General features: G+C 52.1%; 6 protein-coding genes across 12 annotated transcripts in view; 3 read left to right on the top strand and 3 right to left on the bottom strand.

Moving 5' to 3' along the window:
* Positions 1-2,434: 2,434 nt before the first annotated feature.
* BAZ1B (bromodomain adjacent to zinc finger domain 1B) lies at positions 2,435-53,755 on the top strand. Of its 5 annotated transcripts, none has more exons than XM_075169071.1 (19): positions 2,435-2,713; positions 9,269-9,385; positions 11,371-11,515; positions 12,408-12,600; positions 16,702-16,823; positions 17,685-17,882; positions 20,142-21,837; positions 26,237-26,375; positions 26,880-27,010; positions 28,601-28,712; positions 36,175-36,273; positions 36,686-36,863; positions 37,892-38,077; positions 42,749-42,896; positions 44,526-44,673; positions 46,431-46,549; positions 48,953-49,104; positions 50,817-50,920; positions 51,527-53,755. In XM_075169071.1, the coding sequence occupies exons 1-19, from the start codon at positions 2,601-2,603 to the stop codon at positions 51,891-51,893; spliced, it is 4,467 nt and encodes a 1,488-aa protein (XP_075025172.1). In that variant the 5' UTR covers positions 2,435-2,600; the 3' UTR covers positions 51,894-53,755. The 5 variants fall into 5 exon arrangements, with proteins under 5 accessions (XP_075025172.1, XP_075025174.1, XP_075025171.1 ...); XM_075169073.1 differs by lacking the exon at positions 2,435-2,713 and adding an exon at positions 2,934-3,180; XM_075169070.1 differs by lacking the exon at positions 2,435-2,713 and adding an exon at positions 3,193-3,414.
* Positions 53,756-58,035: 4,280 nt separating this feature from the next.
* On the bottom strand, positions 58,036-60,189 carry FZD9 (frizzled class receptor 9). Its single transcript, XM_075169075.1, has one exon. It carries the CDS (start codon positions 60,187-60,189, stop codon positions 58,438-58,440), a length of 1,752 nt encoding a protein of 583 aa, XP_075025176.1. The 3' UTR covers positions 58,036-58,437.
* A 17,351-nt stretch (positions 60,190-77,540) lies between these two features.
* On the bottom strand, positions 77,541-98,048 carry FKBP6 (FKBP prolyl isomerase family member 6 (inactive)). Of its 2 annotated transcripts, XM_075169068.1 has the most exons (8): positions 97,829-98,048; positions 96,413-96,502; positions 95,713-95,915; positions 94,315-94,434; positions 93,079-93,273; positions 92,656-92,765; positions 89,531-89,621; positions 77,541-77,978 (listed from the first exon to the last, which is right to left on the bottom strand). In XM_075169068.1, exons 1-7 carry the CDS (start codon positions 98,034-98,036, stop codon positions 89,543-89,545), a joined length of 1,005 nt encoding a protein of 334 aa, XP_075025169.1. In that variant the 5' UTR covers positions 98,037-98,048; the 3' UTR covers positions 77,541-77,978; positions 89,531-89,542. The 2 variants fall into 2 exon arrangements, with proteins under 2 accessions (XP_075025169.1, XP_075025170.1); XM_075169069.1 differs by lacking the exon at positions 96,413-96,502.
* A 275-nt stretch (positions 98,049-98,323) lies between these two features.
* On the top strand, positions 98,324-105,169 carry TRIM50 (tripartite motif containing 50). Its single transcript, XM_075169066.1, has 7 exons — positions 98,324-99,467; positions 100,555-101,011; positions 101,935-102,030; positions 102,914-103,144; positions 103,477-103,499; positions 103,783-103,907; positions 104,217-105,169. The coding sequence occupies exons 2-7, from the start codon at positions 100,607-100,609 to the stop codon at positions 104,822-104,824; spliced, it is 1,488 nt and encodes a 495-aa protein (XP_075025167.1). The 5' UTR covers positions 98,324-99,467; positions 100,555-100,606; the 3' UTR covers positions 104,825-105,169.
* A 1,311-nt stretch (positions 105,170-106,480) lies between these two features.
* NSUN5 (NOP2/Sun RNA methyltransferase 5) lies at positions 106,481-110,197 on the top strand. 2 transcript variants are annotated; one of them, XM_075169064.1, is made up of 10 exons: positions 106,481-106,616; positions 106,805-106,927; positions 107,003-107,177; positions 107,258-107,366; positions 107,647-107,785; positions 108,206-108,321; positions 108,738-108,916; positions 109,002-109,206; positions 109,288-109,440; positions 109,619-110,197. In XM_075169064.1, the coding sequence occupies exons 1-10, from the start codon at positions 106,524-106,526 to the stop codon at positions 109,722-109,724; spliced, it is 1,398 nt and encodes a 465-aa protein (XP_075025165.1). In that variant the 5' UTR covers positions 106,481-106,523; the 3' UTR covers positions 109,725-110,197. The 2 variants fall into 2 exon arrangements, with proteins under 2 accessions (XP_075025165.1, XP_075025166.1); XM_075169065.1 differs by having other exon boundaries at positions 106,486-106,616; positions 106,817-106,927.
* A 224-nt stretch (positions 110,198-110,421) lies between these two features.
* The window catches only part of LOC142090777 (nuclear envelope pore membrane protein POM 121-like), a 13,390-nt gene continuing 1,915 nt past the window's right edge, over positions 110,422-121,896 (bottom strand). The window contains exons 4-13 of the mRNA XM_075169137.1: positions 120,792-120,872; positions 120,302-120,473; positions 119,170-119,261; positions 118,246-118,316; positions 117,379-117,503; positions 116,876-116,978; positions 116,382-116,558; positions 114,342-116,045; positions 113,499-113,627; positions 110,422-113,269 (exon numbers count right to left, since the gene is read on the bottom strand). Of these exons, the coding sequence (XP_075025238.1) occupies positions 113,175-113,269; positions 113,499-113,627; positions 114,342-116,045; positions 116,382-116,558; positions 116,876-116,978; positions 117,379-117,503; positions 118,246-118,316; positions 119,170-119,261; positions 120,302-120,473; positions 120,792-120,872 (2,749 nt within the window). The 3' untranslated portion in view covers positions 110,422-113,174. The remainder of the gene's footprint in view (positions 113,270-113,498; positions 113,628-114,341; positions 116,046-116,381; positions 116,559-116,875; positions 116,979-117,378; positions 117,504-118,245; positions 118,317-119,169; positions 119,262-120,301; positions 120,474-120,791; positions 120,873-121,896) is intronic.

Genomic DNA, 121,896 nt, shown 5'->3' with positions numbered 1-121,896 from the left:
GAATTGTTTTGGCTGAATGATACAGGGGAGCTGCTTGTTGTTCAATGGTGTAATCTCTGGATTTAAACATGAATAGATAGGGTCACCTAGGGAGGGATTTTCATAGTCTCTGACCATACCTAGATGCTGCGACATTTGGCAGACTTCCAGCTCCACTGTTCTAGCTTCCTCCTGTCAGGTTGGCTCCTTGCTCCTCTGAAACACTCTCTGCACCCAGCCCAGCCTGACCTCGTCACCCATGGGCCTGGCGGCAAGAATGGGTCTCCAGAGATGAGAACAGCAGTGCCGCACGCGCCATCTTACGGAAATACCACATCCAACACAACTCCAGCTCGTATTTGGCTTTTTAATGGCCACATTGCATTAATGGCCCCTAGCCACGCTGTGATCCACAAAGGCACTCAGACTTTCTTCCTCCTGTTATTTCTGGCCAGGGAACTTTCTGCTTAGAAGTTCCTTCAGTACACGAGTTAGTACTCTGCACTGTTTTGTTCCTTCTGAATGAAATTCCCTCCCATCGCCCTTACCTGACCCTTCTCTGTACTCGCAGCCTCTCCCAACCTTGTACACTATGTGGTAAATTAACATAATTAAGTCATTCTCTAAAACAAATTCCTCATGAACCTTTCTCCACCCTGTTTCCCCCTCCAATAAATTGTTGTCTTCTATTTAGCGAGGCCCTTACCTCCCTCATCATTCGTACACACCGCTCTGAAAGTCAGGGAACTTTTCAAAACAACCAGATTAACTTTCAATGAAACAGCACCACACTTTACCACATTTTTCATGCATTTTCTCTGTCCTTCCCATGTGCTTAGAAGAAAGGGGCTTGGCTAGTCAGGTGGCCAAACACCAAGCCAGTGAGACCGAGACTGCTGGCCAGAGGAGGCGGAGGGGTTCCATGCTTCAGGGCCTGGTAGAGCTCCAGCTGCTAGTGAATTCCCAGGGAGCAGGTGCATCTCCGTCTGCATTCACTGATGGCTGGCAGGATGGAGGGGGGGGACATTTGCTGTTATTACCTGCTCGCTTCAGTGCTAGATGAAGCCTTTGGGATAAAGCAGTAACTCCTATGTTGACATTTTATGCAGTTACGCTTTTTCAGTGGAGGTTCATAATGGGAGAATATTAACATTTATACTCCGGGTTTTACAAAGGCTGTACCTAACTTTCCAGGTAGTTTGGGGAGTTGAATTTATCCCACGCAGCTCTAACTAGTTTGCCAAGGCTGCTTCTTTTCATCCTAAAGCAGCCACAGCAGCACTATGCAAAACAGACCTATTCCTCAGTGCCATGAAGCAGCAGCGATCCAGCATCACTAGGATACACTTCTACACAAATCTGCATTCCTAATCACTGAAAAAGGGGTTAGAAGGAGCAGTACTGGGCTTGTATTTTTGCTGTGACTGCTTTTGGCAGGCAATGCTTGAGCTGCTGCCTCTCTGATCCCTAGTAAACTGATGACAGAAAAACTCCACAAAAAAAGAAAACCACAACTTTCAACGTTTTGCCTTTTCTTCTCTCACAGAAGCAGCACCCAAGGGGTGCCAGGGCCTCCCGCCCCACTGCACCCAGAGCCACCGTGGCAGCGGGCACGGCGTTTGCCGCGCTCCTCGGGAGCGGGCACACCGGCCATAGCCGTCACCACGAACCGCCCCCACGCCAGTCCCTCGGAGCACGGGAGCCTTCCCCGGCCCGTCACCGCGGGGCCGCGACCCGCAGCCGAGCCGGCTGGCGCGGCACCGCTGCGTGCCGGGGCCGCTCAGACGAGCCCTGGCCGCCGTTCAACGCTGGCCGCACAAACGGAACGGACCGGCGGCACCGGCCGCGCCGCGCCGCCCGAGGCCGCGGCCTCCCTCCTCACCCGCCCTAGGGCCCGGCCCGCCGGAGCCGCCGCTTCGCCTCCCCGAGGAGCAGAGGGGCCCGTCCCGCCGAGGCGAGCCCAGCGCTGAGGGGATGCTCCGGTGGGGCCCGGGCCGGGCCGGGCCTCCCCCGGCTCCGCGGAGCGGGCCCGGCCCGCGCTCCCTGAGGGGTGGCGGCCAGCACGGCGAGGCAGGACCCCCACGGTCCCACAATGCCCCGCGCGCCCCTGTCCCTTTAAGAGGTGGTGGGCGGCACGAGCCGACCGCGGAGGACAAAGCCCGGCGCGCGGCCCCGCCGCGGTACCCGGATGGGCGGGGGGGCGGCGGCGCGCCCCGATTGGCCGCCGCGGGGAGGGGGGTGGGCAGATAACGGGGACACAAAATGGAGTCGCGCTCTCTGCCACTTACATAACGCGACCTCTCACCTCGCGCGCGGTGCAAGCCAGCTTGCTGCGCCGGCGGGCGGGGCGAGGCGGCGCGATTGGCGGGCCCTGCAGCCAATCGTAAGCCGGCAGCGCCGACAGCCCGCCAGTAGGGTCCCGGGGCCGCGGCGGCGGGGGCGGGCCCTGCGGGGCGGGAGGCAGGTTGGGGTGCGCGCGGCGAGGCTGGGCCCGCCGCCCGCCCGGGAGGGGGAGGGGAATCTCCCGCCATTTTTCAATCCTCCCGCCCGGGTCCCGCCGCCGCTGCCGGGGTCGTCGCGCGGATCCGCCGGCTCCGGCCGGGACCCCGCCTCGTCCCGCCATGGCGCCGCTGCTGGGCCGCAAGCCCTTCCCGCTGGCCAAGCCGCTGCCTCCGGGGGAGACGGGGGAGCGGTTCGTCATCCCCCACACGCAGGAGGCCTTCCGCACCCGCGAGTATCCGCTCGGCCCGGGGGCGCGGGGGACGGGGACGGGGCGGCGGGGAGGGCTCCGGCGCCGCCGCTGTCACCTGCCGCCGCGGCCGCCGAGCGGGCCCGCTGCTGCTGGGCGCGGAACCGGCCTGCGCAGCGGCTCCGGCCCTCCCGCGGGGCGGCGGGGCAGAACAAAGCGGCAGCGGGGCGGGCGGGCCGGGAGCGGGGCCGTTCGGCACCTCCGGCGCCGGTTCCTCGCGGGAAGGGCCCGGCCGGCGGCGGCGCCTCTGCCCGGCCCGTGAGGGGAGCCTGGCCCGCGCTGCCGCCGGGGTCGGCCGTGGTGCCGGGGGCCGGTGGTTCCCTGACAAGTTTCTGACCCGGTTTAAAACGCGGAGGTTCCAGGAGGGTGGAGGCGAGGCGGGGGAGCGGGGACAGCAGCTCCGCGGGGCTGAAGCACTCGGAGGCGGCGCGGCCGTGGAAAGAAACTAACGGGTAAATGCTGCCGGGCACCGGGAGCTGTTTGCGTGTTCGACAGATACCGGTAGATTGGAGTTGATTAATGCAGTTAGCGCAGAAGCAGTTCTCGAGGGGGGTTGAAGTACAAATTTGGGGTGTGTGTCCCGTGGGTAGGGGTGGCATTGAGACTAGAGACTCCCACAAGGAGGAGAATAAAATAGTGACAAGCAGCTCGCCTGTGGAGAACCCAGGTTTTCGGTCTGACTGTGAGTATCTTCTTCTGGTCTGCTTTTGCATGAAAAACATTTTTTTTTTTTTTATGATTCCATGAGAGTCAGCATGTGACAGTCCTTGAGCGGCTGGGAGCAGCGGTGGCAAGGCAGATAACTGTCACAGACATGTGCAGCCACCAAGGCAGAGTTACTGTTCAGGTCCCGCGCAGGGCTGGAGGGGCAGGACTTCTGCGCTGTAACCTGACTGCTGCTTCAGGAGGCTCGTTCGTTGTCTGTGTTGTAAGGATCAAAATCTGAGCAATTGAGGACTGAAGGAAGGACTGGAAGTGAGGCGGAAATGCATGAATGTAGGAATATACAATCGGAGATCTTGGTGGCGTAGAAGACAAAGGAACTCGAGAATTTATACAGACCCCTGTATTGGAGAGTATCTTGTTACTTCAGTATGAAGAACAGCCAGTGAAAGCCCCTAGGAAGGATTAGGTAGCTTTTGAAGAGGAAATGCATATCAGAGTGCAGATAGGTATTGCTAATGCATTCAGCCCAATAAAATGAGATTGGGTAGAGTGTTAGATACTTGCTTTTTAACAGTATTTTAAATTAAAGCATTCGGTCTGTGACTCAAAAACCTGCTGTTGTGTTGTGTGCAAACTGAAAGTAGCTCAGTCATCCATCTGACCAGGCAGAGACCTGTTCTCTCTCTTTCCCGATGAGGAACAATCAGTGATCAAAAAGACAGAGTTTAATCCTAATTACTGCTTTTGTAAAAGAAGATGTGGCTTTAAGGTTTGTCTGCCTTGTAGGAACAGCACAGAGGAGTTATGGGGCACCTTCTGAGAGCACCAGTCTGTTGGTATTGCTCTTGCGGATCTGTGAGTAGATGGAGGACATGTTTCTGCAGACACTTGGATGGTGTTAACATTAAGGAAAAAAAGGAATGTTTTCTCATCCTCAGAGGGGATGGCGTTAGCTGCAGGGTCAGAAAGAAAGAGGAAACCAATGCAAGCACTGAGGTTCTAGAGGGATGCTCTTCTCTTGGAGAAAGTACTGCATGGGATGCTGTGGGAGGCGGACAGCCTAGTATGTTCTAGAAAGTTCATCTTGGCGGATAGACGTCATGAAGCTAAAAAGAGAAACTAAGTAATGTTGGGTTTCTGTCTTACTTTGTTGACTGTGTATAATATAAGCTAGGCAGAAAGTGGAACAGAAAATTGCAAATGAGTCAGTAAGTTGAAGGGAGATGTTACCTAAGGAACACTTGGAGGGGTTTTTTTTGGTCACTTCTGTTTATCCTAGATAGTGCAGAGGAATGGCTTTTGTGGGTGGGAACGGCCTGCAGAGGGGGCATGTCAAGAAGTACCCGAGTCTTCACCCAGAGCAGCGCTTGGTATCGTTTATGCCGAGGCCTGACAGAACATGGTCTCCTGAACTTTTCTTTTTCCACCTTGAAAAACTACTGATCAGCTCTTCCCCTAAAGGGTATACAGGTTCTTATGCTGCACAGCTATGACTGAGGTATTTGAAAGACATAAAAAGGTCTTAAGACTTTTTTTTTGCCCCCCCCCCCCCCCCCGTGGGGTTTTTTTTTTTTTTTTAAAGGATTTGCTGTTGTAGATTGGGTTGAACAAAAAATGGAGATTGGGGTATTGTATATGAGGAGACATGTCTGCCCCATGGGCATGTGTTAAGAAAGTGTCTAGAAGCAGTGGGTAGATGGATAGGCTGGTCATCAGAGCTCAGGTGTTTATCTGGGTCTGATATTTCTTTGTAGCTTTATGTGGCTTCCTTTGACAGCCAAATCCCCCAAAAACCTTTTAAGAGAAACCACGCTGTGTAGAGCCTATTGCGTCCTGGCAAAGCCTTCGGCTTCTGGTGTCTGACTCGGAGTGAGCCTTGCTGATGGTGTGGGTGTGGGGATGGGTGGATTGCTGGGCAGTCAGAGACAGACTCATCCTTGCAGGAGCTCTGTAGAATCAGCTCTGAGATGTGAGCTGTCAGGCAAATGGTTTGCATGTGGTACGGTCTTGTCTGGTTTATGTCACCTGTGCACCTGATTTATGGCACAGGTACTGGGCATTTGATGTCTGCCAAACACCGAATTTGTTCCCTGGTGAGCAGGTCATCTCTTCTGTTAGCGTGTGGGATGGTTGCAGCATGTGTTCCGCTATAGCGGCTGCTGTTTGGAAAACTACACTGCCAGCTCAAGAGAGATGCTCGGTTCAGAGAGCTACCAGCCTGGACTGGCAAGAAGGGACTATTCCAGCCAAAGCTTTCCTTTAGCCATCACTGTACGGTTTTGGGAAGCTATGTTGCTTTCCTCCCCAGATAAAAGCTTGCTATCTGTTTTAGTTAGTGTCTTTGTATGGTAAGCAGCACAGACAACATAAGAAGTTGGGCTGTGTTTGGCATGCAAGTTAAAGGTTGTTCACATCTTCACATGTGGTATCAGCCACTTAAATTCTGGCTGAAAGACGGCAGCACCAAAGAAAGGTCGTGTCACGCTCTGCACTTCTAGGAAAACTTTGCCACCCACCCAGGGAGTAGTGTCTTGTAAATGTACCGACCTTCCTGGTAAATTTGCCTTTTTAGCTAACACAAGCGGAAACAATTAAGATACCCTAAAGCTATTTTGGAGTTGATAGTCATTTCTGGGAGAGCATCAAGAAGTAAACTTCCTATCTGCTTAATAGTTGTCTTGTGCAGTGGTTAGCCTGTTTACTTTTAAACATTTTTCTTTAAAAGGGTCCCTTGTTTTCAATGTAACTTTGTTTTCTGCCTTTCAACATTAAGTGATCTTCAGTGTGATACAAACAGATGTGATGTATTAACTGTTACACAGTGGGTAGTCAGCTGTTTAATTAAACACGTGTGTTATTCATGGCTTTTTGGGGAATCTTCACAAGTAGCTGGTGTCCAGGGTTTTTTATTTATTACTGTGTTGGGAATTTGTGGCAATGACAGCTCCAACTATGTAGAGAGATGGGTTGGTTACGGCATACCAGTAAGCCCTCACTTGCAGTCCTGAATCAGACCTGCTGAACAGTCTGAAATTTCTTGGGTTTGTTTCCAATCTGAGTGGAAAGGACAAATAGCGTATGTGTAGTGGAAACTTTGAGCTATAGTAAACTTTGCAAAAATATCCTCCTGCGTTTTGGCTTTGTGCTGGCCCCAGGATTTCAAAGCAGAACCTGGCTTGGGAGCTTATGGCAGAGCACAAAGGCAGACCGGGCACTGTTGGGCATGGGTCTTGCGTGCTGATTAAGGAATGTGTTCAGGGGTCGATGTCAGATGAGCTGACCAGCTGAGGGTGGAATTAAATTGCATTTGAGAGGCAGAGCTGAGCTGGACCGGGAAATTGCTATACCTGCCGCTTTTAAATTCAGAGTTGATCTGAAAAATACGGGTCCTGTTATGGTGCAATTAAGCTTCTCATAGGTGTGTGCAAGGAGGGGAAGATTCTTGGGGAAAGTTCTTGTGGATCTTCCTGTCAATATGGGAAATGGTGTTAGGAATAAAACGTCTCTCTCAGTTATTTTTCAACTGGAGATCAGCATTTATTTGCTCTCCTTGCTGGAAGGAAAGGAATCTCCTCACAGGTCTAGAAAGAAGGAAGTTGATAAATGTAGGAGGGAAGTAGACCATAATTTTATTTCCCAGACATATCTCAAATATTTGTTTATAGTTAGACTACTGAAGGTTTATTAAGGCAATGTCCTGAACCCTTAAGAACTGTATCTTTCCTGTAGCATTTGTGTTATGGCAGCTGCGAGTCCTTCGTATCCAGGTGGAGTCCACGGACGCACAGAAGGAAAGCCTAGGGGAAAGTGAAGGTGGGGTTGCTGAATGAAGCTGAAGACCACTGTTGCTTGTATGTTTAGGCTCCTGACTACCGCGAGGGTTGAATTTGCTTTTAACTCTTCTTTTTGTGGGAAAGGCATAGGAAGGAATAGTGTTATGGTTGTAGTTTAGTCATTATTGACGTGGTTAATTGCTGTAAATACAAGGAGGACTCCTGGTTTCTTGTTTGAGGACTCCTGGTCTCTTGTTTGATTTTCCCCCTGTACCCCCGTATCCCCTCCGTACCCCTGCCCCCCTAGTATCACTACAAAAATTTGTTAAAATCACACTTCTGGTCTGGTAGGTGGTGCTGTGCGGATGAGTTTCTCTGTAAGCTGGGGTTACTCCTTGCCCCTGCCGCACCGCAGCGATGGTGCTTTCTGCCCTGTAGCACCTCTCGTTTTTATGGAAACTTTAGCATCTTTGAAACCTCAGGGAGGGGTAAGAATTGGCCAGAGGGCTCAAAACTTACCAGATGTCTGTTCATCCACTGAAGAGTAGGAGACTCCACAAGCAGGGCAAGCTGGGAAACCGCAGGATTTCTCCTTGGGTTTAAGGCCTGCTCCAGGCAGAGGGATACCGTCAGCAGTGGCAGCCTCCTCTGGTGGTGGTTCTGTTCCTGGCCTATATTCTTGCGTAGCACCAGTTGCTGTGGCTGTAAGATACCTATATATCAACGTCCATAGTGCAGCTTCTGTACCTTGTTGTGCTTTACCTTGGGACTGTGAAGAAATGTCCAAGAAAATTGGCTTTGTTGGAGTTGTAATTTGGCTTTCTAATAGGAATCTTTAAAAAAAAAAAAAAAAAAAGAAATAGGTTAGTTGCACTAAAATTTTCTTGAAAGACAAAGCATATGCAGGATATGATGAGCGATTTGCTGTGGCTGGTGGCTCTGCCTTTGCAGGAGTGTGGAGCAATCTGCTTGTTCCCACAGAGACTCTCATAATTAGCACTTGTGCTGCAGCGGGCTGAGCCGCTGTAGTTGTTACAAGTATGCTTTGTACTCTGTGCTTGCTTTTCTGCTGAAGAGCACGCCGAAGGAGAAGGGAAAGATGCTTTTCTTGCCTCTTTTATAATTTCTCCACTTAAATTACCATCGGTAAGCATATGGTAACTTAAGCAGGCTGCCATGGGGTAAATTGGTATGGATTTACACTGTGCTGGCTTTTCTGGTAACTGTGCCTGTACATGTTCTATCCATAGAAAGTATGAAGTAGCTTATATCTGTTTACACTGACAGTTAATTACCACTTAGGTGGAATGGGTAGGGCATAGCCACAGATGCTTACAACAGAGTAGCTAATGCTGTAATTCATAATGCTGTCTGCACCACAGTGACTTGCCTGTGCACTCATTAATCCTAACGTCCAGAATAACTTAACCTTGAGGCTGGTTGTGATATGAGAAGCAGGTGATGTAGTTGGTGAGAAAGATTCTCATGTTGTGCTAGCACAGGAGGCTGCTCTTGTTCGAAACCAAAGGAAAGGTGGCCTTTCTAGTGATTTCAGTTTCAAAGCTTTTGGGTTTTTTCCTCAAAAGATTGGGGGTACTGGATAGGCTGGTAATTTGCACCCAGAGTTTGTAACACCACCCTAAGGCATTAGTAGTAGTAGTTCCGCAACAGTTATTGTCAGCCATTTAGCGGCTGTCCGTGCCATGTCTCCTGCACATGCCTGTGATATTGTTTGTGCTGTTTTCCAATGAATCAGACTGGAAAAGCTGAAAAGCAACTTAGCAATGCTACGAAACGTTCAGCCATATGTATTCCCCTGTGCAGTTCAGCTGAACTGACAGTGGTGTGGCACCTTCTGTATGCCAGTGTCGAACAGGACAGGCATTTCAGCTGCAGAAAGCTCCAGTGCATCCTGGTCTGAAAACCTATCAGATTTAACGCAGCATCTCCATAGCAGATGCAGGGTCAAACTGTACTGTAGCGATCCTCAGCCTTTGTGCGCTCCAATAGCAAGGGTTTAATTGAATTTGATTGTCTTGTGCTACTGTGATTATGCTCTCCACTGCATAAATCCTGTTTTCCTGAGCTGCCGCTCCTACAGAGAGTACGAAGCGCGTTTAGAGAGATACAGCGAACGAATATGGACGTGCAAAAGCACAGGAAGCAGCCAGCTGACGCACAAAGAGGCTTGGGAGGAGGAGCAGGAAGTTGCTGAGCTGTAAGTACCAGTGAAGAAATTGGTATGTGTCTATCTTTGGGCATTGGGGCAGAAGCGTGGACTTGGGAATGATATGTGATTGCTAGTTTATGAGGCGAGGTAAGTAGCTTTTTACTGGCTGTAAGTAATCTGGGGATTCTGGAGTTGAAAGCAAATTAAGTCCAAATTTGATGCCATCACTAATGCAGTTGAGTAACGTACTTATTTAGTGCTATATCTTGGTATTACTTGAACCAAAATAGTTCAGCGTATGGCACTTGGCATATTTTAAAGCCCCTTGAGTAATGGGAATTTTTCAGAGGGGAAAAAAAAAAAATCTTGAAGGAGCTAAAGTAAAAATACAGTAAAAAGAGGCCATTGAAGTGTTTCACATCAGCCAGGTCCATAGCTGTAATTATTTTTTGCAGATCTGCACTGGAATCAGTTGTTGTACCAAATAAAAAAATTATTTTGGAGTTAGATTTTGGGGATCTGCTCTACTTGAAACAATAAAGAACAAAGGGAAACCAGCAAGAGTCTTTACTCTGTTCAGACCATGAGTGTTCCTCGGGGCTGCCGTGTCCCTGACCTCCCCTTCCAGCACACAGCACGGGTCCCAAATCCTTGGTTGAGATCTAGCATGACCCTTCTGTAAAGGTGCAAGTCCTTGGCTCAACCAACATGCATAACTTACTTTGTGATTACTAAATTGTAGGAATTATGCCAAACAAATGGCATGTTTCTCTGTTCTGTGAACTGATGACTTGGACTTCTGTGACTTTTTTTTCCTGGATTTAAACTGGGGAGATTGTCAGCAGTACTACCTAAGAGGTGAAATTTTCTGTTGCCTCTTTCATGAAGAATCCACATTTCTGATTCATTGGCAAAAGAGTTAATAGCCTTAGCCTAAGGAGAAATTCCCAATCATTTGGGGTTAATCACATCCTTAAAGGCAACAAATAAGAAACCTATGGTTAACAATGTTGGGTTGGTTGGCCACTTCTGAAAACATTAAGAAATGTAAATGAAATATAAATGGACGAACATAAATAACAAATTTAGCTATAGTCTCTCTAAATGTGGGAAGAAAAGACTGTGAAATGAGATTTTGGTCTTGTCTCTTTGAAATGGGGTTTAAAGCTTCTCAGGCAGTTTGCTGACTGCTTTAATACCTGACACTGGTCTAGTCTGACTAAAAAAAAAGTTCATTTAGATAGTTTGCTAAAGGGATAAATTTGCTCATGGCAGTTGTAAAACAGCAAATACAACTGAGGATTGTCAGCAATGTGTCCCGGAGTCTGGGAAGCTAAAAGAGTTTTGGAAAAAATGGAGTATTTTTTTTCTCCTTACAGTAACTTGCAACGGACTTCACTTTTTAGCCAGAAAGCTTTATGCAATATATTTCTTAGTACTCCTATCAACTAACTGACCTGATCCTTTAGAAAGGAAATCAGTCAAGTAAATTTGTGACAGTCCTTTCTCTTCTTTGAATGAAAAAGTTCAAAGATCATGACATGGTGAAACACACAAAATATTTTTCTCTGGAAAGATAATTTAGTTGTGTAAGCCTGCCTCTATCTCCTTTACTGTGTTAGCAGTCTCTTGGGGAAGAAAGAAATGCAAAATGTTCGTGTTATGGTTGGAATCAATAATTTTAAAGTAACAAGCCCCAGAATAATGACATGGTCTTGGTATATATTTAACATCTAATAGAGAGGCAGTAATAACCTGCAAGAAAGGATTTGCCATCAGTGCTGCTCTTCCAGAATGCTTTATGGTTCCATCGGCGAAGGACAAGTACAATTTGTATTGTCATGCCAATTAACGCTTTGGGGGGGTGCTGGGGGGAGGGCAGCAAAAAGCCCTTGGATGTTTGCATGCTAATGTGGCATCTGCCTCAAACATTGTCCTGGCTGTTAATGTTCCCGGAATTGCGAAATGGGAGGCTACTTTGCATTTTGGCTTTTATTCCCTGGATAATGAAAACTTCTTATGTGCTTGCTCAGCTTGAAGGAGGAGTTCCCCATCTGGTATGAGAAACTGGTACTGGAAATAGTCCACCACAACACTGTGTCTTTGGAAAAGTTGGTGGATGCAGCTTGGCTGGAGATCATGACCAAATTTGCAGTGGGAGAAGAGTGTGACTTTGAGGTAAGGATCTGTTTTCCATTTTATCCCATGCTTTTGCACAGAGCTAATTTTGGATAGCTAAAGGCAGGAGATGGGAAGAATATGTTAGCCACTTACATTATCAGAACGATGGTGAGAATTTCTTTTCTGTAGAATCCCAGTGACAGCACCTGCTTTTGAATGCAAAATGGTTCCATTAACAGAAGTACGTAGATGACCCATACTGATGGCAAGAGAAAAATGACTGATCGGGGGAGGGGGGGAAATAGAGATTTATTTGTTATACTGCTTAAATATGTGATGGTCCATGTATATCTTTAAATATATATAAAAATACATATTTTAATTAAAAGCAGTTAAAAATTATAATCTGCCATAAGCTTTTCACCTAACATGTTCCCAGAGGAGCAGTAGTCTTAAACTAATGTAGCTTGAAGTCAACTGCTTACAATCTCTAACGATGCTCTAATGATTAGAAAATTCCCTCCAAAACTGAAAATGATGGGGAAAACTCAAACTTGCTAAAAATAAGTTTTAAAATGTTCACTGTTAGCAATCTGTTTAGGACATATTCTCTCAACTGGGGCTGCTGAGAGAGCATGCTGCACCTTGCACACACACTCTTTCCTTAGTCTGAGAAAGCAGCGTTATTAAACACTGGAAAAACTTGTGGGTTGGCAGTTCTCTCTTAGCAATTTGTACAGAACTTCCAGGTAGGAGTAGTAGAAAGAAATCCTGTAATTGTTTCATGAGAAGGATCATGAGCTTCTCTCAAGGAAGATGTCAATTAAGTGTTTTGCCAAATTACGGTTTGTAGGTCATCTTAGCTGCATTTTTTTCTTCCTTGTAGTGTTAAAGCTCATTAGTTCATGTGTCTTGCTCAGGCTCAGTTTTCATCAATATTTTCGTGCAGGTTGGTAAGGAGAAAATCTTGCCTGTGAAAGTTGTGAAAATACATCCCCTGGAGAAAGCTGATGAAGAGGAGAAGAAATCTGACGGAGCCTGTGATTCCCCATCCAGTGACAAGGAGAACTCCAGCCAGCCAGTCCAGGACAACCAGAAGGAAGCTATCCTGAAGGAAGATGACAACAGGAGGGAAAGTATGAGTAAGTAGTAAGACAGCATGCCATAGGTAGCACCTGGAAGTGAGTATTTGAATTTATGTACGTCTTGGGCCTGGGCTGTGAATGTTGTACGTGATGTTTAAACAGTGTTATGTAATGAAAATCCTGAAATTGTCATTGTTAGTGGTGCAGCTTTGGTGGCATCAGTGCTGTTGGCTTTCAACTGTTCTTGCCTGTTTTAAAGCAGAAAATGCGCTGTCATTCTAAGAGGTAATACTGAAAGCTATGCATGAAACGTATAAGCTTCGAAAGTATATCAAGTGTATTTAAAAAAAAGGCGGGGGGGGAACAGCAAAGGTTCATGCAGAATCACAAAGTTCTGCTGTGATGTTCATCCTCAGAACAAACATCTGTAGTTCTAAAGCCTGTTGTTCTGCAGTCAGAGACAAGCTCTAATTCTCTTTCCTGTCCCCAGTTGACATAAAAAATAAGGTTTTTTTTTAATTTTGGTTTATCGCCTGTCCAATTTTGAAATGCCGAGACAAAATTCATGCAGAAAAATGCATATTAATTTTTTTTCTAAGGGTTCAAAATAAAGCATGCTTTGAAACATTGTTCCCCTCTTTCGTATCTGTTCCTCCTTGCTGCAGAACTAAACAGTGGATGTCCAAGGCTTTTCTTGACTCTGAGAAGGTACTGTTGAAAGAGAAAAAAAAAAAAAATTAGTTTCATGTCCTGTGTAACTTCTTAAAAATGGAATTATAAGATTCTTTAAAAGAGATTTCAAAAAGTGTTTTAGGACAAACAACGAAAAAAACCCGACAACCCCACAGCATAGCTCTGATCTAGATAGCTTAATTTTAAAGGCACATAAATGTAATAAACTGTTTACGTTTGTAAATAGCCACTCCAACATGTGGGGAAGGTGTATATAACCTCTTCTAATATGGAGAAGTTTCCTCTTCCTCAGAAAACAGCCCAGCAAGCTAATAGCAAAGTCAGGAGTGGAAAACAAGCTTCTACCAAGCTCTAGTCCCAAGCTTAATAATTGTCAACTGTTTCTGATTGGTACTGGAAAAAGTTATGATCTGTTTTGATTTCATTGCAGTGCTCTGGAAAAAAAGGTGTTGCAGAAATGATCTGGCCTTACACTCATCCTTTGAACCAGTAGTAGTGCTTGGAGAGAGACTCATGCATGCTTTTTTTTTTTTTCAGTTGACTGGTAGTTCTCTCAACCTACCTCATAAAAGGCATGGGAATACCTTTTACTTTAAAAATGCTCATTGACCAAACTTAGAGCAGCATTTTTGGGCTTGGATGTTAGTAAAGTCTACCATAATGTTTTGTTCATTGGTGTGCAATATTCTATCCAGCTGTGTTCAGCTGTGCTCTTACTGACATTGCTAGTATAGCGCTCTGGGATTGGAAGAATGCTGCAGGAATGGGGGTTCCTGCGCCTTTTTCAGTCTCTGACTCAGCTGATTATCTGGCCTGTGTTTAGTCGCCTCTATAAACTGGGACTGCCCTACCCTTTCTGTAAAAGATGAACCTCAACATTTTCAAAGCAAAGATGCTAGCAGAGCCATAACATAATCAGTAAAGGCAGTAAGCACTCATTCTTTTAAGTCTTCTCCTTGTACATATGCATTTATTAAAAGGATATGTTATTGCTAATGCTTTTATATTCTGCGTTATAATAGAACATAAGTTCATAGTAAACTCATCACTGAATCTATATTCCAGAGTCCATTAAAATAACTACGTAGCATTTGTTACATTTGTACAGCATATTACAGAAGTAGTAAAGACTTGCTTTCATTTAGTGGTTCCTGCACCTGCAGGAGGCTGTGTACAGTATCTGGAAGTACTTAGCCACACTTAATTTGACTTTTTCTTTCTAATAATTTGCATACTTGACCAGTGGTAATACGGGTTGAGGTCACTACACAAGAGCGAGCATTTAGAAGCAGTAACAGGCTCTGCATAAGTGTGTGACGTAAGAGCTGTATCTTTCTGTGCACACACGAGGGGGCAGAGTTAACCTTCGCATTTTGATTAATACTTATGTCAAACTTGCTGATTTTGTTGGAGGAAAAAAGGGGCAGAGGAAGAGAGCTTCAGTCTGTCTGGTTAGGAGTCTACTGTGCTTCAGAAGCTAAAAATAAGGCATTATACCAGCTTTATTGAATCATATGTGCAGTCTGAAGTGGCTTTGTGTTTTTAGTTGCTTAGGGAGTGAACTCTGGAAAATGTGCAGAAGTGAGAGGAAAGGCTAGTTTTTCCTGAAAATGGGTGGTGAACTACTGAAGGCAGGTTCTGCAGCTTGAGCTGTACTTGGAACTAATACTGCTTTGGAAAATCCAAAATAAGTGGTTAATAGAAGGAGACACCAGCATATGGATGCTTTATGAGGTTTCAGTAGTGTACTGCATGTAAGTTTTATTGCAGTACAATGCAACAACAAATGAAGTATGCTTTTTGTAAAATAACTTTAGGAAGGAATGTATAGTGATTTCTTCTTCCCCGCCTCTGAGTATCCAGGTGCTGTTTGATGGAATTCAATGTAGTCATCCCTATTTCTAGAATCTAGAAAGTAAATCACAAAAGGAGAGGTCACTTACAGGCCTGTTGCAGAGGCAGCAGTGTAACAGAGTAACTTCAAAGTCAGAGCCAGGACTAAGCAACACATTGTTATTTCCTAAATATAAACTTGCTATGCATGGTACGCACATCCTGCAAAGATAACATTCAGCCACTTAAAAGACATTGAGGCAGATCTCTGAAAGCAGATCTTTTACAGAGCTTGAAGTGTCTTGTATGCGACTTCCATTGTGCTGTTGAGCAGAAAAACATAGTTCAATATTTGTGAACTTAACAAGATTTTTTAATACAAATGTGGAATCAAAGCAGGCAAAAGTTATGTCTCAGCCTGACTTGCGATGAGAGGATTAGTCTCCTTTCACACATGCTATCACTATTACGAAATTCAGGATTTTTTATTTTAAAGAAAAACTTCTATAATGAGTGAGCAGAGGATTCTACATTGCATTATCTGAAATGCAGCACTAATGCGGTAGGTAGCTGCACATTTATGTATATGGTGCAGTGAGCCTGTAGCATCTGTGATCTGTTTCCTAACCAAGGCGACTGATTTTGGAAGGCGGGGGCGGGGAGCAGAAGTTGGTTTTATACCATGTAAGCTATAATGCTGCTGAAGCTTAAATGCTATAGGGCTTACAGTGATATATAGATGCAGATATATATATACACACATATATGTATTTAAAAGTCTAACTTGGGTCTAGCATCTACTTGTATTCTGCATATGCTTAATAGATAATTATTCTCATCTGTCATGCTTGGTTTAGCATTTTCTTTGAGTCATAGCCACAAGCATAAAAACATTTGGGGATTGCTTTCTTCAGTAAGCTTGGATTTTGTCTTAAATGATTAACATTTGCAACCTGAATATAGAAATAATAGACTCAACACCAGCTGGCAAGAAGATGTGATGCCTTTGTACTCTTTCAGTTACATCTCTCTTGAGAATAAAAAGACTGGTTGTATAAGTGTGCTTAAAATTTCCAGCTAAACTAGCCCTTACACATAGCGCCCATAACTGTAAAACGCTTAATGGCCACCAAAGTTAAATGATTTTAAAAGTTATTTTAATTTAGAGTCAGTAATTCCTGCAGTAGAATTATTTCAAATATGGCATGGCAGAGACAGCTAGGGATCTCAACAGGAGAGCAACCCTAAGCAGGTTACTGTTTAGATTATGAAACCCGTTTCCCCTGCATGAATTTTGCAGGCATTTTCTCCCTTTGCATATGAATTTGCAGCTTACTGTCTGTAGAGAGATGGGTTTAAATACTGCAAGTGGTCCTTTATACTCCTTGAAGATAGGTGTTACCTCGTACTTCAGAGCTGTTTAGGGACTCCATTCCTAGCCTGCATCTTCAGGATATTTCTAAAACATGACTTGGGATTTTTTTCCTAATGTTCTAGTTTAACCAAACACTGTATAGATAGCAAGGGGTGGGGTGCCCAGTCCAACGATGGTCTGGATTCTTTAACCTTTTTTTTTTTTTTTTTTTTGGACTCTGAGACTAAGACGCTTAATGTCTTACCTTGCTTTATCAGATGATCGAGCACGTAGGTCTCCTCGGAAGCTTCCCACTTCTTTGAAGAAGGAAGAAAGGAAGTGGGTTCCACCTAAATTCCTGCCACACAAATATGATGTCAAGCTGAAAAATGAAGATAAGGTGAGTTGTCTGCTTGAATTCTTTCTATAATAACATGAATGTGCATGTTTAATTAAATAATCGCTATTGGTGTGTCTATACAGCACAATGTAGTGCTTTCTGCAGGATGGCTGTAGTTGTCCGTGAGGCTGACTGGCCTGGCTGTTTCTATATATAATTGGGGTTTGTGCGTGGAGATGCCTGACAATTCCCTGGTGGTGTGGTGGTACCACACACTGAGTCTCAGTGCTACAGTAGCTTTAGAGTGGTTGCTGTTAACTGGCTAATCTCTGGTCAGGCAGTTAATGAAACTTGGTCAGAGGTAGACTAGTTAAATCATGAGTGGCAGTGGCTGCTCTTGTTCTAACTGAGCTTCTCTGAGAGTCGTAGGTAGCTGCGCTTTGGGAAGCCCTGTGTAGCTGCAGCACTGCTGCGTGCTTTTTGTCATCTGTTTGCTAGTTTGACAAGAGAGGCAGTGCTGACCTCAATTTAATGAGTACCACTTGCAGAGTTACTCCTCTGGTCTCAGGAAAAAAATCAAACAAAATAAACATTAATATGAAAAAACTTTTAAGTTAGTAGCAAGCACAGGCCGGAGGAAGGTCAGAGATAATGCAGTGGGCTTTGGCAAGCAATCTCCAACATAAACTAACGTTTTTACTTTTTTGGCTAACTGAATCTCCTACCAATCTCTGTTGTGCATCTCTGTTCTGCAAGTTCTGTTAGGTTTGTTTTGAGTCTTTGCAAGAGAGCTTTGAGAGAGCGAAGAGTTTGTGGACATGAAGCAGTACAATGGTCCTTGCTCCTTTTAGCCATATGATATGTATTTATAATGTGGTTAGAAGTTAAATGTTAACAGTCTGTCTGTTTGTTATCTCTAAGATCATCAGCAACGTACCAGCAGATAGCTTGGTCCGTACAGAGCGTCCTCCCAACAAGGAGATCCTGAGGTACTTCATCCGTCATAATGCGCTACGGGCTGGCACGTGTGAGAATGCCCCATGGGTAGTGGAGGATGAGTTAGTGAAGAAATACTCTCTCCCCAGTAAATTTAGTGACTTCTTGCTTGACCCACATAAGGTAAGAATTCCTGAAAGTACCTCCTTTGCTTTCTCACCCATTCCCCACCCTTAAACAGTCTTGTCAGAGACTTCAGCGTGGGTTTTCGTGCTCCCAAGCTTACATCAACTTAGAGAGATGCAGAGCAGGAAGGCCCACTCTTTTGAAGATGGACGCTTTGTGAGGTGACACAGCTTGAATGTCTGAAACAGTGGTCTACTTTGAAAATTTGAGGTGTAACTGCCTTTTCTTGATTTTTCCAATAGTTTGCATTACTTGTCTACAAGTAAAGACACAATTTCCTGGTGTAAGACAAATGGAAGAGCTATAGTCCTTACCCTGGTAATGTCAGTTATTGGGCCCTTTTCATGGTTACAGTGCAAAAGCCGGATGTGTTTGACTTCACGATGCTTGGTTCTTTCATGGTACTGAATTGAATGATGGCAGATACCACAAATTTTGTACTGAATACTCTAAGTAGCAGGGATGGTTTTTTTCCCAGCCCTTTGTAATGACCAGCCAAATATACTGTTAACCGCGTAAATGCTGTATCATGAAATCTGCTGTTTTAAAATCCATCTTTGGGTGTAGAAAGCACTACTTTGTTCATTTAGTAAACTCACTTTTTCATGGACTCAGTCTTTGTCAAGCGTTGTTCTAAAACTAGAAGAGAAATATTTGTTATATCCTTTTTTCCTCATCAGGAGAATACCCTTTTCTAGCAAGCTTCTGTGGACTCTTCTGGACGCTTGTAAATTTGCTTAAAGGGAAAAATAAATTCTTCATATCTGAGCTGTGTTTACCCTTGCTGTAGTATTTGCGGTCACTGCCTTAATAGAAATTAAAGTATTTGCTGGTGGTGTACAAATTCTTTTATTCAGCGCACTGATGGATGGGGGTGTACCCTTAGTATAAGAAAAAATACGCAACTGTAACATCTTCGGTTTGACTTGCAGAAGTCCTTAGCTTTATGTTTAGGGGTGGTACTTTCCAGAGCGTGTTTCCCACTTGGCACAGAGATGGAATTTATGTGGAATTTTTTTTTTTTGTATTTTATTTTGAGAAGTGGCTGGAGAATTTATTAATCTAGAATTAGTGTTCTGACAAAATAACTTTGTATAAGTGACAGTTGGATAAACGGTATAACTTGTAGATCTGGTATTTGTGAATTTGTAATTATCATGATTCATATCAATGCTGGATGCTTTCAGCTTAGGTGATTCTCTTCAGCAAAGATTTCAACACAGAATTTTTGTAGAATGAAGTCATGCAGACACTGGATTTGGTGATTGTGCAATCTTCAGTAAAAATTTCTCTATAATGAGCTAATGAGGGCTCTTAAAGTAAAGCCTTCAAGAGTGAACATCCATGAGCCAGAAAATCTGAATATTCCTGTGGCAGTCTTAACTCGATCACATTTGTGTATGTCCTTAAATAAATGCTTCTTGGATGCTTGCACCTTTTGCTGTGCTTAGCACTGTGGAATTTTTTATGGCTAAGGAATCTCAAATTTTCAGTCCCTATTTTTTGGTAATTTTATCTATAATCTAAAGGTTATATCCTTGTATTTTATTTTTCACTTCTTGAAATATATTAGTATTCTGGGTGCATCCTGAAACTGAATTTGAGATGCTGAGATGGTCCTGAAATCGGTCTGTCTTTGGCTCTGGGTTAAACTGCTCTGTGATAGAAGTATACTGTCAGGTAGGTTATTTCAGCATCTTAAGAACAGTCAGATATCCAACCACATTACTTAAGAATTGAATCCTGTCTCACCTTCATTCCAGACACTTTCAGGCAGTTCAGAAACCAGTCTCTGAACTCCAGTCACCCATCACTTCTGTGCTCCTTCAGTTTTCCCCTGGTGGTGAGCTAGAGTGAACCCTACATGACTCACTAAGAAATCTCTGAGCAGAGGAATAGTTTTTGAAACTAATGTCAGCATTTTCCAGGCAAACCCCTTCCCCGCAACCTTTTAAGTAGAAACAAAGTGGGTTTATGTAATGTAGTAGGAAACATTTAAAATTCTTTGTAGTGTTTCATTTTATAAAGTTAAATGTGAACTTCCTGGAATGAGCTGATGACCTCATAACCAACATAGTGACTACAATGCAGAATATTGAAAGCTATTGCAGAAACCTTAACGTATTGAGTACTCCTTGTTCGTTGGAAAAATAAATTAAAAATAAACATAGGCAAAAATAATTGACAGAAAAGGATCTAGATAACTTTTATTTACCTTTAAATATTAATATAAAATCATTCTTTCTTTAATTTTAGTATATGACTCTCAACCCGTCAACCAAGAGAAAGAGCTCTCGATCACCTGACAGAAAGCCTTCTAAGAAGTCCAAAACTGATGGATCATCCCTGGGCCAGCCACTGAGCCCGACTCTGTGGTGCCACGTGCATTTGGAGAAATCTATTATTGGCTCTCCACTGAAGGTGAAAAACTCTAAGAATTCAAAATGCCCTAAAGAGGAGCTGGAAGAGGTGATGAAAATAGTGTCACCTGCTAAACTTGGTTCTAACTTTCACATTCCAAAGAGGAGCCGACTGGGGAAGGGCAGCAACAAATCCTTGGACAAAAAGCAAAGAGGCAAAAGGGTTCTGAACGGGCAGAAGTCATCGGGGAAGTCAAAGTCTCCTAGGAAAGGCTTGAAGACCCCTAAGATGAAAATGAAACAAATTACGCTACTGGACATGGCTAAAGGTACCACTAAAGTGTCCAGGGCTCCCAGGAATTCTGGAGGCACCCCTAGGTCTTCCAGCAAACCCCAGAAACATCTGCCTCCTGCAGCACTCCATCTCATTGCCTATTATAAAGAAAACAAAGACCGGGAAGACAAAAAAAGTGCTCTTTCCTGCATCATCTCCAAAACAGCTAGGTTACTCTCAAATGAGGATCGTGCCCGTCTCCCTGAGGATTTGCGAGGGTTGGTACAGAAACGCTACGAGCTTCTAGAGCACAGGAAGAAATGGGCCACCATGACAGAGGAGCAGCGAAAGGAGTACATGAAGAAGAAAAGGGAGAAGCTGAAAGAGAAACTGAAGGAGAGAGCAAAAGAGCGGAAGGAGAAGGAGATGAAGGAAAAACTGGAAAAACAGAAAAGATATGAGGACCAAGATCTTAAAGGGAAGATCTTGCCTACTTTTAAACTGGTTGATACTCCAGAAGGACTTCCTAATACGCTCTTTGGGGACGTTGCCATGGTGGTGGAGTTCCTGAGCTGTTACTCAGGGTTATTGATGCCAGATGCTCAATATCCCATTACGGCAGTTTCCCTGATGGAAGCACTTTGCGCAGAAAAGGGAGGCTTCCTTTATTTGAACCGAGTACTGGTCATTCTCTTGCAGACCCTGCTGCAGGATGAAATTGCTGAAGATTATGCTGAGCTGGGAATGAAGCTTTCTGAAATACCACTTACTTTGCATTCTGCTTCTGAGTTGGTTCGCCTATGCCTACGCAAGTCAGATGTGCAAGAAGAAAGTGAGGTCTCAGATAATGTAGATGAAAGCAAGGATTCAGCAGCTTTTGAGGATAATGAAGTACAGGATGAGTTTTTGGAGAAACTGGAGACATCAGAGTTCTTTGAGTTGACTCCCGAAGAGAAATTGCGGATACTTGGAGCGCTGTGCCACCGGATTCTAATGACGTACTCGGTCCAGGACCACGTGGAGGCCAAGCAGCAGACATCGGCTGACCTGTGGAAGGAGCGCCTAGCTATCCTGAAGGAAGAAAATGACAAGAAGAGAGCAGAAAAACAGAAACGGAAAGAAATGGTGGCCAAGAACAAGGAGAATGGGAAAGATGAGAATATGATGGGAAGAAACGAAAAGAAAAAAAACGAGATGATGAAAATAGAGCACCGGGTAGAAATAGAAGCTGACGATATGATCAGTGCTGTGAAGAGCAGGCGCCTTCTTGCCATCCAAGCCAAGAAAGAGAGGGAGCAACAAGAAATACAAATGAGAGGTAAGAATAATACCAGGAGAATAGAGCGTTTGTGTGTTGTAGAGGGGAATAAGTTAATGGCAAAATTGACAGCCTGTTTTCAAAAGCATTACCTAGTTTTAAGGGATTCACTCACTGGAGAAGTGTAATTCAGCTGCTGTGGTTCCTATGGCAGCTCAAAATCTGGAATGTAAAGAAAAAGCAGTAACTGCTTCTAGATTTTTATCTGTTCATCTTTTCTTCAGCATCTTTCTAATTCTGTCAGGCCCAAGAAGGTTGGAGAACAGAAAATCTGTTTTGGGGACAGAAAACAAAACAAAAAGTATTTGTCTATGTCCAAACATCTTCTGGCTCTTATGTACAGAGGAGATACTTCCTGCCTAAAAGCTAGTTCCTACAGCTGCTGCTGGCCTTGCTGCCATGCTCATTGTCAGGTTGATGCTAGCAGCCCTCCTCCCAGATAAGGACTTAGGCAATAAATTTCAGTTTACAGTTTCTCACTTTAAAGAATTAATTATGGAGTTGTATAAATATTAACTGTCCACGCAAACCTCTATAAATCACAAGTTGCAATACCAAACTTTGTATGCCGCTGTGTAAGTAGTGCTAAGGAGTATGGAATATGAAGAGCAAAATACGTTGGAATTGCACTTCAGAGATTTTTTTTGTTGTAGATGTGGGTACTGGGCAGGTGGAAGTAGACGGCATAGCTCATCTAGGTTGTTATTTCCCTTCTGAAACAGTTGAGGAACAAGCATCCCGCATGGAGCCTGGCCTATGTGCCTTAGCTGGAATCTGGGAGTATCTGTTCTAAGAAACCAGGACTAGGTAAATAATGTGGAATACCCTGAGGCTCCTAAGGATATAGACTGGATACAACCATGCCTCACATTGAAAGTAAATAGACCTTTCAGATCTTCCGTTAAGAACTGTGAGTCTCGGAAGTGTCAATAAACTGCTGAAGATCTGGAGTGCTGTGCTACTTCTCCAGAAGAACAAAATACTGAATATCTAACATGCTGTAGCTGAATGGCCTCTTGGCCCGAATTCCAGTTGTTTGACAGCAAGTTCAAGTTCATGATAAGATTTTACTGCAAAATTAAATACGGTTTGGACACTACTCCTTGGGATACTTCTTGTTGTTCTCACTTGGTAGTTTGTACTAGTTATATATGAAGAAAAGCAATATTACATTGATGGAGACAAGAATCGTTTGGCTTGCATGCTGAGGAAGTTTAATTCATTCTTTTGGACTCCACGAGGAAAACTAGGTCTCTCTGGCCGGGAAGGAAGAATTAAGACTTTCATTAAGGTTTGAATTCATATTGCTTCCTTTCCACATAACAAACCCCAACATTTCAGGCATCCAGGGCTTCTTTTACCTGTTAAGCAGTTGCTACCAGGCATAAAGGTACCCTCAAAGTACCAAAGATCTTGGTTAATGTTGTTGGTGCAGTAGTTAGGGCTGCAGGGTTAGCAGCTTGGAGCTAATCTGTTCAGGGCTTCAGTCTTGGGGGCTGGTGTGGTTTCAGTATGTGAAAAATAGTTCTGGATAACCACAGCGAGAACTGCATCAGTGTGCTCCTACCATCACACAGGCTTTATGTGGGCTTTTTCAGTGTACTGGCTTTCACACGACTTCAGTTGCATTTGCTTTTAATAATGTTAGTATCTCTGAGGGAAGTAAAAGTGTAGTTGCTGACAAAACACCTATTGTGCAGTGGTTCATTATTCATATATATATATAAAAAAACCACTGCACTGTGTGTATATATATATATATAAAAAACACTGCACTATATATATGAATAATGAACCACTGCACAATAGGTGTTTTGTCAGCAACTATTCTTTTACATATATAGATATATATCTCACAGTCAGAGGTTTCTTTTTCACCACTCTGGTAACAACTGTAACACTGGGAGCACTAACCGCTTTCAAGTTAAACCTATCAAGATTGTGGCCAGTGGTACCAAGCTAGTCTCAGCTCAAAGAAGCACTCAGTGTAAGAAAGCATAAATGTTTTTTTTTTTGTTCTTTCTTGACTTCAGAAGAAGTCAGTACAGAACTTCCTGTTGAGATAACATGATTAATATCTGTATTTTCTTGGTAGTAAAAGTCAAGTCATTTCCATTTCCATGTTACTGCAGCACTTGCTAATTGTTCTTTGCCTTATTGCTCCATGAAGCAATAGCTCCCATACAGTCTGTTGGAGGAGAATGGAGAGCTGGAAGCTTGCACAGCTAACGAAGCCTGCTAGAGAGGAAAGTACCAATTGAAACTAGCTTGCCATCACAACTGAAAATGGGATGCGGGGAGGAACCCTTTAGTTTGCTGGTTTTGTTCTCATTTTGTTTGAACAGTTTTGGCATATGAGTAGATTTAAGTTTCTCTTCTTCCCTTGCCTCTTCCTTGTTCTGGCACTTGATGGTACCTGCTGCAACTGGTCTTTACAGTTGGATAGAAAAAATACCTGTCTCATGAGTGCCCGCGATATCCCATGTTGTAAGCGTTGAAGAGTTTGCTGGCAGTATGGCTTGTTTTGGTTGGAGTCTTGGCTCTTGAGGGGAGGGTACCTTGTGCTACATCAGGTGACAGCAGCAAGTCTTGAGGTGTCCAGGAGAGAAGTCCTGGGGGAATCGTGTCACCTCTGTCTCCTTCCAGTGGAAGGTGGGAATGGTACTTCCTGTAGTATGGGTCTCCTGATGCGGTTTGCGAGACTTGGATTTAGGTGACATGAGGCATTTGGTACTGAGAGTGGCTGTTGCTACTTGTTCAGATTTCAGTACTTTGACATAGGGAGAGGTCATAAGGTTTAGGGAGGAGTTGATATTTACAGACATATGGATTGTGCAGCTGCTTGTGTCTGGCAGGTATGGATTAACAGGACAATTTTGCCATGCTGCAATTACTGTAGGTTGGTATATTGTTGGTATATTATTATATAAAAGCTGATCTATCGAGTTGGTGTAAGAAATGCAAGGGTATGTTTTTCAGCATGTCTCCTCTACTCAGTCAGGATTGATTACATTGGCAGGACTTCAGAGACTTACCAGGTATTTACTAATCGACTGTTATCAAACCTATCTTGATACAGAAAATGGCTGCAAGAGAAAGAGCAGGTAGTAGCCCTGGTAAAAGTCCTAGGACGAAGTTAGCTTTCTCCCTGCGACAGCAGCCAGCATATGACCTCTATGTGCTCACTTTTACCTGCCCCGCTCTACCTCACCCTTTCCATGTGGTCTCATTCCATCTGCTTCAAACCCTCCTTTGTGATGCAAAGATAAGTCTTCATTTCTTCATCCTTTTTATTTTTTTCCTCAAGTTTTCTCAGGACACAGAAGAATGTTGCCCATAGCCTTTTGTGCAAGTCATAAAGGGGTGGTGTTTTTGTTAGACTGAGATCAGGCTTGAAGAGCCAGGGTGACTCAATTTGATGTTTCGTTCCTTTTTGTTCAGGCAGTTCTTGGTGAAAGTACAGCTATTCTTCAGAGATGGGCAAAAGTGTAGAGAGTCTCTTGAACCATCATGAGGAGCGTAAATCCTGTTGACCTTAATGATTTGTCTCTTGGCAGAAGCTGCCTTGCTTCTTGCTCCTTACCTAGAGATGTGAAATGACATGGTTTGTTCTGTAAGACTCTTGCCAAGGAGCCTGTGATGCCAGGATTTAGGCCACTTCATATTTTTCTTTCCCCTCTTTTGTCAGCAGGCATGGATATTGAGAGCTGCTGAAATTCCAATACTTCTGTCATGAGTGGGAAACCTGAGGTTTCTATTTTAATGCTCTTCCACATCATAGCATATATGGGAAAGCATGAGGTGTTAGGAGATGTGACTTGGTCACTGTTGCGAGACAGTTGTGCCTGGAAGAGGCCTCTATTGTGCCAGATCTGTTTTTTTTCAGTAGGTGAAGTTGTGGGGAGAGTGTTCCCCATAGCTGCAGTTGCGGAAATGCAGGTGTCCATTAGCCACGCTGACCTCCGTGGTTTCACAGCTGGACCGCGCCCAACACTTGAGCTGGCCAAAGCAGAAGTCCTTGTCGTATATTGTGCTGTAGTTAAAGATTTTTGACCCTGTTGTTATATGGGATTGCACAGCAGTGGATGCCACTTTGTTGATCTAGAATGAGAAATAATAATGAGGACTAATTTCTCCAGGCAATTTTTATCCAGACTTTCCTCTTTCTCCGCCCAGTTCATCCTTACGCCTTGACTTCTTAATAATTCTTGGGTTTTTTCTAAACTGGTGGGTGGAAAGTAAGATGAAGGGTGGATGGCTGTGCTAAAAGAATATTAACCGAAGTCACCAATAATTTTTTTTTTTTTTTTTACCCCCATGGTGTAGTAAAATAAAAGAGAATACTGATGTCTGGATACAATAAAAGAAAGCCAATACTTCTCTGTGCTAATTCCAACAGTGAGGATGGAGAAAGAAGCAGAGGAAGAAAGAATCCGGAAGCATAAAGCTGCAGCTGAGAAAACTTTCCAGGATGGAATTGCCAAAGCAAAGCTGGTGATGCGCAGGACCCCAATTGGCACGGATCGTAATCATAACAGGTAGGAAAGGAAATGATCCTGAGCTGCCAGCTCTCCCCTCTGAGAGGAGCTTTATCAGATAGCAACCCCCAAGAAGTGATAGATATGGAAGGTGTTGAGAGGACTCCCTGTGTATTGAACGCTGGAGGAGAGCAGAAGTGGGGTTTTTGTGTATATAGTGTGTAATGGCCTTCACTGGTTTACATGTTCAGCATTTTGAGGCTTTCCTGTGGAGGTCAGGATCCACTAGCCAGTGAAGCTTCAAGTTCTTGCATTAATGTTCAAGAACCTAACTACCATCTTCTTTTTTCTTTTTTCATGTTTGTTGCACAGGAATGCTCTTAGACTGGATTCTAATAAAAGCTTTTCATGTTTCTCAACTGTGCTCATGTAAAGATACACATGCATTCAGTTTTTATTGAGTCAAGCACGCAAATGCTTCTCCCCTCTATGCAAATGAAGGCAGATGTGTGTAACTAGCCAGAAGAGGAGACAGGTACCTGTTAACATCTATATTTCCTACAGGTATTGGCTGTTTTCGGATGAGGTTCCTGGCTTGTTCATTGAGAAAGGCTGGGTACATGACAGTATAGACTACAGATTCATCCTTCCCCATCAGAAAAAAGAAGATTTTAAAAAGGACTACAGCCCAGGAGGTATGATCAGCCTGCTTCTCTGTGGGTATTTCCTTTGTTGCTGTCTGACTGTTAGAATGGATTTGTGAATGTGAGAGAGAACTGTGTAGGCTGAGTGTTTTCATGAGGATACTCTGATTTCAGCCGTATTTAAACTCTAGAAGCCTGCACACAGGAGAGTCTGATGCTGATGATGATCTCACTCCTGCTGCTGCAGGTCTTGAGACTGCCTGCAGTGTACTGCACGAGGACCGTGGGATGCAATCACCTCTCTCTTAAAAGCAATGAGGTTGATGTCAATTGTGGGCTAATCCCTCTGGTTTACTCTGAACCGGCTGAGCTGCAGTGCGCCAGACTTCTTGATCAAGTAGTCAGTTGTGCGCTGCAGAGAGTGAGGGTATCCATCACAATGCTAATGTTCCACTGGTGGCACAACTCCCAGATTAACCTGTGAAATAGTATCAAGCAGGACAGTCTTCTAGATACCTATAGCTTTACTGTTTTGGCAAACAGCCCTCTTGCACATGTCCTCTCAGCCTGCGGTTCTCCTTGTACTGAACATACAGGTGAGGTGCAATGACTAGCTGAAGTTCTAGTGCTTCCTCTATAATTTTGCCTGGCTGACTTGGAGCCTGGGTGGTGGAGCCTTGCAGGCAGAATTTGGACATGCACAAAAATCAGTCTGTGGGGAGGGAAACTTAACACTTCTATGTGGAAATAGTTCTTGGTACAGAAGAGCATGATATAATCTGACTCCAGTTGCAGTTGCAGTCATGATCGTTTCTTGCTTATGAAGCATCATAGGCTGACATTGAGTCCATCTGCAGCAATACTGCGTGCGAGAGGCTATATTGAGTTAAATCAGAGAGCCCTCACCTGGTGGTATTTTGTGTTAGACAATGGGCAGAGTAGACATGTGTAGAAGAATGGAACAGGACAAACCTACAGTGAAGTACTTCATCTAGCATGTAACTTTCCAGCCAGCTGCGTCTTGGTAACTTGGTGAGCTGGAGGTGGTATCGTTCAGTAGCCCTCGATGGGTATATTTTCTTACGTGAACTTTTTCAAATATTGACCAGCCATATTCCTGTACTCCAGCTTGCTTCTAGGCATATTAATTTCTCAACTGCTGCCTGTGTATTTACCCAGTTAGTGTGCAAGACTTCAGCCCATTCCTTTTGAAACTTAACAAGCAAAGGCTTGAATAAGCAAAGGTTTAAATTCATGTCAGACTGTTGTCTGAGGTGCTCAGAAATACAAATACATCCTATTTACAACTCATTCAGTTCTAAAAGTACTTTGTCAGTATATAGCTAAAAAGTGAAACTAGTTTTATGTATTTGAAATAGTAGGAATGCTTTCCTTAATTTTATGTATGTGCTTTATGATGCAGTAATTTATTTAAAAATCCTTTTTTTGTGTTTCTATAAATGCATATACTGTGAGCTTTAGCAAACTAATGCTGGATTAGTTTTCCCTGACATGTGTTGCTGGCCTAGATGCTGAAAATAAACACTTAACTGGAGATAGGTTAGTTTTTGCAAAAGAAAAGTGCTCACTGAGGAGGAAGATGAATGAGAATACACTTGAACTTGTGCTTTTCTTTTACAGACAAGCGGAAGAGCGCAGCCACTGATGGCAGAGCGAGCAAGCTTCACCGGTCTGTGCATGCTGCAGACCTTCCCGCAGAGACCACTGCACCCAAGCAGGGACAGAACTTATGGTAACACATGCTTTTATAGCTGCAAAGTACTCAAAGTGTAGAGGTCAAGGAAACTAGACAGATTTTTTTTGATAGACCCTACATGTACCAATTACTCTTTCAGTACTTAACAGTTGGATTAGTTTAGCAGCTCTCCAGGCCTCTCTTACTGATGTTATTACTAGTAGTGAATGGCTAATAGGGCAGTCAGTCCATGAGCCAGTGGAAGGGTTAGAATCAACCTAATCGATCGGACTTAAAGCCAGTATAAATTAAGCTGGTAAAATGCTACTTTGATGTATAAAATATTAAAAAATATTTTTAAATATTTTGTATTCAGAAGAATTGTTAATTTTAAAAAGTTGCTGTATGCTTTTTTTAGTATTGGTAAGCGTTACTTTAAAAAAAAAAAAAAAAGGTGGAGGGGAGCAGTGACCTAGCTAAGTGTGTGTAGGTTTTCCTTCATGGTTCATCTCAGCAGACCTGAGTTGTGGCGCATGGGGTCCTTGAGCACATGAAATTAAAGTCTTCATTGAGATCTTTGGAGACAGGCCTATATCCTGCGTGTTCTTTTACTATGTGAGATGTGCAGAGCCATCCCCCAGCTCCTTGTCAGTGTCTTCTTCCTAGGTTTCACAGCAGACTGTGGTGGTGCCCATTTGTTCTCCTACAGCACCGTGTCATGGAATTGATTTTTGTTGCCGCTGATAATTATAGCTTAGCAAAATTATTCTTCCATGTTGACAGCCTGCTATCCCTTTAACGCTTCGCAATGCCAAGTAGTAGCCACCAACGTGTCTTCTAAGTGAATCAAATCTAAACACTCTATCTTTGAGCATGTTTGATTGTGACTTGCTTCAGTAATTGGCCCTACCAATGCCTTTTATTTTAAAGAAAATCTCCTATGTTGACTGTTGCCCTGTGTGGTAAGGAGTCATCAGCCGTGTCCCCGTGCCAGAAAATACTGGCTACAGCTTTACCTACTAAACTGCCTGTGAAGGACTTTGCATTTTTTAGATGACCCTGAGAAGTAACTGTCACAAAGTACTTGCTCCTGCAGCTCCCCTATTAGCAGTGTCTTTTCCCCAGAGTTTTCCACTGCTGACACACAAAGTAGGGTCTTTGATAAGTATCACCAGTTATGAGCTTAGCTCCAAAGCATAGTTCCACTGCTGCAAGTCAGAACTACTTTACTAAAGATGTTCCTGCTCCCCCACCAGGAACTGTCAAAGAGACTGAAATTTGTGGATGTCTTGTTTCATCTAAACTATCAGCATTGAGTGCTAACTCTTTGTATTGTTCTACCCCTTCTCTTTCATTGCTAGGAGGTCATAGGAGATAGCAGAATTTCCTCTGCATGCCTTCACTCTGTCCAATACTGCCATGACAAATCTCCATCCCTTTCTCAGTCTAGTCCTTTGCACATCTTGTCACATGGCCAAAATTCAAGCAATCAGGCTTTCCTAGGGAATGGGTGCTAAACAGGAGGTTGTAGAGGACAGTATGATCCACAGGGAAGTCCTCTCTGCTCTTTCTAACTGCCTCTTCTAATACTTGATCTTCATTTAGCAGAAGTGACAAGATGAGTTCCAGTAGAAGGACAAATTATATAAGGAAAACAGTAGCTTAAATTAATAGTGCATATTGCTATAAATTGAAGACAACATAGAGGCTAATCGGATGAGTTAAGTAACACTAAATCCCTGCAATTTGTAATTCCAGGCTGAACTTGAAAAAGCGTAGTATTTGATATTACAGTGTTGAATTGCTCAATCAGGTTTGCAGCTCTCAACACCATGCTGAGAGAGATCATAGTGGTTACAAAGGTAGGAGTGCTTTATAGAGCAACTAGTCATACAGCCCAGGAGAAGCAGCTCTTTGAACCAGGACCTGTGCACTCTCAGAACTGAGTTATATTCTGTTACTAAGAGCTGCTTTGTATGAAGTGACCATAATATGCGGTATTCTCCTTTTTTAAAAAAAGAGAGCAACAAAAAGAAGCTTGTTTAAAAAAAGAAAAAAAAGAAAAAAAGAAAAAGCTTAAAGTGGCAGCCAAAAGCCTAAAATGCTTTCAAAGAGATGCTTTCAAAATGCTTAAAGTTTCCATACTAGATAGTCAAAGCAAGTGCTGCCCCTTACGTTTGAAAAAAAGGATTGAGGAAACTTGGAAACAAAACAGCAGCAACAATAACAGAACATTCTCAGTATGGTTCACGTCAGGATAAGGAAGCTATTAAAAGTAAGAAGGCCTACTTAAAAACTGTGGCTGAGTCTAAGTGAAGGAAATAAAAGAATGATAAACTGAAGTACAGACTAAGGGCAAAACAATTTTTTTTTCTCCTTGGGGAACAATCTTGCTTCACAAGATATGTTGTTACAGGGCTTGCCTTAGGATAAGAGGGAAGCTCTTCTCATGAGCGAATAATTGGCAAAGAAATATGAAACAAATTACAGAAATACTCTGATTTATATGTTCAGCAGGGAGATGGAGAGTAATGCTAGAGGAAAATGGGGAAGTCTCCTAAAGAAAGAAGATTTTCCTTTGACACACAAAAAAGGGATCAGGAAATTAAACTAGCAAATGGCAGTTTTGAAATAGAGAGGAAAGTAGTATTTCAGATCCTACAGCTGATGTATGCAACTCACTGCTATCAGCTGCTGTAGATCGTCAAATTTGTACCCATTCAAAAGCACCAGTTGGACAAATCGCTGAAAGAGGAGTTCATTGAGGAGTGCTAAGCAAAGGTTCTTGTCCTGGCACACAAGGAAGTCCTCAAACCGGCAGATGCTGAAATCTGTAGGGGCAGGTCAATGAAATGTCACTGCATGCCTGCTCTGCCCTTTTGCCACTCAGAAATAAGATACTGAGGTGGGTGGGATATTTTTTTTTTTGGCCTGGCTCTTAGGCCACAGTGTCTTTGATTTCTGTCCTTTTTGGTACCTGCTAGGAAAGACTGCTAACAGTCACAGCACTTGCTGATTTTTTTACTGATAGTATTGTGCCTGTGTGCATTGTTGTGCCGAGCAGGTTAGTGGTGTCAGGATGTTGAGGTAAAGCAGTGCAATGGAAGATCTGAGCCAGGCGTAGGCCTTCATGCCTCTAAAGTGAGCAGGGGCACAATGGCAGCTTTTCAAAGAAAATATAGCCACTTCTAACTTAGCATTCTTCTGTGCTGTCTGCATTATTTTCTTCTAACTGACAGGGCCACCTAAAGCCATTTCCACAGATAAGCAGTAAGCTTCCTCAGCTGAAAGACTTTTCTTTAAAGCTCTAGAACTGCAAAGAGCCTGTTTGCTAAGTACCTATGTGACAGCTGTCACCATTTACAGGTAAGCTTCCACAAAAAGACAAGTGACAACCTGAGAGCTGTTATTTCAGGGGTAGTCAGTAACTAGAACTTCCCTCTGAGGAAATCCATATTCCCATTACTGTATTTTCCTCTGTGGCCATTGCCATTGATCTCTCCAATCTCAAGGACTCCCATGAGCATAGATGGTTTATGGAAGAGTCTTCTCCTTGGCTGCTTTTTGCACATTGTCCTTGCACACCCCGAGAAGCCCTGAGACCACACTGAAGTCCTTGGGTGTCTATGCCCCCTGTTGTTTGGATACAAGGACTTCTTCAGCTATAACTCATAATGTTAGCGTGTGGTGCATAGGAAGTTTCATTTCCTTGTGTTCTGCTTTAACTCCTGCCATCTGTCTCTTTTTGCTAGTAGTATATCTAATGTGGGATTGAGAGTGGCCTCACAGTGCACATCGAGCATCTTTAGCTTTACCCGTTTATAGTCTAGAGCGATGAGACTTTGAAATGAACACCAAATTAACTCGGTGAATGGTGGTATTTCACAGTCCTTCCCCTTTTCTCCTTGAGGGTGGGAGCTGGTAGGACATTGATAAAGGGAGAAATAGATTCCATGCTTCTGCTGAGAGCTACAGAAACAGTATCTCATGGAAGTGGTTTCTGCTTTTAGTACTTTGTCCCCAAAAAGAAGAGGGCCCTGTGTTCTGTCCTAAAAGTGCAGAGGCTGAATCATTGTTCTCATTCAGAATCATAAATGCTTGGTTACTTCTGTCTTCTCCAGACAGATGGACCAGTCCCATTTCTAACATTGTGCACCACTTCCACTGATGTTGCTGCTTATTAAAAAATCTCCCCGTTTAAAGCTTCTGGGCACATGGTCCCTGAAAAAGTCTTTTGTCTGTACCATAGTGCTTTGTGAGCTGTGTACATACTGGTCTTTCCTGCAAGAACCATGGGTTAATCACAACCTTTGCAGTATATTAGTGTGCAGGAGACTTCTTGCTCATCCTGGTCAGAAAGCAGTTGAATTTTGGAAACAGTGGCATCTCTGCAGAGTAACTCCCATTGTTCTTCATCTATTAGGAATACACCATGATATGGCGGGTCCCCTCAGCAGACAATTTGAGTTAACCATGAGTGGGTGCTGACAGACTCCATTCTCACGCCTATATTCTACAGATGGAGTTCCCCTGTTTCCACCAACCCTCCAGAGCAGGTACTGATCCTGGGCTCCTCTAGATGTTGTCCTCTTGATTTCTTCATTCCCTAGTCTGCAGTCCAGGTTTTATACCTTTCTCTGTCCCTTGCAGCCTGTAGCCTGAGAACAGGTAGGAATATTCAGCCTGAGTGAATACCAAGAGCTCCTTTGACTTGATGCTTGTGCCATATGTCACTTCTGTTTTGATTGCTGACCAGTCTGCTGGCTTGTGCTGCCAGAAATGTAAGAAAAGAATCTAGGCTGTTATTTAGGGATGTGGGGAAGCCCTTATCCCAGTCAGGATTTCACCCTTTCAGATCAGTTTGAAGACCTCCACCTGGTCTTGGCTCTCCCAAAGGCATCTTTCCCATCACTCTGGATTGTGTTATTAAGCTCTGTGTCAGGCCACATGAAGGGCGCCGGTTGCCTTCCCCTCCCTCTTTATCGAGACCCACAAGCTCATAACCCTGTCGCCTCCCCCATTTAAAGTGCCAGCCCTGTCTTACCATATCCATGCCCCCAGCCTCGTGCTGGTTGAGCCCTAGTTGGAGGTACAGTGGTTCCTTCAGGTAGTAGGGAGTGCATGGAGCTAGGCTGAGAACCAGGAGCTGTGGCTGCACAGAGCAGCAAGGTGTCACCAGTCAAACTAAAATGGTTACCTCTTGGATATGTTTGTATTTTGCACATTTGAGTTCAAGCTGATGTAGAACAGTTCCCTCTCTCAGAAATCCCGGTTCTTACTCTCAGGGCAAATTGGGAAGACTCAAGTACCTGTTGCCGATGTTCTCCCTTCCTGTCCCGTTTCCTTTTCAGCAGGAACAAAGTTGTGCCAGGGCTTAACCCTAGCTTTCTTAAAAGGATGATATCTGCTTTCTCAGGCTGGCCAGCAGCCTGTGTTGTCTTTCCCCAAACCACATAACACTGGAGAATCCAAGTGCCATATGCTAACTGTTTCCAGTGCCCTTTCATTTTTACAGTAAGACAAAACTGTGTAGGGAATTCCCCCCTTAGATTTGCAGCCATGGGGGAAAGCTGAGAAAGCTCAGGCTTGGTCTTCTCAGATATTTTTCCAACTGGATCACGTGGTGTATCACCAGCAGTGACTGATGTTGTTTCATCATGACCTAGGCAACCTTCTCAACATGTCTGAGAAATAGTCCTCTGCTGGGTATCTGCAGGGCAACTGTTTTGAAGCTTGGTTTATGCCATTCCTATATTGTGACAGATTCTTCATACTGAAATATGGCTTAGGACCAATCCCAAGATTTGCCCCAAGGGTTTGGAAGCAATTTGATACCACATATTCTAGAGAAATTTCTCTTTATTTAGCAGAAGTCCAGTAGACTTAGAAATGCTAGTCCTTGCAGTGGTCTGTCTGTAGACCTTCCAGTGAATGTAGGAACGCTAATTAGTCACCGTAAGTGGCATCTATAAGAAAAAGACACAAGTTATATTGTTACAGGTTTGTGTGAATGCCTGTTGGATCCCATGACCAGCCCTTAATCGCTACTACTTTTGAAGTGCCTGTCCTAGGCTCTAGTGGGTAAAAGATATTTGGAGCTGCTCTGTCCTGTTTCTCTCAGGGAGGGTGTGCAGAGGATAGTGGTGGCCAAAAGATTTGATCTCAGTGTGCAAAGTGACGATGCTCCGCAGGGTTGGAGTATTCTGAAGCAGGTGACTGGCAAGAAACTATTCTTCTTCCATTTTTAAACAATCAGTCCTATGTTTTATTAGAGTAATTAATTTACTAACTGAATGCAAATTGTGAGGCCATACTAGAACTCTGAAATATTTTCTTTTCAGATATGATATTTAGTAAGTATTTCTGCCAGAAAAATAAGCATTGCGGATACTGTTACTCCAAGAGGAGCCAGAGCAGCATCTTTCTCTAGTTGTTGCTTGGCTCATCTGAGCTTGTGCCCAAGAAGAAGAATTAGATCTGGAGTCTTCTCTGTGGCTGGTAAGGATCACATAGTGGTCCTTTGCAGTTGTTTCCATATAAGTTTGCTATTCCCTCAATTCCATGTTCCAAGGAGCAATGCTCTTCTAGAAGATATGTAATTAGTCTTTTTTCTGCAAATGAGCTCTGAAGCTCAGATTGAATCCCCGCCCCTATCAGGTGAGGAGGCTTCATGGCATCCTAGAATAGAGTTGGAAAAAAAGAGCAGAATTTCAGGCTGTCTTAAAGCTAGTTTAAATCTACCACCCAGCATTAAAACTTGATTGTACTCTGGAATTGCAGAGAGAATGCCTTGTGTACAGAACTCTGCAAAAGTTTTCCCCTTTTAGATTCAGCTACCTGCCAATACCATTGCCGTCCTGAAGGACTTTCTGAGCAGAAAGGTTTAAAGCTAATGAATATGGTTTTCACATACTGCATTTGAGCTTTCAAGTTAAGGTGAGCTGCTTAGAAAGGAGGACTTCTGCACTTGCAGAGGACATAGCCTTTACAGTCACAAATCTACATCATCAGCAATTGTGGTATAAGCTAGGACATACCCTTTGTTAATCTAGGGACTTCTTGGGTTAATGAAAGAAGTCGAAGGCTCTGCAGAAGGAATGATTGAATTGGCATGCTATGCAGTGCATAGCATGTTAATCTTTTCTAGTGCATCTAAAGTGACATTCAGATTACTTAAACTGACTGCAACTTAGTGAATCTAATCCCTGGGGTAGATGACTAAATTAAAATGCCCATGTTTTAATAAACGTAATGGGGAAAAAATCTATAAATCAGTTCTGTGTTTATTTTGTTTTTATTTTTCTTACCCTGGAACTGGCTACATTTGGGGACCTTGAAACGAGGCCAATCTGAGTCAGAATGCTTATGCCAGCATTACTGTGTTTCACCTTGCTCCATGGGGTTGGGATATAGGTTACTTGTCATCCCTGCCTACTAATACTTGTGAACTATTTAGAAGAAGGAATTGCCTTGCCACAGAGATACGTTAGCTGATGTTGGTGCATGTTATATCTTTCAGGTTTCTCTGTGACAGTCAGAAGGATTTGGATGAGCTGCTGGTTTGCCTGCACCCACAAGGAGTAAGAGAGAGCCAGCTAAAGGAGCGTTTGGAGAAAAGGTGAGCCTGCTCTTTTTTTTCTCTGTGTGCCTTTCCAAAATCAAAGCGTATCCTCATCACAGCAAGCCTTTCCATTCCTGGGGCAGCATTCTGTGCTTTGCTTTGATCGTGCCTGTGCTGAAGAGGGGAGGATATTGAGGATGAGAAATTGCTGTTTTTCTTGGGCAGTAACTGCAGGTTCTTGATAAGTAATGCTCTAAACTGTGAAGAGGTTCTGTCAGTCCGTAAACTGCTCCTTGCAACTGGAAACAAAGGCAGTGCTGTTTCACTCACAGAGCCAGAACTACCACATGCTTTGAAGCGTCTTTCAAAGAACGTTCTGCACTGGTGGAGCATGTAGATCACCCCAGTGCCTACACAGCTAACAGGGCAGCGGCCTGCATGTATTCAAAGGTTGTTTTTGATTTTCCAGGTATCAAGACATCACGCATTCTATCCATTTGGCTCGGAAACAGAACTTGGGTCTCAAATCCTGTGATGGCAACCAGGAACTACTGAACTACCTCCGAAGTGATCTAATTGAGGTTGCAACTCGGCTGCAAAAAGGAGGCCTGGGATATGTTGATGTGACACCAGAATATGAAGCAAGAGTGAGTGAACAGGCAAAGTGGTACTGAACAAGACAAGCGCAGGCTGGTACTTTCTGTGGAAGGTCTTGAGTCTTTTGTTCTCCTCAGACAAGACGATCAGGAAAATCAGTTTTCTCATGTGTCCTCTCTTTCTAAACTATTATTTCAAGATTACACAGCTGCTGGCTTGAGGTCCTTTTGGCGTAGGTGGGTCATAATGTTGGAGCTAGGTGTCCTACACAGCTGTTAAATTGTCCTATTTCCTTCTGGTGGCGGACTTCTTTATGGAGCATTAGCAGGACTCTTTGTAGCTGATTTTTAGTTTCTGCATCAAAGCCAGCATGTCTTGTTTAGACAGTGGTTTTCCATTTTGGAGATTTTTTTTTTTTTCCATAAATTGAGACCACTTTAGGCTTGGGGTAATGATTGTGTCCCAGTTCTAGGCCCTAAGGGATGTTCATGGGTATGTTAGTACAAGGAAGTTACTGTGCAGTGAACTAAAGTATGAATTTTTAGTGCTCTGGCTAGTTCAGCCTAACTCCCTTGAGCATGACTGGTGCACTGAGTGTATTTAGGAGGGGATAAATCTGCCTGGTGTGGGTAGAGTACACACTCCTCTGACTAGTGCAGTGCTCCTCCTACCAAAGGACTACGTTGTCTGGCTTGGTTAAAGCTCTTTTTAAACTGCGTCTTGAGTCACTGCAGAGACTTCCCCATGTAGATAAGACCATAAGTGTTAAGAGGAGGGGAAAAGTGAAGTCACTAAAGAAGAGGAAGAATGGCTTAGTGCTTGGTCATCATGGATTGGGGTTTTTGGTGTTTCGGGTGTTTTTCAAGGCATGATGCTTTTTTCTGAACAGTGCTATGCCTGATCATCAGCTATGTATGAACTCTAGCAGAAGCAGCAGCAATATGCTGATGCCATAACCAAGTATGGTAGATAACAACACTGCATTAAGTATCACGTGTATCCATTTGCAGGACAGACCCGCCTAAAACAGCACAGAGTAATGTCTAACTGTTATGTGATCATATGCTCTTCTTGACAGGTATACTCACTAGACAGCTTGAAGGATTTTGGAGAATGTGTGATTGCACTCCAAGCTGGTGTTGTTAAGAAGTTTCTGCAAGGTTTCATGGCCCCCAAGCAGAAGAGAAGGAAGCATCAAGGAGAAGATTATATTGCCAAGGCTGAGGAGGTAGATGAAGACAAGAAAATGGCAGAAGAAGCTAAGGTATTGTTCACTTCAGGGCTCTGTTCCGGTCTTGTAGTATAACTCTTTGAGCAGGGACAATACATTTCATTGGGTACTAAATCTTGAGCAGCTTCTTCCCATTCCAAGTTTAGAGTGCAATGGGTTTGTTGTTTATGGGGCAAGGTGTTCCCTGGTTATTCTGAAAAATAAAGAAAGGTATTAGCAAAATGAAAATCATACTGTGGAATCACAGTTAATTTTCTCTCTATGAACAGGAAGTGGGTCAAGTCAAATATTTGACTGACTTTGTGCAGTTCCTCACACAAGTTGGATACTTTAATAAAAGCGTATTAGGGAGCATTTTTAGAGTACTTAACAGGGGTTATATCCATCAGAGAGGACTGATGGTAGCTTAGTGCCTTTGATCTGTAAAGAGGAGGAGAGACATGGTGAGGTTTTGGTGACTGCAAGGGAGTTAGGTTCAGGTAAATGTCATCGTATGCATGGAGATGCCCACAGAAGATGCCAAACTGGGTTGCACACAGCTTGTCTGGGCATCTGGGCAAACAAGCCTTATGTGCCTGCAGTAGAAAAGTGGTATTGTGAGGGTAAATATATAGCCTTCCAAATAAAAGCTCAGAAGGGATGGAGAAGAGCTGCGGAAGATTTGGTAGGGTCCTGCAGGCAGTTGAGCTGTACCAGTGCTTCATCCTAAGAGGGATACTAGTGCTCAGGGGTAGTTTCTGTGCACTGAGTTGAATGGGACATTAATGACCCGTGACAAAATTTTCCTCACTGCACCCTTCAAATTACTCTGCCCTGATTGATCACTGATTTCAGCAGAAGTAGCAAGATCAGAATTGGATCAACAGAAGCATTTGAAGTTCCCAACTTAAAAAAGAAATAATAGATGCTTAACAGGTGCTTGGGTATGGTTTATTTGGTTGGTTTTTTTGTTTAAAGCTCCTGTTAGTGTATGCTGAACCCTTGTTTGAACGTCAAGTCTTTGCTATGTGGTGGCATTGCCATGTTAGCAGGATATTTGGATAGGCACTAGAAATTTTCACATTCCTCAGTTGTCCTGAAGTATTTAAACTTTGCTAACTTTGAACCTTCCAGTCTTCAGTGCAGAGGGAATAGAAGGCTACCTTATCCTAAAAGCTATTAGCAGAATACAGAGCTGTGAAAATCAATTATGTCTGGGACAAAAGGGACCTGGATCATCTACATTTCCTGTATCTACAGGAACACCATATCATGCCTTACTCTCCTGTGTCTTACAGCTATAACCATACGGATTATACCTGTAGGGCATACTTTAAGGGTAACATCAGATTTACTACAATATCTAAATGGATAGTAATATCTAATGGGTAGTAATTCACAGGCCATCTGTTTCAAAACTTTGATTCCCATTAGTCAACATACATGTCTGTATTAAAACACATGTACATACCATATTGTCAATAAATAACTCAGAATATCCAAATGCGGTTGTAACTAATAAAACCTGATATTCAGTAACTCTTAAGAAGGATCTTTATGAGGCTTACCCACTCACACAGTATTTAAAAATGAAAAAAATTGGAGAGCAATCTGATTTCAGTGGCTACCCATTAGCATTCTCCTGATTAGGAAAGTGAGCATGAGCTCTGTATTTGAACCCTGGTCACTTCTCTACTATTGCTAAAGCTATATCAGATTTAAAACCTAAGCTTTTATTTGTGGAAAATTTGAGCCATTTTGATCATGAATGTTTGGTTAGTTTCTCCATTCTACCTTAGAGCATTGCTCTCTCGCTGATGTGGTTACGGAGCATTGTTCGTTACAGCAAGGCCAGGCTTCTGTAGCGTGCTTCATTCTAGCAATGGCAGAACTTTCAGCTACAGCAGCCTGGTTAGACGAAGTGCTCTGTGTGACTGAAGCATCCTGACCTGTACTTTCTCCTCTGTAAACCAGCTGGAACAGTAGGATTTTTGAATATTGCTGGACTTGTAATCATAAGTTACTTTGAATTTTTTTTCTCGTATTACCCAGTTTGTCTGATGTGACTGCATACTTAGCTATACAGCTCAGCCGTACAAGTGTATGCACACAGATTTCAGTATCGCCCGTCTGAGTGTGTGGTCGTGCAAGTCTCCCGCCGGAGCACGGGCTTTTGTGTTGTGCCGATGTCTCTGGAGCATTTATTTATCCACTGCAGTGCCTTCTTTATCTGGCTCAGAGTTTTCTAGGCATTTGTGGTGGTACAAGCAATGTTCAACTTTTTTGTTGGGTTTTTGGGTTTGTTTGTTGGTTTGTTTGGTTTTGGGGTTTGGGCTTTTTTTACCTCAGTTTATCTGGAATGAGCTTTCTTTTTTGCCAAAGCAGAAAACCTTTATAGATGACCTTGAAGGAGCAGCCCAGATCTTAGATATAGTTATCCGATTAAAAAAAAACTAACTGTTAGGCTTTTAAAGACAAATCTCCTGCATTGGCCAAGAATTATGAAGTCTTTTAGAGCCAGAACTGCACTGAGAGTACATAGCAGGTAAAATACAGCATAGCCGTACTGGAAAAACACAGTTAATGTACTTACAGACTATACAAGCAAAATTGCAGTCCTGTGGTATGGTTATGTCTCATTTTTCCTGTGAGAAACAAGTTATGGCTTAATAGGCACCCGTTTGCTGACATAATTGTCTATACTAAGGGTTCCTGCTGGCTCAGCTACATAGCTAGAGATCACACTGCTGAGTGGCAAAAGATTGCAGTTAGACCTGGCTTATGGCTGGTTCTGAAAATCAGTCTTGTGCCTCTGTGTTTATGTGAATATTCCCATTTCCACTGGCAGTAGCACTCTGGACTATCCCAGAATAGGACAGGGAATATGTGACCTCTTTGCAGCGTGACATCGCAGCACAATTGCCTGAGCATAATGAAGAGCACGGGTAGGTTATCCACCCCTGGTACTTGCTGTCAGTGGTGTTTGCAAGGGAAAGGCTAGGGGGGTCAGTCTTCACCTGCAGACAATGCTTCAGAGAGCAGCTTCACAACTAAGCAATGACCTTTTCAGCTGTTCAGAGGGATTTCTGTCATCTTAGGAGACTAGATGAGAGCTTTTCTAGCTGGAGGTTTGTCCACCTTTACCAAAGCAGGCATTTTCTTTCACTCTGAAGTTGAAATGTGACTGAGGACGACTTCTTTGGTATTTTGGGGGGGTTTTCTGTTTTCCCTGATAGATTGCTCCTCTCCAGTCAGGATGGTATTTGAGTAACTTCTTTCAATCTCCTGTTTTGCCTAGTTGGCAGTCTGAACTCCCTTGATAACGATACTGCTAAAATGCCATAGTCTCATGATGCTTGGGAAGCAAGGCTAAAAATCTGTTAAATTCCACAGGCTTGGGGAGAAAAATCTAAGCAAAACTTGCCAACAGCTTTTGCAGATTTATCTTGGCCCAGCAGTTACCCAGTATGCTAACAGCAAAACCGATGGAACAGTTACTTGGAAAATCAATTACACAGTATGTGAAGCACCTCAACAATGTTCTGCAAAGAAATAGCACGGCGCTGTGTAATCTGCCACAGTAGGCTGTGCAGGTTTCCGTTTGTCTTGAATGTCTTGGGCTCCAGGTTCCACACTAGCAATGGCAGCAAGGATGTTGGCATTTTAGAACAGTTTGTGTGTTTTTCCAAGCATCTAATATATGCTGTGCTTCCTCAGATTCAGTGGGAGGAGAATGTGCAACTCTGCAAAAATCCTGGGTTTTGTTTGGCTCCCAAATTGCTGTCAGCTGCAGAGTTTAGATTTTCCCATCTGACACTTCACTGTTTGTTTTTTCATTCTCCTGGGGTAGAAGAACATTAACTTGAGTCCTATTATGTCCCTGTCATGTCTAGGCCATCACCTTCATTGTTGTAAAGCAAAGGATTAACATTGGAGTTGAACATGCAGTGGCTCTGGATTACTTCTCTGTTCTGGTGCATTTCCGATTTACTGCAACGTTTCTAAACCTCCAGAGCTGAGTTTGAGATTTCTCATGTGGCTTGCTACGTGCAGACTCCAGCAGTTGCCTCGGTGCAAATCTCAGGTTTAATGTTTTCATCCGCACTTGCAGCTGATTCTGGGATTTCACATGCGCTGAGGTCATCTTGTCTCAGGAAAGCGGCTGGTTTCATATTTGGGGCTCCAAATGCTTTGCCTGTCAAATCTGGTTGTCGCTGATGTCACGGTCCCCTCTGCCAGCTGAGCAGTTCGGAGGACCAGGAGGACCAAGCGTGTGGCGGGTCTTGCTGATGGTCTCGAGTGTCTGCAGTACCCACTGGAGGGCAGCACAGGCTGCTCCGATCCGCCACGCTCAAGTGATGTTGCCAGCTGTCCGCTAACTTTCATCCCGCATTTTACAGTGCTAGATTTTCTGCCTGTTATTTTCTTAGCCTGATGATTATTTGGGTTAGACTTTCAGAGCAAGAATTTAGTGGAATTCACATAGATTGTTTCAGCCTGGCCGTGAAATGCAAAAGGTCTCTACTGTTATGAACAAACTGTCTGATCCAGTGAGGCTGGTTATGGATAAACCACAAATAGGACTGCTGAGGCTGTATAGAAGCAAAGAAATACAGAGTTGAGCTTTGGTTATTAAGGGCCCCAGCTAAAGGATATAAAAACATCTTCAGACTGCAGCAAGCTGTGTTTGTGTGCTTCGTTGTAAGTTGTTAGGTCTGTCTGCAGGTTGCTTCAGCCATGGAGAAGTGGAAGACAGCAATCCGTGAGGCCCAGACCTTCTCCCGTATGCATGTGCTGCTCGGGATGCTGGATGCCTGTATCAAGTGGGATATGTCGGCAGAGAATGCCAGATGCAAAGTGTGTCGCAAGAAAGGTATGCATTCCTGCCCCACGCCTGCGTAACAGTCGGACGCTGTCACCTCTCCATGCCCTGCTTAGGCAACGTGCCCTTGTAGTCTGCCACTCTGTCTTTGGCTGTATTTTGAGTTTTGAACGTCAGGATTTACAGTCAGAAGCATTGATCTCACAGAAGCATTTGACCCTGACTCCAGTAAACCATTCTTACGAAACCAGTACACAGTCTTGCAGAACATTGCAGAGCTGCTATGCCCTGGATATTTAGGGTACTTGGACATAAGTCATCTACAAATCCTTCTGGGAACACTTGTGCCACTGTCCATTCCTTGCTTTCATTTTTGAGTTGGAATGGTTTTGGGTCTCTGACCCTTGTCAGTTAATCCCATCTTCTACATAAGGAACGAGCAAGGAGAGGTTGGAAAGGCTATTATCCTTTGTAGCAGAATGGCAGAGAGCGAGGAGGGGTGATGCTACTTTGAGGCTGGAGTGGGCGTAGAACTGCTTGATGAGCTGGAAGACGCAAACTCTTTGCCTCTTGTGTGAGAGCAGAGAAATTAAGCTATGTGCCTTTGGCTGCTGCTCTGCTAAGGCTGGAGAAGTAACCAAAAAGGTGACAAGGGGCCACTCTGTATGCACTGTAGGATGAAGGGCTTTAGAGTCTTGCAGGTGGAGGGGGAAGTAGGAGGAGTCACCATTGATGGAGTGCTACTATTTGTTCTGCCATAACCTCTCTTTTTGGATGGAAGCCTGGAGGAAAGAGCTTGGTAGTACATTCTGCCTCGACATGTGCTTTTTGTCTCACTTTCTATTTGCTGAAACACTAGTGAGAAATGAGGGCAGACAGACCTCTGGGGGAATGCTAGGCCACTTTTGTTTACCAGAAGGCTGTGCCATCCACTTCTTCAAAGAAATAAGGGCTGAATTGGTGCAATATCCTCTTCACTGTGGAGCCTCAGGGATATTCCAAACCAATGCAAAAACTGTTGTATCTCCTGTTGAGAGGGGATTCTAGGCAGATGTAAAAGGGGGCTCACCTGAGACTAACAGATTATATTTTCATAGAACTTAAGTAACTGGGCTGTTAGAGAAAGAGACATGCTGGCAAGCTCTCTGCACTTTCTTTTTTGCTTCTTCAGTAAATAAATAGCTGGCTCAGGACTGTCTCCCCATTTCCCTGCATCAGTGAGAAGCACAGAGAGGCTAGTTCTGCTGCATACTGATTTTCTTTGTAGGCTTGCTACCTTAAGTAGAAAGAGGATGCTGTGCAGATTGACCAGATTGAGGCTAGAATAAGAATAGCTGCATCCATAGCTTCTTGCTAGGCTCTTGGGCATCTCTGCAGCAAACTTCTCTTTCCCTGTGTTTGGCTTGAGATTTAGCCTGGGTGGAACCTATTTGGCAGGTTTCTACCTTTGCCTCAAATGAAATCTTTGCAGGGCAAGGGACTTTGCATTGTTTTGTTTGTTTGTTTTTAAATGCTGCTGGTTTCTACTGCAGTGGTGGAACCAAGAAGAAAGGGTCCCTGCTGTCAGAGGGTATTTTGCATCTTTCTCTTGCTTTGTCCTGACCTCCAGCGCTGCAGCAGCTTCTGCTTCTCTTGAGCGAGGCTGCAGCACTCAGTTACAAGTAAGTTGCACTCTCCTAGGTGAGGATGACAAGCTGATCCTGTGTGACGAGTGTAACAAAGCCTTCCACCTGTTTTGTCTGAGACCGGCGCTCTATGAGATACCAGATGGTGAATGGCAGTGCCCAGCGTGTCAGCCTTCTACTGCCAGGCGCAGCTCACGGGGCAGGTGAGTGACCCTCCTTTCCTTTGTCTTGCCACTGATGCACAGTTCTAGCCGTGCTTTCACAAGATGACCAAAACAGCCTGAAACAGAGCCCCTTTAAAAGGTTTGAAATAGCCTAGTTAACTCAATGGCACTGGCACAATAGAAAAGCAATTTTTTCAGGCTGTAACTTCAGCACACCTGTGTTGTACTGACCCATGACAACTTCAGGAGTTTTAATAAATAACTTGTGTGGCAGTGAAAACATGCACAAAACATCAACCAAAATTGGATGCAGTAAGGGCTGTTGTTTTCTTTGACTGAGCAGCTAGTTGGGTTGCTTTTTCATGGGAGTGTAGTTGGTAGTACTGCAGCTCAGCCCCTACTCTGCTACTAAAAATCAGGCTACAAAATGCCACTTTGATGGTTTTCTGGACCTGATAAACCTTAACAAGGCAGGAGTCCTTACAGGGCTGCAGAGGGAACATGGTTTGAGGAGGAATCAAAGTTGTTCTATGCAGCAGAAATTAGTAGTTGCCCCCTGACAGCAAGGGGTTGAATTGTTCTTTGAATTGCAAGCTGAAAGTTAAATGTATGCGAGATGTATTTTTCTGTTTACAATGTATGTCCTCTGCTGATTGTGACTGTCCTGCATCTACCTGCTTGTCAGCCAGTGAGGCTATCAAATGGCATCTGAAGCATAAGCAGTCAACAAACAGATCCCTTCCAGAGTGGCAGCACAGCAAGAGGTGCACTAGCTTGTAACGTGCAGGTGGTGTATGGCCTTAAGAGTATTACTTACTCCCTGGGCACCATTTAAGAGTTCATCAGGCTTGTACAAAAATGACAGGGCTTCAATGCAGCTGTTCTAGCCTGAGATCATAGTTACTTTGATGTGGCAGAGTCACCTGCAAGCTGCTTGGCTCCTGGACAAGAGCCATCAGGTGGGGTAACACCTGTCTTGTTATCTGCTTTCTGCTCTTGTCTTCCTGGCTGGGGCAAGGAAAAATGTCGGCCTGGCAGCACTTTTGCCCCTCCTGTACCGTGGGAGCTTATTCTTATTCCTTTTACTGCTCAAGATCCTCTTTCTCCAGAGGATTGAGACTCCCACAACAGCTTTGCCTTTGTCCCCTTTTGCCTATGCATGCTGTTTTGTTTTCCTGTTTTGGTAATGGTTTGAATGTTTTAACAGACACATGCGAGAAGTTGCAACTGTCCTGGGCAGGGAGTCTCTGTGGCTTCTGACATCAGCACATAAGAAGCCTGACGCTCTGCTTACTAATAAATACAAGCTTAGCTGTGAATAATAGTAAACGAGGTCTGTTTCCTATAGTGCACATGCAAGTGGCATGACAGTGGAAGGAGATAATGGGAAAATATTCCAGCAGAAACAAAAAAGCCCCCCTTTTGAAACTTCTTAGGCCAGGCCTGCAGACCTGAGTAAAACAGCAGCACATCCTCTCTGGGAGGAGTAATTGCACAGCAATCACAATCTTAAAATCCCTTATCATGTGGTCAAGGTGCCTAGAACAGCAAAAATATACAGATTCAGCTGTTGGGGATTTTCAGCCCAGATGTTCAGACGATAGCCTGGGAAGTGCCCTTGTAGCTGTAGCTACAACTTGATACTCTCTGAAATACAGTAGAGGGCTTCATTCTGAGACTGGGTGTTTATTTTACATTGAGGTGGTCAGGAAGTCTCTGCCTGTGAACAAACAGTTCGGAGGGCCTCTGATGCCCAGGCTCTGGTACAACAGATGTGTTTACCTGCCTTACTCTAGGAACTATGCAGAGGATTCTGCTGAAGATGAAGGTGAAGAAGGTGAGGAAGCTTCTGATGAACCAGATGCTGAGGAGGAAGAAGAGGAGGAAGAAGATTATGAAGTTGCTGGACTGAAATGTAAGGCTTTGACCATGCAGGAAAGTAACAGAAAATATTAAGACTCTGCTTTCAGCATCCAAAGTTTTGATCCCATTTGGGACTTGTGCTTTTCCTCACACAGAACAGGTTCTTACTTGGAAACATTGGGAGGTGTCACAGGGAAGCCTGTGGTGGTGCTGGATGTTTCCTGGGGAGCTGGAGTGAACCCTTGTCCCTTTGTGATAGGGTCAGCGCTAGCAAAGACTGAAACAGCAGTGAGCTCTTGCTTGCTGCCCAGTCACTCCCTGGGAATGCTGCTGAGACCATTAAGAGTGCTGCGAGGCGGTCAGCAGAGGCTGCAGCAGGGCAGCGCGAGGCAGCAGCATTATCAGTTACTGGTATTGGCAGTCTCTGTGCCTACAGGGTTTGTTGGTAAACTGGATGCTGTTAATAGATGCTTATGGAGCTTTAACCACAACTCCTTCTCGCTTTTTCCCTTCCCACGAGCTCATAACCTCTTAAATGCAGGATTTCTAGTTATTTGGCAAGGAGGCATTTTCAGACAGTAGGACTAGCACTTCCTCTGCCCATTCCTGTGGGAAGGCACAGCACTTGAGGTGTAGTGTGGCCTGGACTGGCAGCACCCTTTGGTTGCATACAGGGACCACTCAGGATGCATAACTGGCTCATTCCTGGGCAGCTGAGTGGAATAAAATAGACTCCTCAATGACTGCTTCTCCACTTAACCACTTTTTAGTACGTGTATCCTTGTTTTTAGGGGAATTGACTCAGTCTCATTTGGGCAACTTGATGCACTGAAAAAATCAATCTTGGAGTGGCATACTGCCAGCATTTGCTTTCTATCAAAATGCCCTTGACTGACATAAAATTAGCTTCAGAGTGTCTTAACCAGGGCAGATGGTGCAATCCGGAGACTGGGACCCAAAGGATTATCCCATGTTCTTTCAAGGCTTTTCATGCAGGTCTATCAGTCTTGGTTCCCCTGCTTTATTCTGGTTTCGGGGATGTTCACTGATACCCTGGCTATGGACGCTGCTTGTTGTCCTGCGGTGTAACCATGTCCACACTTGGAGTGTGTTCAGCCTATGTTGCATGGCCAAGTCAGGAGCTGAGCCAAGGTTTCCAAACAATAGCAAATGAGGGTTACAGTCACTAAAAATAAAGCGCTAAATGCAACCCCTGGTTTTAAAGAGCATTAACATGGAAAGGTCACTGTGGAAAACTTTTGTTTTAATAGAGAAGTCCCATTAATCCTCGTGGCATTTATCCTGAGGCATATAACCTAGAATGTTGGATTGTCAGACATTTAACACATGCTGCATGCTTGACACACAAGCAGAGTGACAGCAGGCAGACGTCCCACTGCCCTGACACACGCTCCTCGTGCAGGGGGCCCGGCAAGATGATTTATTGGACAGGGCTGGATTAGAAGCCGCAGATGAAGTGCTACAGCGCGCTGGATACAGCTTGCTCGAGCACTTGTGACCAGGTGGAAGGAGCTTGGCTGGGGAAGACGACTAACACATTTTCCTGATACAGAGGGGTCATGGGAGAAACTTAAGACAAGGGAGTGCGTCAGCACACTTGCATTTCCATCAGTGTGAAGCTCTGACAGGCAGACTAACAAACGGGCAAGTGCCTCTCTATGGGATATAATGCAGCAGCCCCGGTCTTGGGGAATAAAATCCCATTGTTTCCCACTTGCAGCACGTGGAGCAGCTCCCGGCTGCAGTAACTTGACACTCTCCCTGCACACAGTTCACTTTTCAGGGGGGCTTAGCAACTGGCTTATCCCATTTATGTGGGCCGCTTATAAATGCTTGGAAAAGCATCCATCCCCAAACCGGTGAGGAGCAAGGGGGCAGCAGGAAACCGGGGAAACCGCAAGTTTCTGCTCCCGGTACTTTCAGAAAGGATGTTGCAGTTATGTTTGAGACAACTGTCTGTCCTTGCATTACTTCCTCTGCTCTCCCTCAAGTCTCGATGCGTCAGGGTCTCAGCATTTGGTTCTGCAGGCAGAGGGGCTTGCTGTTACAGCCCTGCACGAGCCTTACCTGCAGCAGAGGAGCTGGAAGCTCCCAGGTCTCCCTCAGAGCTCGAGGGTCTGCCAGTGCTGTTGGCTGGCGTGTGTGACCACCCTTCAGCAGAAGGCTGTTGCCATATAGCAATGGCCTCCCTGGACAGGAGGCGATTACCCGCATATCTCCTCTGGAGAGGGTATCAAGAGCACAGCTGACATGAGCATGTGCTGGGTGAGGACAGGCTGACAAGAAGCTGGGTTGTTGCAGTCATCTGTGGGTTCGCTAGCTCCTCTGCGCTGTGAGCGAGGGTCCGCCTGGTCTGTACGGTTGGGCAAAGGGCTTGTGATCTCTGCTTCCAGGTTAACCCATTCTTCCTAAGCCTGTGGCTTATATGTTTCAGTGAGACCCAGAAAGGCAGCCCGGGGCAAGCAGAGCACAGCCATGTACTCCTCGAGGCAGGGAAGGCACCAAAGGAAGAAGCAGTCGCTGCACCCTGCCAGGGGACCCCGGCAGCGGGCTGCACCTGTCAACGGCGCAGACATTGATGAGCTGGTAAGAGCCAAATTGCTCCCTGGAGGCTGCTCACATCATGAGTTATAAACGAAACAGGTGTCACGCTTCCTCCCCTTCCCAAAGAAATACCCGGAATCGTATTGTGAAACCCAGGCTGGGCTGGGGGTGGGTTAACAAAGGAGGCATATCCTTAAGGGCCCGGTACAAACGGAGCACAGATATGCCAGGCATCTTTCCCCAGCCACTTTCACACATTGTCCCCCTTGAGTAGCAGGCAGCCTGCAGCTTGTTAAAGGGTTTTAAATAGTATCCATATGTCTCTGCAGAGAGGTGGGGGGACTGAGGTCCCCCCTGGATGGTCAAGAGAATGCCAGCAATGTTGGACCCTTGCTCCCCAGCCTTGGCCGTTTTCTGACAGTTGTTGTCTGTATGGTTACTCCCCAACCTCCAGGACATAATTTGGCTGGTTTAGGTTTCACTTGACATTTAAAGAATAAAACCTTATGCTCCTGAACAGAGCAATCTTGTGCGTGCGTGCGAGGCGGGGTGGAGCTGCAGCATGCTGCGCTGTTTGTTCTGGGGAGGGACACACCACACGGGATACGTGAGGATATTCCAGCCCCATGGGCCACGTCACAAGCGTCTGCTAGATCTGCCATCTGTCCGCTGACCAGCACTAGTAGTGCTGGTGTATCCTGTCACTCTTCTTGAGCGGTCTTGATCGTGGTCTTTGGGCTCATTGCTTCTTACGCGGGGTGTGGGTGGGCTGGCTAGTGGATCTGCAGTGTCTTTTTAGCTGGTCTGGGTTACAGATTGGATGGCAACCAAACCAGCAAGCCCAGCGTGGGCTGCCACAGCCAGCTTAAAGTGATATTCAAGTGGGGAAAATCTTACCAAACAGCTGGGTCAGGGTCTCTGACAAAACAATGACTTGAGGAAGAGGACTCCGCTAGGGTGCTCTCGCTTACCGTTTGTCCTGGGAAGAGACCAAAGCTGGCTCAGGTATAGTGCCCTGTGTTGTGGAGCCTTCCCGTCATCTGACGTACCCTAAGCAGCGATGCCTCGCGAGCTGTGCACTCAGAGCGAAGGGGGTGTCCCTGTGCTGGTGGCTGACCCGCTGCAGATCCCTGGGCAAATGGCTGACCTTGTGTTCAGCCTGTGTACGGGACAGCAGTGCTCGAGGCATCAGCTGCTCTTTGGTATTTCAAATGGCATGGTTGGCTCTGCAATGTCAGTACAGCAGCACAAGTGCTTTTTCCCTCTGCCTCTCGTGTGCTGTCCGCCGGGGGATCAGAGAAGGTAGGGAGAGGGAATTCACACTCCCCATTTGCTGTCATTTATTCTTTGGCTGCTTGTTTTGACCATGTTGTCTTTGAACCTATCTTGAAAAAGCTTGCTGCCCCCAGAGAAAAGACAGGCTGCTTGTGAGCTATTCCCACCAGAGCTGCTGGATGGGGCTCCCGTTCTGTAACTCAAGCTGCCGCTGCATGTCTTGGCTGTTACCGTCAAAGGTCCCGCAGCAGAGCAGTTTGCCTCTTGATTATTGTAGAAGATGGCTGCATCTGAAAGACTTGAACTTTGTTTCTGCAGCAGTACTACGTATCCCCACCCCTTGAGACACTAGCTCGTAAGTGAGAGGATTGAAAAGAAAAGCTCGCCTAAGAACCAGCTTCTTTGGCCTCAAAACTGTTTGCTGAACGCTAAAGCCCGTAGTGGTTCCCTCCTTTTAACAGCATCCTTTGTGTGGGCAGGTCCTTCAAACAAAGAAGACGGCACGTCGCCAAAACCTGGAGCTGCAGAAGTGTGAGGAAATCCTCAGCAAGCTGATCAAGTACCGCTTTAGCTGGCCCTTCAGGTGAGGGCAGGTGGCCTCCTCCGTGGGCGCAGGAGTGTCCACAGGCAGTGTGCAGGTGTGGGCTGGCCATGCTGCAGTCCTGCTGGATCCACTTGCTGGCTGAGAGACTGGGGTTTCAAAAGCAAGTTATGGATGGGAGGAAAGGGAGTGAAGCTACTCCAGAAGAAACCACCACGGTCTCTCAGTCCTCTGCTGCACTGAAGACGTGGGGCCCTTCTGAGGTGCTGTAAGGGTGGGTGGCAGGCTGCGGGCCAAAGAGGAGAGGCTGGGGTGGGTGCTTTCTGCAGCCCCCGGCATTTGCAGTAGCGGGGTGTGACTGAGAGAAGGTAGCCATACCTGCCACGTGCCAGTCCCTGTGCCTGGGCCAGCTCTCTGGGCCGACGGGCAAGCTGCTGTCCTTCCCATCACCGTGCCGAGGCCACTGTGGGGCTGACGTGTCTGTAGCACTGTCAAGGTGCTGGTTGGGTTTGTTACGGCACTGGCGGGTCGTAGGTCGGGGCTGCTGCTCGAGCGAAGGGGGTGGGCGTGATTCTTACTCCTCTACAGCTCTGCTCTGTGGCCAGGGCCGTCATTTTCCTCCTATCTTTGTGGCTCTTCATTCGGCAGGGAGCCAGTGACCACGGAGGAAGCCGAAGATTACTTTGAGGTCATCAGCAACCCTATGGACTTCCAGACTATGCAGAGCAAGTGCTCTTGCGGCAATTACCGCTCGGTGCAGGAGTTCCTCTCCGACATGAAGCAGGTGTTCTCCAACGCCGAGCGCTATAACCAGAACGGGAGTCACGTACTCTCCTGCCTGGAGAAGACGGAACAGTGTTTGATTGACATGGTGCACAAACACCTGCCTGGCCACACGTATGCACGCAGGAAACGCAAGAAGCTCTCTGCCAGGTGCCAGGGACTGGAGGATCAGGAAGGGGACAGTGAGTCAGAGCCCCTTGAACATTCCCGGGGGCGGAAAAGGAAGAAATGAGGGATGGGGAGACTAGGGGGAGAGCCAGAGCTGGAGCAGGCCTTCCGGTGCTGCCATGCAGCAGGATGGGTTGTCTCGAGGGAGTTGGGAAGCAGCAGGCACTTCTCTATTAATCCAGCCTTCCCTTTGGCCCGTCCTAGTTTTAATTTTTCTGCAATTTCCTCAAGTATTTGGTCATCCATTGAGTGAGCAGAGATGACTTACTGCTTCCTGCAAAGTCCGCAAAGCTCTTAACGAGTCTGTCCTGCCAGGAGGGGAAGGTGGGAGGGCAAGGGGAGGGCCTGGCTAAAGCCTGGCCGGGCAGGGGAGCACGACACCTACTCTAGCGTGGGCGCTGTCGGCTTCCTTGGGATGAGCCGCTTCCTCCCCTCCGCGAGCAGCCAGCGCCGGAGCGTGGTGGGACCTCTGCTGTCTGCTGCCTGTGATGTGAAACCAGCCTTGAGCTGGTGCAGGGAGGGATCATATTGCTTCACAGAAGGACTGGGTGCGATCAGGCCAATGGGCTGCTAGTTCTTGTATGTATATATTTATATGGTGTTAATTTTGAGCCCCCAATGAAGGGCTGCATAGGGCAAGCAAGCACTTACATTTATGGAGATACGGCTTCCACCAGCATCCTAACACAATTGGCTTCGAGGTGCTCTTGCTTTTCCCCTCTCTCTTCTCGGGGAGCGATCTTCGGAGGTTGCGCGCCGAAGAGGGTTCTTCTGAGCTCAGCTCTTCACACGTACACGGCAAGGAGGAGGCAGTTGGCTTCCCTGCTCACCTTGAACAGCACACAATCACGTAGCCCTTTGGATGAACCGAGTGCCAGAAGCATACTGGAGAGCGTGGTTTTCTGCACGCCCTGTAGGGAGCTCCAGGGTAAGGGGAACAGCAGAAACATGTTCTGTGTAACTTTTTAAATTAATTTTCTAGTTGAAAGTGGCTTGTTTCTAGCTGTGATCTTGTACAAAGAACACCTGTAAGATACCGTTGTCTTGCTTTGGCACATGTACAGTTTATATGAAATTGTGTTTGCTTTATATTTCCCCCCCTCCTAAAACTCATTTTCCTACCAGTAGCTGGAGTTACACCGGAGGACTTGTTGGCGGGCGATCTCCCAGTCCCTCTCTAGCCACGCTCTCACCATGTTTTATAGTAATACCTTCCCTAGCTCACCTCCTTCGCGCTCCCCCAGCGCAGCAAGGACCATCCCGCTCCCAGTCCTGCTGGGAGGCTGCTCTGCTGCAGCCCCAGCAGTGGGTCCTGCTGCCCGAGATACTGACTTTTCTCTAAGAAAAGGGTGTGTTTTTTCATCACTTCTCCCTCTCCATCATGACAGGTTTTGATCATACAATCAGGGCTTGAATTTTTTATCATAGAAGTCTTCAATTTGGAACAAACCAGCCACAGGGTGCTCTATACTGGTTTTGTAACAGAAAAGCAAAAGCAGCTGTTGCAGCTCCTGTGATTTGAGAAGAAAAGAATCATCGATTAAAAATTGCGGCCTAGTTTTGTGAACTTTTTCGGTTTTTGTTTTTTGGTTTTTTTTTAACAGGTATTTGTTTCAGTTCTGGACTGTCGATGGCTGCAGAGATTAGGCAGGTTTCCAGCCACTTCCCTCTTCCTCTCTCCCCAGCCTTAGCTCCCTGCCCCACAGAATAGCACTGACATTTGTATTTCGCACGTCCCCTTCAGAGGCTTTGTTTTTGTCCTGTTCATAGAGAACATTTTCTGCAGGTCCTACACGGTGAAACCTTTGGAACTGTACGTTTTTTAAAAATACATGTCATTTTGGGGGGAGGGGGTTTCTGCTAAGGGCTGTACTTGTAATAAATTGGAAACGTAAAAATAAACATTATGTACTTGTGTTTGTAAAACTGGCTTGCAGTGAGTCCTTTGCGGGCGCCCTGTGTTCGTGTGGGACTGTCTGGGATGTCTCGCCTCCGCCTGCCCCCACCAGACACGATGTGGCTGCCTTCCGCAGGGAAAATGGAGCTGCAGAGCAAGGGATCAAGGGATCAGCGGGGTTAGGTCAGCTTGCAGCTCTGAAGAACGTCTTCTAGGCCTCCTGCTCAGGTTTGGTTGTACCACCCCCTGGGCTGTGCCTCGGTTCCCAGTATCGCAACTGGCTTGTGCCATGCCCTCTGTGGTAGCGCTGCCCTCGCGCACCGCCTTTCCTAAGCTGTGCTGGCACAAAATAACGTGCTGGCACGGACATGTGTGCTCCGAGCTGGCCCTGTTTATCGTCCTCCCCCGAGACGAGGGGTAGGGCTGTGCTCTTCCTGCCCTGGGGCAGGGGGAGGTCATCGGAATGCGGGAGCAGTCCTCGGGCTGGCCCCCCCCTTCGGTCCCTTGTCTCCTGCGGGCTGCCAGCGTGACACTTGTCCTCCTGCCCCAGCACGCAAGGTGGGACCGGGTAGCTCTCCTGAAGGAAATACAAGGGGGTGATGGGGGAGCTGAAATGTCTCTGCTCTTTCACCCCAGCGTTGCCTGGCTGGATGGCCATCAGAACTGCCCCCCTCATTTTCTTAATGTGTGTTTTGCAACCGTAGCCTTGCGGGCTGCAGCTCAGAGATCAGCAAGGACCGTTCCTGCTGGTCTCCGAGAGCACGACTCCCAACCCACCATCCTGGTCTCTGACGGGGACGCGCTGGGCTCCCGACATAGTGAGCTTCAAAGGCAGCACAGGCTGGGGAGGCGGTGAACCAGTGCTGATGTACAACCCGTCATCCGTGAAACAAATGTGTTGGCCGAAGTTCTGCCTACATTTCTGCCAGTGCTGCACCGCTAGGAAGGTCATGGTTTCCTGGGTGCCTTTATTGTCCTCCTTGCTCAGGAGCCAAGCTGGGAGTGCTCCAGCCAGGTCCAGCTCTGCCGCGCAGCAGAAATCCCTTGATGGATTTGAGGGCTTGAAGGCTCTTGGTGATGGACCGATGCTGCTTTCCCCAGAGAAGCCTCATGCCCTCTCCACAAGAGGTGGTTTGGTTTGCTAGGTATGCAACGGGACCTGGGTGAATCAGAGCATGACTCAAGCTGGGACGTTTCCAGGCCTCGGCGTGCAGACCTCACACCAGCATCTGCTCTGAGACCTTTTCGGAGACTTCTTTTTATAGCAGCCCCTGCATGGCATTAGTGTCCTGTGCAGGAGTTATAAATAGCTGTCCCCATGCCCGGCAGGCGAGTGCATGGGGCTGGCGGGCAGCCGTGGCCCTGCTGCCTGCTGGCACTGCGGGCTGGGGGACGGTCACCAGCCCGGCTGCAGCTGCCATCTCACCAGGGCTGGCCTGTGACAAACCCCAGTGGGGCACCTGTGTTTTCTGGAGTTCCAGCACGGCCTCAGGTGGAGGCCATGGGGGTGCAGCGGGTGAGGAGCCTTGAGCTTGCTCCCCCCTTGGCTTCCTCATGCCTTAATCATTAATACTAACCAATTAATAGTCTGGGTAACTTGGGATTTTTAGCATGTTCCCAGAGCACAGTGACTTTCCTTCTGCTACTCAAACCCTGGAGGGAGCACCCTGCTTGCGAGGGGGAGTACTGTCCGCAGCTCAGCGAGTGCTGGGGGACACGAGGCTTGACTTCTCCGTGCTTAGTTGGACCAGGACCTTGGGGGTGTCCCGAGCCCACGTTCACCCCGTGGCAGCCCCGGCTCAGCCTCTGCAGCCATCCCTCCTGCTGGCACCGGGGAGGGGCAACCATGGCAGCAGTGCCCAAGCTGGGGGGGCTGCCCCTGCAGGGATGGGGCAGCGCTGAACCCTGCTTGCCCCTGGCAGAGGGGCTTCTGTGGCTGCCCCAACCCTGCTGGAGCCGGGTGTTTGGCTGCCTTTGGGGCTGCTCCAGGTAGGATGGAGACGGGATGCAGGGATGATCTTGGGGTGGGGGGATACGGAGGAAGGCTGAGCCTCCCCAGCACAGGGTTGAAAGTGGCTGTGATAAGGGGACAGCCGGTGTCCCTGGCAGAGCCCTTCCAAGGGGCAGCTCTGGTTTGGGGCAGGCTCTGTGGAAAAGCTCTGTCTCCCCAGCAGGGCCAGCCATGCCCAGCACCTCGGGGCTGGTTGCCTCTGGCGGAGCCGGCCGGGCTGCCGGGGCTGATAGCGTGCGGTGGTCGGGCGCCGGCGGCCCCACCACTGCCCGATAGCCGGGGCCCGGTTATCTGGGTGAGTGCTCAAGAGGCAGTGAGATACTTGGCAAGTGCCGGGGTGCTCAAGGGCAGGCTGTCCCTGCCGAGCGCCGCGAGCCGGGACACACCATCGCCGTGCCACGTGTCCGGGCGTGCAAGCCAAAGGTGCACCGAGCTGGCTCAGGGCTCAGCGCCGCAGGGCTGCCTGCCTGCAGCCTGTGGGGGGGTCCAGTGCAGGGGCTGTACCCCTGCGCCCCCTCGACGGGCAGCCCCTGCCCTGTGCTGTGCCTGTCTCCCCAGGCTGGACTTTGGAGCCTGTCCCGCAGCCAATATTGACTCTCCTGCCCCAGGTCACGGCCCTTTTATCTGCCCAAACAAACCCTCCGGTGGCAGCCGGGGGAGCCCATGAGGCTGTGACCCCCACAGCGGTGGGGGCCAGGCAGGGTCCCTGCCCTGGCACCACTACCATCACCAGCCTGGGGAAGGGGCTGGGTGCCCACTGGCCCAGCCAGAGGCACGCCTGCCTCCCAGCACCCCAAATCAGGCGCAAGCCCCTCGGCCGCCCCCCGCACCGCACCGGCAGTGGGGACTCCTTCACGCCTCAGCTGCCGAGACGGCTTCTGGGGAGGCAAAGGCTTTTCTCAGTTCAGTCGCTCGACTTCTCCCGCCGTCCCGGCACCCCCGGGGGTGGCGGATGAAAGACGGTTCGCTGCATCAATCACAGCAGCACAAAGCCCCGGTGCAGCACCGTGGCAGGCGAGGGGCTGCCGAACCCAGCCCTGGCACCACCTCTGCCTTGGGGAGGGGTGGTCTTGCACCTCTCCTTCGGCTGCAGCCCTGACGTGGGGCTCTGAGCTATAAGGGCTTTGCTGGGGCGGGGGCCGAGGGCTGTTGGTGCGGGCAGGCAGTGGGTGCTAGGTTGGGTGCTGAAAGGAGGATCCCTTGCTGGCTTGTTGCTCCCTGGGCAAGAGAGAGGGGGGCCCAGAGACCCTCACTGGGGCCCAGCACTGCCCCAGCCTGCACGCTGGCTGACTAACGGGCAATCAGATGGTGGACAAGTCTGAGCATCACCAGGGCTGCCTGTATCCCTGCTACAACCCCCTGCCTGCCACAGGTCCCGTGCTGCCTGTGTCCCTGCCCACAGCCCCTTGCCCACCGTGGGACCGGGGCAGAGCCCATCTCTCCCCTCCGGCACTGGGAACCCACTGCACATCCCCGGGGGCAGCCGGGCAAACCAGCCCCACGAACTCTCTGCAGAGTGAAGCTGCTCCCCATTCCCAAGGTGTCTCGGGGCAGGGTGGGCATCGGCCCCGCCACCGCTGAGCCCTCTGCAGGGCCACGCTGCCCAGGAGGACGGAGGCACCCACCACTGCTGCCCGTCTCACTCCCCGGCCAGCCCGCGGCGAGGACAGAACCGGCTCCCCCCGCCAGCCCCGGCGACACCAGCTGAGGCTTGAATTTCCCTCCGGACAATGGGGAAGGCAAGCTGGGATTGTAACCGGAGTGGGGGATAAATAAAGCTGCCCAGAAGTTTCCATTACCCGCACCTCGGGCTTCTGCGTGGGACATCAAAGCTGAGCCTTCTCTGCCCCAAGGTCCTGTGCCCCCAGCCCATCGCCCTGGCTCCTGGCCTGCTGTGCCCTGGGCGCTGGAGCGCCAAGCCCCCTCGCCTGGCACTGAGGCCCCAGCAGCCGATGGCACCGACACAAATCACCTACAGAGCGCAGAGTGGAAAAGATGATTCGTTAGCGTGACAGCGCAGGAAAACCCTCCTCCTTGGCCAGGAGGCGGCGGGTGCCAGAACCAGCCCCAAGGAAGCCACAGCGGGAGCTGGACGCAGGGAGCCCCCCGGTACATGCTCCCACCGCAGCGGGTGGCACCCCGACATAGCACGGTCCTCCTCTTTCCACCGGCACGAGAGCCCCCCGGGCCCAGCACGCACCAGCCACGGGGACCGCGGCCCCGACCCGCTGAGCCGGGGGGGCTCCCGTGGGACTGCTCTCGACCCCCTCAAATTCCTCCAAACAGCACCAGGCTCGGTTGAAATAACACATCCAGGGTTTATTGTTTTTTCCATTCCTTGCAGCTAATGATTAAAAAAAAAAAAATCTAAAATAAATTACAGAATTAAATAAACACGGACTGGATTATTCCCCTCCCTGCCCCATCCCCGCCGCCCCCCCTAAAGAAAGCGTTAGAAGAGTCACTGGATTTGGCAACAGCAACAACAACAAAACAACCTCTAGGAAAAAGCAGCTACTTGTCAGGGTCGAGCGGTGCCGGGGGGGGGTTCCGCGGGCCTCGCCACCCCAAACCAGTGTGCGTCCCCCCTCCCGCCGCCCCTCAGCCTCTGCCCTTGCCCCCAGTGGCGTCCCCTTGCCCCTTACCCGTGAGGCTGGCTTCCCCCGGCGCGCTGTCCCCGGGGAGGGGGCAGCCCCTGCTCTAGACGTGTGTGGGGTTGTCCAGATACGGGTCCGTCTTGGTCATGTGCAGCATGACCGTGGGGGCTTTGTAGTGGCAGTGCACCCCGCCGCAGCTCACCCCGCTGCAAGGCTTGCCCCTCGTCCTCACGCCCAGCTTTCTGTTGCACAGGCTCTGCCAGGTCTGCAGCGTCTTGGAGCTCCACACCCACACCCCGCTGGTGATGCCCACCACCAGTGACATGAAAATCTTTAGCATAAAGACGGCCACGGTGGGCACCGAGGCCTCCAAGGAGCAGTTGGCGGCACGCCGGCCGGGGAGGTGCAGGCAGCCACGCTCCAGGGCCCTGAGGTTCCAGTAATCCACGTTCAGTCGCTCATAGAAGTAGCAGACAATGACGCAGGTGGCCGGGACGGTGTAGAGGATAGAGAAGACCCCGATCTTCACCATCAGCTTCTCCAGCTTCTCCGTGTTGGTGCCGCCCGTCTTCATGATCTTCCGGATGTGGAAGAGGGCGACGAAGCCCGTGAGGATGAAGGAGGTGCCGATGACCAGGTAGCAGGAGAGGGGGATGAGGACAAAACCGGTCAGGGCACTGACATCCATGCTCCCCACATAGCACAGCCCCGTGAGCTCGTCCCCTGCCACCTTCCGCATGGTGAGGATGACAATTGTCTTCATGGCTGGGATGCCCCAGGCGGCCATGTGGAAGTAGCTGCTGTGGGCCTCGATGGCCTCATGGCCCCACTTCTTCCCAGCGGCCAGGAACCAGGTCAGGGTGAGGACAACCCACCAGAGGGAGCTGGCCATGCCGAAGTAGTAGAGGATGAGGAAGACGATGGTGCAGCCTGTGCTCTCCAGCCCCTCCTGGATGATGTAGAGCTCGCCGTTCTCCCGGTCGCAGGCGATGTTCTCAGCCCCTGCCACCGAGCGGATGATGAAGGCCACAGAGTAGACATTGTAGCACATGGAGAGGAAGATGATGGGCCTCTCGGGGTACTGGAAGCGGTGGGGGTCGAGCAGGAAGGTGAGGACGGTGAAGGCAGTGGAGACGAAGCAGAGGGTGGACCAGACGGCCATCCAGATGAAGGCAAAGTCCTTGTCCTCCCGGGACCAGTAGACGTCCACCCCGGGGGAGCACCTGGGTGCACAGGAGAGGCTCTTCTCCACGTACTGGAACTTCTCGGGGTTGTCGCAGGCCCCCAGGCCGTTGGGTCCCCGGCCCTCAGCAGTGCCCGGTGGCCAGGGCCGGGGGGCCACGGGCAGCATGCCCTGGCCCTTGTGGGGCTCAGCGGCCGAGGCGTTCTCAGGGGCCTCCATGCAGAGGGCGTTGGGGTCATTCTTGGTGGGCAGCTTGCCGCAGTCGAGTGACTCGGGCCAGCCGAAATTGAACTGTTCCATGATGGGGACGCACTTGTGGCGGGCCTGCTCGCACATGGGGCGGCAGGCGGGGATGCTGGCGCTCACCTGGTCGGTGCACATGGGCGCGTAGAGGGAGCAGAGGAAGAAGCGCAGGTGGACGTGGCAGCCGTACTCCACCAGCGGGGCGAACTCGTGCAGCTTCAGGGCGGCCTCGCGCTGGCTCTCGTGGCCCAGCAGGTTGGGCATGCGGGTCAGGTTGTACCCGATGCCCCGGCACATGGGGATGTCGACGGGCTGGCACCGCGCCGCCCGCCCCCGCGGCCCCTCCAGCCCCCCCAGCTCCAGCCCGCGCCCGGCCGCCGCCAGCTGCCACAGCACCGACAGGGCCAGCCGCAGCCGCAGCGCCGCCATCGCCCGGCCCCGGCCCCGGCCCCGGCCCCGCGGCTACAGCGCCGCCATCGCCCGGCCCCGCCGCCCCCGCGCCCCCGGGACGGCCGCTCGCTGCTGCTGCGGCTGCTGCTGCTGCGGCGGCGGCGCCGCGCCGGGGCAGCTCCCCCCGCCCGCGGCCCCGGCCCCGGCCCCGGCCCCGGCCCCGGCCCGCGCCGCCCCGCGCGCCATGCGGCGGCGGCCCCGCCGAGCGCCCCGCGCCGCCCCGCGCCCGCCGAGCCCCGGCAGCGCCGCGCCGCGCAGCGCCCGCCGGCCGGGACGGCCCCGCCACGCCCCGCCCGCCGGGACACGCCCCCGGGGCGGGGCCGGGGAGACACGCCCCTCCGGGGGAGGGGCGGGGCGGTGGCGGGGTCCGCGCGCGGAACCGGCGCCGGGACCCGCAGCGGGACCGGGACCCGCAGCCACAGCGGGACGGCAGCGCCGGCGTCTCCCGCCCCCACACCCCTCGCAGGGCGCTCTCCCCCCACCCGGGGCGTGAGGCACCCGCGGGTGAACACCCCAACACAGCCCCCGCGGGATTTCCGCCCGCCCAGCGCCCCCGCGGCTGTGGGGCACACCCCCCTCGTCACAGCCCACACCTACGCCTGACCCCCGCCGCCCCCAGCCCGAACACCCCCCGCACACCCCCTCGTCCGCACCCACACCCCATCCGCGCTCCGCACACCCTCGCACCCAGCCTTGCCGACACGCGCGCGCGCACGCGCACACAAGCACACGCGTACACATGCACATGTGCACACACACGTACACGCACACACACGTACACGCACACTCACACATGTACACGCACACACACGTACACGCACACTCACCCATGTACACGCACACACACACACGCACACCCAGGGCCTGAACCCACTCCCAGGGGCACCCGCAGCATGGCGGCATTTCGGCGTACAGCGGCTGTACACACCCGGGTGATGGTGCGGGGGGCACAGGCGGCCGCGGGGTGCACACGTCAGGGCTCGCTGAGGCGCAATAACCGCCGGCCTGGCACTGCCACGGCAGCCCCTCGGGAACCCCCTTCCCCGCAGGCTGGCGGGGTGACGTGCCTCAGCTTGGGGACAGAAAGTGCTACTTTGGTCCTGCTGCTGAGAACTGGGAAACTCACATCGGCGCGGTGCACCCCCGCACGGAGCAGAGAGGGTGCCTGCGCCCGTGGGCTCTGGGGGCGGTGGTGGGACAGTGGGGACTGTGGGAGGTGCCTCAGCCCCAGCACCCACGGATGGGCTGGGAGAGCTGCTGCCATGGGCTGGCGATCTGTGAGGCCAGGGCAGCTCCCGGGTGGTGACACAAGTCAGCATGGCCGGGGCTGCCACCCCCCGAAATCCAGTGTTCCACTCACAGGGTGACAGATCACCCGTGCCGGGGGCAAGGGGAGGCTGAGGGTGCTCGGCCGGAGGAGCCAAGGGCGCTCAGGCCAGCATTAAAAACATGCCGGGGGTGGCAGCACCTCTGGGGATGGGCTTTGCTGCCCACGCCACCTTCACAGGATGCCACCAGCTGCCCCCCATGTGCGGGAGCTGCCAATCCCACGTTTGGGGTGCCAGCGCAGGGTGCTCTGTGCCATGCCCAGCACCCATTTGTGACGGGGGGGACCAGCGGCTCAGCCGTCCCGGGGGCAGTTCGGGCAGGGTCCCTGGGATGCCCTGCCGGGAGACCTGGCACCCGGTGCCTGTCCGTGCCGGCAGCAGGTGCGGGCATGGGCTGGCGCCTGGGGGTCCGGGCGCCGCGCCGTTCCCAGGCATTCCCACAGCCCTGCGATTTCTTTAGTAACAACATAACAGCCTGTCAACGCGGCTCCTAATCGCCAGCCGCATACTGACACCCCGGCCATACGTTATTTAAACATCCCCGATTCGGCGCTATAAGGAAATTCCATGGGAGCCGCTTATCGGTTATTGTAACGGTACGGGAGATAAGCCGTCACCCTGGAATTTCCCTCTGGCACGGGGCGACTGCTCGCCTGGCTCCGCGGCCCTGGAAAAAGGATTATTTGGGGTTATTTGGGGTGCTGGAGAGGGCTTTGTCCCCTTGGCCACCAGCTCCTGGGGGAGGTCCCAGAAAGCACCGTCCCACGTGCCCGGGTGACACGGAGCAGCAGCCAGCTTCAGGGGGCTTTGCGCCCTGGGTTAAGGCCACGGTCCTCCTCATGTGCTCTAAGAAATGGGTGGTTTTGAGGTATTTTGTGCTGCGGTGCAGGTTTGGGGGCACATCATCACCCACAGAGGAGCTGGCAGCCACAGCTGTGTCTGCCGTGGCTGGGATGGAGGTGGTACCCGCGGGGTGCTGGGGCCTGTCCCTGGGGTCCCTCATCCCATCCGTCCCCCAGCCCCACGATGCGTGTCCTATGTGGGGTGAGGGAGCCAAGGGTGGCACTGCCACCACTCCAGGGCACCCTAAAGCCCAGCTCCCGCCACCAGGGCTTCCCTTTAGGGAGGTGTTTGCTAAGGAAAGCTTGGAAACATCACCTGGAAACACCCAAACGTCTCAGAACCCAGCTCTGGCTGCCCAGGGTGCCAGCCCCACCATCCCGGCTTGCCCCCACGGGTGCCCTCGTACCTCCCAACCCTGCTGCCAGGGCTGCAAAGGGTTAATGGAGAGGGGGGCAAACGCACAAATAAATGTCTTTTAATTTAATTTTGCTTTAATATGTAAAACTGTTGCTCTTGGCAGGAGGCGCTGCAGCCCAGCCAAGAGCAACACGTGGATATTCAGAGTCAAGGGGCTCCTTTTAACGTAGAGGAGCGGCCGCCCCTTACCTCCGCCCCACAACCTGGGGTGGCACCCTGGGGTGCTCCTCCCTGACCCTGACACCCTCCTTGGATGCTCCATGGGATCCCCAAACCCTGCCCAAGCCTCAGAGACCTCCAGTGGGGACAGCACAGGACCCAAGGAGCCCTTCCCAGAGCTTCATCCCACCCGCAGCGGTGGGCAGGGGGGTACCAGAGAGTGCCACCAGCATCCCAACCCTTGGCCAAGTCTTGCCTTTTCATTGCACCACTGCCTGTGCCTGCTGGGGAGCGACCTGCCCACCCGTGCCTGCACCCCTGGGGTGGGCAGGGGAGGGGACAGCACGATGCTTGCTGCCGGGATGGGGACATCACGGCCATGCACAGAAGCTGAGATCTCCAGCAGGTCTGGAAGCCTCGCAGTGAAAACAAGAACACCAGGTAGAGCAACACAGCAGATTTACGGCCTTGGAAGTGGCCCTGGGCTGGGAATCCAATATCAATAGCTGGAAGAAAGGGCTCACAGAGGCTGCACAGAAATCCTGCCCAGGAAGCGGCCAGCCTGGCGGAGCGGGGCCGTATCGCAGGAGCCCGGGAGCCTGTGGTTCCTGGCAGCAGCTTTGCCCCATTTCCTTTCTTCCCGTCAACAGCGCTTGCAAACCTGTGCAAGAGCCTCAGCGAGGGGAGGGGGAAGGAGAGCAGGAAGGGCCACGGGTGGAGAAAAATCCCCCGCTGCCGCTCCAGGGTAAAGAGAGGCTGCAGCAATGCCCCCCTCGCTCAGCCATGGCTGGGTCCTCCCCTTGGCACCCGCGATGGGGACAGCCCCGGTGGGAGCCAGGGAGGGAGCGAAGGAGCTGGGGAGAGGGTGATGGAGCAGGGGAGGGGGCGGTTGGGTGGGGAGGGGGTGATGGAGCTGTGGAGGGCACCGTGGGTGCTGTCCTGCCTGTCGAACCTTGGCTGGGGCAGGCAGGACTTGATGCAGGGTGGTGAGGGGTCCCATGCTGGCTGTGCTGCCCTCGCCCCTGCCCCCCCCCAGCAGCCTCTGCCCTGCCGAGCCCACGGACCCCCAGTGGTTCCAGCTCCCCCCAGCACCAGGTTCGCAGGCAGGGGCTGGGGCAGGGAGGGAAAACCCAAATAGCAAGGACTGGCTCCGTGGCACCCCATGCTCTCCCTGCCAGGCCAGAGGGAGGGTGGTGGCACAGCCCCGCAGGGATCCGGGGGGATAATTTTCCCTTCCTGAAGAATTTCACAGGAATAGCTGGTGCGAAAGGCCAGCGGCTTCGATTTCAAAGGGATGCTGGTGCTGGGGCCGGATGTGCTGCTGAGCAGGTGGAGGGTCCATCCTGGGAGCACCCCACGCCGGGCACCCCCTGCGGTCGCAGGCTGGCACCCACCCGGCCAGAGGGCCAGCTGACCCCTGCCCTGGCCACCATCTCCCTGGGGACACCCTCCTGTGCACCAGCAAGAGCCATCCTCAAGCCCAAACCCTTCCTACCCCCAGGCACGGTCCTCTATGATGCAGATGCACACATGTGCACGCCATGGGGCAAGTGATGCCCTGTGCCCCGCGGCCTCCAGGAGCGACCTGCCAGGCTCCCCACCGCGGGCAGGCAGCAGCGGGGTGGGAAGATGGGGATTTTGGAGGACAGTCCCCAACCAAACGGATGGAGGAACCTGACACTGGCAGGGGGAGATGGGTGAACATGGGATCCCGTCCAGCCCCAGCCAGTGTCAATGGAAAGGAAAAGCCATTTCTTTCCTGATTCCGGCATTAATTATAGGAGCGAGAACCCTGGTGGGGGGGAATTGCCCGACTCGCTGTACACCCAACTGCAGCTATTTTAGTGGCTTCACGGGGCTCCGGCGTGGCACCGGGCAGGCAACCCACTCCTGGAAGGGCACCGTGGGCACGGCAGCGCCAGTGACATCAGGCAAGGCAGGGAGCGCTGAGCTCCCCAGGCCCACGTTCTGGGGGGTTCCGCTGGCTCCCGGCCGGGCGCTGACACCCCATCAGTTGCTGCTGAGACACCCGGACCATGGCATGTGTCCCCTGAAGGACAGGACTGTCCCTTCCTTCTCTCACCCCCCTGCCATCTGCGCTCCCAGTGTCCCGGCTGGCACAGCATGGGCTGGCACACTCCCCAGCCATGCCAAAGGCTCTGCAGGGTCCCCAAGAGGCCACAGACCCTCCACCCTGTCCTCCCATCCAGGTCAGGGCCTGACCCGATCCCCCCGTCCCAGGGAAGGAAACCTCTTCCCAAACGCCCCGGTGTCCCTCAGGGCAGTGGGGTGACATCCCTGCCCGCCGGCTGTCCCCGGCACAACCTGCCCGCTCACGGGCAGCAGCGCCTGCGCCTCTGCACCACCACCGAGGGGGTTGCAGAGACATTTCCTGCAGGAGCCGGGAGTTTTTTAACCCTTTTCCCCTGGGCGTGCGGTTTCGGTAACTCGAGGAGCCACGAGAGCCGCTGCCTGTGTCTGCCTTCCCTGCCTGAACAGGCAACTGTGCGGCTGCGGGCACTGGAAGGTGCTGCAGGCGAGGTGACGGGGCCGCAGTGCCGGGGATGCTGTGCTCAACACCCAACCCCCCCGCCATCCCATCGTCACCCCCTGGGGCCTCCACCCATGCAGTGGGGTCCCCCGGCCATCCCGGGGCAGTGGCAGGCAGCTGGGTGACACTACTGTCCCTGGGCAACGCCGTGTCCGGAGCTCCCCGGTCATCTCCTGGCCTTGGGTCCCCTGCGTGTGTTTGCAGTGACAATCCCAGCCCCAGGGGTGCAAAGGCCAGGGCTCAGGGACATGGGGTGACACGAATTCCCCAGGGACGCTAGTTGCAGCCTGGTCACCCCGCAGTTGGGGAGCTGTGGGCACCCTGCGGTCACTGCAAACTGGGAGTGGCATGGAGGGACAGTCCTGCTGCTGGCCAGCCCACCTCCCTGGCCATGGCCACAGGGTCCCCGGGCTGCAACACCCCTGTCAACGCAACATTGACATGAAGCAGGCAGGAGACACATGGAGTAGGACATGTCCCCAACCCCCCAGGAGCCCTGGGAGCCTGAGGGACCGGCACACGGATGGGGACCACGTGCAGCCGTGGGCCTAGGGGATGGGGCAGGAAGGCAGCGGGGTGCCCCGGGGGAGCCCCAGCTGGGAGCACAGTGGGGAGCTGGCTAGCAAGGGGATGAGAGGGGACGTTGGGCAGTCCCCCACCACCTCCCCCGCAGTAGTTTAGCTGGCAAGTGCAGCTGGCAACACAGCTGGCAGCACAGCTGGCAGCACAACAGGCTGCCTACAGCCTTCTGGGGGGGCTGGGATGCACGTCCCTGGCCATGGAGACCCCCTCCCCAACAAAAGGGAAGCTGGACTGAGCCATGTCCTGCCCCCAGCCACCTCGCTCATCCCTACAGATCCCTCTGGGGGGGAGACAGGACCCAGGTGAGCCTTGGCAGCAGGCGTTCACTCCGAACCCTACTGATGGCAGCATCTGCAGTTTGCAGCAGCTGCCTGATGGAGGCAGGTGAAGGGCCGGAGCTCCCTCCCAGCTGGCTCAGCCCTGGGAAGAGCAGGTCATGCAGCCGCCAGACCGGGCCATGGGGCAACCGTCTGCCCCCCAGCTGACCTTCAGTGCCCACCCCTGTTTCCTGGCAGCCCAAGGACAGGCGGAGGAGGTGCCTTGTGCTGGGAGCGGGCTCTGTGGTGCTCCCAGGTGACATCCCAAGCCAGCACAGGAGCCCTTTCATCCCCAGCCCCGCTTGCCCCCCAAAGTGAAACTTCTTCCCCAGGATGCCCCATGCTGCCGGCCGGCGAGTGTCGGCACTGGGTCCCGGTGCAGGCACAGACACACACGGCCCTTTCTTCGCCCCTCGGCCCCGCGTGCGGCTCGGCGCTGGCAGGCAGGTCTGCGCCGCACAATGCGCCTCCTTGTTCGCCCCGGCCCAGGGCCGGCTTGCGGGGAATGGCAGGGAATCGCCTCCGTTTCCTGCTGGAGTTTTATTACATTCACCGTATAAATAAATAAATACGATCCAGAGGAGAAGGGGAGAACCACGGAGCAGCCTGGAGCCAGGCAGGACGTGGGCTGGGGCTGAGCCCCGTGGCACCAGGGCTGGGAGCACCCCAGGAGGGCGTAGGGGGGTCCTGGGATGCCCCACGGTGGCTGTGCCCCCCGGGATGTCCACGCTCCCTGGGTCTGCTGGTCTATCTCCACAGAGCAGCCAAAATCCCAGCAAACACAACCCAGGAGGCAGCTCCGCAGCCCCGGGGGCCACTGCAAGCTCCTGGCAAGGGTCTTGCTGTGCCGGGCATGGACCCTGGCCATGAGCACTGCTTTTTGGCTGGAAGGGAAACCTTCTTCCAGGCAACTTGGGAAGTGTGGGAGCACCCTCAAGCCCTGCCACCCCCAAGGCCAGCGCTGCACATGCCACGGCCTGGCAGAAAGCTCCTGCATCCCCAGCCCGCTCTTGTGCACAGCTCATGCATTGCTCTGCCACCTCTGGATGGGCCATGGGCCAAGCACATCTGTGCTGGTTCAAGCTGGTGTGGCCTCTTAGGCTGGACCTCGGTAGGGACAGAGTCAAAGAACCCCCTGGGAAGCAGAATCCCCCTGCAGAGCCAAGCCCAAGCCCACGCCATGCTGCCCCAGGAGTGGAGATGGCTGCGAGGACTGGAACTTGCTGGCAATGGTTTTAACATACTGTTGAATGGGCCAAGCTGCCCGTTTGGTTGCTAAGTCAAACTGAAGGTCTCCAGTGCAACCTCAAGGCACTGTCACCCTGCAGCCTCCCTTGGGTGCCCCATAACCATGGGTGGCCTTTCGCCGGCCCCCACTTGCTGGCAACGCCGTCGGTGCTGTGGTCAAAGTCCTCCTTGTGCTCGCTGCAAGCTTCAGCAGACCCATGGTAGGTGGATGCAGACACCTTCCTCCAAGCTGCATGGACTCATCAGGGTGGTCCAGGAAGAATTTCAGCACTTCCAGTGCTTTTGGGTTGGGTTGGTTTCAACTTCTCCACCAAGGTTCGGACCAAGAGTAGTGAGCAGGTTGGAGCAGCCCAGACCGAAGCTCTTTGCAACCTCTGGTTGAGTATGGGCACATACCTGAGATCTCGCTGTCTTCTTCCCTGTTACTGGACAGAGTTCATCAGTGCTGGGAAATGCCGAGTTGCATTTCTTTTTCTCTCCCCAGACCCCAAATCAGTCCATGTCCAGGTCACAGTCCTCTTTCTGATGGTTCCTACTGAAGGTTGTGTCACTTGCTCTTGACAAATCATCTGGTACCAGCGTCCTCCTCCCTGACCTGGTTCCTCCTTGAGTACCTCCCTCATCTTCTCCTCTCCACGTGGAGCATGCTATGAGACCATCATCTCTAACCTGGCCAGAAGAGCAGCTCCAGGGGGAAGTTTGTCAGCCGTGTCTCTAATCTGCTTACCAGGGTGCCGCCGTTGTGCAACAATTTCCATTGCAACCTCCACTTCGCCCTTTCCGGAGAAGAGCTACTGCGGACAAGCTGCTGCAATAAGGACCTGAATTACCCCCGTGCCTTATTTCTACAAGGGACAGGTGATGACCAGCTCATGGGACACTGAATTTTGACAGCTTTAGGGCAACAGTTTTTCTGCTCTGCTTGAGATGAACCCAGAACCCTTCTGCTCTGCTGCCTCCCACCGCCTGCGGGCTTTGGGCTTCACATCCAAACGGGTGTTTCCTGATCGGTCACTCTGCTCCTCGTCGCGCCCGGCCGGTCAGACGGGCTCTTACACCCCTGAGTGATCAGCAAACGCCCCTCGCCTGCCTGACACCCGCCCGCAGCCCCACACCCCACCCGCAGACGTTCCGGACCTGATCCCACTGGGACCCCTGGGGTAGACGGGGTTCAGGAACGGGGAATCCAAACCAGTGAAGAATTAAACCCAAGATGACCCAAGTGTTCCAGACAAGCGAGGTGACCTCCTCGCCATCCCCTGCTGCCCCGCTTGGACCAGCCAAGGATGACCCCGACCCCCACGGCCTCCTGGGCACCCCGTCCCTCCGGGGCAGCAGTGGTGGGTGCAGGCAGGGAGCCTGGGGGTGAGTGTGCATCCCACCGGGGAACGACTTTGCTGCTGGAGTGGCACCAGTGTGACCTACCTCTAGCTTAAAAACATCCTAATATGCAACCATTTATGAAAATACCTAAGAACGCAAAGTTTAACCAAAAAAAAGCAGCGCCATGGTGGGTAAGCCGGCTGTCTCCTTTTCTTTTCCAAAAAATATTTTCACAAGATGGGTCAGTGCTGCTTTAGGTCCATCATCGTCATCACGGCATTGAGAGTTCAGGACGGCAACTTGGAATGGAAACCCTCAGGTATGTCAAACAAAAATACTATTTACTGTTCACTTACTAATCCTGTTCTCCTCCGGGGGAAAAAAACACAAAGCTCCTGTATTTATTTAGCAGAACTCAGCACTTTTGGGTTTTGCCGATGGCGCCTAAATATAGTTCGTGAGAAACAAATAATCTTTCAGGGATTTCTGCTCCCTCCATCTCCCCAGCCACCTTTCTTTAAAGGTCAGGCGACTGTGGCGAAGGCTCTTGCCCCAGCTGGCAACCCCTGCCATTCGGGCATGAGTCCTGAGCTAAGGAAGGTGCTTTTTCCATGTGTCACCAAGCCTGTGAGGTGGGTCACCCACCTGCCGGGCTCCTCCAGCGGTGCCGGGGGTGGGCTGCAGGACGGCTCTGCTCTGTCCCCGTCCCCAGCCCCAGCCGGTCCCTCTCCTGCCCCTGCAAACGGCACCAACCCTCCGGGCACGTGCCGGGGCACTGGAGGAGATGTGGAAGGGCGAAGGCTCGCTCGCTGTTATTGGGGAGGTCAACATCTGCAGGTGACTTCTCGTCCCAGAGCAGTGCCAGACGGCGGGTCCCAGCTCCCAGCTGGTGGATCTTTCCAAGCCGGCATGAAATGCTCACTTCTGCTGGGCACGGTGAAGGCAGGAGAGCTGCTGCCGAGCCGGGACCACAGCTCCGCGGGAGGGGAGAGATGGAGACGGCTGCAGGGATGGGACAGGAGAGAAGAGGAAAGAACGAAAGGGTTAAAGACAGGGCGATCCCTCACGCCGCTGGAAGATCGTGGCAAGAGGAATCCGTCTAAGTATTTGCAGAGGATAAAAGAGCTGAGTCTCTTCCCTGTATGTTCAACCTGCGTGTCCCTGCCCTCCGCCTTGTCCCAGGGTACCCCTGACTTATCTTTTTCCCCCTCTCCATCCCTAATCCTTTTGCCCTGTCCAATGGGCAAAGACCCAAGGGCAAGGAGCTGTGATGGCAGGCAGAGCTGGCAGGCCTCGTCAGCCCTCCATACTTCCAAAAACCAGGGCTGGAAAACAAACGGGCCTCCAGGTACGCAGCAGAGACCGGCCTGAGGGAACGCCACATCCCATCGCAGCACCATGGCTGCCTGCAAGTCGCGCCGGCCGCGCCGAGGGCAGAAGCCAGCGTCCTCTTGGATGGGTTCAAGCCACTCTGCACCCAGCTCATGGCTCCTACTAAAGCCAGGTTTGCTGCAACCCCCCCAGGAGCAGCAATGAGGTGCCCAAGGGGGATTTCGGATGTCTGCATGACAAGATGGATGGCCTCGGGTGGCAAAAGGGCTGCTGCCCTGGCTTGTCCTCGCTGAGGTGCACGGCAGGGAGCTGCAGCACGGCAGCAAACCTGAGCCCAGCCCCGTGCTCCCTGGCCTGGCAGGTCCCCCGGCACCCTCCGAGCATCCCAGCCCACGTGAGCCCCGCGGAGCTGACAGCCCATCCCCTGGGAGCCGGGAAGGCAAGGCATCGCTCTGCCTGTGGTGCTGCCCTGCCTCCCACCAAACCCCCGTCCCCGATCCACCCTGGGAGGGGACGCTCCCCAAAGCCATGGGGGTTTGGTGTGGACCACATCCATGTCCCCCCACCACCATCCAACAGAGCCCGGACTCTGTCCTGGCAGGCGCGTAACGTCCCAAACACCCTGGCAAAGCAAACCCTTCCCCGCCGGCCCCGCTCCCCTCCCCTCCCGCCCTCTCTCCCCTCCTGGCCGCCGCATTTTCCGCCCTCACTGCAAACTCTCCAGCGCAGGAAAATGTGAGGCCATGGAAAACCAAGCCGGTCCCCGGCAGCCGGGCCACCTTCCTCCTCCTCAGCCCCTTCGTCTCGCAGACCGCGGATTGCCCAGCTCCCGGCATCTCCGGCGTCCCACCCCAGCCGGGCTGCCCGCTCCCCCTGCACCACAGCTGACCACCGCCCGGCAGGACCCCGAGCCCCCCAAGCTGCAGAGAGTTGGTTTTGGGGCTCGCTGAGGGTTTCGTGGAGCAGCCAGAGCTCCAAGGGCGAGAGCGCTCAGGAACGAAGGCTTGGCGCTGCTGGGGAAGCCACCGTGGTTTCCCCATCCAGCCTTCCCCGTGCTGCGCCAGGCCCAGGTCCTACGCGGGTACATGGGCTCCAGCCCTCAGGACCTCCACTGTGGGACGGGCCCTGCCTGGGCAGCACCCCCAGTGCGCAGGAGGCCAGGGCAGCGCCAGCATCTCTCCCCTCCGGCCTTGCGGCAGGGGGCAGAGCTGGGCATCGCCCTTTCTCCACCACGCTGGGCAGCGCATCCAGCACTTCTCATTCCACAGCTGGGTCAGGATCCCGCTTTCAGTTCTATTTTAAAGCACATTTGGAGTCTCCTTTTGCCCACGTCCCTCCACAACCTTCTCTACTACCTTCTCCAGACCCCCCGGTCTGCCAGGCGCAGTTCCTCTCTGGCTTTACGCAGGAGGATGCTCCTTACTGGGGGAGAGGCAGGGGAGACACTGGGGTACACTGGACACCAGGTGCACGTGGGAAGCGGGGGACAGACCAGCAAGACCTGGAAAAAACAGCTCAAGTCTAATTTACCTTTTCCCAAAAGCTGGAAAAAAGAAGTCCAGGAATATCAGAGAGCTCCCATGTCCCTGCCAGTGCTGGGCAGAGCGAGGGCAGCCCCGCTCTGCGGTAGGGGAACAGACCTCCAGCCATTCGGGGTGCTGGGCTGGGGGGCTGCCCCATAGACCATGGCGCAGGTCAACAACCAGGGTACGAGCTCCCCACTGCCCAAAGCGCTCTCTCCCACCGTTGTCCCCCAGCTAAGCGACTGGTCCTCGGCACCTGGTTGACTCAGAGCAGCATCTTGTGTGGCTTAAACTCCCGCACAGCAGAGCCGCAATGGGAACTCGGGAGGGAGGGTCCGTTGTGGCATCAGCCAGGTCCAGCTCCAGCAGCATTTCCACGGCCTTTCTCCACAGCCTGACCTGAGCAAGACATGGAGCAGGGACCTGCTCGCATCTGCAGTGGGAACAGCCACCACGCTGGAGAGGGAGAGGCAGGGCCGGTTGAAGGGTTGGGGATGCACAGTCTTGCACAAGCCGGACTCCTCCAAAGAGCATCTTTAGCTGAGAGCTGCATCACCCATAGGGAGCTCCCTTGACCACGGTCCCTGCTCTGGATGGGGATGCGTGTGTCAGCCATCAGACAGCGCTCGGGAGCCACAGCAAACAGACGGATGTTCGCTGAAACAACTGCTAATTGTTCCCAATTAGGGCCAGGTCTTGAATACTCATCAGCACATGGCACCAGCCCTAATGTGTTTCGCAGGCTGGTGAGGAATGGTGGCAGTGGAGGAGGGGGAGGGCGTCCCGCCACCGGTGCCTGCGCTGCCGAGGGGGGATTTGTATTTACGCTGCTTTCAGGGAAAAGGAAAACGTGCTCTGGGCTTCTCCGGGCTTTCACGGCAGCTCCTCAAGGGATGAAGCAGGGATCCCAAGGGATCCCAGCACCCCTCAGCAGTCCCCCAGGTGCCAGCCCAGGGGTCCCTTCTGCCCCAGCCCAGCCAGCCATATCCCCCGCTGTGACCGGCTGCCTTTGGGCAGCCCCAAAAGCCAGCAGCTCCTGGAGCCGGGGCTGCGGGGACTGCACAAGCCCAAGGGCAGCACCAGCCTGGCCCAGCCACAGGATCTCCCCAGCCGGGCTGAAGACACCCAAGCAAGGGCACCGGGGGCTGCATGGCCGCTCGCTGCCGCCCCACACCCCTATGTGGCTCGAGGGCTGCGGCCATGCAAAGCCACCCAGATGTGTCAACCAAAAAAAGAGCTTGCCTGGGCTGTGGGTGCCCTCTGAGGAGCTCAGGCAAGAGGGAAGCAGAGCTGTTTCCCCAGGACCACGAAGGCTGAGGCAGGCTGGATGCTCTGTGTGTGACACCATCTCCAGGAGCTGCTCCTGCAGCTCACAGGGTTTTTCCCAAAGCTGGAGACAAAAACCTTCCGGATTTTGCAAAGCCCAGAAGAGCAGCAGCATAGCGAGACGACGACATGGGGGTCCAGCTGCATCCGATGTCCCAAAACCCACCCAACAGAGAACAAGCTCCTGAAATCTTGCAGATGCTGGAAACACCTTTGCTACCAAATGCTGGCGCGAGCCAAGCAGCGAGTACAGCGCACGCGGGGTTCTCTGCAGCCGGGCCCCAACTCTGCCAGACGGGTTTCCGTCTGGAAACAGCAGCCCGGGGTGCCAGGAGCCCGCGGGGAGCCTCTGCTCTGCCGGGCGGGGAAACCCCCTTAGTGACCACACTGCGAGGGGGGGGAAGGCGAGCGTACCCCCAAGTGCCCCGTAAGCAATGGACGCCTCCTCCATCACGCACAGCCGCTCGCGCTGGGCGCTGCCGGCCGCCGCAGCCGGGGCCGCCAGCACGCTGGGGCGCTGGGAAGAAAGGAATTTCTGTGTAAATCCCATTTACCGTCGGGTTTCTCACTTCCCCTGCGGCAGACAATCCCGGCCCTCAGCGCAGCACTGCATGAAGGGGCTGTTTAATATATTTTTGGAAGAAGGGGAAAAAAAAAACCCTCTCTGAAAAGAGCCTCTTTCAGCTAATAATGAAGTGAATATTATATTAAGAGTGAAAACATATTCAGGGTAACTTACAGAGGGAGACAGAAAACCTTTTCATAACACCCTGGCCACAAACACAACTGCCAATTAAACCGGCTTCGTTCGCCGGCCCGTGCCAACACAAACGAGGGGGCAGGGGAGCGGAGCACGCTGGAGCCGGCGCGTTCGGTGCCCGGTCGGGCTTGGCCGTGGCCGGCGGCACCGAGGAGTTTCCGCTCCGCTGACTTTCAGAACCAGCCATCGAAATAAAAAGGTGCGAGTCCCCTGTCCCTGTCCTGGGCTGTCCCTGCGCGGGGGCACGGGGTGCCCGGCGGAGGCGAGGGGCTCCAGCGCCACAGGGGTCCTTTGTCCCTGCCCACAGTGACCAGTTCTGCCTCTCCTCAGGTCTGCACCTGGCACTGCCACCAGCAGAGGGGACGTGGCGGGTGGCGGGTGGCAGGACCCCCCCAGCACCTGGCCCAAGGGACCATCAGGGTTGCTCCTGGCCACGGTGGAGGGTGCTGAGCCACCCACCCAGGCTGAGCTGGCGGGACCAGCCCAGGCTTGGCTGCCCCATGCATCGCATGAAGGTTTAGAGGGCTGGAAGCTGCATCTCCCACCCCAGCACCCTGTGCTGGGGGGAGGAGACCCGTGACCAGCCCGCAGGCCTGAGCTCAGACCACAACAGGAGGTGCCAAAACCTGGAGCACCTTCCAGCATCCCCAACCCCGCTGAGGGGTTCCCATGTGCCCTGGACATCCCACCCCATTTTTAGCTCTGCCGTCCCATGTGTTTTGGTTACCTGCCGGTGATCTCAGCCTACCCTCGCCCCTGGCAGAGCACAGCCCACAACATGATGGGGACATCAACACCCATCAATGCTCTCCAGGGTTTCTGCATCAGCTGCCACCGGAGGGGACAGGCACCGAGTGGGGTCTTGTTGCCCTCACCATGTCCCTTGGGGGGGCTCGCCGCCACGGAGAAGGCCTGCAAGGGGGGTCAACAAGCTGGGAGACCTGATCCATGGGTGACACACGGGTTGTGATTCACTTTTCACATAGGCTTCATCTTTGTCTTGCAGCCCAAGGAGCTGAATCCATGGGTTGAGGGTACAGAACATCTCAGGTTTTGGTTAAACTCCCACGCCGGGAAAACATCATATGATATCAGATAATATTTTAATTGAGCCAACGCTTGGCAAAGCTCAGGAGCTGCAAGTTGACATTTGATAAACCCAAACTGGAAATACAAGACCACTTTTGAGCTGTAACCAACCTTTGGAACAGTTTCTCCAGGGAACATGCTGAAGATGTTTGTCAAACTATTTAATGGCGGCAGGGGGAGGGGAAGAGGCATTTTGGACAAAAATGAAAATGCCAGTAGCAAACTTCTCAAAGGCCCGTGTTTTTTGATTAACAATCAGAAAGCGTGGTTCTCTCTAGAGATTTTTGTCTGTTTTGCTCAAGGACTTGTACGTCTGTTTTAATGCCAAGTCAAGATCCAAACACATCATTGATTTTGCCCAGAGGCTGAAAGTTTGTATTTCTTCCTTTAATAAAAATAAAGTAAAATAAATTTTTTAAAAAATCAGGAAAGTAATTTTTGGCCATTATTTGGTAAAGAAAAATGGAAAAACGCAGTTCAGCAAAGTCTAGTTCACCATGGGAAATCTCTCATACAGCAGTAAACCGGCTTTCAACCTGGAGACAGACTCTAGGTCAAATACAAGTTACCGGCCCGGGCTGGACGACAGCTCAGGGAAGGGCGGTTGCCGTTCCTGCAGCGTGCGCTGCTGGCAGCAGGCGGCTGACGACAGGAGCAGACCTTCCAGAGACTTACAAAGCTCCTTACCGTACCACAGCGAGCCACCCCACCAACATATATTTCTACATTTCAGGTTTAGCAGGCGCGACGCCTTCTAAATGAGTTTTGTCCCTACAGTTTGGAGAGCAGAAGGTCCTGCCTTTGCAAGGTCATCAATGGACATGGATGTGCCAAGTTTCCATTTGCAGATCCAGCCGCCCGTGCTCCCTCAACCCAAGCACCCAAAGGCTGTCGGAGAAATGCCAGCACGCCCCACGTCAGAGCAGAGGCTGAGGAAGCTCCATGAGAGGCACAGCTGTCTCCTGCTGGAAAACGCGGCCACGTTTATGTCTTCGGATCTATGTTATGCCAACAGTCAGGAAGCACAAAGTTCTCCACTTCTTGTAGGAAAGAGGCATCAGGTTCCAATCAAAGAAAGTTATTGGAACAATTTGTACAGAAAAAGACCAATATCCAGATTTAAAGCCCATCAGAAACAAAACCCTGAACCACTCGCCTTTGGCAAAACATTACGAGGGAGGCATTGCCATCTAGTGTCGACCCAGGAAAAAGAACCCGGCAAGACATCCACCTCCCCTCACCGCCAGCCCAACGGGGACTGATGGGGAGAGTTTTAGTGCCCTCCTGGAAAAAAGCAACCCCAAGGCTGCCTGTGACAGGAGGACAGCTGGGAAGCCCTGGCTGCAATGGCTGTGGAAGTCCAAACCCAAGAAGCCAGCCGTTGGACAAGCGAGAGCCCAGGCTTGTCACCTTTTAATCGGAGCGAGCAATTTGAGTTGCCAGCCAAGCTCAGTTAGAAGTCTTGCCGACAACCTTCCACGCAACGCTGCCTTTTCAGGTGCATGCTATTCATCAGAACAAAGCATCACAGTGTATGATTAAGAGAATTAGTATCATATAACTCCATTTCTTCCTTTCTGATCATCAGGAAGGCTCTTGGAGTCTTCTGGAAAAAACTAATCACTGGATTATTCTTCGGGGACAGATGAAAAAACCCAAACCCTGCATTCCTTTTTAGGTCTCTTCAAACTACGCAGCACAGCAGGATTTGACCTCCTCTCAGAGACCAAGCCATCCTTTCTCCAAAAGCACAGAGGACCAGAACAAGTAGACAAGCAGCAGGGTCCAGAAGTGTGCTTGCAAGGTGCTGCCAACTCAAAGCTTTCCTAACTTTTCCCCACTGCACCCCCCTCCTCTTTGGGACATCCTACCGAGAGGGCATTTTATTTTAAGACACTGTCAGAGCGTGGTGGTAAGGAATCCAAAAGCCATAAAGACGCTGGCAGAACAAGAACGCTTCAGACATTTCTCTCCTGGCATGGGGCCGCCTTGGATCGCACAGTGACCACAGGCAACCCTCCCTGCCCAGCAAGTCAACAACAAGGCACTGAATCATGTTTAGAAGATATTATCCATCCTAGTCAAATAGGGGCAGGACGAATACCATGAAAACATCGTTTCATGTTACCAGGATCCTCCTCCTCCTCCATGGCTTTTTGCTAGTTTTGCATTTACCTGTATTTGATTTCGCATTTATTAAATCTCAGCCACACCACGAAGGCATATGTTCAGAGACGCGGGGAGTACCCAGCGGATCTTGCTCCGAAAGAAAACAGACTTGATCGAAGCTAGAGGAGTCAGCAGTATTTGTTGGGGATAAGGCTGGTATTCTTAAGTAATATGAAATTTAGTATCAACATTCACAGGAACATTCAGCCAAATCAAAGAGCATAACATGCTGTTGCCCAAGAAGGGAGCTAGCTATACTGCAACAAACCAGACCCTATTTCCAAATTCCAGCTCCTTACACTGAAAGAGAGACATTAATCACTCTTGCACAATAAATTGGCACAAGTCCTGCCCGCGTTAGTTCTCAGGTTGGTTTATTTTCTCAGAACAAAAATATCAAACATAATTTTTTAAAGAACAACCTGTATAAACAATACAAAACTTCACGGCATCCTACTCCCATTTACAGATTCCCTAAAAGCAGCCCAGAACCTGCAAGAGGTAGGATGTGAGGGAAGAGTTTTCTTCAAAGAGTGTGCAGGGGAGAAGAGAGGGAACGCCTTCTTCCCTCCTACAGCAGGACTTGGTTCTTCTGGAAACAGCCTCAGAATATGGCAAACAAAACCAACTTCAGGAAAATCAGGTTGTGTATAAACACAGAACCTCCACTTCACACTCCCAAAACAAGACAGTACTCTTGCCCGTTTTCCCAAAACATAGACGCGATGCCGAGATCTCCGTGTGCCCAGAGGTAGGTCTCCTTCCTGTCCAAGAATTGTTCCTTCATCAGCTGGCAAGGTCCTAGGATAACAAAATACCACAGTCAGCGTCCCACAGGGATCACCTGTACATTTTATTCCATTTTAGCATTAAATGGTCCATCGTTATTAGCACACGTCTACAGCGGCCCTGAAACACCCAGAATTTTGTGGATTAGCACAAGTGGAAGAGGTGCAGTGAAACTCCCATAAAATTCATTCAACCTCCTCACATAGGACTTGGAGGAAACTGAGTATTAAGTGACAAGAACTCAAAACTAGCAAGTCCACCTCAGAGAAACCCTGAGAACACCCTTCAGGCCTCCTCTCTTCCTGTAGGGGTCATCCATGCAACCCATCACTTGTGCTTTTCCAACCCCGTTCTGGGAAACCCAGTGCCTGGATACTTACTCTTTGCCTTTGGGAGATAGTCCTGTGTCTCCTAGAAGATCCACCATTCTCCTCATCTGAGATTTCTATTGCTTCTCACCAAATTTATTTGCTCCCATCTTCCCCCCTTGCCCACACCCCCTTCCTGTTCGTAGGGCACGACCACCGAGAGGCCCGCCCGCACCGCCGCAACACTGGCAATACATCACAAAGTACTCCCAGCATTTTGTTCTTGGTTAGCTCCCCCATGCCCCGTCATCTCACTTGCAGTTAGGTCCTCACCAGTCTTGGAGTCCTGGCACACACTGAGAAGGTGACAGATTCTGCACCCAGCAAAACCTTTCTCTCACCTGCAGCCCTCACCCTCTTTATGAGAGAGCTCCACTAGAAGGAAACCAGAGCTCCACTAGAAGGAAACCAGTATCTAGGCGTAGGGTCAGTTTTCTCTGGATATAAACCAGAACAGTTTCTAAGCTGTGATTTTTATTTATTTTTTCCCCCTCTGTATTTCAAAGGGGAACCTCAGGACTTGGATCACCTGCCTCACCTTCTACATGGCTACACGGACCTTGCTGCCAAAAGCTCGGCTGCTCCTTCAGCGCCTTTCCCAACCGTGCTTTCCTTCTGCCTCTCCGCCTGCAGACAGAACCAGCACCTCCTCCCCCCTGGCCCTCGCAAGCTGTTTGAATTGGTTTTCAAGCACTAACGCTGCAAGATCTGCGGTGGAGCTGTGGTGCACGCAAGCATAACGTGGAGTTCCCTCTTGTCCCCACAGCCATTAAGCACCTGGGATAAAATGCACTCCGCACGCGTATTCACGCTGCTTTCTGGTGTGCCTGTTAACATATTTCAACATCCTGCTGCTCACGATGTTGCTGCAGCTGACGCCTCTGAGATACTCACGGAGGAATACTGATACAGAGGGTAATTCCTGATTTGTCAGAGTGCAGACGGTACCGAAACATTGCTGAAAAGTCAGCTTCGTCCCTCCATCATCCACAGGATGAACAGCAGAAGGAGAGGGAAAGGAGAAAAAAAAAAAAAAGAAATCCGAAAAATCCTTGGAAATCTTTCCACAGGATAACCCATTATCTTCCTCCTACGGAAGTTCTGAGGATCAAAGGAGGTACATTCAAAAGATGCCCTATCTTCTCTCAGCTCAAGAATACCAGGAGCCCAATCCAATTTTTGCTACTCTTTCAGCAGCTGTAGCCACTACAGGTCGCTCAGCCAGCTCGGCTGCAGTGGTGATCTCTGCAAATGTAAATCAAATTACTAGTAGCAAAGTGGGGAAGCCTGCTCCTTAGGGGATATCGACTTACAGACTGCTAACCAGAAGGAAAAAAAAAGCAGTAATTGTGAGGAAAACAGACGCTTTACAGACTAGAGGATGAGAAGATGAAGCAATCCGTGATGCTCAAAATCCACACCTCATTCAGTATATATTCTTGAAAGGTACCACAGGATAATTAGGGCTGCAAGAAACGTCAGTAGGTCTCTAGTCCAACCTCCTGCTCAGAGCAGGGTTAGCTATGAGGTCGACCAGATAACTCATCTTCCTCCAATGACCCTGAAGAAGCCAGGTTTTAGTCGGTCTGTATGCTCAGAGCCACACGAAACCCGTGACTCAAACGCCACCCTGCCAGAAAACTATGAGTCTGAATGAGGACAATGCGCCTCTCTCAAGGACTGCCCCCAATTTAAAGTTTGGGATAAAAAAAGCACAAAACAGTAGAGGAACTTTCAAGATTGCCAGAAACACACGAGTAAAGACTTCTAGCCTAGCGCAAATGAGGATTGCCGGTAACAAGTCAGTGCAGAGTCACTGTCCTGGTTCACCCAGACTCACGAAATCCCACGTTACGGTCTCATTTAACAGGCCACCTTTTATTGCCAAACCTTCCAAAACTGGGGGTTAACGAGGTTCATTGTAACGCAAGATATTCACAGTCAGCTCCAGGCTGGCAGCGCTTTCTAGAGTTTACCCTGACCAGGAGAAGGGGGAGAGGAAGTTTCTAAAGAAGGAAAACTACCGGAGGACACTTCAGTTGATCTCTTCTCTTTGAAAATGAATCAGAGGTAGAAATGCTTAAATCATTTCTCCAGTTCACAGCATAAAGTTCTAGCGACTAGGACAGGAAAGAAAGGTTTCTACAGTGGAAAAAAAGTCATTATACTTGATGTGCTGTAGTGTTCTGCGCGTTATTAGAGAAAAGCACCTTTGCTCCTGTTAAAATGCAACTGACTTCTACTCTGCTACTTGTCAATCTAATATTATCCCCACACAGCACTTCCTTTTAAGTGTCCCTGATAGGCACACTTAAGAGATAATCACTTGATGTTTCCACTGGCTGTTAGTTGTGGTTTGGGGTGTCTAGCTGGGTATAAAACCTACAGCTACTGAGACTTCTTGTGCACCATAAAAACAAAGGATCAAACTGTGAGTCTTCTGGTTTCATGGCTGCTATTTGAAGTAATAAAGTCTTTACATGGAGCTAATTAAAAAAATATTCAAACTGAAACCCTAAAGCCATTTCAAGGAGTGTTTGATCAGTTCATCTCTTTCATTTCCACCTAATGGCTACACAATCAAAAGAGAAGTGGAGGGGAAACACACGGCCCTGAAGACGCAGAGAGTTGGATCGCGTTCAAAGCGTTTGCTGCTCCTGCACGTAGGAGAACAGCGCGCTCCAACCAGGACCCTGCTCCAATATTTGTTTCCTTCCCTTAACAGCAGGTTGGCAGCAACTCAGCCACGAAAACTGGCAAGGCACATGCTCGCTTTGAAGTTCAGACAGAAGCCTGTTGGTACCAGCTATTTTAATTCATCCTTCAGAAAGACAAGGCAGTCGATCATCAATTTACAGTAAGCAACATGCCAGGTCACAGGTCATTTATAATCATAGTCACCTTTACTCTGCATTAAAGCCATAATTAACAGTTAATGTTTAACTAAGGCTTTAAAATTTGTTTAAGCTGCTTTCTTGCATAAAGAACTGTTGCTGCCTCTTCCCCAGCTCCCCCTTTCCTGCCTCCATCTCTAGCAGGGCTGCGGGGAAGTGTCATGTAGGCACCAAGCAGCAGATAAAATTTTTGTCAAAGCACGAGGAAACTGGAAAGTAAGGAACGTGCGCTTAAAGCGTAGCTCCTGCCAGCTAAGCCCTCATTACATCCATGCTTTGAAGCAGCAGTTCCCAACAGCGTTGCACTGAGATAACCCTCAGTGAGAAGAGTGCTCCTCAAGAGAAGTAATCAAGTCATCAGCTTCGTGGAGGGCAGCCTGGAAGGCTGGCCTGGCTTTTACGTGCCGGAGAAGTGCCTTTAAAGGACAATTCAGAGAAATGTAGCCTCCGCATGTCTGTTATGGGTGACAGAATGTCTCCTTTTCAACGCTTCTGTTCAAAGCTAAATAGGATTCTCACTGACCATGGAGAAGAAAGGAAGGAAAGTTTTGACTTGGTAGTCAGAAGGATACGGTACACCTTACACCACAGCTCCACACGAGCACGCTGGAAAAGCAGATGTTACATGCGCACATTTGGAGCATAGATCAGCAAAGGAGCTAAAACCTTCTTGAACAGCAATTGCCCGAGAAGTGCTCTTCACTCAAACCCCAACAAGTCCAAAAGGAACTGCCACTCTGGGATGACAGTCTGGAGAAAAACCACGCTACCAGGAGGTGAACAAGCTCCTTCTGAAACACACCACATGGACCCCACGAGAGGTTATTGGCAGCCTGCAGCTCTCCTGAATGGCAAGAAGAAAGCGCAGCGACAGCTAGGGTGCTATCAGCTAGCTGATAACAAGATGTGCTGGGCAGTCCACCCTGGAGAAGAAACAGCTATTTACAACGCCAGGCTATGATGGTTTTATCTGGACAATTATTAGAGGGAACACAACATATCGCCATCCCAGGGAGCCTGTCTCTGAGCACGCGACATGCCTTCAGAAAATTACCTAATTGGGGTACCACTTATCTGCTATCTACAGGAGTGATTCTGCAGTCAGCCATACCCTCATTTCTCTCTCTAACGTGTTCTTTGGGGATGTCCAGCTGTTAGTGCTTCAAGTGGACTCACTTTTATGGCCGAGATGGCTGTGAAGCCTCTCTTCAGAGTGCAGTAGCACACGAGCACGCAGACGCCTCAGAGACTCCCCACATCTGAAGGTCTGAGCAGGCTCTCACCATCACAGGTGCACCAGATGTCCAAATTCACAGATGAAGGTGCAAGGAGCAGATGCGTTACTCCTTGTTTATATAACCAAGCTATATGAACTTCCATTGCCATCTGAAGATCTGCGCTTACATGCTTTTTTCTCAGGATGGTGGGGTTTTTTTTTTTTGCAAGTCAATTTGTCATGACCCTCAGCTCTCAAACGATCCACAGCGAGTTTCAAGCACTGTCTGTACACGAGACAGACAGCTCAGTGGCAGGATGAATTCTCCAGAGATCTTTAACAAGTCTCGACTCCAAAGACCCTGAACGCTGATGACATGCACTACCATCCTGAACATGAGGTGATGGAAGAAGGATCTGTCAAGTCTGCTCAGATCTGTGACAGGACAAGGATACCTAAAACAAAAAGGAAAAAACAGAAAGCAGAGCTCCTTCCCAAGCAGTTCTAAAAAAAAAAGTCCCTTAAAACAGCACCCAGACAAAGCAACAAAACAACTTGTTCAGAGAGCAAGAGGTCTCACAAGAGGGACAATTATGGGAAGGTGAAAGAAGGGATGAACTCTTCAACACACACTTCTGACTCAGAAAGGACTTCATCCAGCAAGTCTGGGCTGAAGCTGATCCTTACAGCAGCTCCCAGTCCTTCAAGAGCTCAGATAACTTTCATGTCAATAATGCTCAGCATTCTGTCAAATCAACAGGTCCCTGATAAAGCAGGGTGGGTGGTGGGAGAGGCACATGAAGGTCATGTCTACCCTTACTGGAAATAACCCTGCGGTTCTGCAAAGCAACTTACAGCAGTGCCTTTCCAAAAGCAGCATTCCCCAAATCTGAAGCCCTCGTTAGTGTCTCCTGCCTCTCGGTTCTGACAACCACGAACATTGTCTTTTTGCAGAGTGCTGTTGCCACGATGTCAGACACGGCAGTCAATGCCCTGGTGCTGTTCAAGCAGTGATGTAGCCCCCGATCCCCTGTCAGCTGCTCTGTGTCGCTGCTGATGGAAAGGACACCCCACTATGGGGCTGCACTTGGTGAACAATGCAGAGCAGAGGATTATTTCCCAAAACCACAATGAACACTTTTGAGGACACTTAGCACTCTTTTTGTTAACCTCAGCTGTCTCTGTATCATCACAGCTACTACAATGCCCAGTTAGAGCATTTTAAACTCTTCCAAAGTTTGTCAGTGTTCCACCGCTCACTCTGTTGGAGCAGAAAGCTGGCAGGTCTCACAAGACCCTCACCAGCACCAGCATCCTCTTTTAATCAGGAGAGCATCTCACCTGAAGCCTAGGATATCAGGTCATTACAAGTTTGCAGTTCCGTTTGAACAAAGTGGAGACTGTGAAATAAGAAAAAAAAAAAACCAAACATGGAAGGCCCCAAAAAAATCAGCCACGAGGATGTGGCTCGCACCACCATCACCTGAAGTTTTTTTCTTCCCAACTGTGTGTTGAAGTTACCTTCTGCTGTACGCCAGCTCCCCTCTGCTCTGAATGCTGCTGTCAGCTCTGACACCTGGTCCCGGTAGCAGAGCCCGCAGCGCAGTGCCATGCTGAAGCAGCACGGCACAGGGACACCCACATTCAGTGACAGGGACCCCAGTGTGGGTAGGATACGTGGGTACACCAGCCAGGCCACAGCTGGCCCGCGTCCATGCACAGTGATTTAGATCATTGAGCGTGTCTGCTCAGGATGAGATGTCTCTAAGATCAGGCAGTGAAAAACATCCTTTACTCTCTGGAGATGGCAATGTCCTCCAAGCCCCAGAGGATACATGATTCTTCATATAGGCACAGTTACAGTTCTCCACACTCAACACTCCTTTGAGAAACCAGACCAGAAGAACAAGCACACAAGCAAAGTATGGAAAAGGGCCCTTTGTTTTGCTGTGTAAGGCCTGATCTTTTAAAATCCCCGGATTTAAGATTAAGAGAAATAAATAGGATAAAGACATTTCTTCCGCTAGTTCAGAGAGAAAGCTTGGCACACCCCAGATCAGCAGGACCGGCGGCCAGGCACGCCAGTTCTGCCTGGGTGGGCAAGAGCCCGGGGAGAGCTGCTCACCACCGCCTGTAATGCCACAAGGACCGAAAGCGGCACTGGGGACTTCTGCGCCTCAGCTCCCAGCACAACTAAGCTGTAACCGGATCCCAGGCATAGGAGCCACAGGCACCTGCAGCAGGCTCCCATCCAAAATCGGTTTGGTCACTACCTACTTGGATGTAGGTTTATCCAATTTGCCTTTTTACTCATCAAGGTAACAAAACATTTTTACTTACACTTCATTTAGCTATCACAACTGAAACACGAGGGGTGGGGAAAGGAGACTAAAAATTATATTTCAGAGAAAACCCTAAAATAACCATATGTCTCCTTGCTGCTGGAAGTGAAGGCCAGTAACTCTGAATGCTCTGCAAAATTAAAACTTTCTTCATAAAGAAATTCACATCTTACACATAGACCATTCTCTTTAAACTCTACCTACATGATAAACCAAGTATTATCACGGGAATGAAAAGAGCCCAGCATCTTTTTCACTCTCTACTGATCTGTAACAGCACCATATTTTATCTTCCAGCTGCTGGCAAAAGCTCTGAGAAATAAAAGCCCGCACAGGAGTTACTCACTGGGGGCTCAGCCTGTACTTTCCAGAGCAAGTGTGCTGCATGGCCTCAGGCAGGCAGACAGGAGCTTGAGGAGAAACGCAGCCAGGAACCCACTCCTATCTCACCTGGGAGCTCCGTGTTTGAGCACACAAAGGGGAACCCTAAGCTTTAGACACTTGCTAAGTCTTAGAGAGCACGGCCCTGGGCCGGGCCCCAAGGCAGTCCTCTGATGAGGCTGGAGAACCATCACTTCACCGATGCCTTGGAGGACGGGCATGGTAGGGCACAGAGATATTGCATGGGTCTCCCTCCTTTCCATTACACATCATCTTTTCACTTTGAAGCCCGGGCCGGACCTCCTGGGCTGGGCAAAGCCACCCCTAGCGCATTCAAACCAGGGACCCACGCCCAGTACACCTGACCGGGAAGCATGCTCGTCATGGCATCCCTAAGCAGAGGTGGTGCGGTCATTTCTCCACTGACAGTTTCTAGAAGAGACCAGAGCCCACCAATCTTCCAGAGAGGTATTACAGGTACTACCGCAGGCATAAACTGCAGAACTCCTCCGAAAAAAAAGAAAGATGCTAGAAGAGGAGAGAGCTGGAGGGAAAACAAAAAAAAACAACCCCAACCACCTTATTAAAGCTCTTCTCCTTCCTCTGCTTAGCAAGGAGAATGCTTAATTAAGTCATCCTTCAAGCCTTCCCACTTGCTCCAGCAATGCTCAGCATAAAGCAGACATTTAACAATTTCCTTCGCAGCACAGGACATCTCAGTGGTACAATAATTTGCATATTTTAAAGGAGAAGTGAAATTGCCAGTTCCCTGTTGTTCAGCTTTATGCAGTGGATAGGGGCAGTATCAGCAGGAGGCACATTTTAGATCTGCTCAGTAATAAGAGAGAGCAGGAGGGGAAGGAGCAAGTTGCTGTTTACTCGAAGTCTGGAGCTTTCCCAAGGCAGGAGTTTTGATTGTGTTATCCACATACTTCTCAGTTTATTTGCAAGTTCTCTTTCAGCTTATAGTTTAGCTGCCAACTGCTGCTGATTTTCAGCCCAATTATAGTCACTTCTACCTGGTGACACAGCCCCAGTTCTGCAGCCAATTCTCACCAATTAATGGCTTCAGAATTGCTAGACCCTGCTATTCGTAGCAATCTCAAGTTTGACCTCAGAGTCATAGTTTCCTGCCATAATTTCAGCATTGTCTGTTTTCACTGGAAGACTTCCCTGTGTGCTCTCAACTACTGAGACCACTTCTCCTGTGTATTGAGCAGAGATACATGTTAGAGGCAAGCTTTCAACTTTGGCCCACCTATAACAAAAAAAAAAAGCTCAGAGACTCATCTTTCTGGGATGAAACTATCACCAAGGACCCTCTACTCAAATCCAGACACTTCCAGGGAATTTGTCCCCACTCCTCATGATTAGCTTCTGTTATCACAGAGGACCACAGCAATACAACAATAAGAAATTCCTTTTTTTTTTCTGCTGGGTCTTTCAAACAAGAAAGAACAAAAAGCTCCAATAAGCCAGCGGTCCTCAGCCCATCCATCCCACAATTTAGGGGACGCTGAGGAGGACTTTCAGCTATGCACATCCCAGGTAACCTGGCTCAACACGTCTGCACCACACAAAGTGTACAGAGGCAGGCAAATAACCCAAACCCAAAGAGGGGCAAGCAAGAGACCCAAGCCACTGCGTTTGCAAGGAACTACAGCAGGATGGATTTAAGAAAGTGTTCGTGCTTCTATTTCTCTCTCTCACTATTTCTGAATTCCTCCAGGAAGCATCACAAGTGGCATTGCATTTCGCCAAAGAGAAGATTTATTCTGACCTGAAACTCCGTTAAAAAGGAAGAAAGCGTGTTCTGAGCAAGATGTTGTTTGCAGCAATCAGAGGAACTGGACTCTACAGTGCGAGGGACACAGAAATACCAGGCAGAACAAAGATACTGAAGTGTGTCTGGGTTTGAGTGTCATTATGAGGAACATACAACACAGCCCTGGATTACTCAGGACAGAGAAATGAAGCATTTGTCCCTGTAACAGAGCAACCGCCACAGAACTCACCAAAAGGTACAGCAAACCCACCTGGGAAGGAGCTCTGAAGCAGGGGGATGGATGTGGCAGTGTTTCAGGACAGAGAAAATGCCACAACTACAGCTCCAAGTCATTTAGCTGGTAAGCTGGACAACTGGTCAGGTCAACGCTTAACAAGCACCTGCCAGCTGGTATATAGGAAAGTTTTCCATAATTTTCCATAACTGTTGTGATTCCACTGGATCATTAAACATGAGCCACAGGCAGTGTTCACAGACCATCTATTCACTAAGGCAGAAAAGATGAAGCAGGCCTGCAAGACTGACCGAGTACAGCTTGTGCCCTAAACTGAACTTGTACAAAGTTGTCAGAAAACACCAAAGAATGTTCTGCCTCAAGTCTGACTAATTAGCGGTGCCTTTGATAGGGAGCAGGAACTCCAGTTGGAACTGCTTTGCTCCTCTCTGAATACGTAATGAAGTTTTTAAGCAAGATGCAGCAGCAAACCAACCTCCAGCTAGCACAAGGCCCTGCCCTGCAAGAACCTCCTCCAGCAAGGGATTTTTCTTACAATGAATTAACAGTAGATTCTTGAGTAGGTCTCAGTGATTTATGTTTATCTGGAACACTTAGTTTATTTTTAATACTGTAACTAAAATCAATTTCAAAGAAGGTTAGAAATCTTTTTGACTGACAGCTGTCCATCAGCTGTGTAAGGTGGGAGAACTCCAGGAAAGCGCTGTACATGTGCATCAGTAGGACTCAGTGGAGAAACTCTGGCTGATGAACAGTTCATCCCGATCTTTAAGCTTGCCTCCAGCAGAAGCTTCTCTTTTTCCCTTCCCCTTTGCACTTCTCAGTCTCCACTAACAGAAGACACTGTTTTACTTACAACAATAGCTATGTGCCATTACACCAACTGTGTGGAAATCAGCATCTTTGCAAGCCGCTTTTTGGGAAACAAGAGGCCACACAACCTTACCAGCGGAGGACCTGTCTGCTGACCCAGCAGATCACCACATTCCGAGTTTCCCCCACAAAGCAGGGCCAGCTGATGCACAGACTGACAAGAAGCTTCCCGGGTCAGGCACCCCTACGTATTACCGCCAGAATGAATCCTACAGGTTTCCAAACTGCAAGTCTCTGAAATTCAGCAAGTGGAGAATCAGAGCCTCCTTGCCAAGTCCAGAGCCACGGACTTCCTGCACACGCTGGCAAGGCCGCTGTCAGCCTTAAATCCCCTTTCACGGCTACTTGCCTGGGGGTAGGAACCGCTGACAGATGTGATCAGTCTCATCCTGAATCCAGGGCGGAAGAGTTTGTGCTCCGAGCCAGTTTAGCAACATGCCCAGCCTAGACCGGGGCACAGGGGTGGTGGGAGGGGTGAAGACCACAGCAGGGAGGCACGTCCAGCCAGAAGAGGGTTGTGTTGCTTCACGAAGCAGCTGTTCGATCAAACCTCTTCCTCAAATACTACCTTAGCTTCCTCACAAGCACAGACAAAAGAGCCAACCTTAAAATACCAGACCTGCACCCTGCACTCGCACTGCTACTGATGGAAAGGCTGCCAATACTCATTTTCTACAAGTAGAAGTAGTACTGCCTGTATTGCGTGAGAGAGAACAGCAGCAAACTCTTGACGGCCCTGAGCTGGTGATGCTTTCTGACAGAAGGCTGCTGTCATTTTCCGCAACCCTTTCCCTAGGGTTTACCCCAAGGCAAGAGACCAGCGAAGATTTCCACTCCCCCTTGCTTCCCCCTGAAGGTTTTGACAAAAAAAAGCATGATCAAAGAGCCTTTGTGCATTTATAAACCCGTCAATTTTGCCAGAAGATTTAAGGCTTTAAAGAGTCCAAATCATCTATTTGAAATTTTCTATACAAACAGGTTTTTTAATATTTCAAAAAACCCAGAAATAAAGTATTTAGAATTTTCTGAAGTGATGCATTCCAACAGCTCCAGACAGGAGCGCTGGAGGGGAGGAGGAAATCCAATTCTTCAGTTTGACAGGAACAATTTTTTTTGTTCCTTTTAAACTGGCAGAGAAACAAGACTACACAGCTATTTCTCCCCCTGGCTCTGACAAGGAATAGCTGGGATGAGCAGCACAGGAAACAACAAAACCAAACTTACTCAAATGCTGCCAGTTTCAGGTTCCTGTCCCACGCCAGCTTACCTCGCAGGAAAGATTCCCCAAGCCGACAATGTAGCAGCGTTTCACCCCACCATCCTGCCCCTTCCCCTCCACACACTCCCATTACCTTACATTTTGCCTCCAAAATCCTCCCGCGCAGAAGAGAAGCAGGTTCCCCACCTGAAAACAGTTCAAATGCAATAGAGGTTTTGGGAGACCTCAGCCTTTTTCACAACTTGATTACCTTTTTTTCTGGTCAGCCAGAAGAAGAGTTGAGAGGGGCAAACATTCGGCAGCACATTTCCTTCTCCTTTTCCATGTAGTCCTTGTAGCAGCTGCAAAGTAGAGCACAGCATGGCATCACGGGACTGCCTGCCCAACCATCAGTGCCACAACCAGAAAATCTGTATTATTTTTTCTATATAAATAAATTAGTCTAATGTAAGAGTGTGCTGGTAGCAAAGACACAGCTTCTCCAAGCCCTTCTTTCTGCCATGTCAGAGAAGGAGAGCTGGAAACATTGTGCTTCATCCCCAGACCTTGGGTCTCTGCTTCACTGGTGACTATTAGTGAAGTAGATCATTTGACTTTTGGTAGCCAGATGCTTTCTACACCAGTTTTGCAAGCATGTGACAATACAGAGAAACCCCCACCTGTATCCTGTGGTCTAGTTCCGTGTCTCCTCATTTGTGCCACTCCTTGTGCGAGCTCCTTCAGCACCTAGCAGGAGACATCGTCCAAGTGCCCTACTCTAGGATATCTACCATTGACACCAAATCTGGGCAGAGAAGGGTTAGGAGACAGCAGGGATTTGTTTCCGGACTAAGTGGATGACAGGGCAGATGCTTCCTCCTCTATTCTCACTTCCCTGCCAGCATCACATTAGCATGGCAAAAGCTGCCCAGACCGCTCCATTTTAATTGCTGCCTCTCCAAACACGGTGTCCTCTGTGCCCTGTGCTCTCACCTCACCGGCAACGAGGTCTCACTGGTGAGGAATCCCTGAGCCAGAGGGTGACTCAGTTTGGGCACCGTCCCAGGGATCAATGCCTGCCCACATGGTCAGCTTTCCTGCATCTGCTACCATATACGGTCAAAAGCAAAGGTTTTTGTTGCAACACCAGAAACAGCACAAGTGTAACATTGGCTAATGCTCTCTCAGGCCCCTACCATCAGCACCCCTGGGTCCAGAACCTCAGAGTGTTTAGTCCAGTGAAATCCCAGCACAGCAACACACTTCTGTTAAGTCTCGGACAGATGTTGCCACAACTGTCTGCACTGAGTAGACCAGGGATGCCCACCTAGACTGTGGATGGCACGCTCACACGCCTACCACAGCAGGAAATCCAAGAGCCCCTCATTTGGAGGCGCAGATTCATGCCAGATGTTCGAACAACCCCATTTTGTTCTGGATTTGATGCAATGCAAGCCTTCCAATAGAATTGCCAAATCCAGCAGCAGAACTTGCACCAACAAGACCACTACAGCCAGTACCAGACACGCGTTCCACAAAATCCTCACCCTGGATTGCGCCTGTAGTTCTCCAGTGAAATGAATTTTGCCAAGAACCTGGTTCAGCTGTTAAACAGATGCTTTTTGAAGTTTTGTTTTAGACAGCAAAAGGTAGCTGTTGATTAACACACAACATTGCTTTTTGCAAAGTATAAATGTACTCAGTAAGGAAGTGAAAAGCCTCTAAGAACAAGATTTTGATTCATATTCCATTTCTGAAGCATTTGCCAGATAGCATTATGAGTTTTCTCAGGCAAGGCAGTTTGGCAACATTACAGGATCTAGACTGAGGTATGGCATAATTAACAATACCCGATAATGTTGTCTTCATCTATTTCATATTAATTCCACTCTTTGTCATCGCAAAAGCAAAAAATACACCAATTTTAACTGGCACTGAAGCAGAAACTCCGAGACAACAGTGGTTTAATGCGTACTCAGCTTACTGACACACGCGTTAGCTGTACGTGCTGCTATCTCCAGAGTCAGAGCCGACAAGCCTACCCGCTGCTTCCCCGAAGGCAGAATGCCTTGTTGCTTCCTGGCAGCACCACCCCAACATTATTAGCAAGATTTCTCTCTTACCTGCCAACATATTTCAAACGAGTCTAAGGGAACACATGAAGCTTCTAGAATCAGGACTTCTAGCACTGTACCATGGGTCTTTGACAACTACCCACACACCAAGCCGCCAAGAGTAGCTAGCCAGCCATCCAGATCTATTTTATAATTACTTGCGCTCACCGAACAATTTGGTAGCTACGTACCCAGAGGCAGATCAGGACGAATAGAAGTGGGTTATTTCAGATTTCCAGACCAGCAGCTAATGCTGCCTTCGAGTTCTTTGTACTTCAGAAGTAACAGAACAAGTTTGAAGACTTGGTGTTATCACAGACTATTAAAGATGACGTGGATATATAGGACACGAATGTGCAAGGACAGCCCTCTACCACCACGTTACCTGGTGAATGCACTCAGCCCACGAGACTGGCTTTTCCAGCCGCACCAACTACTCTAATAAGAGATGTTACTGCTGCCTACATATCTTTTTGCAAATGCCTACCAGCAACACATGAAAGAAGAGGGTTCGTATTCAAGGGCTGCTTTGTGATCTCTGAGGCTGGGGACTGCATCGCCTTCTGCGTCTGTGAACAGTGCCAGAAGTACAGCACACACTTTTGGGAACCAGCTCGTGCTTTTGCCAGTTTCAAAGGGAAGAACAAAATGAGGGCAGAGACTAGCGTTAGTCATGTTTTGGTGGGGCTAGGGCATGACTAAAGCTGGCAGGATTGTGCTGTACTCAGCCTGCGGGCGAAGGGAAAGTTTGTCTTCAGGATTGCTCACTTATTACCTCCAAGACAGCAAGAAATTCACTTTTAACAAACATTAGTATTTGTAGCATTGTACACTGAAGCACTTGCAGTGCAGAAAAGTTGCTGTAGTTAACCAACGCATCTTAAAGGGAATGATAATCATACTTATTAATCCAGAGCATTAAACCAGCTTGAGCACTAGCCTATTGCATTTCATTGGTTTTGAAGCATTTCAGCGGCCCCTGTCTCCCTGTGATCACCCTGACCTACCTACTCCCAAGGAGCATATCACACACATCCCCCCAGAGAAACTGTACAGGAAGAGTGGGTGCTCTCAGCTTCTCACCTCTCACCTGTAACTGCTGTGTCTGCCAAGTGTTTGAATCAGCTGCCTCCACACCAAGAGAAACCCTCTGCATTCTCCCCAGTCACTTACTAACCCAATAGTTTTGTGTTTTGTTTTTTTAAACATATGAAATATTTTTGAGTGGGTGTTCCAGCCTAAGCACTCTCTCTTCCACAGGGATGGAAAGGAGTTCTCTCACCTTGCCAACTTTTTCAGCTCATTGTTAATATCGTGGTTAAACGGCTGTATGTGCTGAGCTCTGACCAGGAAATCCCGTGCTTTTTCATATTCTGTCATGCAGAGACAAGCCTGCCATTGAAAGAAGACAGATGCATCGCAAGATAAATATAGACTCACTGCCATTCTTCAGGACTGAAACATATGCAGCCACAAACATTTCTGAGACAGATCCAGGTAGCTCAGGAATCCCCCATGAAAAGATCTGTGTGACAGATTTACAGAGACAGATTTTCCAGAAGGTCAGATGCAGACAAACCACCTCAACTGCTGCAGCAGCTCAGGAGGCCTGGCTCAGAATTTAGTGGTTCTCCTCAGTTCATCTGAGGCTCTTTCCACAGGGTACTCCTTGATGTGGCTACCAGAGGAATTTATTTTTGCCCACCTGGCCACACCTGAACAGCGCTTTGGCGTTTCTTTGGTCAATCTCCAAGGCCTTCTCCCCGTATACCAAAGCTTGGGCAGGACGTTCCAGTTTCAGGTAAGTAAGAGAGAGATTCAGGAGCACCAGCAACTTGGAAGCATCGATCTGACACTGCTCTGCCTCACTGGAAGGGCTGCGACCGAGGATGGAGAACGCCTGAGCAGACAGGGAGAAAGAACTAGTGCATAACAAATCTGTTATGGAAGGCGAGAAATCCATCTCATCAGACAGCTAAACCCATGTTTCTGTTTACCTAGGTCAGTTAAAAATAGTAATAATCAAAACTCTAAAAGTACTACATGGCATTACCTGCATGACGAGCCAGCTCAGCCATAAGACTACAGGTTAAAAAAAAGAATTACACCCAGGACTCAGATTTTATGGACGAAGATGGAAAAGAAATCTTACAGGGAGAAAGGCAATTTAAATTACTTTTGTTCCAGAAATACCAAGAAAAAGCAACTCTGAATGGAGGGAAGAAAAATCTCAAAAAACCTCACTACCTCTGAAACAAAAGCAGATTGAGAATAACTGAGTACTTCCCTGCCTGGAGACATTATGGAGCCTCCATCCTTGGAGATGTTCAAAACCTGAATGGACATGGTCCTGGGCAACCTCCTGCTGTGGCTGACCATCCTTCAGCAGGTGGTTGGACTGGACAACCTCCAGAGGTTCCTACCAACCTCAGCTGTTCTGTGATTCCCAACTGGAAGGCTAAAAATAAAGTTAGAGTGCCCAGTATGCCAGTGATATCTGTTTTCAGACCAAAGGGATTCTAGATTCCTTCTCAAAGCATTAATCAGCGCGCTGCTGCAATACAAGGCTATGCTGCATTATAGTGTCTCCCAGCAAAAGCTGACCTGAAAGGCTCCAGTTCAGCAGTCAGCCACGCAAACCGCTCAGGGCTTACGCAGCCGCCCAGATGTACTCTCCTGTGTCAGCTAGAGCCTGCACGGAGCAAGCCTGAAGGAAAAGGGTTCTGCCTATTTCTGCCAGCCCTTCTCCTCCTTCATTTACCACTGCTGTTCACAGAAAAGCAGGTGTCTAAGATCTGTTCTTAAATAACAAACTGTGCCTGGAAAATATAATGAAGTTACTTGATCTCTAAATTGTACTTGTTATGGTGAGCTAGCACTTAATAATCACTGCTTTCACAGCTTTTCACAATGGAAAACATATTTTTTTCTGGTGTCATACCCTTTTGTATCTGTCTTTGGCACCCTCGAAGTGCCGCTTACGGTAGAGGTAGTTGCCAAACTCTCTCTCTGTGTCTGCCACTTTCAACACCTTTTGTAGCGGAAATGTATCCTGCTGCTCCTGTATAAAGAAATACCTGAATTTCAGCTGAAACAAAAGAAAACAAGCAGAGAGTTCAAAGAGGACAGTCCTGCACAGTCCCCTTCTATTCACAGAGCAGGAGCCAGGCTGTTGCCATGGCCCCTGCAGTGTCCAGCCAGGCCACCACCACGTGGCATTTCCCTTCGCCAGGCTGAAGCACGCCACTGTTCTTGTGCGGATAACTCCTGGTGAGGAGTGTTACCAACCAGGTCAGGAAGCTCACCAGGACCAAAGGGACTGCAGGGGAGGGGAAAAAAAAAGCAGGAATTTGTTCTTAAATCCTGCCCAACTCTCTCACCTGCTTAGCACAGAGCAGACAGTTATCGCAAACACTACTGATGGCACAAAAGGTGAAGCTGATTGAAAGGCTCCGTTGCTCTAATGGCTCGGCATCACCCAGGGTGGCTGCCTCATGCCAGCTCTGGGACCAGCCTGACACCCGCACAAGACATCAACCAGCAAAACAAAAAATCCCAACAATAATAAAAAAGATAAAGATCGAGGGACAGGTTTTCTCCTGGGTTTGCAAGTTTGAACCAGCTCACAGAGAGAGGTCAGGTAGCCAGAAAGGGCGGGCAACCGACAAGAAGGGGAGTAAGCAACAAGTGTGGTTTGCTCGCAGGGCTACATGTGGACAAAGTGGCCTGCGCAGCAGCAGGAGGGAATGAGGAGGGCCTCTCCCACCAGCGCTGCTGCCTGTGCCCCACTCACTGACCCACAACCACAGCCCAAAGCCCTTTACATGAAAAGGGGGAATTAACAATAACACTGTAACTCACCAGGGAGGAAAGCGAACAGTGAGGGAGCACTTGGGAGAGCTGCCAAGAAGCAGAGACAAAGAGGGGGACCTGGGGGCGGGGGGGCACTTGAACGCTGCGGACTGAACAGGATTTTTTACAGACAGCTCATTACTGTTCCTTCAGAGAAATTCCTGGAAGCTGGTGCCCTCTAGTGAAACCATGAGGTTTCTTGTAAAGCTAAAAATAACTGGAAGTCGTTCCACTGACTCCAGCACGCGGGAGCAAACAAAGGCAGCACCCAGCTTCTCCCTCTGCACAGGAGTGCAAACGGAGAAGGCGTGCAGGGACAGCCTTAGAGGGCATGCATTTGTATCAGAGTGGAGCTAGCAGCCCAGGGTCTGGATAACTGCACCTGTAATTAAGCTAAACGTGATACCTGAGCAACAGCAACTGGAAGGAAAGACAGCAAAAGTTTAGTCTCCAGATTTAGGTCTCAAACCTTATTAAGGCAACTTACAGCAGTCAACTCAAAGAATGTGTCAGATTCATCCGAGTCTAGGAAGTCCAGCACCTCCACTTCGAACAAGACCGTGGCATTTGGGGGAATGAGAGGAGGACAGCCCTGCCGCCCATAGGCGTAATCTGGTGTGAAGACAAATCTTGCCACCTCTCCTTTCTTCATCGTCAGCAGGCCAATTTCCAGGCCCCCCAGTGTAATGTCTGTCGCAACAAGAAATAGGTCATGAGAATCACAAACCTGGAAATCCCCTCAGACTCCAAACAACAATTTCTCCTAAAGCCTGGAGGAAAGGAATCCTTGGTAGCTCATATCTCAGCAACTACCATGGTCAACTGCCCCTGTTACGGCTTATCAAGGCAGTCTGCTGAGGGACCAAGCACATAGTAAACAGCGACATCTCCTCTCAGCTGATTTAAAACACCAAGACAAGCAGCTGCTTCAGGGCAGGCGACAAGCACCCCCACTGCCACGAACAGCACAGGCACTGCTGCTCGCTCCCACAGTCAAGAGGGGCAGAGAGTGATCAGTTCCAGACTGACCACCACCTGTGTGAAGCAGGAGGCTTTTGGACTCCATTAACAAGTTTTGAAGGTTTCAAATAACCTAAAGATACTAAACAGCGTTTAAACTGACGTGTCTTAATGCGCTGGTCTTTATAACTCCGAGTCTCAGGACAAACTTTTCAGCTCAAACCTACCTTTTCCAAGTTTCATCAGCCTAGGAGATCTGCTGTAGCAGTTCGTACAGAAGGGCTCATCCCAGTGTTCCAGGTACCCAGAGTACTTCACTGTGCAGCCCAAAGTGAGGAGCAGGAAGAAGAAAGCAAGAGTTTGATTTCATATCCAGTAATAGTACCATCGGAAGCACACCAGGAGTTCGTTTTGCAACATCACCCTTTTATCGTGCTTTTCCTCCTTCCTTCTGCTGCAGGACAGCAGAGGAGGCAGCACAAACTACCTCGTCTTTATACCAAAAACCTGGTCACATCCAAGTAGCCAAGTGGTGTTGATTGTATTTTAACATCAATGCTAAATAAAACAGCTGCTTCAGTGTTGATGCTTTTCTAATCAAGAGATGTGATTTTGTGTTTCTAAGAACTGGAATGGAAACTTCAGCTGTAGAAATTAAAATGCCCTAATGATCTGCAGACATACGTAATAAAGCCTTTCCCAACCAAAGCTGGAGCCCTAGAAAGAGAAACAAAGGGTGAAATGTAATCCTCCAAGCTCAGCCACTCCCCGGGGAGCTGTACAGTTCTCACTCCATTAGAAAAGCCACCGTAAGGGGCTTCCCTTGACACGGTACCAGGCCCTTGCACTTCGGGAACCACGTTCAGCTTCAAACTTCTTCTCTGAACTGGGAGCACAGGTGGGACCTGGAAATCCTGCTTTTCTCAAGGTCAGGATGCCCTTTCATTCAATCTGCCAGCCACAAGATGTTAAACAGAGTACCCCAAGCGCTAAAATACTGATAAGGGAAAGCAGTCTCTGAAACGGAAAGAATATGACTGTATAATATAAGCACTTTAAAGTTCTTGTTCTGATCTCATGCTGAAGTCCAAAGCACTCAGATTTGCCAGCCACGAGCACCTCAGCATTAGAGGCTCAGGGGATCTTTACAAGAGGTTCTGTCCTCTCCATTTCCCCCAGCACATACTTCGGGCCCAGCCACACCGACCAGAGCAAGGACCTTGCACTGAGATGTAAATGACATAGAGGAGCACAAGACCCTGATTTCAGTCTATGCTTCCAAGGATTTTAGGTTTTCTTAGTCCTGCTAACCACAGATTAAATTTAACAATTTATAAAGAAAGGTGCTCAGGAGACGGTCAGTGGAGCCCGCAGGCTTGTACCCACGAAGCAGGGCACAGTGTTACTGCGGAGCGCGCCAAAACCCCTGGGGAGCCGAGCCGTGAGCTGGCGCAGCACTCGTTGCGGGGCGCCTGGCTGGCGGCACGGGACAGAGGACACAGGGCCCTGGGGAGGGAGCGAGAGCCAGGCCTGGCCCTGCGACAGCGGGTGCCCAGCAGCTGCCTCACGGCCTCCCACCGCCCACGGGAGGCGCGCGGCACCTCGGCCTGCGCAGCACCGCGGGCCCTGCAGCCCAGCAGTACCTGCCACCGAGGCGGCGGGGGGCACGGCCTGCCCGGCGCCGGGGCGCAGCTCCTCCTTGCGCACCCCTCCATCGCCGCTCAGGTCCCGCAGGCCCCGGGCCCGCGCCAGGGACTGGAACGGGGACACGGCCGGGGCCTGCCCCGCCGGGCGCGCCCTCCCCTCGGGCCCGGCCCGGGCCTCGCCGGCGGCCCCGCCGCTGCCCACCATCGCCCGGAGCGCCTCGCCTCGTCCCGCCCCTCGCCCTCTTCACCAACCACTGCCCACAACACGCTGCGCCTGTAGCCAATCACGCTCCGAGGAGCGACCGCGTCCCCCACACGCTGCTTAAGAGCCACGCGCCGGCGCCTCTCGGGGAGGACACGCCTCTGCGCAGCTATCGGCCAATGGGCGATGGCGGCGTCACGAGCTACGCGGTGCACGCTGGGGGATGTAGTCCGTCCCCCCCCGCCGGGCCCGGTGCCGCTGCCTTGCCCCGGCTCCCCGCCGTTCCCACCGGGCCTGCGGCGGAGAGCAGCCTCTTCCGGGCGTAGTTTCGCTCAGGGAGACCCGGACGTGTCTGCTCGCAGGCCGGGGCCGCGTTCTACCCCCCGGGGCGCCGGCAGCAGCCCCAGCACCGCTCCCTCGGGCCCGGGCCCTGGGCCGGCTCCCCTGAGCTGTGGGCTGGGGGACCTCGGCTTGGTGCTCCCCTGGCTGCAGGAAAGGCCCCTTCGAGGGAGCGACATCCCCGGGGCCTGTCCTCACCGGCCATCCCCCCGCGGGGAGCGGGTGCTGCGCCCTCCGGGTTTGCTGCGGCCCAAAGACCCAGCGCCTTCGGCGTGAGGCTGAGGTGGGAGCCCCGGGCTAACCCTTAACCTCTTGTCTCCGCTTCCCCCACCCCACAGCCTCTGGGGGGCTGCCCCAAGGACCCTCCTGGCTGAGAAGCCTCCCTCATCCCCAGCTTCCCCTGGGCGATGCTGAGGGGAAGCCGTGGGCTGGCCGCAAGTCAAGAACCAAGAGTAATTATGCCAGAAACCATTTTTTGTACAGTCAGACAAAACCATGCGCGTGCCTTGCCCCACACTGGAGGAGCAACGCGTTGGGTTTCCTTCTGGTCTTTTCCAAAAGAACGAAAGGTTTTCAGCAAACAACAAAAAAAAATACTGTTTTAACCCAAAAAGAGCTTTAGTTGATAAGAAAGCGTTTTGGTGAGAACGTTTCCGCTGACCCAAGCAGTGCGGATGAGTGAAACCCCAGCGGGACTCGGGGAGACTGGCTGCTCAGGGAGGCAAACACCGCCAGCTCTTATCAAGGCTCCTGCCCACACAGTCATATGATGTGTGTGCCCGTACCTGCGTGGCGGTGGGCAGCCCTTCGCGGGGGTGTGTCACCGTCCTCAGAGCAGGAGAGGGGGACAAGAGGCTGCCTGGCCTCTCCCCAGCGAGCAGGGACATCCCCGGCGGGGCTGAAGCTGCAGGAGGGGAGCGGGTCGGCTCCCTGTCCCGCCAAGGGGCCACCGGTCCTGCCACCTGCCTTGTCCACCCCTCCGACAGGGTGGAAATCTTCAGCTTGATCAGGAGAAGCCAAGTGACGTCCATCAGACTCGGCGCACAGGGACGAGCGGAGCCCGAGCCAGGGCCAGGAGGAAGCAGTGCAGGGCACGTGAGTGATGTGGCGAGTGGGAGGCTGTTATTCGGGTCTCCAGGAGGTCTTTCTGTGTGAGCAGAGGGAGCAGCTGAAGCTGGTTCCCCCGTACGGGGTCCTACAGCGTCTGATGGGTCACAGGCTGATGTTCAACCTTTCCTTGATTCACCAAGCTCCTATAGCAATGTATGATAAAAGTCAAGGTCAGGTCACAGCCTCCCCTGTCCTGGGGGAAATTACCGAGTCTCTGACTTCATGTTTATTTTCTTTGACTTCAGGTTATGTCTTTGACTTGCCCAAATCTTGGCAGTTATATCCTGCAGTGCCAGGAACAGCAGGGGAGGCAATGCTGCACCTTATAGTTCAATAGGCTGGCCAGGTGCAGCCCCAGGGCCGGCGGGGGAGGCAGGGATTTGGGCTCGTGTCTTTCGGGGGTGCTGGCCCGGAGTGTGCAGCGCTGCGGGGACCAGAGACCACAGTGTGTTTCAAGGGGGTGAGCTGCAGTCACAGCCCTGCATGCTGTGCCTCAGCTTCCCAACCCTCGTATCGGTCGAGTCCAGCCTCACGGGTATTTACTGCGAGGTTGTTGTCCCTGTCTCCTAGATAAACGTGCTTTTTACAATTTCCTTCTGCTTTTGCGTAGATGCATCACTTGAGCTAATGCCAATGCTTCTGAGGATGTCCATGACTGAGACAATGAGCCCAAAGAGATCTGTAGGAATTCATAGAGGCCAGGGTCAATGATGGAATTTGTCAGCAGAAGATCCCTCTCGGCTCTGTCTCCAGCCCTGACAGGCAGGCAGGGCTGCCCTGAGGTGGGCTGCAGTCTGACACCCTGCCAGGCAAAGGTCCCACATGGGAACAGCTTGGTGGTGACTTCTGATCTTAGGCAAATCCAGCAGGCATGGCCACGTGTGGTCTCACATCTCCAGAGCCCAAACCCACCGCGGGTTAAAACAAGCATCTCAGACTTTGTGTGGAGCCTAATGATGAGTTTGCAACTGTCTGCGCTGCTGCTGGGGGGGTGGAGGTGTCTCTCTGTTTGCCTTCCCCAGGTGCTGAGCTCTGACTTCACTCATCTCTCCTTATCTTGCTCTTGGAACAGGACTGATCTCCCACCCATTTCCCTGGCCAGGTCTGCGCGGGAAGGTGGCAGGATGGCTCGGAGGATGAGCATCGACGAGCTGGAGGACCAGCTCCTCTGTCCCATCTGCTTGGAGGTCTTCAAGGAGCCCCTGATGCTGCAGTGTGGGCATTCGTACTGCAAGTCCTGCGTGGTGTCACTCTCCGGAGAGCTGGACGGGCAGTTCCTGTGCCCCGTGTGCCGCCAAACCGTGGACTGCAGCGCCTCGCCACCCAACGTCACGCTGGCCCGTGTCATTGAGGCGCTGCAGAGCCGGGGTGAGGCAGAGCCCACCCCAGAGTCCTGCCCAACACACCACAACCCCCTCAGCCTCTTCTGCGAGGCCGACCAAGAGGTGATCTGTGGGCTGTGCGGCACCATCGGCAACCACCGCCAGCACAAGATCACCCCCATCTCTACCGCGTACTGCCGGATGAAGGTTGGCAGGCAGAGCCGGACGGGGCTCCTGGGGTGGGGGTTAGGGCACCTGCAGTACTTGCTGGCCAAATGTCCCCCCTCCTTCAAGGGACAGGCTGGAAATGATGCCAGGGAGAGGAGCACAGTCCCACGGCACAGCCAGATGTGGGGCAGGGTTCCTGGGCTGGGGGGCAGCCGTTTCTCAGGCTGAGCATGTCCCTGGCTGAGAGGGCTCAGGGTTTTGGTTGCTGACCTGTGGTGGAGAGAGCCAGGGGTTGGGCGGTGTTGGCGGGGCCTTTCAAGACCGTTTCCAAATACCTTCAAAAAGAGTCTGGAGATAAGGCCTGAGGCGAGGTGCCACAGGAGAGCAGGGAGGCAGGGAAACAGGAGCCCCAGCCAGGCAGAGTAAACAGCTGGCGTCCCCTGCCCAGCATCACATGAAAGCCCCAGGAATGGAAAAGCACACGGCCACCCATCCCCTCCGCTCCTGGCACCGCAGAGATAAGAGCAGGAGGCACCAGAAACGCTCCTGCCCCAGCCAGGCTCCCGGCACCGGCACTGGGAAGGTGCCACTGGCTCGGTGCTGGCTTGTGGCTGCTCGCCACCCGCTTGCCACCCACTCTCCCGGCGCAGAGCCGCCATGGAGTGTGAGATATGGAGTGTTGGGAATGGGAGTGGAGACACGGTGCTCTTGGCAAGAGTACTTGGTCAGCAGCATCCAGATCGAGGTCATGCTCCAAGCGCTCTCCTGCCTCTGGCAACCCCAAATCCTCTATATGAAGAGAGTAAAGATCAGCAGGACATGCAGGGCCCCAGAAAGCTTAGAGAAAGTTTAGGAGAACGTAGCTTCTCAGGGCCATGTGCTCCTCGCGGGGCTGACAAGCGCTGCCTGCAATCAAGGAGGATACCACAGAGGTCCCTCCTACAGAGGTGCTGTCTTTTCAGGAGGAGCTGTCTGTGCTGCTGACCGATGTCCACCAGTACAAGAGGAACCTGGATGAACACTTCAGCAAGCTCATCAACAACAAAAGCCGCATCGCAGTGAGTGTCATGTGCCAAGGGAGCTTGTGTTCCCAAGTCCTGTATCCCACACAACCTCTGGAGCAACCTCCGCTCCTGGGTCTCCCCAGCTCGTCTCCTCTACTCCTCTCCTTCTCTTCCCCCTTCCCTGGGGTAGCAGACAGGGCTTATCTTCCACCCTGTTCCCTGAGGTTCGTGTTCTCCATGAAACTTATGGATTAAACATAGACCTGTTTTCGGGAAGGGTGACGTAGCCCTCTTTGGTGGCACAGCCCTGTTTTCGGAAAGGGTGAAGTAACCCTCACTGAGCGTCCTGGCAGGAGCAGCAGTCAGAGCTGGTTTGACCGAGTGTCCTTGGAGGTGGGGAGATAACAGGTGGAAAGGACCCCACTCGGAGCAGGCTTCCCGGTCAGAGCAATGCCATTGGTTTCACATTGAGTTTATGCCTGGTTTAGCTGCGTGTCCGTTTTCCACGCAGTAGACGTCTCCAAGGGACCTCCTGGCATCCCTTCTGAGGCTTCCCAGTGGGGGTCCTCAGAAGGGCTCAACCCAAATGCAACTGGAGCTGCATTTTCTTCCCCTTAGCCCAGGACACAGGTTGTCTCCTGGGAGCAGAGGGATCCAACACCTCTTTCAAGGCTCTGATGAAGCTCGTTGGGACATCAGGAAATCAAAATCTGGGGAGGAGAGGTTTAAACAGGGGTGCCGTGGTGGTGAGCTGCTGAGGACAGCAGGATGAAACAACATCTAACCTGCTGTACAGAGCTGCTCTTTATTTGGAAAGCCAGTGGAGGGTGGCTTGGTGGGACACGTTGACATTGCTGGTGGCATCTCTGAAACCAAAAAGGGGGTGAAGGGGATGGAGCAAGGCAGCTCTGCACAGCCGCTTGCTGTCTCCCGGCAGAACGAGGCAGATGTCTTCAAGTGGGTGATCCGGAAGGAGTTCCAGGAGCTGCACAGGTACATCGACGAGGAGAAGGCCACCTTCCTGGAGAGCATAGAGGGGAAGGCAGCCCAGCTCATCACCTCCATTGAGTCCCAGGTCAAGCAGACATCAGACACCCTGCAGAGACTGAAGGAGATGCAGAGCTCTCTGGAGGCACTCAGCAATGAAAGCCAGCTTGATTTCATCCGGGTGAGTGCGCTCGTAGTGAAGGCAGTGCCAGTCAGCCAGGCCCTCAGCCTGCTGCTCATAGCCCTGAGCCTGCCCTGGGCAGTGGGAACCCTCACCAAGCACGGCTGGGACACCACAAGCAGTGAGATGTAGGTGTCCTCTGTCCAGCCAGGGCTTCCCCCGACGGGGGAGACCTGCCCTCCACGAGAGATGATGCCCTTAGCTCTCCCAGGAGAGGAGAGCCCTGGCCTCACCAGCCCAGGGCACGGATGTGTGCAGCTGTGACCACGCAGAGGAGCTGCCGTTCTTTCAGGCTTCCACCACTGACTTTCTCTTTCTCTTGTGTTTTCCAGAAATACGGCTCCTCCCAGTTCAGGTGAGTGGTGCGACCCAGCAGCAAACAGCATCAATGGGGATGGCAGTGCCTCCGCACCAGGGCTAGAGGTCCCAGGCCAGTGGGCATCTCAGCATTGCTGGGCAGCCTCACATGGACACTGCTGTTGTGATGGACAGCTACGGCCAGGGCCATGCACTCAGCCCCAGAGGAGGGCAAGAGCAACTGGTGAGACACCAGTGGCTCCATCATACACGGCAGCCAGGTGGGAAGAGGTCACACACCGTCCACGTCACCGGTGTCACGGCTGCCCGTGTCTTTCTAGGTCAGAGCTCCCCAGCCTGCACCCCGGCGATGGCATCTTTATCCCCGTGTCCTTCAAGCCGTGTTTCCACCAAGACGACATCAAGATGACTGTGTGGAAGCGCCTGCACCGCCGCGTCCTGCCAGGTACCAACCTGCCCCGCTGGCAGTGCGCCGGGTGCTCTGGCTCAGTGGCACATGGGACAGGCTGCCCAGCCAGCCTCGCGCTGCCCCGGCCTCTGTCTTGCCCTCTGCTTGGGCGCTCCTCGCCCCCAGGAGAGCTCCTGGAGCAGTGGCTGGCCGTGTCCTGTGCTGGAAGCAGCCTGCTCTGGCATAACGCTCCAGCTGCTTAACGTTCAGCAGTGCCAGCTTGTCCGGCTGTGCCAGCCTCCGGGGTCGTCTGGAGCCGGACCCCTGCTTGCTAGTGTGCCTGGAGCCTGCGTGCTTTCCTTCTAGCTCCAGAGACGCTGAAGCTGGACCCAGTGACAGCGCATCCCCTCCTGGAGCTCTTCAAGGGTGACACGGTGGTGCAGTGTGGGCTTTACCAGCGCCGCGACAGCAACCCCAAGCGTTTTGACTCCAGCAACTGCATCCTCACCTGCAAGGGCTTCTCCTGCGGCCAGCACTACTGGGAGGTGATTGTGGGCACCAGGAACCACTGGCGCGTGGGCATCATCAAGGGCACAGTGAGCCGCAAAGGGAAGCTCAGCAAGTCTCCCGAGAACGGCGTGTGGCTTATCGGCCTGAAGGAAGGGAAGATCTACGAGGCCTTCAGCACCCCGCGGGCCACCCTGCCGCTGACCGCCCGGCCCCAGCGCATTGGCATCTACCTGCACTATGAGAAGGGCGAGCTGACCTTCTACAATGCCGACAACCCCGACGAGCTCAGCCCCATCTACACCTTCCAAGCGGAGTTCCAGGGCCAGCTCTACCCCATCGTGGACCTGTGCTGGCCGGAGCGAGGGCCCTACTCCCCTGCCATCATCCTGCCCGCACCCACCGCGAGCCGGCACTCCCGGGCGCCGTACAACCATCCTGCCCCAGAGGAACCCACGAAGCCGTAGCCCGGCCAGCGGGATGAGGCTGTGGCTGGGGAGGGCTGTGGCTGAGTCCCGAGGGCCCGCAGTAAAGGACAGTCAGGCTGCGTGCAGGGTTGTCCCCCCGGGGAAGCTGTGGTACTGCACAGTAAGCTTCAGCAGCACAGGAGGGTCCTCCTCCTCTCCTCTCCTCTAAGAGCATAAAATGTCAGCCTTGACCTGTGAATCCCCATCCCTAATCTAGGAGGCTGACCCAAAAGCTGGCCTGCGAAGATCTCCCTATGGAAAGGAGCGCCTGCCTGAAAGGAGCAAGCCGTGAGCGTCCGGGGGTCTTTGTTGGCATGTCTTTCTTCTGAATAAATAGAGTTTGTGTTAGGCGAGCTGGTTGCTGGCTAACACCGGTACCGTCTCTGAGGAACCAAACCGCAGCCAGCGCTGCGCAGGCAGCCGCAGTGCTCTGCGGAGGCGCGAGGGGTTGCTGGGAGGGGAAAACGGGAGCCGAAAAAGCAGCTGCAGAGCGCTGTTTGCCAGCAGGAGAGGTCAGCCCCAGTGGGGGGACGCTGGCCTGCCCGGGGCAGCACCTCTTCCAGCTGCTCCAGGACGTGAGCTGGCGCGGGGAACCACGCGCACAGCCTGCCCGGGGGGACGCTGCGCCCGGGGCCGCGGGCTGAGGCAGCCTGAGGGGAGCAGCGCCGGGCACCCGGACAGAGCGGGGAGCGCGGCCCAGCCAGCTCGGCCACCCTGCGCGCGGCCCGGCGGTGGCTCCCCAGGCCCCCGCGCGACGTCGTTCCCGCTAACTGCGAAGAGTCACCTGGGACCCATTCCTACGCTTGTCACCAAAATTCACAACCAGCCCATGCCAACCGCGGGCAGGCTAGGACACAAAACGCACCGTTACAAGGGTAAATATTTATTCCTGCACGTGAGGTGTCCCTGCCAAACTGGGGCACCCGAACGTGGCTTTACACGGGGTTCTTACACCCCTCAAACACTCGGGTACAACACGAGGGGCTGATCGCTAGCAGCCACGCCAGCCATCGCTAACCACAGTACAACTTCGCAAAGCGGCTCCAGTTTTGCAGCGTTCTTGCCGTCTGTCCATTGATGCAGGTGTCCCTGGAGTCAGCCTCGCTGCAGCTACCGATCCCTGACCCCCGACGCTGGGAGGGTTTCAGACGCGTTCCCGCTGAGGGCAGCGCCGGACGCCGGCCTCACCCCGGCTGACCCGGGGAAGCCTTTGTCCCTCGCGGGCAGCTCTAAGCTTCCCAGAAGCAAAGTCCGTCTCTCCGGGGCCGGGCCGCCCTTCGCTTTGTTTTACTGCAGCCCGGACAGCGCCACAGTCCCCAGTAAAAGCCCCGCGCCCGCCCGCAGCGCGCCCGGTGGACTGACACCTACTGCGGCGCGGGGACCGGCCGGTGCGGCCGGGATCTCCCCCGCCGGCTGCAGGCGCTGCCCTCGGGGCGCCCGGCTGCTCTCCTCCCCGCTGCCGGGCGGCCCGGCCAAGCCCTCACTCCCTGGCGGGGTCCCCGGCCCCGGCCCCGGCCCCGGCCCCGGCCCCGGCCCCGGCCCCGGCCCCGGCCCCGGCCCCGGCCCCGGCCCGGCGGCTCTGCCCGCCCCACAGCCGGCGCCCCGCCGCCCGCCAGGCCCCGGCTCCGCCGCCCGCCCCCTGCCGGCCGGGAGGTCGCACCGCCGGAAGTGGCGGCGGCGCACGCGGCCGGGCGCGGACATGGCGCTCTACAGCGCGGCCGCCGCCGTGCTGGAGGGGCTGGAGCGCGGCGATGGCGGGATCAAGTCCCTGGTGTACAACAGCCGCTTCCCGGTGCGCGGGGCTAGGGGCGCTGGGGAGGGGGTGGCCCGAGGGGGCTTGGGGGGGGTTAGGCCCGAGTGGGGGTGTTAGGCCCCGGGGGGGGTTACGCCACAGCGGGGGCTAAGCCCGAGGCGGGGAGGCCCAGGGGTCGGCGGCGGACTCGGGCCCCGTCCCCGGGCAGCCCCCTGACCGCCCCGCAGCACGTCCGGCAGCTGTATGCCCTGGTGTCCGAGACCCTCCGCTACTCCCCGGTGCTGGAGAAGCTGCTGGCCGGCGCCGCGCTGCTGCAGGCCGAGAAGAAGCTGCCCCCGCAGCTGGCAAAGGTAAGGGAGGCCGAGGGCAGCCCCTTGGTGGCGGGGCCTGGGGCGGCGGGGCCGGGCTCACCCGCGTTCCCGCAGGTGCTGGTGTACGACCTGCTCTTCGGCAAGGGCCTGAAGTGCGGGGGCCGCTGGAAGGCGCTGGCCCGGCGGCACCGGGCCCGGCTGGAGGCCGAGTTGGCCCGCCTGAAGGTGCAGCAGAAGGTGAGCCGCAATGAGGATCTCCTGGCCCCGGCGCAGGCAGCGAGCCCCGGAGGTGAGTGGGCCTTGGGGCCGGGTGGTCTCCCCGTGCTGGCGGCAGTGGTGGGTTGTGTCTGACCTGACCGGCTCCCCCAGCCTCCCAGGTACCGCGCTATGTCCGAGTCAACACCCTGAAGACTTGTGTGGACGACGTGATTGACTTCTTCAAGCGCCAGGGATACTCCTACCTGGGCAAGGCAGCCAGGTAAGCGTTTCTTTCTGCCATCCCACCTTATCTGGGACGTCAGCGAACGGCAAGGGCTCGGGACGAGGTCCTGTGGGTTGAAGGGTTGTTGGTCTTGGTGCTCGTGGTGGGCAGGCTGGGGTCTCCGTCACTCCCCACTCTTACTTTCCGCCTCTCCGGGTGCTGCCCGGTGCCGAAGTGGAGAGGAGGCCTGGGACAAGGGGGGTTCTCTGCCTGGTCTCTGGTTTTGGGCACGGTGAAGCAGGACTGTATGTTCATCCTCCCTGTGCCTCATGGGCAGCGTGGAGGAACTGAGGGTCCTCTCCGGGAAGAAATTCATGTTGGATCTTCATCTCCCGGAGCTGCTGGTTTTCCCTCCGCAGATGGACTTCCATGACAACCTGCTGTACACTTCAGGACACATAATTCTGCAGGACAAGGTGGGGGAGCAGGAGGCTGCAGGGGTGGGAAAACCAGACAGGGGTGGAGGGTCGGCCCCTTCCTCCATGCCAAGGGCTGGGCTTGGGCCGGCTTTGCTGCAGCACTTGAAGTCTAAGCGGAAATTGTGAATGCAGCTTGCAGCTGTGGGGTTCCCTCGTGGCATTGCTTCTTGTAGCCTGTAGGTACAGGATGAATTGCTCTGAACTGAGCTGTAAAAACGCCCCGTAGGAGCTGGGGACCAGCAGCTGGGAGGAGCGTGGGGCTGTGGGCCAGGCAGAGGCTTCCAGTGATGGGGGGCAGTGGTGGACTTGGCCCTGTGTTGCTGTGGCTGCCTGTGACCCCGCAGCGTCAGCCGTGCCGCGGGGAGGGCCAGGGGTGCTTGCTGCCCGCACCTCTCACGGGGGTTTGCCCTCTTGCAGGCCAGCTGCCTCCCTGCCTTCCTCCTCGGCCCTGCTGCCGGCTCCCACGTCATCGATGCCTGCGCTGCCCCTGGGAACAAGACCAGCCACCTGGCTGCCATCCTGAAGAACAAGGGGTGAGTGCAGATTTGGGGGGAGAAGGGGTGCATGTGGCCCTGGTCCCCCCGAGCCCGCAGAGAGCGCAAGGACAAGGTGGCAGGAAGAGCTGCAGCCTGTCACCCTGCCCCGCTAACGCAGGCCGCTGCCCGCTTCTCCCTAGGTGGGCTGGTGGCTCAGATAGTGCTGGGCCATTGGAAGGGCCTGAGAGGACGTGAGGTTACATAGGGGTTCACTTCCCAGCCCCTCACCCCGCTCTCTGCCCGACCCCAGCCCTGCTCAGTACTCCTGCCTGGGGGAGCAGCTCCCGAGCTCTGCCTGCCCGGCAGACGGCCGGTGTTTGGGGCTGCTGGGGCAGCCTGCGGCCGTCAGCGCGGTTCCTGGGGCCAGGGGGGTGATGTTCATGCCTCTCCTGGGTGCCGGGCTCTGCCTTCAGCCAGATCTTTGCCTTTGACGTGGACACCAAGCGCCTGGCCACCATGAACACCATGCTGATGCGGGCTGGCGTCACCGGCTTCCAGCTGACCCAGCAGGACTTCCTGACCGTGGATCCCGGAGACCCCAAGTACGGCAAGGTGACCTATATCCTCCTCGACCCGTCCTGCAGCGGCTCAGGTAAGGCGCGGGGCTCCCGACGCCCCACCCGGAGCCGGGCTCTGGGTGCGTGGACCCCCCCAGGCGACGGCTGCGCTCCCCACAGGGATGGTGAACCGGCTGCCGAGGGAGGAGGCTGCCCCGAGCGCCGAGCGGCTGCAGGCGCTGGCCGGCTTCCAGCGCAAGGTCTTGAGCCATGCCCTGAGCTTCCCGGCTCTCCAGCGCCTGGTCTACTCCACCTGCTCGCTGCACCGGGAGGAGAACGAGGACGTGGTGCACGCCGTGCTGCAGGAGCAGGGCTCGGCCTTCAGGTGCGCCAGCCTCGGGGGGCACGGGGGGACGCAGCGCAGGGTGCTGCGGAGCTTGGCGCTGACCCTTGTCCCACGCCGCAGGCTGGTGAACGCCTTCCCTTCCTGGCCCTGCCGAGGACTCGCTGCCTTCCCTGGGGCGGAGAGCTGCCTCCGCGCCTCTCCTGCAGACACGCTCACCCATGGCTTCTTTGTGGCTGTCCTGGAGCGGCACGGGGAAGGGGCTGCTGCCCCCAGGTGAGAGGGGGGCTCTGCCTGACTCCCCCAGCTTCTGGGGGGGACCGTGGCTGTGCTCGGCGCACCCAGGGGGAGGTGTTGCCTTCCTGGCGTGAGGAGGAGGGAAGATGGAGGGGTCTGGCTGTAGCGGGTGCGGGGCCTTGGGTCCATGGCTCAGGCTGTTCGCTCTTGTCCACAGCTCCCTGCCTGTGGCAGCTGAGGAGAACCCGCAGCGCAGAGAGGGAACGGAGCCAGGAGCAGCTCCCAAGAAGAGGAAGAGGAAAAAGCAGCGGGTGAAGGAGTGAAATAACATTTTTAGGACTGCACGGCGCCCAGCTGGGGCTGGCGGGGAACGCTCCTCCGCTGCCACTGCTGCCTGAACAACAGCGGGGCCTCTGAACACAAGCAAAGCTTTGTGCCAGCTGCAGCCGCAGTGGAGTTCTGTAACAGCCTGCGCCCCAGTGCCAACCCCCGGGGCCGCCCGATTGCCGGGGCGGGGGAACTGCTCACCCAGGGCTGGCCCTCGCAGCCAGCCCCCAGCAGAAGGTTTGCCCCCAAAGCCAGACCCGGGCTGGGCAGCCTTGGGACGCCTGCAAACAGCAGCAGCGTGCAGCACAACCCCCATTTCTGCACCCTGCAGGGCTGGAGTGCTCCAGCTGGATTAAGGGTGTTATTTTACCACGTTCCCCCCCGCAAAAAATCCTTACCCTGGCCTGATGCGGGGTTTCAGAAAAGCCTTTGACTGTAGGGGTGAAACATTAAAGTTTCTCTCTCTTCACTGTCTTTTCCAGCATGTTTGTGCAGTCTTGCCCTGAAACTGCCACTGCTCACAGCGGAGGCAAAGTGGGGAGGAAAAAGTGAAATAATAATAATAATAATAATAATCCTGTCCATGCACCTACCTTTGAACAGGGGGAAGGTGTTGGAAAGCGGCGCCCTGTACTGCGCCAGCAACGCCTGGTCCTGTGCAGGCCCCGGAATCAAACGCGGGTGAGACAGATGTGAACACAGTCTTTTTATTTTAAATCAGGGACATAAGAAGCAAGGAAAAAAATTGCACATTCACACTAAAATCCTCATCAGCCACACCCGGAATGATCCAAGTCTTCACTTTGAGTTAAAACCCAGCCTCCCCCTGGCCACGTACGGCAGCCCAGGCACAAGGGGCTCTCCCAGCAGGGTCTGTGCGGCGGGGAAGGGACGCAGCATGGCTCCTCGCAGGGCTGGGCACTTGGGACCCAAATGGGGCAGCTACCTGGGGGGCCGCCACTTGGGGGGCAGCCCCAACAACCAGTGCCCCCCGCGTGCCCTCACCTTGTACCCTGCTCGTCCCCATCTGCCACATGGGTCTTGCTGGAGCTGACCCGGCCAAACCCCAGCCCCTGGCTCCCTCGGCCCCCAGAGCCGCCGTCCTGCCTCGAGCCACCGCCCGTCAGGGCTGGGGAGCGGGCGCTCTCCTGGCTCAGCGCCCCGCCCGGGGCAGAGGGCGGCATCGCCAGGGTCAGCCCCCACGTGCACTAACCCCTTCTCGCCCGCTTCCTCGAACCCCAAGAACGCGTTTGCCCAGGCTGGCGGCTCCGGCCCAGGTCTGCCCCGCTCTAACACTGCACCCCTCGGCCTTGCTGGTAGGGGAAGGCTGGAAAACCCCCCGCCAGCACCGGCAGCAGGTGCCTGCCTGCACGTCCTCTGCCCCCACTGGCCAAGGGGCCGCGTCCCCCTGCGCCGCACAGAGCCCGGTCACCTGCCCTCCTTCCGCCTGCTGGGAGAGACACCGTGTTCCTGGCAGACAAGAAAACCACTCGTCACCGTAACGTGCAAGAGCTCCTGCTCCTCATCCTCAGAGAAAGAATAAAAAAAAAAAAGTAAGGTTTAGTCACATCCACATACATCACATTTTAAAATTAAGGAGATGTTGTTACAGGCCGGGAGGAGCGTGCAGCGGCAGAGCCCGCGGGACGTAGCTGCCTTTCCCTGGCACAGCTGGCTCCTGCGGGCAGAGCCGGGGCACGGGCCGGCTCCTCACCGGGCTGCGACGGCACAGCTAAACACTACCAACAGCGCTGCGGGGTCTGGCAACCTCACTGAACCAAGCTTGAAGGAATTCAAAGGCAATTTAGCTTAAATATAAAAATAAATTTTTATTTTGTTAAAAAACGTTTAAATATTTGTTTGTGATTTTTTTTTTTCTTTTTTCTCTTTTTTTTTTAATTTAGACTTCGGCAGACACACACACTCACACGGCTCGGAGAGTAAAAAATCCGGCAGCAAAGCACTCCTGGAAGTGATGGGGAGCCCGCGGGCAGGGGTGCCCGTCCCTCGCCCGGGGCAGGGTGGGGGGCAGCTCTCGGGTGACCCCCACCTCTGACAGTCTCTTCCCGTAGGAGCTCCCAGGCAGGGGAAGGGCCCCGCTCCTGGCTGGATGGGAACAGGGGAGGCAGCACCGTAGCTCCTCGGAGCTGGTAAAACCCAAAAAGATGGGGATGAGATAAAAATGAAAAACAATTTGGATTTGGGGGCGGGGGAGGGAACCCATCCGCTCTGGACTCCTTCCGTTAGCGCCTCCAGAGCACCCCGAGGTGGGAAGGGGCACCAGGAGAGTGGGGAAGGGAGGGGAGAGACTGCCAGGGCTGGAGCCCCCGCGCCTGGGGGTCCGGGCCCCATCCCCCCCACCCCGGCTGCCTGCCTTTCAGTCATGATGACGAAGGACAACTCCCCCAGCACGAGCAGCCACGCAGTGATGCTACTGTCAACACCCAATTAGCCAGGGCGCGTCCCCCGCAAAGGGACAGGCGCCCCCCAAAAAAAGAAACTCCAAACAGCAAATCCGGCATAACCAACATGCCGCCACGCACACGGTTCAGTTCTTCCTCCAAACTCGATTCAATGAGCGCATCGAAACGGGAGCACGAATAAAGCAAAACAGAGGGGGCTTTACACGAGCAGGGTGGGGGGAGCCCGCAGCCCGGCGGGAAGCAGCAAGGGCTGGGGGGGCTGCTCGGTGGCCGGGAGAGGGGTGGAGGGACCCCATCCCCACCCCACGCCTTCAGCCGAGGTCCCAGGCTACATCCTCGGCTGGAGGTCTGGTGGGAAGTGTAAGTCACAGCAAGGGGGTCGTCACCCAGCTGCAGAAGCTGGGCTGGTCACTCACGGCACCGAGACGCCCACGCCAGGCTGGCACTAACCCCCGCTCGTGTTCTGCAGGGACGGCAAAGAAGCAGAGCCCTCAGGAGGGAGCGTGTTCACCAGGCCACGGGATGAAACAACGGGGAAAGATTTTGGGACCTGGTGAAGACGGCATCCCTCAGCAGCCTGGAACCGCGGCCGGCCGGAACGCAGCACGTCTCCAGCCCGGCTCCGAGCGGGGACGTGCGGCTCTGCCGGCTGCCGTGCCGCGGGGCAGGGGGCTGACTGCCAGGGGGCTGGGGAGGAGGGCACAGGAACAGCTAGAAGAAGCAAATGGGGAAAAATTTACACGTTATGAAACATGGCAAAATAAAGTAAGGGAGGAAACGCTGCAGATATGTACAGAGGTTCATCCAGCCTTGGCTGTGGAACTGTTCAAGTAACAAGAGTTTGGTTTATCCCGTCCCACCCCAGCCACTGCCACCCAACACAGTCTCCGGCTGGCATCGGAGACGGGGGCTGGCCCCATCACCACTGGTCCCGCCACGGGGACCGCTCTAGACCGGAGCCCCCCGTGCGCGTGCAGGGGCTCCTCGCGCAGGCCGGCGGCGGGGGCCCAGCAGCACTGGGGGTTACTTTTTGCGGGTGTGCTGTCTCCGCGCCTGCAGCCGCTGGCGAGCGCCCGTCTTGGACCCTGCCCCGATGGAAAAGGCAGGGGTGGACGAACCTGGAAGCAGAAAGGTTGCTCAGGTCTCTGCAGCCTCATTCAGTGCTGGCACGGGGGGTAGCATAACCCCGTCCCAGGGGGGAATGGAAGGTTTTGCATCCCCCGGAGCGCAGCAGGTCCCCCCCGAGCCGGCTCCCAGAGCACAGCCTGGCCCTTCCGCCATCCCCAGCCCGAGGGGACAACATGACCCATCAGCTCCCCAAGGCCGAAGCACCAACTCCTTCCTTACCGAAGGAAGCACCGACTCCTCCAAAGCCCGAGGCAGGCGTGCTGGGCGTCCCGAAGGAAAGGCTACTGCTTCCGCTCCCCACTGCTCCCGGGACGGGCGTGCTTTGCCCGAAGGTGGGCGCAGGAGTTCCTGGAAAGCAACACGCCACTATGAGCCAGGGTCGGCAAAGGAGGAAAAGCCTGGCCTTCGGGAGCCGGCGGCACCCGCAGGAGGCACAGATCTCCCTCCAGGGGCTGAAGCACCACAGTCTCCCAGGACCAGCCTCTTCACCCGAGAAGCCCTTTTAATGCAAGAAGTTGTGCTCTCATGGTAATCCCTGGGCTCTCCGGCCAGCAGCGCAGCACAGGAGGATTTGCAGGCAAGGGAGGAACAAAGGCCTCTGTCTTTCTAGATCAAGCAGTTGCTCAGCATGTGGGTTTCAGCTCTGTGGGAGGAGAGACGGCCCAGCAAGGGTGCAAAGTGGAAGAGAAAAACCTCAGAGAGCGAGAAAGAAGCGATAGCAATCACTGGCTGGCAGTATTTCTCTTCGCCAGGAAGCTCCAGATTGCTTTTCAGCAAGACCTTGGCTTCTACAGGGCACCTGGCTGGGCTCAGCACGGAGCCAGGGAGCTGTGCATTCAGAGGGGCCAAGGAGCAGAATTTAAGGATTCCCCTCCACACCGAGAGCTGGGGACCTGGACAGCGAGCGACAGAAGCGCCTTCCCTTCGCACGGCAAGTCTCCACACTGCACGAGCGCCAGCCCCTCCAGGGCTGCTGAGCTCAGCAAGGTCCGGCAGGAAAGCTGCTGCCTAAATCTCGCCCTGCCCTTCACCCCCCGAGAAGGCCCGTCCGCCCTGACTCACCTCCGAACGCGGGCTTGTTGTTGGGCGTGCTGGGCACGGTGAAGGCGAAGGGCGTGCTCTGATTCTGCGCACCCAGCGCGCTCTGCGTCAGGGAAGAGCCGAACGGCGTTGCCGCCGGGGCTGCCCCGCTCTGCCCAGCCCCGAAGCTGAACGCCACGGCAGGAGAGCCGCTGCTCAGGGTGGGCGTGCCGATCCCGAAGGCGCTGGCGGAGGGGCCCGGCTGGGCGGTCGCCCCAAAGGCGAAAGGAGAAGGGGTGGTGCCGAAAACAGCGGTGCCGGTGCTGCTGCTCGTGGTCTGGGTGGTGGAACCGAAGCTGGCGGTGGTGGAGGTGGATGTCCCGAAAGAGAAGATTGACGTGGTGGTCCCGAACGCCGCCTGCGTGCTGCTGGTGCCAAAGGAGCCCTGGGCGCTGGTTGTGCCAAAGGCTGGCTGAGCACCGCTGCCGAATGCTGGCTGAGCAGCGGACTGGGCCGCGGGGGCTCCAAAACTGAACGGGGGGCCAAAGCTGACGGGGCCAGCAGCGGGCTTGCTGGTGGGCGGCTGGCTCTCCGCAGCACCAGCGCTGAAGGCGGGCTGACCCGCTGTGCTGGGATACGGTGGCGGCAGCTTCGTGCTTGTGCTGAAGGAACTGCCAAAAGCTGAAACGGAGGAGCCAAACGTCAACGTCGCTTGACCTGTGGTGGCTGGGGTAGAAGAGGTCAGCGTGGTGCTCCCAAATATGCTAAAGCCCACAGTGGTGGTAGGAGCCGTCGAGTTTGAAGGTGCTTGGCCAAAGGCAGGGCCTCCTGGGACACTGGTGGTGGCAGTGACCGTGGCTGGAGGTGGCTTTCCGAACTGGAACACGGGCCCTGGGGTGGCAAAGGTGGTTTCTGTGCTGGGAGCCGAGCTGGCTGAGCCCCCGAACAGGAAGGGCTGCGACGCGCTGGTGGACGTGGCAGCGGTGACGGTCAGGCTGGCGGTGGGGCTGGTGGAGGTGGGCGGGTTGAGCCCGAAGCTGAAGACGGGTTTAATGGTGGCATCTGTGGAGGAACTCTGCGTGGTGGCAGTCGTAGCTGCAGTGGTGAAGATGACATTAGGGAGACCTGTGAATCCTGCCAAGGTAGTTGTGGAGGCTGCTGGCAGATCTGCGGCCGAGGCTGGCTGTGACGTTGGTTTGAAGGCAAAAGGAGAGGCCTTCGCTGGAGATGAAGCTGCAGTGACGCTGCCGAAGATAGGCTTGAACATGGTGGTAGCGGAGGATGTCGAGGAAGGGCCTGAGCTCGCAGACACCGTCACTGTGGCGGAGACGACAGCTGTACAGGGTGGTGTGCTTTCGCTTTTCGGCAAAGCGCCAAAGATGGGTTTGAAGACAGGGGTCGTGGTGGGCACAGCAGCAGTCGTGGTGGGCACAGCAGCAGCTGCAGTCATTGCCGGCTGGCTGGCAGGAGGGGTGGTCAGCATCCCAAAAAGGATGCTTGGCTTCGGGAAGGAGGGGGGCTTGCTGGGGGTCTGGCCCAGCTCCGTAAACGCAGGAGGTGCCGGGCTGCTGGGGGCCTGCACCCCCAAGGCGGGGGGGGCAGTAGGGGCAGGCGTGCTCAAGACGGGCACAGGCTTGGTGTCAGCAGAGGTGGCCGGCAGAGAACTTGGCTCCAGCGATACAGCAGGAGCGGGCGGCTGAGCAGCTGATGAAGGTGGCTGGGGCACTACTGCCGCTCCAGTGGAGTCTGGAAAGTGGGAGAGAACTTATTTAGGGGCAGGGGGTCACCTACAGACAGACAGCCCTTCTGCCAGGCACCCACCCCGCTGCTGCAAAGGCTCCCGGAGCAGCACCCGCCCGTACCAGACAGACCCAGCCCTCCACGCTTACCACAGCTCCCAGCAGGACCACGGGCTCAATGTCCCCAAACTTCCCCCCCGAGACCTGCCTGCCAGCTCCGCTGCCAGCAGAGCATTTGAAGAGGGAGTTTTGCCACCTGCCTCCCACAGAGGCAACGCAGAGCTCCCACTGCGCCTGCCTTGCTCTATCAAAGTCCCGCTCTGCCGACCATCCTCCTCCTCACCTGCTGGCGCGGGTGCAGCCTGGCTGCTCTGCATCTTCTTCAGGCTGTCCAGGAGCGAGTTGGTGCTGGCCAGGGCAGGAGCTGTCGAGGCAGGCGCAGGCCCCGGGGAGGTCACGGCGAACGCCGGCGGCCTGGACACAGGCGTGGTCTCTGCAGTGGTGCTGGGGACCGCATCTACTGGTAAGGAGCAAGAAATCAGGACCCGCAACTCGCTGGAGGGAACTACCCCTTCGCAGAGCTCCCCCCGCGGGTAGGGCAACCGCACGAACATCCCACAGCTCCGGCCCTGGGGAACCTCACCCATCACCCTGGGGACTCTGGGGAATGAGCTCTCCTGAGTCTGAAGGCACTAAGAGCATCCCCAGACCCGAGGACCAGGCAGGACTGGTCCAGGAGCTTCCCCAGCCTGCACTACACAGACACCCTGCCCCGCCAGCCCTGGCCCTGGGTTACTACTCCTTGCCTTCCCCTCTGCATTCCCAGTCCGCCCTTACCAGCCTTATCCTCCAAGACTTTGTTGAACCACTGCAACACTGCCTTCTTCTCTGCGCCCAGGTCCTCCGACGTGATGGAGTAGCCCAGCTGAGGCGGCGGGGGCTGCCAAGAGAGAGCAGCAGCTTAGCTCCTTCTCAGGGAAGCCAGCAGAGCCTCTCTGAACGTGTGGTGAAGGCTGGCCGTCGCAAGACCCGTGAAGCAGGTGGTTCTGCCACAGCACGCTACCGCGGAGCTCCGATCCCCATTCATTTTGGCCCCCGGCTTGGCGCTGAGGGCACGGCAGGCCTTCCCCAGGCCATTACCTGGTCCGGCAGCAGGCAGCACAATCACGCACAGCCCACCAGACACTGGGGCTGGGGATAGCGTCACTTCCCACTCGGCCAAGGACGGGGCCTCCTTCCTGAGGGCAGGCAGGTCAGTCTCCCCCCAGCCCTGCAGAAATTGCAGTGAGCACATTCTATCGCCAGAGGAGGGCAAAAGGGGCTGCGAGACAGCGACGTACCAGCGCCAGCTGGTCCCCCCGGCGAGACGACAGCAACCGGATCTTCCGCTTGCGCTTCCCGCTGCTCCCCGACACGGACGGCGGGCTCAGGGAATTCTGCTTCTTCCGCACCTGCGTCTCCACCACTACAGAAGGAGACAAGTCAGGACCAGCTCTAGGCAGAGGAGGCGTTTGGCTTGTACCAACGGGCTTCTCCCTTCTCATTCTCTCTGGACGGCCCATCTCAGAGGGCAGAGCCAGGGGCACGGCTTTAAGCCGAGGACAAGGCTGTGATGCCCTGGAAGAGCAGCTGGCCGCAACACATCTCGGGGCAGTCTGTTACAAGAGCCTGCTGGGGCTCCACAGGGCAGCGGCCCCTTCCCACCCCCACGGATGGTCCTTGCACACTGCCTACCCGAACCACAAACCATACAAACTGCATGAGCCACATCCAGTGCTGTGCCACAGGACCCTATCTGCGACACGCACAAAGAATTTCCTCTCCATTTCAGCTGAGGAAGCATTGGAATAAGCTCAGCCTGGAATTTGATCAGGGTGCTACTTGTACCACAGCAGATCTTGCCCCAAGGCTGACACCTGGACCCGTGCTGGCTTGGGGGCTGGTGTTCCCCCTTGCAAGCCAGCTCCCAGGCATCTGTTAGCACACCGACACTATCAGCACCCCTTGCTTATTACCTGGAAATCCCTTTAGGGCGGTCGCTGAGGCCAGCAAAAGTGCCACTGCCTTGGGACCAGCACGTTCCTGGCTTCCAGGTGACGTCTCAAGCCAATCCCACCTGCAGACCTCAGCTACCTCCTGTCCCGCTGCCTGCTCGCACCAGTGGCCCATCCAACCCAGGTACAGAGCTGGGGCCCACCTACGCTCACCTTTCTCTGTCTGCAGCTCCTTGTCCGATTTCACCGGAGTGGAAGTGTTGGAGCGATGCAACTCCTCTTCCCTGCGCAAGCGGGAGAGAGCCAGTTAGGGTCAACCCCAGGCTTGGCCCTGTCCCCAGGGAGCAGGACAAGACCAACCACGCTACGGACTCCCACCAGCATCCCTGGTGTGTTTCTTTGCCTCCGCCAAACAACAGACCTCAGGACAACAGCCTTGCCCTCACCGCACCAGCCTGAAAGCAGCTGCAGGCAGAGGAGCTGCTCCCTTCCCCGGGACCCCAGCTCGGTCGGGCCGCTGAGCCCGCGCACCCTCCGCAGGACAAGTTGGCCTCAGGGTGGCAGCCGGGGGTCCCAGATGGGAGCTGAGGCCCCTCACAGGTCCCTGGCTTGGACCCACCCTGTTGCCAGGGTGAGTGTTTGTGTCGGTTTTACTTCTGACATAAGCTCAGGTCCTTCTTTCAGCCAGGAGGGAGAAGAACAAGGGCCTGTGCTCCAAGGCAGGCGCTAAAATACAACCCTACTGTAGCTCCCGTGAATTCATTTTGAGGAGATGGCAAAAACTGGGGCCTGTCTCTTCCCAGCCAGCAACCAGCAACCCGGGCCATGCCAAGGCCACAAGGCAACGTCGCCTCTGTGGCAATCCGAGCCCTTAAATCTCTAACCCGGCCTGGGAGCAGGGCAGCGATGGTGCAGCTCAGCGCCGCCGACAGGACCGCAGTGCAACAAGGCGGCAGGGACACCCATCGACACAACAAGGGGGGTGGGTGACCCAGCAGCCATGTCTCATAAGGGGGCCGGGACTGTCCTGGCTCCGGTGGAGGGCGGGACTCAGGCACCGGGATAGCTGGGAAGGTGACTGCTCTCTTCCTGGCTGGCACTGACGAGCGGGCACTCGCTGGGCGAGCGGCTAGTTACCTGGCTTTCTTGAGAGGCCATTCCGGCGTCTGGGAGCGGGAAGACGCTGGGCTGGACAGTGGGGATACGCTCACACCACTTCTCTTCCACAGCTGGAACGCAGAGAGAGACCGGCAGTAACTCAGTACCGGGGCTGGGAGGGAGCACAGCCTCCCATCCTCCTGCTCACCCGCAGATTAAATCCCATCTCGCAGGGCCGTGGCTAACGAGCCCAGAGCCTCTCTTGTTTCAACACCACTTAACTCCCCGCCACATTCCACGGAGCGCAAAGTCTGGCCACCCCAGACTGAATCCCCTCTGGGAGCAAGCAGCCTTCAGGCTCATTACAACCTGGCTGAGAGGACGGGGAGGGAGGACGCTGCTGGTCAGATGCCGGCTCTTGCCTTCGTGTGGCACAGGCAGAGGCTGCCCGCCTGCCTCAGACGCCCCCACGTGCGCGGGCCACCTCCCCACCAGGAGCTCAGAGCAGACGGATCCCACCTCAAGGATTTTAGGCTAGCCCCAGCCAGAGGAAACCTTTCCCTACCAATATATCCTGGAGGAAACCTTTCCCCACACAGACTGCAGAGCTCCATTAGCCATGGCTACGTCCCACTGTCACATCTGCAAGCCTGACCCAGGATGTAAGCAGTGTTTTATTATAGCTCAGCAGCTGCTGAGGGGACCTGGGTCAAAGTGGGAGTACACAGCTCCAATACTTGCTGACTCCAGCTGAAAAGGTGGCAGCACAGTAAAGTGATTTTTTTTTTTTCCTTTCACCTGGATCTATCCATCCCAGCAGACTGGCCAAGGCTGAGTAGGGAGGGGAAAAAAAGCCTCCTTCTTGCTTTGGTGTAAAACAAGCACTGCAGCAGGACAGCTCAGCCTGGGGACTCCCCCAGCAGCGTGCGCCGAAGGACAAGGAACATCGCTGCCTGCCGCTGCCGGCCCAGCGGCCTGCCTAACCCACGAGGAGATGAAACTGCCTGGCTGAGCTGCGCTGGAGACTCCCCGCAGTGCTCTCTGCCAGGCACCCAGCGACGCCGCTCTCTTCTTATAAGCCCAGGGTTTGAGCTACACGGGGCGATCCCAGAGGAGGGTCGAGCCACTCTGCGCTGGGCTCCGGCGCTGCCTTGGGCAGGGTGTTTCCTACCTGTGCGAGGCCCCGGCTGGAGCTGTAGGAGCTGGCGATGGCGTTGCGGATGGAACTGGGGATCCCGCCAGCATACGTATTGTTGAGGGAGCTCATGGAAGAGGTGCGTGACCTCTTATTTGAGCAGTCATCCGGGCAGTGCGAGACAAGGCCCCTCTTCAGAGAGCCAGGCCTAGAGAAGGTTAAAAAAGATTTTATGAGCTCCCCACCACTCTGCCCACAGGTCCTTTAAATGCAGGGCGGGTGAAGGAAAGCAACCCCGCTCTTTCTCACAGCGCAGGGCTTGGAAAGAGGCCTCAGCAGCGGCACAGCCCTTACGGACACCGGCCTGCACTCAGGGTGACAGACCGAAGGCATGGCCACAGCCTCTTTTGCTCTCCCGCAAAGATGGGCTCCGCAAGCAAAAGCCAAGCACCTTTTCTAGAGCCCGCAAGCTTTCGGACCCCCCTTCCAGCTCACAGCAGTTGCTTTTGGCCCGATGGGCACTTACTTGGGTATGAGAGAGGCAGGGGCACCGTTGGCTACCAGCGGCTCAAACGCTGACTGCCCACTTCCACTGCTATCGTGGCGCCTGCGGGAGAGAGGGCAGAAGCCTGTGGTAGCGTGGAGGCAGCAGAGACAGGGGCTGCCCTCCCAGCCTCGGGAGAAGACCCCTTCCAGGCAGGCTCGGCACTGAGAAAGCACAAATCTTGCTTTTTTCTTGTCACCCAATACCCAAGCACAGAGGTTTTCCCCATCCACATCCTGCTGTGGGTTTTCTCTCCACCTGGTCCTGTCTTTACTGGCTGTCACCCCAAGCTGCCTCTTCCCAGGCACCAGCAGCTCCACCAGCTGCTTGCTGGGCAGAGTAGTTTTGATGTAATGAAATCTTTGCTCAAATCCGTTATTCTGAGCCAAAACATTTCAGAGAGTCTCAGCAGCTCATTTCTGGAATGGAACTGACCTCTGAAACTCAGATCTCCTACCTCTTCCTAGCTGTCCTAGCTCCCTGGACTGTTTGAGTCAGAAACCAAATCCCCCTTCCCACAATGATTCAGTGAAGATCTGAAGTCTGAAAGTCTTAAAGCAAACCCTGCTGCGAAGCAGAGCTGGAGGTGTACGATCAGCCCTGTCACTTAGCCCAAGCGCTTCCCTCGAGCTCAAGCACGCTGACCCCATTGCACAGGCGATCCAGTGCTCTCCAGCTGACGCAGGCTCCTTTCTGCCCTCAAAGGTCGCAGGATTTTCTGCCTACAAGCATTCTTTGTGCTTGCCAGGCTTTAATGCCTTCAAAATTGGCTTTCGTGGCAGAGCTGGGTATTGGCATGGTAAAAAAACAGAATAAAGAAAAAAAAACAAGCTGAGCCTGTCTGTGCACCCATCCTGTGTCATCTTGCTCAGCTCTTGTGAGGCTCAGATTCACCGAGCCGAGGCGAAGGTTCAAAGGTAGAGGGAAATCCAGTGATGAAGGAGAGGACGGCATGCTCTGCTGCAGCAGGAAGGCAGCCGGCAGCTCCCTGCAAACTGCCGCTCATCGTGCTGCGCTCTCAGGGCCACCTCTAGCAGCAGACCCAGCACAGCACACGGGGCAAAGCGCCTGGGCACTGCCCAAACCA

The sequence above is a fragment of the Calonectris borealis genome, chromosome 19 (genome assembly GCF_964195595.1).
Source record: "Calonectris borealis chromosome 19, bCalBor7.hap1.2, whole genome shotgun sequence".
Lineage (NCBI taxonomy): Eukaryota > Metazoa > Chordata > Aves > Procellariiformes > Procellariidae > Calonectris > Calonectris borealis.
Note: the sequence above shows the minus strand (reverse complement) of the source record. Positions and strands in the feature narration are given on the sequence as shown.

What these genes read in the sequence shown, in the direction of transcription:
- BAZ1B (XM_075169070.1), top strand. Translation starts at nt 3,248, where the DNA reads ATGCAGTTAGCGCAGAAGCAGTTCTCGAGGGGGGTTGAAGTACAAATT. An exon ending in AGCTGAAAAATGAAGATAAG is followed by an intron (nt 16,824 to 17,684) that starts GTGAGTTGTCTG and finishes GTTATCTCTAAG; the next exon opens with ATCATCAGCAACGTACCAGC. An exon ending in AGGCGCAGCTCACGGGGCAG is followed by an intron (nt 44,674 to 46,430) that starts GTGAGTGACCCT and finishes GCCTTACTCTAG; the next exon opens with GAACTATGCAGAGGATTCTG.
- FZD9 (XM_075169075.1), bottom strand. Translation starts at nt 60,189, where the DNA reads ATGGCGGCGCTGCGGCTGCGGCTGGCCCTGTCGGTGCTGTGGCAGCTG.
- FKBP6 (XM_075169068.1), bottom strand. Translation starts at nt 98,036, where the DNA reads ATGGTGGGCAGCGGCGGGGCCGCCGGCGAGGCCCGGGCCGGGCCCGAG. An exon ending in CCCCGCCGCCTCGGTGGCAG is followed by an intron (nt 96,503 to 97,828) that starts GTACTGCTGGGC and finishes TGGGCTGCACAG; the next exon opens with TGAAGTACTCTGGGTACCTG. An exon ending in CGCTGTTCAGGTGTGGCCAG is followed by an intron (nt 92,766 to 93,078) that starts GTGGGCAAAAAT and finishes TTTCAATGGCAG; the next exon opens with GCTTGTCTCTGCATGACAGA.
- TRIM50 (XM_075169066.1), top strand. Translation starts at nt 100,607, where the DNA reads ATGGCTCGGAGGATGAGCATCGACGAGCTGGAGGACCAGCTCCTCTGT. An exon ending in ACAACAAAAGCCGCATCGCA is followed by an intron (nt 102,031 to 102,913) that starts GTGAGTGTCATG and finishes GTCTCCCGGCAG; the next exon opens with AACGAGGCAGATGTCTTCAA. An exon ending in TACGGCTCCTCCCAGTTCAG is followed by an intron (nt 103,500 to 103,782) that starts GTGAGTGGTGCG and finishes GTGTCTTTCTAG; the next exon opens with GTCAGAGCTCCCCAGCCTGC.
- NSUN5 (XM_075169064.1), top strand. Translation starts at nt 106,524, where the DNA reads ATGGCGCTCTACAGCGCGGCCGCCGCCGTGCTGGAGGGGCTGGAGCGC. An exon ending in GAGCAGGGCTCGGCCTTCAG is followed by an intron (nt 109,207 to 109,287) that starts GTGCGCCAGCCT and finishes CCCACGCCGCAG; the next exon opens with GCTGGTGAACGCCTTCCCTT. An exon ending in GAAGGGGCTGCTGCCCCCAG is followed by an intron (nt 109,441 to 109,618) that starts GTGAGAGGGGGG and finishes TCTTGTCCACAG; the next exon opens with CTCCCTGCCTGTGGCAGCTG.